The sequence below is a fragment of the Macrotis lagotis genome, chromosome 7, assembly GCF_037893015.1.
Source record: "Macrotis lagotis isolate mMagLag1 chromosome 7, bilby.v1.9.chrom.fasta, whole genome shotgun sequence".
NCBI lineage: Eukaryota > Metazoa > Chordata > Mammalia > Peramelemorphia > Peramelidae > Macrotis > Macrotis lagotis.
This window is the reverse complement of record NC_133664.1, coordinates 42553570-42697748: the sequence shown is the minus strand read 5'-3', so window position 1 is coordinate 42697748 and position 144179 is coordinate 42553570. Positions and strand designations below refer to the sequence as shown.

At 39.2% G+C, this 144179-nt stretch overlaps 2 protein-coding genes across 2 annotated transcripts; one reads left to right on the top strand and one right to left on the bottom strand.

Annotated features, from left to right (window-relative positions):
* Positions 1–3233: 3233 nt before the first annotated feature.
* On the top strand, positions 3234–11287 carry CLEC3B (C-type lectin domain family 3 member B). The gene is made up of 3 exons (XM_074195869.1): positions 3234–3463; positions 8764–8862; positions 10717–11287. The coding sequence occupies exons 1-3, from the start codon at positions 3355–3357 to the stop codon at positions 11115–11117; spliced, it is 609 nt and encodes a 202-aa protein (XP_074051970.1). The 5' UTR covers positions 3234–3354; the 3' UTR covers positions 11118–11287.
* A 30438-nt stretch (positions 11288–41725) lies between these two features.
* CDCP1 (CUB domain containing protein 1) lies at positions 41726–119611 on the bottom strand. The gene is made up of 9 exons (XM_074195214.1): positions 119494–119611; positions 83784–83990; positions 80505–80849; positions 78606–78974; positions 65139–65360; positions 62931–63311; positions 61390–61755; positions 49840–49927; positions 41726–46124 (listed from the first exon to the last, which is right to left on the bottom strand). The coding sequence occupies exons 1-9, from the start codon at positions 119609–119611 to the stop codon at positions 45689–45691; spliced, it is 2532 nt and encodes an 843-aa protein (XP_074051315.1). The 3' UTR covers positions 41726–45688.
* Between the last annotated feature and the right edge of the window lie 24568 nt (positions 119612–144179).

Sequence of the window (144179 nt, the reverse complement as noted above, 5' to 3'; positions counted from 1 at the left end):
TCTTGGTTTGGGGAACATTTACCCTTCCTCATTACAGAATGTAGAGTTAGTGATAAGACTTCTTAGACATCATCTAGTTTAAATCTCATTTTACAGAGAAGAATAGAGGGGACAAAAGAAGGGAAATTATTAGTTTCAGTTCATGTAACCTGTCAGCAGCTGAAATAAGATTCCACAGGCCCTCTGATTTCTGATTCACTACTCTTCCACTGTACACTAAACAAAGCCTTGAGAGTTAAAAGTTACCAAAGCGAATCACTCAATGAGGACTCTGAAGCCATTGCCTGTAACTTCAGAGCCATCTGGCCTTGCTCCCTCAGGATCTTAGCCAGGGGAATTTATCAAATTAGCTGAGTCACATGGGAAGGCACAGTCTTCCTCACTCAAGCAGATGAGATGAAAGGCGGTAGGGGTGAACATCAAGGACAGCACCAAGGCAACACAGTGTATGCACTGGATTGTTTGACCATGGAGGTCCTGTCTCAAATTCTCTGGGAATTTTACAGAACAAAAGGAGGGCCTTTGGAACTGGCCATTTTGATATACAACAATTAGCAAATCAATGAAACAGTTTCTGATTAACACTGAAAACCAGTCGCAGGATTTAATTAATGGTTTTATTAAGATAAACTCCCTAACTGTCAAGAAAAACAAGAAAATGACCGTATCTGTGGCCCAACACTTCTATTTGTACTGTTACATGAACCATATTTCATTAAATCAGATCTCTGGCTCCTACCCCCCCCCAACAAAGTTTCTCCCATGGCAACCTCAGAATTTGGCCCCTGCCAAGCTTTCTAGAGTAAAAAGGGTCATTCGCATTCAGTTTAGTTCAAGTTACTGAATGATTTTTATCTCACTCCAGAGAAGGAGTACAAAAGCCAGCAAAATATTCAAAATAGTCATGGTCATTACAATTTCTCCTTCCTTCTGTGCTATAGAGTCTGGGTTAAGTTTCCCCTTACATCCCCTAGCCCCACTAGCCTGTGGTTTGGACTTTCCCAGGAGAAGAATCAATTAGTAGTGAACTGGAAATCAGTCAATCAATATTTTTTTTAAAACACCTTTTTTGAGGGGTGGCTAGGTAGCAGAGTGGCTAGAGCACTGCCTTGGAGTCAGGAATACCTGGGTTCAAATCTGGCCTCAGACACTAAATAATAATTACCTAGCTGTGTGGCCTTGGGCAAGCCACTTAACCCCAGTGCCTTGCAAAAAACCTAAAAAAACAAACATAAAACACTTTTTTTTGGCCAACCAATGTGCTAAGCTCTAGAGATATAAATAAAAACTTCAAAAGATAATCCCTGCCCTCAAGAAGCTTACACTCTAATGGGAAAGCCAACAAGCAAATATATACAAATAAGTGATATACCAAATAAATAGGAAATAATTAACAGATGGGAAGGCACTAGAATTAAGAGGGTTTGGGGGGCGGCTAGGTGGCGTAGTGGATAAAGCACCAGCCCTGGAGTCAGGAGTACCTGGGTTCAAATCCAGTCTCAGACAGTTAATAATTACCTAGCTGTGTGGCCTTGGGCAAGCCACTTAACCCCCATTTGCCTTGCAAAAACCTTAAAAAAAAAAAGAGGGTTTGGGAAAGACTTCTTGCAAAAGATGGGATTCCAGTTGGGACTTAATGGAAACCAGAGAAAGCAAGAGGCAGAGATGAGGAGGAAGAACATTCCAGGCATAGGGGGATAGCCAGAGAAAATGCCTGGAGCCATTAGAATGGAGTGTTCTGGTACAGGAGCAGCAAAGTCAGTGTCATTGGGTTGACCAGCACCGGGAGGAAGATGCAAGAAGACTGCAAAGATAAGAGAGGTTTAGAAAAACTTAGATTTTGAAGGACTTTGAATGTCAAAAGGAGCATTTTGGATTTGATCCCGGCATTAAAGGTGTCATTGTAACTTAGCAGAGAGACAACAAACAATTGAATGTTTGTATAGTTGTTGATATATCACCTAAAAACAAATATAAATTTTTGCCTGCTTTTCTCTGTACAAATAATAGCCATGAATCTCCCTATTATATCAGCAGTCACTGGATGGCACCAATATGCTTTGTGGAAGTCTTTAGCATAACTGTTAAGACACCAAGGTCCTGAGTCGGGAAGGGGATATGTCCTCGTTGTTTCTTCTAGGAATGTTTGATATCCAGTTCCATCCTGAGTTGAAGGCAACTTCCTTGAACAAACCAGGAACAACTTTTTCAGATCTCACCTTCTGGAAGTGGAATTGTATAAGCATCCCTCTCCTGGGGCAGTTAGGTGGTGCAATGGATAGAGCACTGCCCAGGAGTCAGGAGGATCCAAGTTCAAATCTGACCTCAGAGACACTAATAACCTAGCTGTGTGACCTTGGTCAAATCACTTAACCCCACTGCCTTGCAACCCCCGCCCCCAAAAAAGAATCCCTCTCCAGAACTCTATTTTGGGGTTCGGCTTTCTAGCCAGGGCCCCATGCACTGTATAATCAGTAAGCTTGGAGAAATGCATATATATATATATATATATATATGTATGTATGTATGTATTTTAACCTAATTCTTTTTGTTCTTTGTTGAGATCAAACCCTAGGGGCTAACGTTTGTCCCTTATTAGGACACACTCTGGAGGTTAACATCATGTTTAATTTAATTCTTTATTGAGGCCAAACTTAAGGAGGACGTCAATAGCAATAATTAAAAAAATAAGTGGAAGCATCACCTCCCAGAGAGTTTTGCTTCTTGGAGGCTTCACAAATCACTAAATTCTAGACATGGATTTAGAATCGGAAGGGGCCTCAGAGGTCTTCTAGCCTCCTCGTTTTAGGGAAAAGGAAATGGAGACCTAGAGAGATTCAGGTACTTGTCCAAGATTATATACTTTTATTTAGTATATAGGAGGACCTTAATTTGAATTCAGGTCTTCTGACTCCACGTCTGCCGTTTTTTCCACTTGGCCACACTGACCCTAAGAAGCAGCAAACAGATTGGTAGCAATGGAAAGCCCTCAGTATCCATCCTTTTCTCATTTTATTAAGGGAGACCTCATTGGGGGTACTAAAAGCTACTATTTCTCATTTGTTTATATTTTGTAGTCCCAGAAAGAAGGAACCCTTGTTTTTATAGAGAAAGAGTTGTTGCCGCTGCACAGTTTCTTTGGTTTGGCTGGGCTCTGCGAGTCCCAGACTTTAGTCTATTTGCAGATTTTACCCTCCTCTTTTTCCCCCCTTCTTTTAAATGGAATGCAAGCAGCCAGAGTCTGGAAGGGTTTCCTGGATGGAGAGGTTTTGATTACAGCTGCCTTAAGAAGGCAAGCTCTCTCCAGCTCATTGCCATTCCATTCCTTCACATCCTAGGAGGAGGACCAGCAGTATGGGGTTCCAAGGAATCTATCTACTCCTGTGTTTCTTCATTCTCTTCCCCTGGGCCGGCTCGGAGCCACCAAACACCAAAGTAAAAAAGTCAGCCAATGCCAAGAAAGGTAAGGATGGGCCTTCTAGTCTCTTTCTTCAAGGAAGATGAGTTAACAGTTGGGCTGGGAAGCCTCACCCTTTGTCCTTTAGTGCTGATTTTATTTTCTTATTAATAGATGTTTTGTACATTTGACTTCTTAGCCAAGTTAAAAAGAAAAGGAGGTTCCTGGTCTATGGAATAGAGAAATTTCTGGAAAAGTGGATTCCACTATTAGCCTTGGAGAAATGCACAGTATAGAATGTGGTTGAGAGGCAGCTTTGGCATCCAGTGGTGACAGATCTGGGTTCGGATCCTGTCTGCAGGAGGCATTCCTCTCTGACCCCCAGCTGTCTTCCTTCTGAGATTATCTCCCATTTACACATTATAGCTTACATGCACATAGTTTTTGTATGTTGTCTCTCCATTAGAAGGTGAGCTTCCCGAGGACAAAGAAAGCCCACAGTGACTGGTCCATATTAGCATTTAAAAATGCTTGTTGAGTGATCGCTGACACAGCCTGGCTGTGGGACCTCTTAGGATCCCAGACAACTGTCAAAGATTATGAGTTACTCCTCTAGGGCTGCCCTGAAAAAAATAAGAACAAAAAGCAACCCCTACCCCCAGTCACCTACTCGGTGTCTAATATAACTAACATAGCTCATAAAGGGCATAATTCTTGAAACTCAAAAAGAAACTACTGGTTTTTCTATTGTCTTTCAATGGTGTGAGGAGATTGGTTGTTGTCCTGACTCAAGGTTTGGTGACAATATTTGAAATAAGAGGGGAATTTTCTTTTTGGGATGCCTAAGAGTGTCTTCAATTGGCTGGAGCTCTCCCCTATTCCCTCAGCAGTCGTTCGGTATGCTTTGGCTGAGAATTAGGGCTCTCTTCCCCCAGCTCCACAGCCAGAGTCATCTGGCCAAGGGCCATCATGATCTTCTGTTTGTGGCAACATCAGCTCAAAGCCATGGAAATGAACTAATGTTACCAGCTAGGGCAGGAGCCAAGGGAATCTGGGCTGGAGAGGGTGGGGTCTCCTGTTGAGAAAAATGCCTGCCATGACAAGTAAACATGAGGCAAGGATGGGAGCAGTCTGGGTGGGGAAGGTCACACGCAAGAAGAAGGGAAGGGGAGGGCTTGTAAAGGCCACTGTCTTTCTCTGGACCTCAGTTTCTCCAAATGGAAAATAAGGGGCTTGGCCTGGACGGGCTCTTAGATCCCTTCATATTCTTAATACTGTCTGCTCTTCTCTTTATTATATACAGATAGCAGTTTATGGTTCACTAAGTTGACTTGTGCCTACTTCCCCATCTTTTCTGTTTCCAAGGCAGAGGATGTGACTATCCACATTCTCTCAAAGTCTGTTTAATGTAGAGCCCACCACCATTCATTAAGCTGTAGTGCTACGTGGCACAGTGAATAGAGCATTGACCTTGGAGTTGGGAGGACCAGAGTTTGAATTCAGGCTCAGACACTTGGGCAAGACACTTAGGACTATCTCGAGTCATCCTGATTTATATCTGGCCACTGGACCCAGATGGCTCCAGGGGAGAAAGTGAGGCTGAGGACTTAGCACAGCCCCCCTCACTCAAATCCAGTCTATATACACGGCATCACCTCCCTGATGTCAGGGTCTTCTTTGAGAGCAAAGGACAAACTATTATAACTGCTAGGAATACCAAGAAAGGCAGAAGACACACTGTCCTCAGGGAGCTCCCAATGTACTGAGCAACTTGTAAGGCAACAAAGGTGGAGAAAGACGGAATAGTATTAAAGCTACTATACACAAAGTGGGACTGGAGTCTAGGAAATCTGAGCTCAAATTCAGATTCAGACACTTACTAGCTAGCTGGGGGTTCCTGGGCACATCACTTAACCTCTGTGTCCCTTAAGTTTCTTCATCAGTACAATAGGGAGAGTGATACTATCTCATAGCCAGGATTCTTCTGAGGATAAAATGAGATGATATTTATAAAATGCTTTACAAACCTTCATGCTTTATATAAATCCCAGGTATTATTATTGTTATTATTACCGCAGGTCAGAGACTACTTCTCACAACAGGTCTTTTCTGTATTCTCCCATTACTAGTGTTCTCCCCTCACCTAAATCATTTCGAATTTACTTTATTTTTTTGCATGAAGCAATCAGGGTTAAGCGACTTGTCCAAGGTCACATAGCTAGTAAGTGTCAAGTGTCTGAAGTTGGATTTGAACTTAGGTCCGTCAAGGCCAGTGCTCTAAAATGGAATAAATGAAATATTGTGTCCTTCATTTTCGAAGAAGACTCTGACATCAGGGAGGTGATACCATGAAATGCACATAGTTTAGATTTGAGTGAGGGGGCTGTGCTAAGTCCCCAGCCTCACTTTCTCCTCCAGAGCCATCTGGGTCCAGTGGTCAGAGATGAATCATTACAACTGGAGATGGCCCTAGATGTGAAGCATTCAGGTCCTCAATAACTTCAGGGCCAGTGGGTCTATCTGTTGCACCACCAAGCTGCCCTCCTGAATTTACTCTTAATATATTTTTTTTCTATATTCAAATTAGTCTCTCCCAAGAGAATATAAGCTATTTGAGAGCAGGAACTTTTTTTTTAGTCTTTCTTTCCCCCAGGCCTATGAAAAACATTCAATAAATGCTTGCTAAACTGAATTCTTTTTATGTTCATAAAACTCTTTGAAGCTCAAATAGGTTAAGGGACTGAATAAATGCATGAAAAAGCATTTAATAATGACACACACTGTTAAACCCTATAGAGACAGCTATAAAGGCTCAAACAGTTTCTACCTTCAATTGAGCTTCCATCTGTTCATATCTTGTATATCCCTTGTGTGGACACACTCTCTCCCCTTTTAGAAAACATGAAAGCATTGGGATTTTTGTTTGTGGGCTTCTTTTATCATTTTATATCTCCAGTGCTTACACATTGCATCTCACAGTGCAAGCATACCATAAACACTTAATAAATGCTTGCTGACTGACTGCCTATGGAAATTTTAATGGGGAAGCCACACATATAAGAGAAGGGTGGTGAGGGAAGGGCACTTTGGCTTGGAAAGTTCTAGAGATGGTGAGTGAGGTCATGGAGTAGATGGACATAACCCCAAAGAGAAGGGAACCTTATCCAAAAACCATCCCATCCAGGTGGGATTTAAATTCAGATCTCTCCTGATCCCCAGCAGGAGGGGATCTGCTGATCCTGATCTGCTCACTATAGACTGCTTTAGAAGGAAAAGGAAAGGAGACAATCTGAGAAAGAAGGGTCCCCACCTAACTGCTGAGAACTCCCATGGGGCTCTTTAAGCTGAGAAGGCAGTGGAGGTCAATATAATATTAGAGCTTTGGCAATGATACCCAGAAACCCTGGGCGAGGGAATCTCATTCTCCCTATCAGCCATGAACTAGTAATACATAAAAAGTCTCTGAGAAGAATGAGGTGGGCTGGGAGAGCCACCTACTGCCCTGCTGGAGAATCCTGCACCTTCATCTTGCATCACCCATAACCCTTCATCTTCCTAACTCAGTGTCCAAGTGGACATTCTGGACACAAGCCGATCTCATATATGGACTTGCAATATCACTCTGAAGTGGAGAGACAGGTACCAGCCCCCAAAAGAGGAGATTCAGAGATCTGTTTCCAGAGAACAGAGGTGTAATTAGTCGTTGTTTTAACCTAACACAAGCAGAATAAACACACACCTTCATTTAATTTGAAGAGTGGTAGTGGAGAAGTAGAGGCAAGAGCCTATATATTATCTCTTCTGATCCTCAAAAGAGGATCAAATCTATGAAGTGGCAGTATTATTAAACCCAGAGGCTGAGAGAGAGATAAAGGTCTCAGACTTAGGCATGGATTTTGGAATTTAGCTATTGCCTGACTTGGTTGTAGCTATTTTGTTCGTTCCATCACAGTGGCGCCCATATCCGATATGTAGGCCATATCCAAAAATCTCTTAGGCAGGATTGCAACTTAGATCTGCCTGACTCCAAACCCAACACTTTATCCACTTTACCACATAGCTTCCATTTTAACTAATTATTCTCACTAGGTTGGTCCTGGCCCCTCTCTCTCTTCTTGATAACTCTAGGTCAAGTTCCAGATGTTTCTAAGCAGCTGAAAGATCCCAAGTCCTGTCCATACCCTCTACCATTCAGCACCCTAGGTCAAAGCCCTTGCCACACCCCCAAAGTCCCAAAGTCATAAGCTTGGGCTCTGCCAGAGAGATAGTTATCTGCTGAGGAAGCTCTCCAAATATATTTTTCTCTCTGTTCTTGAGCCAAGAGAGGAGGAGAAGAGTTTCAGAGGGTTTTCTCAAGAGCATTCTAAAAAACGTGCAGAAAAAAACTGCACTGGTCTGGAGGCTGAGATCTAAATGTACAACTGACTTCCAATTCTAATATGTGTTGTTTATGCCACTGACCAAGTTCTCTGAGACTCATCTGTATAAAGAGAGTCAGGGCTGGATTTAGCCTTATTAGGAAAGTTTGCTAACAAGGACAGCTATCTAGAAGTCGAAGGGAGAACAGAGGGTTCTGCCCTTACTTGAGGCTTGCAATCGAAGTGAGAGATGTTATGGATGGAATTTTCAGGTGACTATGGCTTGGGCCAGGTTTTTTTCCAATAGCATCTCTAAACTCTCTCCCAGCTCCAAATGCTATAATCATCTACAAGGTGACTGGAGACCAAAGGTCAGGAATACATATTGGATGTGGGAGCCACTGTGATGGAATGAACAAAATAGCTACAACCAAGTCAAGCAATAGCTAAATTCCAAAATCCATATGGGGTACATCTGTGGAAAGTATGGGTAAAACTGCAAATTCCTGAGTAGTCATTTACAAAGGCAAGTAAGATCATGGCTAAGCCTCGATGAGAGTTCCATCATCATCATCACTGTGATCGTTGTCTAATCACAGTCTCCAAGGCCATTTGGGGGACCACATTTCCCATGCCCCAGCTCTCCATCTGAGATAGTAGGGATAAGGAAGACCCCTCTACCCCTACAACTCTCAACCCCAATCTGATACCTAGAAACCAAACTCTCACAAATAGGTTATATTGCTTTCCTGAAGCAAGTGAATAGAAAAGTGCTCCTGCTAAGATACGAACAATTCACATTTGCACTAGCTTGTGTAACCACAGTCACCCTAGATGGGAAGAGAAAAAGGGGAAACTGGAGGGACCATTAAGCGAGAAAGGAAATAGAAGGGTGGTAATGTTTCCTTATTATCTTCCCCCAGGTCCCCATTGTGGACATGGAGTGGAGAGAAGATTCTTCTATCCCTGCTAAGCTCTGCAATTATTGTTTCTTGATTTGTTTTTCAGAGACTGCAAATGTCAAGGTGATAGAAGAGATGAAGAACCAGCTGGACAGCTTGGCCCAGGATGTAGCTTTATTAAAGGAGCAGCAGGCCCTCCAGACGAGTAAGTCGGTACCCACCCCAGAGCCGTTAGGCACTACCTGATCTGTACATATTCTATCCATGGAAACAGGAGATGTTTGACCAGGACGCTCTCCTCCAGTTGGCAACAGGAGGAACCAATCAGAGTCCTGCTACAGAAAGCAGATAGAAGTGGCTCCACTAGGCTGGTCCTGTAGCCAAATGAAGTGGGCATAGGTGAAGTCATTCTTTCCAGACCTGGTTTTTTCCTTCAGATATTTTATAGCCAAAGCAACTCTTCTGCATTTTCCCCTTACATTAGGTGGGGCTGGGCAGAAAGTTAGGCTGCCAGCTGGCTGGCAGGATTTTATCACAGGAGTTAGTTGCTTCTTACTGACGTGTCACATTATAGCTATTTAAAACAATATTTTATTGCTGGCAACTGTAGCATGGGTGGAGATGGAAAGGGCACATGGAGAGAAAGTTATGGCAACAAATGGTCATGGAGACTCTGCAAGAATAATGCTGAGCTGGGCCTCCAGAACACATGGAGGCCTCCAGGCTAAGAGCAGAGACCAATCCAAGGAAGAGGGACTAAACCAGCAATATCTATGAAGGAATAGAGGGAGGTATGGTTGTGGGTCAGAGAACCTGGGTTCTGGGTCTGACTGTGCTCCTTTGGCCTTGCTCATTCTACATGATCAGGGTGCAGCCTCAGGCTTTGGGATGCAAAGTATCTAAAATGAGATCATCTGGAGGCAGACAGGGAGAGTCAAGGAAGGGGCCTTTGGCCAATGGATAATGCTGGGATCCAGCCTCTGGGTAGGGGAAGTCAGGGGCTGGAACCCACTGGTGTTGGTGGGAGGAGAAAGTGGAGTATCTATGGTTCTTAGGAAAGGGAGTCTTCTGTGGGCTTTCCATACTCACCTCCCCCAAACTCTCTGTCTCACTTTCAGTGGGAGTATATGAGTCCAGGGATCTAGGAAGACCCAGGAAAAAGTAATAACATTTTACAGAGAGAGAGAGAAGGAGGTTCTTACTCTGAAAACTATAAACTAAAAAAAAATTCTTCTTTTTCTTCTTTTTCCTGTATCTGATTCCTCCCACTCCTGGTTGCATCCATTCTCCTTGGTAGGGGCCCTTCCTCTGATTTCCCCTTCTCCCTCAGCAATAGCTGTACTACAAATGCAAAGGGCAAGGAGTCTAACAAATTTAAATATCATAACCCATGGTATAGTTTGGGTTGAGAAGCCCTGAACTAGGTGATGTAGAATTATATTGAGGGACAGTATGATACAGGGGATGTGATACTATCCATCTATCATCTATCTACCATCTTTCTCCATCTATTTATCCATATACCCATACAGCCACCCACTCATCCATCCATCCATCCATCCATCCATCCATCCATCCATCCATCCATCCATCCATCTTCAGGGAGATCACAGAATTAGAATCTCAGATTTGAAGGAGTCTCAGTGATGATCAAGCCCAGTGCTTATTAATCCAAGAATCGCTACTAAACTATTTCCCAACCAGTAGTAATCTAGCCTTCTGGTGGACAGGAAACTGTTCCATTTTTCAGATAGGTTTCCTTGTCAGGAAATGTTGGCCTCATAACTATACTAAATGTGTCCCTTTGAAACTCCTACTCATGACTCCCCATTCAACACTTTGGATTAAGCTGAACAAATACAATTAATTCCACATGACAACCCTTCAGTCCTCCAGATACTTCTAGAAAATACCCCGGGTATCTCAGTAGTCCATAGATGCCTTGAATAGCAAGCACTACACAAATATTGCATGAAGGAATGAAGACAAACCAGGGGGCTGGGTGGGGGTAGATCCTATTGATTTGAGGTCCCTGAGAGTCTTTTTCCCCCCCCTCTAGTTTGCCTAAAGGGCACCAAGATCCACCAGAAGTGCTTTCTGGCCTTCCCTCAGGCCAAGACCTATCATGAAGCTAGTGAAGATTGCATCTCTCGTGGGGGCACCCTCAGCACGCCACAGACTGGGGACGAGAACGACTCCCTCTATGAATACTTACGCAAGGGCATAAGCACCGAGGCAGAGATCTGGCTTGGCCTCAATGATATGGCAACTGAAGGCCACTGGGTGGACATGACGGGCAGCAAGATTAGCTACAAGAACTGGGAGTCAGAGATCACCCCTCAGCCAGATGGTGGGAAGGTGGAAAACTGTGCCTCCATGTCTGGGGTGGCTGCAGGCAAGTGGTTTGACAAGAGATGCAAAGAGCGGTTGCCCTTCATTTGCCAATTTATGATCGTGTAACTTCCTGGAGCCTCAGGGAGGGCAGGGGAAGAATGCAATGGAGGGAAGGAATAAGAAGGAATGTGAATGCTGCTAAAATAGGCCTTGGGGAGCATGCTCAGCCCCAAGGAGACTTTCTAGCCTCTGTAAATGATCTATTTGCAAATAAAATCACTGCAGCTTGGCGAACACATGGTTTGGTCCTTGACTGGGTCTGATGAGCAGGGTGGAAGGGAGGCCTGGTGTACCAAGGGACCGAAGTTTCCATACAGACCAAGTAGGTGTGCTAGGCCTATACTGAAACCAGATTCAGGGGATCGAGTCAGACAGAGTCTATTCCTTTATCGAAGTATGATTAAAAATTCTCTCTGAACTTTCTCTAACATGTTCCTGCCCCTGTACTTTCTCCAACCCTTTCAGCTTTTATCTGTTGTTATCCCCCGATTGGAAAACAAGTTTCTGGAAGGCAGGAGCTATTTTTCTGCTTGTATTTGTATTCCAGATCTTAGCAGACTGCCTGCCACATAATAATGCTTGTGGATTTGCCTTTCTCTTCTTGATTTGTGGAATCATTTCTGAGAAATCTGAAATGAAATGTACTGCCCATTCAGGAGAGAGAGAGAGAGAGAGAGAGAGAGAGAGAGAGAGAAATGGGGAAGGAGAGTGATAAAGGGATGCTATGAATTATGAATTATTTACAGATACCATGAGGGGGTTTAGAGAGTGTGGGGATTAGTTCTTGAACTGGGGAACCATCAACACACCTTGAATAAATGTCACATGAGGAAGGGGGAAAGAAGAGGAAAAGGGAGGGGAGGGGGGAAGCGTGTGTGTGTGTGTGTGTGTGTGTGTGTGTGTGTGTGTGTGTGTGTGTTTGAGATGTTTTATCTTGGAATCTGGTAAGTTTGCTGCAATTAGAGGGTTTATTTTTTTGATAAATTTTTTTCCTTTCTTCTAGATTCTTTTTCCCACTCAGCTGAGTTCACAACTCATGCACTAGGGTCAGAATCTAGCATGGGAAGCCCTCTGCTCCTGAGAACCCTGGTAGTTGTACCTCTCATTTCTAGAATCAAGGCCATTCCTCAAGGTGTTTGGAGTAGATGGTACAAGGTAATGATGTTGTTGTGCCCTTCGTTCTCAAGGAATACCATAACATCAGGGAGGTGATAACCATGACAAGCAAGTCGAGCTGGGGGTGGGGGGGTTGTGCTAAGTCCCCAGCCTCACTTTCTCCTCCAGAGCCATTTGGGTCCAGTGGTCAGATATGGAGCAAGACAACTGGAAACAGGCCTGGATGTGAGGTAAGGTCATGCAGTTTTTATGTGGCAAGTGTTTGAGTCTGGATTTGAACTCAGGTCCTTCTGACTCCAGAGATGGTACTCTATTCACTTCACCACCTAGTTGTCCTTCCTACCAGGTAAGATTTGAAGGACAAGTGAATCCTGCTTCCTTTTCCTCACAAATTTTTCCCTGTGAAAAAGCCTGGCTCCAGTCCTTTCTCCTTTATGAAAATCTTCCCCATCCCTTTATGTCTCCCCCCCCCACTTCTCTCAGTCTCTCAGTCTCTCTGTCTCTCTCTGTCTCTCAGTCTGTCTGTCTGTCTCTCTCTCTTTCTCCCCCTTCTCTTTCTCTCCTTCCCTCCTCTCTCTCTTCCTTTTCTCCCCCCCCCTTCTTTCTGTTCCCTCCCTTCCTCCCTCTCTGACAATTACCCTCCTGCATTTTTGACTCTTATGGAACACTGGATAGAGTCAGCCTTAGAGCTAGGAATGCCTGGGCTCAAGTTCTCCTGACAAATACTGTCTATGTGACCCTGGAACAAAGACTTTAGTTGAAAATGGTCAAGATTTCCCACTGCATCTGGGGTCATCTCCAGTCATCCTGATTCATATCGGGTCACTGGACCCAGATGGCTCGGAAGGAGTAAATGAAGTTGGGTGATTTGTACCCACCCCTTCCCCCACTTAAACACAATTAATTAGCATGTCATGGCGTCAACCTTCCTGATGTTACCGCCCTCTTCAAAAACAATGGTCAAAAACCAACTGGATCAGTTACTTAACTCCTCAGTGTCCTGGTTAGTCTCCAAGTTGCAGTGAAGATGCCAATCTGCTCTGGAAGGTTCCGTCTATCAAAGAAATCCCAAGTCCAGTCCCCAGTCCCATCCCTATCATCATAACTAAATTATAGGGCTTTCACAAGCCCAGTTAGGCTTAGCTCAATGGGTTGCAGATAGTAAGTGCTCAATAATTATTTACCTATTTACTGACTGATGAGAAGTCACTACATAAATATCAGTTCTGTTATTGGCAGACTTTATGCAAGAATGATGAGGGAGGATGGCAGCCTTCAAATGACTGGGAGAGGAGGAAGGCTGTGACCAGAAACTTACTTGGTACCTCTTTCCCTGTCCCAGAAACTATTAAGAAATGGTCAGGGGTTCTTAAAACTCATCATACATGTCCATTAAGCCTCTGCATAATTTCATAAAAATAATAAAATCTGTTCCACCATCAACCAATCAAATGAAATTGCTTGCATTAATGTCTTGTCAACAGAAGGTGGCAATGTTGATGTTAGAATTATTTCCTATTCCTCCCTCTACCTCTAACCCTCAAGTTTAGGAACCTCTAAGCTTTCTCTATCTTATAATGATCCTAATTTAAAAAAAAAAACAAAAACAAAAACAAAAGCAAGGACCGGCTAGGTGGCACAGTGGTACCGGAGTTCAAATTTGGCCTCAGACACTTACTAATTACCTAGCTGTGTGGCCTTGGGCAAGTCACTTAACCCCATTTGCCTTGCAAAAACCTAAAAAACAAAACAAAACAAAAAACAAAAACAGCCTCATGTTTCTCTCCTCCCACCTTGCATACACACACACACACACACACACACACACCCTTTACTTGCAAGAATTTCTAACTAGGGACAAGAATGCAGCTATTATTTTGTTTCCATTTTTTCATGACCAAAGTGATAGAACCATTAAAAAAAATAAATTTTCACTTTTTTCAATCACATGTAAAAATAATTAACATTTTAAAAAATTTTGTGTTCCAAATTTTCTCCCTCCCTCACCTCCCCCCTCTTTGAGATGGTATACAATTTGGAAATGTTACACATGTGTAATCATGCAAAACATTTCATATTGTGAAAAAAAGGCACAGACCAAAAAAAAATGCCTTCACAAAAACTGAAGTTAAAATTAGAATGCTTTGATCTGCATTCAGATTCCCTCAATTCTTTCTCTGGATATGGATGGCAGTTTTCATCATGAGTTCAATTAAGACTGTATTGGGTCATTGGATTGCCCAGAAGAATGAAGGCATTCACTGTTGCTTATTGTAAAGTGTTGCTATTACTGTGTACATTGTTCTGGTGGTAGCTGTATTTTAAAACATAGCTCTTTCCTGTCCTTATCTCTTCCTCCTCCCATTACCTCTCCTGTACCCTTATTCTTTTTCTTTCCAAGATGATTATTCTTGAAAAAATTAAAGAATCTCCACATCAAAAGGAGCTTGAAGACATCTATTACATAGAACCAGTAGCTGGACGAGAATCATTTCTACATGTTCTCTGGAACATGTGGTCATTTGGCTTCTTCTGTTGTTTATGCTTCATTCTCGAAGAAGCCCATGACATCAGAGATGGGATTTGAGTGAGGGGGCGCTGTACTATGTCACCATTCATGTGATTGTTCCATTACCTCCCTGATGTCATTCTTCGAGAATGAAGGACAAACAACATTTGGCTTCTACTTCAATGAAGAAGCAGGGGGGAAAGGATCAGAACATTTCCTAGAACTGTTTCAGATGTCAGTGGTCTATGAAATAGAAATAAGGATGCTACTGCTATTTGCCCCAGGGTTGTGAGAAAAGCCCTTTGTAAACTTTAAGATACTATTTCTTCCTCGATTAATATGAATCATTTTGTATCTGAAGCCCCATCCTTAAGGAAGTGAAAATTAATCTGGCTTTTTTAAGACCCTCTCCAAGCAAGTGGGTTTTTTGGTTTATTTGTTTTACCATGCATGTACCTCTAAGTCTAAAAACTTTAAGGGCAGCTATGTGGCACAGTGGATAGAACTGCAGCCATGAAGTCAGATGGATGTAAGTTCAAATCTACCCTCAGATACTTAATTATCTAGCTGTGTGGCCTTGGGCAAGTCATTTAACCCCATTGTCCTACAAAAAGTCAAAAAAATAGGGCAGGAAGGGACCTTGGAAACCACCCAGGACCGGACAGAAAAGGAAACTGAGGCTCAGAAATTGTATGCAATTTGTTCAAGGTCACCCAGGTAGTAAGAATCAGAGGCAGCATTTCAGTGTCAACCCTTGGAGGCCAGATTCCTTTCTTTAGTGTGAACAGATACACAATGGTTGAGAATAGTGGAGGTCAGGCATGAAAGTTGGGGAATGAGAGCTGGCAGGTAAGTGACCTGGAAGACACGTTGGGTCTGCTTCTGAATTTGACCAGTGGCCTGCTATTGGCCTAGGACTGGACAGTGTTTCTAGGTCTTTCCAGGGACGTCTCATTTCCCAGATGAGCACCAGAGCAGTGTACATTATGAAATGAACCCTGAAAGGGAAGTCAATAATGCAAAAACTCCCTGTGGGAGGACTGAGTGGGCTGGTCAGGCCAAAGGAACTTTGGATTTTCACCACAAGGGTGAGCTATTGCTTCATGCAAAGGACTCTCAAAGTCCATTCTTTAGAGCTGGGCTGGGAGGCAGAGCTGAGACTAAAACTCAGGTCCACCCTGCTCACAGATCGGTCTTCTTTCCAGATCACTAGGACATCTTATGCAGCTATGTCTACTGCTTCAGAAGGGCCTAGTATTTCAAAGGCACTGAAGCTGTGGCCTCCATGGCTAATTTGGTTAAGTGCCTTCATAGCGGGGAAGGATCCTGGAAAGGCTCCACAAGGTCAAGGAAGTTAGAGATTGTGCAAACTTGAATATGATGAAATCCAATCAGACAACTTGGTCAAAGTAAGTCGTGACAGCGTTACTCTTGTGCATCACTTGTTTTAATGAGAAAATCTTTCATTAAATTCATGGCAGGTGAAAAACTGACTAAAGAGATATCCAATGGGGTTTTAAACTACCGTGGGTAAGAGGATAAGATAACAAAAAGGGAAAAGACACACTGTGCCAGTAGGCTGTGAATTGACTTAATGGATTCCCTGGACTTGTAAATTGATTCAACACTTCTGGAAAACCATTTGGAACTCTGTACCTCAAGTAACCAAATTCTCTTTTGCCTAATAATATAACTCTCAAGTAAACCCTGTAAAGAGGACTAAGACAGGGGAAAGACTCATGTGAACAAGAGTAGCAAAGAAGCGGAAACAAAAGAGGCGCCCATCAGCTGGTGAATGGCTGAACAAATTGTGTTCTATGGATGTAATCGATTTTATTGCACTATAAGAAATGATGAATAAGATGGATTCAGAGGAACAGAGAAAGATTCATGTGAGCTATTGCAGAATAAAATGAGCAGAATCAGGAGAACAATTTGGGTGATGACAATAAAAATATGACTCTGACCCAAGTAATCATTGCCTCAAAGGGCAAATGATGAAACACACCTCCCACCCTTGGGGTGGGAGAGAATTAATAACCACGTGGCCAACATGTTGATTTGTTTTGCCTACTATTTATATTTTTACAAGGAAGGGCTTCTACAGGAAGGTGAGTTAATGAGCAATGATACATGAAAAGACAAGAATAAAGCCTTTTTAAGACCGCAGAACATTATGAAGTATGATACCGACTACCTAATCATAATATATTTCTTTAAAAAAAAAACTACACAAAAAACTGTTCATTTTACAGAGAAGCCCTCTTCTCTGTTCTCTGCTTTTGCAAAGTTGGTTGATGATTAAGTTCACAATTTAAAAAAAATTCGAATAAAAACTTGTAGGGCAGGTACACAGGCGGGCGTGATGGAACAAGCCTTGAATTCTTGTCCTAGTTTAGCTGTTTCTTAGACTCAATTCAAGTCCTTAACTTCTCTGAACATTTCTTTGTCGGTATAATGAAAATCTCTATCCTGATGACTTTACCAAATTATGGGGAGGCTCAATGGACAAGGTATGTGCAGCTGCCTGTGAAAACAAAGGCTTTTAACATATAACTAGATAGATCCATTTCTAGCACATAACATTATGAAGAGAAGGTGAAAGGCTATTGATCGGTCTCTGCTTTAGATAATTTTCCCTCTTGGGAGCATTTTATAGCCCTTAATTCCCTAGTCCTTCTCAGAGGCATAGGTTAGGCACCTTTGCTAACTAGCTGTCTTTTCTCAACTTATTAATGATACCAGAAGGAAAACATCCAAAGGACACTGCACAATTAGAGTATCAGAGATAAGGCTTCCAAAAAATGAGTCACTGAAGGGTCACATTAAGGAAAAAATGCCTGATGATTGGTTTGCTAATGAGTGGTGGAAGTTTCATGATGGAAATGGAGACTAGAGACACTGAACACAAAACTTCTAACTTCTCAATTGTGCCTAGGTTCAGTTTTGCATAGGGTTGCAACATCTTCTAACAACCTGTTCTTATTTCCTCAAGGCTGTGAGACCTCAGCAGATCAAACCCTAGTTCAGCCCTTTATGTCACATGGGACTAGATGGCCTTAAAGATTTTTTTATTGCTCAATCCACCACTGCTTCTTAAAAAAAACCCCAACAACTAATTTTTACCTAAACTTAAGAAATGAGCATTTTCTATTTACACAGAACAAAAAAGGACTGTTTATCAAACTGTAATTTTATCGATCATGGGTATTCTTTTCAAAAAAATTCAATAAACTGAAATGTGTAGCATTCAAAGATGTTCTGCTTGTTCAATATTTTTCTTGGCCTTCCCCCTATTCTATGCCTTAAAAAATATTCAATGATCCTTTTTCCTTTTATTTCTCTGTCCTTTCCAGACCACCCCTTTACCTCCCACAAGGAAAAAAATAAAACAAGCCTTTGTAACAATATGCAGAGCTGAGCAAAACAAATCACCACAATACTGTTTGAAAGTGCATGTTTTATTCTGTATTTTTTATCCAACACCTCCATGTCAAGGAAATAAGGCAGGATTTACTTTGCAACCATTCTTTGAAGAGTTAAGTCACCACATTGATTGGAGTGTTTATCTTTATGTTACCATTTCTTTTTTGTTTACTGGTTCTGCTCATTTTAGTTTGCCTCTGTCTATATGTGTCTTTTCAGGTTTCTCTGAAACCATCATTATCATTTCTTGTGGTATTCTATTTCATTTCAATTATATAATGTAATTTGTCAGTCATTTCCCAATTGAGAGACACCCTACTATTTTACATTTCATTGCCATAATGAAGAAAAAAAAAGATGGAAATGTTTACATTTAGGTCTTTTCCATTCTTTTATCTCTTTGGGGTATAGGCATAGTAGAGGATTAGCTGGATAAAAGGGTATGTACATAGTTTAGTGACTTTTTGCTCAGTGCTCAAAATTACTTTCCAGAATGGCCGGACCCCACTACTTAACAATTGTCATTATCTTTTTTTTGGTCATCTTTGTCAATTTGATGGATGTGAGGTAGAATCCGAGTTGTTTTAATCTGAATTTTCTAGTGATTTACAGCACTGTTTCATAAGGTTATTTTTTTCATAAGATTATTGATAGCTTCAATTTCTTCCTTTGAAAGTTGCCTATTCATATCTTTTGGCCCATTATCTACTGGGGATGGTCCTTGTTTTTTGTTCCTTTTATAGCTGGGGTGAGATATTTATCAGAGAAATTTACTGTAAAGAGTTTTTATTCCTTCTTTCCTTTCTAACTGTATTGGGTTTGTTTGCACAAAAATGATTTAATTTCATGAAATCTATTTTTATTTATTTTATTTTTTTAAGATTCTTTCTATCCCTTGTTTGGTCATGAACTTCCCTCCTGTCCATGGTAGTGAAAAATAATCAATCGCCTCTTCTTTCAGAATACAGTTCAGTTCTATCCTAACTCCTGGGACAAGGGTTTGGGTTGGGATGGAACCAGTGAGGGTAGGGGCTAGGTTCTTCACTGGGAGTTTAAGTGACTCAGGCCTCACCTCCTGGTTAGTTTTGGCAGGTACAGGTTTATTCCTGAAGTCAAATTGCAGGGTTGGGGTGGAGTAATGGTGAGAAAGAGCACTTAAAAACTTCAGGAAAAAAAAAAAGATGGAATCAATCAATCAAGTAAACCAAGCACCTTTTTTAAATGGATTTGTCATTTCCCTCACTAGAATGAATAAGCTGTGTTGGGATACAAGGACAAAGAATGAAACAATCCCCACATAAATAAGTTTACTAATTCTAGTGAGGGAAATGAGAACTATATTAAAAATATATGGGAATAAATAAAAATCCATATGAAACAGCTAAATACAAGATAGTGCTCTAGCCACAGGAAGAAAGGCTTCATGTAGATTAAAAGGGAGCTGCTTCTTAAAGAAAAAGTCGCCTCTTCATTCCAAGACACAAATAAGGAGGGAGCACAGCAGATGGGAATATTATATGAAAAGAAGAGAGAGGCTTGCTCACAGAGGAGTGTGAGGAGTGGGGCTGGAGAGGTAGGTTGGGGCCTCAGGGAAGCGAAACAGAGCAATTTAGGCTTTATCCTAGAGCCACTGCAGTCATATGGTCAAATCTGACCTTCAGGAAAATTACTTTCGCAGCAGTTGTGTAGAATGAACCAGGGAGATGAGACATGAAGACCAATCAGGAAGCTATTGCATTAGGTGAGGGGTGCTTGAACTCAGAGGACAGTTCTGAAAGTAGGGAAAAGGGGTAACTGCATGAAATATGGCGGCAGAAGAGGCAAGATGTACGTCTGATTAGGGATGTGGGCTGAGTGAGTGAGAAGGCCAGGTCGCTCTGATATTTGGAACCTGGAAGCATGGCAGCAGCGGTGCCTTTGACAAAATGAGGAAGTTTAGAAGAGGGGAGGGTTTGGGAGAGAATGTAAGGAGTTCCTAGTTTTTTTACTTTAAGGCTTGGAAGGTACTCTAGAGGGAAAGAACAGATGTGGAATTACAGACAAGGAGTTGTTTTTCTAGGGTTGGGACTAGAAAGCCAAAGAACCATCTGCAAAGGGGATGGCCAGGTTTCATACTCTGTCCAAGAACATCATTATAGCATTATATATCAGAGCTGAAAAGAGCTAACTTTTCCATTTTAGAAAGAGAACTGATGTCTGGGAAAGTCAAGTGATTAACCCAAGGTCATACAGCTAAAGTCAAAATTAGATTTAGAGATAGGGTTAGACTGAAATCAAAGTCTCCAGAATTCTAGTCTAGGGCTCTTGCCAGCATATATCACTCTGGAGAGTCCCTAGTTTATAAAGTATCCTGTATTAACACCTATTAGACAAATACCTTAAAATCTTGAAGAATTTAATTTTAAATATTTTATTTAATGGAGGAAAGAGTTATTTCTTCTCAAGTTACAAGGATAGAGACAGTGTGGTAGGGGATCCTGGGCTAGGACTTACCTAGGCCAGTGCCATGATTCAGGCTCAATGCAATTAAAAACAACTTCACAAATAACAAAATATGTTTAAAAAATGTAATTTTTAAAGTTATATGTTAAACTTATTAAGTGTTTAAAAGAAAAGAAGCTGCAGTTCTCTGTTCTAAAAATAAATTTCTCAAGCTAAGGAGACGAAACTCAGATAAAACATTGCTCTCCTCTCACTCCATAGTTGTCACAGCAACGGGCCATACAAGTGAGTTGCTCTGGTAAAACCTCTGACATCATTTCTCCCCTGGCTAGGCCAAGAGACTTAAAGGATCCACCTTCTGCTAAAAGACCTATGTCTGCTAAAGCTGCCACCTGGGGGGGGGGACCCCAAGGTGGAAGGAGAAAGAAGAAGGATGAAGGTAGAGTGGAAGGGCAAAGAGGTGTTGTGTCCCTCCTTAGAGAAGGAAGATGAATTCTCTCCATCATATCTCTGGTACCGGGACTGAAAGGAGCAGCAGCAAAATGAATGCTATCCTGGCACACAAATTTTGTTCCTGCCACAGGGGAAACCAGAATAGGTCCTGGTGAGGCTGGACATTGATAAGGCCTTTGGGCTCCCTCAAGGATGACTGAATTCAAGGCAGTCAGTTTCCTAGAGATTTGTAGTAAGGTAGGAACATCATGTTTTTAGTTTGTTTTGCAAAGTCTGGCTCCTGTAAGAAAAAGAAAAACACTTGGGGATCTGGGAGTAGAGTTGGGAAGAAGGTTTAATTTAAAGTTAGAGTACAGACTAGGGAACTACTTCAAAGGAATAACTATTTTTGGGTGGGGGCAGAGAAGTGATAGGAGGTCACATTACCAGAGATTAGGGTACTAACTTGGCAGATGTCCTGGAGTCAGATTGATGTTCAATGATTGTCTAAAAATGCTTGTTTCCATATAGATGCTAAGTAGGGGATGGATGCCTTTGGATGATGAAGCTGATGCAGACAGAATTGACCAGCTGGTAAAGTACCACCTGGATATTCATCATGCCCCATAAATAAGGCCCAGGGAAGGTAGACAAGACCAGACATGCCTGATTCTGTGCCTGTGGACAGTCAGGTTTCACTAAGCCACGTGGTTCCTTGCTTATATTTGTTACCTGGTGGTACAATCCTTCATGTAGGGGGAAAAAATAAAGAATCAAAATACAGAGATGCCACAGAAAGGAAAAATCAAGATGAAAATAAAAGCAATTAAAAAGATTGTAAGGCACAGAGAATACAGAGACAAGTGGAAAGAGAGATAAGAGAAAAATGACCAGAAGGGAGGAAGACACAAAAATTAAATTTTAATCAGCTTATAAGAGCAGAAATGAAGAGGCAAAGCATTAGGCCTGAAAAGTTTAAAGTAGAACTTGGAGGGTCTTCCTTTACTAATGAACTCAATCTTTGCAACATCAGGAAAAGAAACAAAGATGAGAGACTTGAGTCTGTCCTGAAGGCCTCAGAAATCCAAGTGCCTTCCCATATTAAGTCTAGAATGTCCTCTTCATTATTCCTGGTCTAAATCATCTAATTTGGTCTGATGAACTTGAGGATAGCCTTAGTTGGGCTTCTTCACATCCCTGTCATCTAGAAATGATGATAAGAGCTTTTTCTGATTTTAGAACCTAATTTACAATTCAGATAGTTATGGTGGCAAACCAGGACAGAATCTTTGCAAGAAAACCCTAAATGGGGGTGGCTAGGTGGCGTAGTGGATAAAGCACCAGCCCTGGAGTCAGGAGTACCTGGCTTCAAATCCGATCTCAGACACTTAATAATTACCTAGCTGTGTGGCCTTGGGCAAGCCACTTAACCCCGTTGCTTTGCAAAAAACCCCTAAAACAAACCAAAAAAAACCCCAAACCCTAAATGGAGTCACAGAGTTGGACACAACTGAAAAGACTGAACAAGAAGTTGAGATTTACATTAAATATGCAGTTTGTTCCCTTACACTGCAGAAAAATTTAGTTGCTTCTATGCCCAAAGGCTTATAGAAGTATGCATACTCTTTGACTCAGCAATACCATAACTAGGTCTGCACCCCAAAGGGATAAAAGGAAAACAAAAAGGACCTATAAGTACAAACATATTTATAGCAGCTACTTTTGTAGTGGCAAAGAATTGGAAGTTGAAAGGATGCCCACTAATTAGGGAATGGTTGAATAAGTAGTAGTTCATGATTATAATAGTACCATAAGAAATGATGATGGTTTCAGAAAAACTTTGTAAGACTTATTTGAACTCATCCAAAGTCAAGTAAGCAGAACCAGAAGAACAATGTACACAAAACCAGCAATACTGTAAGGATGACCAACTCAGAAAGTCTTAGAATACTCTAAGACAAAGATCCAAAGGATGGCAAATCATCTTGACAGACAGAACTGATGAACTCTGAATGCAGAGTGAAGTATATTTTTTAAAAACTTTATTTTATTGTTTTAATTGTAATTTTCTTTTTCAACATGACTAAAATGGAAATATGTTTTGCATGACTTCACCTATATTTGCTGTTGTTTTGTTTCAATTGTGATCCCGTTGGGGATTTTCTTGACAAAGACACCTGAAGATTTTGGCATTTCTTTCTCTCATTGTACAGATGGAAAAACTGAGGCATACACCATTAAATGACTGTGAGGTCATATTCTGAACTCAGGAAGATGGGTCTTCCTGACTTTAGAAACTGTTCTCTATCTATTGCACTACTTAGCCACTCACCATAAGAACTTAAAAGTGTTCACTATAAATATTGGGTACGATTATTATTGCATTAAATGAGATAATCTTTATAAAGTGCTGGGTACTTTTATCATAGGACCAAGTGACGATCTAACGTAACTTTGAAACTGCTCACTAAATGGCATCATCTATATAAAATACTTTAAAAGTGCCCCGTAGGCTGTCTGGGATGGAGGATGTCATCTGTATTCAGAGAAAGAACTGTGGAGTTTGAATAAAGACCAAGTAATTTAGAAAAAAACCTGCTATCTTATTGTCTGATCTTGCTATCTCTTTTACTTTATGTTTCTCCCTTAAGGATCTGATTTCTCTCTCTTCACATTCAATTTAGATCAATGTACAACACGGAAACAATGTAAAGACTGACAAATTGCCTTCTGCGGGGGGTGGGGGGAGAGAAGTAAGATGGGAGAATAATTGTAAAACTCAAAATAAATAAAATCTTTATAATTCGAAAAAAAGAAAAACAAACCATTAAACTATCATAATCATCTAGCAAGCCTTGAAGCATCCCCTCAACTCAACTAAACCTAAGAGGTTGGTGGATACCAGTCTTTCTTTTTTTTTTCCTTTTTTCAGTTTTTGTTTGCCCAAGGCCACACAGCTAGGTGATTATTAAATGTCTGAGGACGCATTTGAACTCAGGTCCTCCTGCCTCCAGGGCTGGTGCTCTATGCACTGCGCCACCTCGCTGCCCCGTGGCTATCCCCTCTCACAGAGGCCTACTGTGGGGTGGCAAGCACACGCCTTCTCTGGCCCAGAAGGTCCTCGTGGTCCTGAAGTTGGAATGCCCGTCAGAGGCCTTCCAGTTCAACGAGCATATTTTACAGAGTCGAGAAGTGAGACCCAGAGACTTGGCCACAGTGGCCCAGCAGTCGGGGCGGTGGAGCAGGGGCATGGCTGCTGGCTCCACGGGGAGATCCATTGGAGGCTTCTCTGTGGTTTTCTGTGACAGGAAGCCTGGAAGGCGTTTCCGGTTCCGCCTCTCTGTGCTCCCTGTCTCATTGGAGGAGCCTGGCCTCTGAAAGGAGTCCCGGCTTCCTGCCCACGAATCACTGTCTCTGTACGCCAGCCCCGCCCCTTATGGGCGGGGCCTCGCTCACATCCTGCGCAGTTGCTGGCGCGAAGGGTTATGTTGGATAAATGTGTCTTCTTTAAATAGTCCCATCCCAGCTTCCCGCCCTCCTGCCGCAAGGCAGTCTGGGAAGAAAATTCCATTTGATTTAGTTCCAGATTAGCAACAGCTTTTCTTCCTACACTTATTAAATTTATGTTGTATACGAAAAGTGAAGAGGAAACGAGGCCTGACCTTAAAGAACTCCTCCTCAAGGAGGGGAGCCCATGAAATAAGATGGAGGCCTCACTGCCTGCTTTCCTCCTCATCTCCACCCCTAGATGCTTCCATCTAGGCTCAGCTGGAGGCTCACCTTCTGCCAGGAGACTTCCCTTAATCTTGCTGCCTCTCTCAGTAGACCTCCATTTTACCCTGCAGCTCCTGTTTTTATGAGGTTGTTTGCAAATGGTTATCCACATTCAACTGGAAACTTGATTGAGGGCAGGAAATTTTTTATTTTGCCTTTTTTGGGGTATCCTCAATCATTAGTAGAGTCCCTGGTACATAGTAGACTCTTAACTCTTAGTTGACTGATGCTATGGTGGTCTACAAAGAGTGAGATGGGTTTAGAGAGAGAAGACTGTGACTTTGGGTCATCCATCCACAAGTCATTCACTATGCCTTATCGACGGTATTTGGATTCCTTGGAGCAATAGAAACCCTCTGATAGTATCAGGAGAAGCATAATAGAGTGAAATGTATACGCACCACTATCATGGAGGAGATCCAGGGAAAAGTCAAGATTGAGGGATTCTTTGTGGCCAGTGAGACTATCCATATTCTTCAAGTTTTTGATGATGAGTTTACTTCATCAAACTTCAGAACGTTGCAGAGCCTCCTGGAAGAGATCTATAATCATTTAAAAGAATGTGACTTGTCCGTCCGTATAATAAAGATCGAGAGGATGAAAAAGATCTGGGATGAAATCGCAGACTTCACCATTCATTTGACTAGGTAGGCATCCAGCATAGGACAGATGTTCTAGACAGTGAATTGGTCCATAACCGAGCAGGGAGCTTTGTGGCTAGCTGTCAGGGAATTGTATAATTCTTTTACCGACCTTGTCAAACTCCAGATGAGAACACAGGTACACAGTTTTCATGGTAATAGTCTACCAGTATTCTTATATGGCAGCAAAATATGGAACATTATTGCCTTGGAAGAACTAAAAATGGGCATCCCAGAGGAGTCCTATGATGAGAATGAACTGATTGCAACAGATAGCCAACTAGGAACTCTAAAGAAAAAGGAGGAAAGGATGGCATCATATGAGAGGGAGAGAAGAGGCTGTTAAGAGCAAAAGACAGCAGATAGGCATATACAATGTTCCCCTGATCTTTTCATAGAGTTGAAAGAAAGTGAGGAAGGGCTTCTACAATTTGATCAGACCCAAACCCCTGTGTCTAACTTTTAAGAGACCATAGATAAGAATGCTACGGAAATGGACAGACATGGACGAGTGGCAACATGTTTTGCTTAATGGAAATCCCAGATCGAGGAGATCACAGATTCATTTATGTAGATGTCTGGCTTTGTGCTACTTGCTAGGTGATAAAAAAAAATGAGATCCTATTTTCAAGGGATTTACAGATCACTTAACTCTATGGTCCACACACTCAACTATTGCTGTTTTGTTTTGTTTTGGTTTTTTTTCACCTGTAGAATGTCAGAAGTAGCAAGATGACTTTTAAGGCTCCCTCTGCCCTAAATCCTTCCCCAAAGGAATAAATATAAAACAATTTCAGGAGGGAGAGTGCAGTAACAACTGGGGGTGACAGGTGAGATCAGGGAGGCTCCAGAGAAGAGCTAGCATTTAGCTGATACTTGAAAAGCTAAGGGTTCTAAGAGGAGAGAGTGAAGATAAGAAGAAATACCAGGCATTGGCTAGAGAAATAACAGCAAGAGCCTAAAGATTAGTTTCCATCCTTTAGATGTTTAAGTGGCTTCCATAGAGAAACTTTTGGGAAATATGTCTGAATTTTAAGGACACTGGACCCCCTTATCTTCTTCAAGTCACTCATGTATTACACACCTCCCTGCTCTAGCTAGACTACTCCCTAGATGTTTTATGGGGCGCCCTCCCAGAACTTAGGCACTTTGCCACTATTCTAGTCATTATGAATTTGTCTTCTTTTTCATTCCTTCTTTATTTGAGGGTGGACTTAGACCTGTGATTTCATTCATATAGGAAACTCCGCCCACTAGTGCATATTATCATGTGCTCTGCAATTTAGAGATTTAAAAAAATTCCCTGGACACTTAGAGGTTAAGTGACAAGCTCAGGGTCACGTAAGTCCACAGTCTTCTTGAGCCCCCACAATTCAATCTGAATTTTTTACTGCTGAAGCAAGATGCTGAATAACCCTCTCTGAGCTGCTGCACTTTGGGAAAAAAGAATCTGGTGACTAATATTCCCTTATCAACAGGACTGGAGCTCGTTATAAAGAAGAGGAAACAAAACATTTCTCTCCAAAACCCATCCCTGATAATTTCTTCACACCCCCCACACCCCCCGCTACTTTTTTCTCCACTTTAGAAATGAATTTGGGGAGGGAAAAAGAAAAGAAATTGAAAGAAGAAGAGAGGAAAGTGAACTAGAAGGCAGGGTCACTCACTCTAAAGTGATTTTAGAGGGTGTGGCCTGGATCAATCACCTAATCCCTGGGTGCCCAGACAACTCTCTGAAATGAAAATTTTGCATAACAAAGGCCAGTTGGTAGAGGGAATTGTTCTTTAGGAGTTTTTCTACAGGAGTGAAATCAGAGGTCCAGTTCTAAAAAGAAACACAAAATAAATGAATGAATGATTAAATAAATAAATTCCAAATTTGGAATGCACACCCCACTGCCTTCACATCCTCTTGGAAACCTTAGCTCAATTCAAGGATAAGCTTAGGTACCCTTCTTATTTTATTTATCTATTTACTTTTTAGGTTTTTTGCTAGGTAATTATTAAGTGTCTGAGACCGGATTTGAACCCAGGTACTCCTGACTCCAGTGCTGGTGCTTTATCCACTGCGCCACCTAGCCACCCTGTCCTTAAGTACCCTTCTTGTGGTGATCCTATCCCAGGGAGAAATAGGATCTCTCACATTTGGCAGTTGTAACATCTGAGCACTTAACAAGTAGCTGAAGGGGCAACTCTTGGGAGGGACTGGGTAAGACCAAGACCTGTTGCTGGATTTTGATTATTTTGTCAAATAAATACCTGAATCTATTTTCAATTATTAATGGACATGGCTTTGAAATGATTGTAGATCTATAGGTACTATCTATTTCATAATTACTATATTTAAAAAATATTATTTCTTAAGATTATGTGAACTGCTTAATGGGGGAGCTATGTGCCCCCAGGACCTTGCCAGAGTTTTATGTCACATAAGGACTAACTGCCTTTGGGGCAACTGAAGGGGCCAAGGCCCAGGGCCTTGACTGCCAAGGGGAGGAAGTACACTTGGACTTTGTAGTTGGCTTCCTCTAAATTTTAACACCCTGGGACAAAGATTCAGTTGCCCCACCCTGGTTACAGTTCTGCCAAACATTACTGAGATTTTGGCCTCATAGCCAGAAATTTGGGAAGGTTACACCCTGTTGGCCCTATTGGTTTAATGTGTTTTGCAAAGTAAAAATATTTTTTATTAAAAATCTCAAGCAGGCTTCACAGGTTTAAGATTCTAGGATTTAGGGGGCGGCTAGGTGGCGTAGTGGATAAAGCACCAGCCCTGGAGTCAGGAGTACCTGGGTTCAAATCCAGTCTCAGACACTTAATAATTACCTAGCTGTGTGGCCTTGGGCAAGCCACTTAACCCCATTTACCTTGCAAAAAAACCTGAAAAAAAAAGATTCTACGATTTAAAATTAGAAGGAATTTTAGAGAACCAACCCCTTCATTTGCAGATAAGAAAACTGAGGCCTGACAGATCGAAAGACTTCCCTAAAAGTGGCTAAAAAGAGACTAGAAGCTAGATTTTCTGTGGGTTGTATTGGGTAACTGTTGACCAGTTACTTCCTACAGAACATGGAAGTCAGCTAAAGCAGCTAGGCACCCCAAGGGAAAGACAGGAGCTGGCCGACACATGAAGCTACTACCATCACTTCCTTTTATAACTCAATGGAAATGATTTAGGACTCTCAGATTGAGAGCCTTGGGAATAGCAATGCCCCCCAGACCACAGACTCTACTGCCAGTCTTGGCCCTACAACCATTATTCAAGGGAGCAAACCTTGTGGAAAAAGATCCCATTTCCTTGCCATCACCAACTCCATCAGATGGCCAATTACCATAGACTGATAAGTAAGCCAAGAGTCCTAGGAGCACAGCACTCTCCAGCCCAGAGGTTCTGCTTCCAATCCAGCCCTGAAGCCATCAATCTTGGAAACAAAAATTGTTGGAGATGTCAATAACCAATTGTTCCTATAGCTACTGAAAATCTAGAAGGGGACGCTTCCCTCAAGTCCTTGGTGCTATCAAATGGTTCAATATTAGAAACTTTCAGTTTTATTAGTGATGCTGCTGCTGCTGCTGCCGCTGCTGCTGATAAATGACATTAGAGAAGAGGCATAGCTATGTGCTTTGCTGTTGCACCCTAAAGACCAAGGGATCTTTCCATCTGACTTGTAGCTGAAATTTTTACATGTGTTATCTCTGTGAGAGCATTGCCTATCACTGGACCTTACCCGATAGAAATGAAGCCATATTTGATCTCTGATTGACCAGACTATATACTAGGAAGTTCTTTTGTGTCTAATAACTGTAGTTTAGTCAGCTTCTAGGCCACATTTGCCAGGTTCTCTTAATCATAAACAATCTAGCAAACTTCATCTAATCCAGGTATGCAGAGTAAGTAAGACTTTCCTGATCCTAACCATTTAGCAAATTTTCCTAATCAAAGTGGCCTTGTGATCACAGGCCCACAACTGGGAGGAGGGTACAGTCTGGCCAATCACTGAGGGGCTATTGCCAAGGTCTCCTCCCTGTTTGGACCTACTTGATGGAATCTGCCCAGCTTTAGTAACCAAATATAAAAAGAGGACTTCAGAATTCTGGGTTCTCAACTCAGATAGATATCTTGCCCTATATCTGTCCATGCTTGTCCTTGCTGGAAGGACAGAAGGGCTGGAGAACCACATTCTTGCATGTTTGTGAGTGATAAACTGCTTGACTTTGTCCCTTCTTAGAACCTTTCCCATGATTTTCTAGAATATGAGCTCCTTGAAAGCAGGGAATGTCTTGTTTTTCCATTTCTTAATTAGAGCTTTATATATATCATAAACACTCAATAAATCCTTTGTCATTCATTCATTTGTTCATTCATTCATTCATTCATTCATTCACAGGCTGCAGGAAGTTGGGGGTAAGGTGATTCTTCTAAGTCCTTTTCTGTCTCTAACCTGTTGACTCCATGAATCTGTATTAAAGATCTCTTCTCACTAACATGTCTAAACATTCCCTGGATGCCATTTTGGTTTTGTTCAGGGAATTTTTCCACCAATCAAATATCCTCAAGGAAGCTTGTGGTGGAAGTGGCTCCCCCAAGAAGATTAAATATTAAGCAGTCAAATGGTAGGAGAACCAAGCTTTTTCAAATAGATCAAAGCAGATGTGGTACCATGTCCAATTACTGAGCAGCCCTTGGAAATGATCCTGGAGATAAACAAACATCTTGATCTACCAATGTACACGTACTCAGGCTGCCAGGAGCAGCTGTAGCAAGTATAAATTTTCATCTAAAGATCAATGTCACTGGCCCAGAAAGGAGAAATTAGATTGATTTTTTTTCTTCAGACAAAAGATTCCACTGTCTTATCTGACAAAGAAATTAGAACACCCGATTTTATTCAATTTTTAACAAAAACCAAAACAAAAGTTGGAATGTACCAGAGCCACTGAGCTCTGGAAGTTTTCCATATGAAAGGCATTTTTTATCTTGTTTGTAGAAGTTCATTTTTTTGCTCCAATGTGCCTTAGAGAAAATTCACTATTCACAGAAAAGAAACTAGCTTGTTTTCCTAAGAGAGGAAAAAGGCCATGACAATATCTTTGAGCAATTCCTAAGGTAGGAAGGATGATTTTTGAAGAATATATTTTCATTTTATATTTTATACAAAATAGATTTTAATGACACATTTTGCTTTTACCTTGCTTAGATTCTCTCCATATCCCTTCATAACCCTCTCAGAAAGCTAACCCTAATAACAGAATATTTTGAAAAAAAGAAAAAGAGTAAGAAGAGGAGGGGGTTCAGGGAAACCCTTCAACACATCACAAAATAAATCTGGTATTAGCAATGTTCCATATGGCAGAATCCAGCATCTGCAAAGAAGCAGAGAGAGGTGTCTTCCTCATATTTTTTCTTTGGGGCAAGCTTGTTGGAAGGATGTATTTCCTAACTTTTTCCTCCCATTATTGTGTTAGAAGATAATTTCCTCGCATGCAAAATTAATGGGTTGGACTAGATGATGCCCTAAGGTGCTTTCTTTGTGAGATACTGTAAACATTCTGTGAATTTCATCAGCTGGAACAGTAGGCACAAATACCCAAGTTGTTCATCATGCTTCTGTGCAGATAAATCTTTGTTCTTGGTGCCAATCATTTACTTAACTTGGGAACTTCTGCCTTGATTAGGGCCCATTAGCTCAGTTCCACTGGTTGGCTGTGTTGTACAAATTCTCCATTTCGTCATTAGTGGAGTCTGATCAGGAGTGAGAGGAGCTTACCTGGCCTTCCGCCAACAGGTGCATGTGGACACATCATATTGTCAAATTGGAGCTAGACATGTGGCACAGGAAGACAAGGAAATGAAGTCATGTCATTACACGGTAAACAGCCTTGAGTGAGTGAGTGCCTTAGTGGTTTTAAATATATAGTAAATCTCAGGCCTTACCAATTTGGAATTCATGCTAATTCTACCAGGGGAATGCTGATTTTCTTTTCCTATCTTTGAAGAAAGGTTTTATTAAGCAAACCCTTGGAACCCAGATTATGAGAGAAGAGAGTTGAATTGACCCAATAAAAACTTACATTTTCATAGAAGTTTAAAGGGTTGCAAAGCAATGTACCTAAGTCATCTAATATTATCTCTGTTTTTCTTGTAAGAAAACTGAGGGTTAGAAGGACTTGACTTTCCCAAGGTCACATGGTAGATAAAGTACCTGAGGCAGGTTTTGAACTCAAGAACATGAATCTTGCTGACTCCAGGTCCTGAATTCTATTTGTAGTGCTATATTCATAGACACACATATATGAATTCTATTCATAGTGCTATATTCATAGACACCTATATATGTATATATGCACACACATACACTCTCTGAACATGTTATTTAACCTCTGTAGGTTTCAGTTCCCTCAATGGTAAAAGGAGGGAGTTGATTTACATGATTTCTTCCTGGAAGGTTCCTTTCAGTTCCAAATGGAGGAATCCTACATTATACTGGGGCCCTGTAGAGTCAGTTGCTAAAGGGAAGGAACAGTGTCCCAGGGGAAGCTTTCCAGCTTGAGTTCCTTCTGGAGGCCTGCCTTGATTGCTCAGCCTTATGACCCCCCACTGAACCTCAAGTTAACTGATGGGTTTAGGCACCTAGTAGCTTTGTGACTGACCTCTTGGCCACCTGGTGGGTGAAGAAATTGCCTGAACCTGGAAGGTTCAAAGATTGAGTCATTGAGTAGAGAACAAACCAGTACAGGCAGGACTGTGTCAGGTACTGTATCTTGGAAAGGGGCCAAAACAATTAGTTTCTTGTGAGAAGAAAGGAAAACAAAACCAAAACAACCCAACAAAAACTAGATTGGTGTCTCTTGTGTGTATCTGAAGTCTTAGGAGAGTCAGAGTTAATAGTCTGGAAACTACATTCAAGGGAGTTGAGCCTTACAACATTATAGATCTCTAGGAAAAAGGGACCTCATCTAGTCCCATCCCCAACCTCTCATTTTACACATGAAGAAACTGAGATTTAGGGAGGTAAAGCTCCTATAGATTAAAAAAAAAAGCAGGATCAGAATTTAAACCTAGTGCCTTGGCTATACACACACACACACACACACATACACACACACACACACACACACACACACACACACACACACACACACACACACACACATATATTCAGGGACAAATGGATGGGGTTTTTGTTGTTGGGGACTCTTTTCTATGCAAGGAAATTGTGCTTTTGCTGCTCTGAACCTTGGGAAAGTTGTAAGCTCACATACTCAGTAGATTTGCTGCTCCAACTGCATTTGAGGGTGGGAGTGGGGAAACCACAAAGGTGCCTGGTGGGTTTTGCTATACCCCTGTCAATCAACCCTAGTCATTAGACAATGAGGTAGCAAACCAGGGATCCTAACCAATGGGGTTGAAAGCCAACTTCAGATTGGTTTGGGCATCTTAAGAGAATAGCTGAAACAGAATGGAGCCAGCCAGGAGATGGCTTCATTGGATTGTAGAATTCAAGTTGAAATGGATATTAGAGTCATCTAGTTCAAATTAGCCATTTTACTGAAGAGGAATCTGAGGTTCAAAGGAGTTATTTAACTGATCTGCCCAAACTGGCAACAAGGAGATTCAAACTCAGGACCTTTGTCTCCAAATCTGGAATTCCTTCCACTTCCTCCTGGGAACATTTGGGAGCATTTAATAACCATGTTTAATAACTATGTGATTTATTTTGTCTTTCATTTTTCCAATCCTTTAGTACTGCTTGAGACTAGTCAAAGGCCTAGTCTCAGTGGAGACTAGTTGAAAATTTTAGTTGAAAGTGGAGACTAGTTGAAGACTTGGTTGAAAGATCCATGTCTGGACTCAAAGTCCAATGTCAACCTCCTCTCTCAGGATCACTAAGCCCATACTTCCTCTCCAGGCCAGATGCTGGGCTTTCTCCAAGAAATCTTTCAGCATCTGCATAAAGCTTCAAGAATTTGTTTTAAAAATTTTTTGATAACTTTCTCAATTTAATTGGTGACTCTTGCCCTTTTGTTTTGTACATTTAGGAACGTTATTCTGAGAAGAGGTCCGACATAGGCCTCACCAGATAATAGCAAAGGTGTCCCCTGACCCAAGATTTAGTCATAATTTGTAGCCACATTTAGCTAGAAATCAGGCATCCTTGCCTTTTTTTTCAAGACATTTGTATGAGGTTTTTACCAGCTTCCCCCAGCTGCTAATGCCTTAGGCCCTCTTGACTTTTCTTCCATTTACATTATTTTTATCTTCTGCTTATACAGTCATTTGCATGTTGTTTGTGCCATTAGAACATACACAACACTTGAGGGCATAAACAACATTGAAATAACATGCAAAGAGCTTTGAAAAGCTTAAAGTGTTATACAAATGTTAGCTATCATTATTGTTATAGAAAAATCCTGATCTGTATTGATGATTTTTGTTTGTTTGTTTTGGATTCTGTTCCAGGGCTCTGCTAAAGAGACCCATGTGTACTATTTTGAGTCTGTTCCTTCCTTCTCTGGGGGAGTGGAAGTATTTTATTAGGTGTACTTACCGATTGGAGTGGGGGGAGCAGAATTAGATGAAACAACACATATAAAGAGTTTGCAATCCTGAAGGCACTGGATATGTTAGCTATTATTATTATAAATGAGTTGTTGATCTGTTTAGGAAGTTTTCATATCTGGAATTCTCTACACTAATAAATTCAAATGAATTATATACATAGATGTATATAAGACTAGAAAAAGAAGAAACCAATGGCCTACCTTTCTTTCTCTTTCTTTGTTTCTTTGTTTCTTTGTTTCTCTTTCTTTCTTTCTTTCTTTCTTTCTTTCTTTGTTTCTTTGTTTCTTTGTTTCTTTCTTTCTTTCTTTCTTTTTCTTTCTTTCTTTCTTTTTAAAGCTATTTTTGTTTATTTGTTTTTCCAACAACATGCAATTGTAGTTTTCATTAATCATTTATTTTTGGCAATGTTTTGAGTTTCACATTTTTCTCCTTCCCTATCCACTCTCTCAACAGAAAGCAATTTAATATAGCTGCTACATTTGTAATTATGCTAAACATAGATCCATATTAATCATGTTGTGAAAGAAGAATCAAATCCAAACAGAAGAAAAAAACATTAGAGAGGAAAAAAGCATTACAGACAAGACTGCTTTTAAAAATTGAAGATAGTAAGCTTTGGTCTTCATTTAAACTCTACAGTTCCCTCTCTGGATATGGATATCTATGATCAGATGTCTTTTAGAATTGGCTTTGATTATTGTACTGCTAAAATGAACAAGACCATCATATTTGATCATCACTCAATTTTGTTGTTAGTGTCTATAATGTTCTTCTGGTTCTACTCATTTCACTCAGCATCAAGTCATGTAAGTCTTTCCAGTCTTTTCTGAAGTCCCTTCCCTCATGATTTCTTATAGAACAATAGTCTTCCATCACATAAACCACAATTTGTTCACCTATTCCCCAAGTGATGGGCATTCCTTCATTTTCCAATCCTTTGCTAACACAAAAAAAGTTACTATGAATATTTTTGTACACCCACCATACTTTCTAATGCCATTATCCCATCAAACAAAAAAGACCAGACAAAGCTATTTTAAATGTGGGAGTGATATTTTTAAAAGTACAATTTAATTAGTTTGAGAAATCAGATAGAAGAAAAAAAACAACCAGCTCTCCAGAAGTCTTTAAAGACTCATGAACTGATAAAGCATTAAGATGAAAGAAGTAATTGCCCTACAGCAAAAATGCTAGTTTAGGGAGACAGTGGCCAGAGAATCAAATGTGTTACCTAATTTGCATTGGGAATAAAATGTCATGTTTTAGTCAATTCATAATTACCCAAATCTCTAAATGCAGCATTCATTAAAAAAACCCCATAAAATAAAAGGACCCTATTTGGGTTAAGTTTTAAAAACAAATCAAAGGTAAAAATGATGAAAAAGTAAAAAGATTTCAAATTTCAGAACTCACCCAGTTTCAGTTAATTGAATATTGTAGCTGGCACAGTGGGCCAATAACGATAGAAGCTAATAATGAATAAACGTTGTTTTTTGTGTTTTAGGATAACAGTTTGGATAACATGAAGAACATTTAACATCAGGATAATTTTTAGGATCACATGAAGAATATCTTATTCTTCAAATGTGAGCAAATAATTTTCTTCAGTGTTGGCAAGGTATTTCAAAATGTCTAGTCTTCCTTTGTTTATTTTTGGTCATTTCTATTGTCATCACCCAAAGGGTAACTTCTCTTATATGGAGAGTCGGTAAGCCATGGCCAATTCCCAGTTCCATTTTCACTTTTTCATCTCCAGTTAGTCATACAAATCATACATTCAGCTAGGTATTTGAGATGTAAGAATTCTTTTACTATAGTGTGAGGACTCTTGGGGACAGACACACTACATGTGAGCAGACATGGGTACATAGAGGAGTTGCAAGGTCTGGCTTTTCAGATTAACATCAAAATCTAACTTTTTTTTTCATGCCTTACCAAATCAACCAGTTTCTTTATGAATACATATGCATATATATGTGTGTGTGTGTGTGTGTGTGTGTGTGTGTGTGTGTATACACACACTTACATATGTTTATATAAGTATATATTTTGTTGAAGCAGTTTGTTTTTCTATCCCTCATTTTAATCCCCTGTCCATACCCTTTGTGACAAAGGAAAGCAATTAGGCAAAAATATTTGATAGTGATTGCATCTGACAAACAGTTTCCTGTCTCTATCTTTTTTTTTTTTTTTTAGGTTTTTGCAAGGCAAGTGGGGCTAAGTGGCTTGCCCAAGGCCACACAGCTAGGTCATTATTAAGTGTCTGAGAATGGATTTGAACTCAGGTACTCCTGACTCCAGGGCTGGTGCTCTATCTACTATGACACCTAGCTGCCCCTCCTGGCTCTATCTTGAAGAAGTGTATTTCATGACCTCTTTTCTGGAGTCTTCACTGCTTTTACATTTACTCACAGTTTGACTTTCTTTTGGTGATTGTTTCATGTACATTGCTGTTTCCTTTGTGTGTGTGTTAACAAACTGGCTTATGCTGAATTTGACTCATATAAATCTTTGCACCTTCCTCCGAATTCTCCAAGCCATTATTTTTTATTACACACTAACAGACCAATGTTCATGTATCATTGTCTTCTGGCATTCTCTGATCCATGGGCACTTAGTTCCAGTGCTAGAAGCTAGAGTCTTACTTACTCTCAGGACCCCGGGTGCTTGAGAAAAGCGAGGCCTGTGCTCTCTTTTGAGGTCCAGTTGGCATTGGTTCCCTATACTGTCCTCTTTGTGGTCTAGACTCTTGATTTGACTCATTGCTTCATTTGGGTCGAAGTCCACAAACAGCCGCTCTCTTTCAGTTTGGGTTTTGATTGGTTAAAGCTCTTCCTGGTATAGTTTTCTCACTTAACCCCAGACTCTTCTTCAGCTACTGGGGTCCTTTTGTCTGACTCATTTCAGCGTCTGACCCTGCCTCAGAAACGGGGCTTGTCTGGGAAGGGCCATAGCGGAGTCAAGAACGAGGTGCTGTACTTAGGAACCTGCTCCTATGGGAGTGTGTCCAACTAGGGTAGAGGGGCCAGTCTAACCTCACCGAGAAGTGGACAACCTCACCAGCTCCGGGTCTGATGTGTGTTAGGGGAGCTCTCAGGATGGGATAGACTGGGGTTTGGTGGTCCTGCTGCTGAAGCTGTGCCCACAGCCTTTTGTAGAGCCTCTTACCAACTGTTTGCAGTTATGTCAGTGAATTGTAGGTGATCAAAGGAGGTCACGGAGGGAAATGACAGGAAAAAGACTTCACAACAAAACTCCCTGAGCACAAGCTGCCTTTCCATTTCTCCAGAGTTTAGATAAATTAAATCATAGGGGACCCAAGCTAGGAGAGACTTAGGGAGGCAGCTAAGTGGAGCAGTGGATAGAGCAGGAGACACAAAGACTTGAGTTCAAATTTAACTTCAGACACTTAATTTCTATCTGCCTCAGTTTCCCTACCTGTAAAATGAAGCTAAGAATATCTCCTACCTCCCAGATTGTTGAGAAGCTTTAATGAGGTAATATATTTAGCACAGAGTCAGGAAAATTTGTTGGTGTTGTCATTGAGTTGTTTCAGTTGGCCCAACTCTTCCTGACCCCATTTTGGGGTTTTCTTGGCAGTGATACTCAATGGTTTTCCATTTCCTTCTCCAGTTCATTTTATAGATGAGGAAACTGAGGCAAACAGGGCTAAGGGACTTATCCAAGGTCATAGATCTAGTAAGTATCAGAAGCTGGATTTGAAGTCATGAAGATGATTCTTCCTGACTCCCAGCCTTGTGCTCTGTGCACTATGTCGCCAACTAGCACCCTGCCTGGAAGATAGCAAGTACTTAATAAAGACTTCTCTCCTCCCTTCCTTATAGAGACTAAGGGAAGGGAGTGGTCAGTGGCATCAGATATAGAGGGAGGTCCCTCAGGACTTCTGAGATTTCAAATCTGAGTCTTTCCAGAGAGGTCTCCTATTTCCAGCTTCTGCTTCTTACTCAGGCTATATGATCCAGGATTCTGTGCTGAACAAACATTTATTAAGCACCTCCTCTATGCAAAGTCCTGGGCTAGAAGGAAAAAATACTCTCTGACCATAAGGAAGGGGAAATAACATGTAGCCACAGAGATAAATAATAAGTATATTTATAATATAAATTTAATATTAAGCAATTTTAAGAGGAAGGAAACATTAATAATTGAGAATAGAGCTTGAGGAGGGGGGTTCAGGGAAGGTCACCTGTAAGAGGTGGTACCTAAAGTCTTTTTTCCTTCTAATGTTATTTTATTTTTTTTCCAATTACATGCAAAGATAGTGTTCAACATTCATGTTTGTGTTAACTTTCAACTTCTGCATTTTTCTTTTTTAATTGATAATTTATTTTATTTTTTCCAATTACATCTTATGAAAGTTTTTTCAACATTCTTATTCATTTGCATATTTTTAAGTTACATAATTTCTTTCCTCCCTTCTCCTTAGTGGTGAACAGTTAGGTGAATATTGTACATAGGCATTTGTGTTTAACATGTTTATAGATTAGTCATTTTTGGTATGAGAAATTAGTATTGAGGAAAAGAAAGAAAACTATGAGATAGGAAAGAAATACATAAGAGAAATTTTAAAAAAGTGAATGAAGTGTTCATTCACATTCTGTAGGGTTCTTTTTGTTTTGTTTTGTTTTTCTTCCTCTGGATGGGGATAGCATTGCCCATAGTCAGTCTCCTAGGGTTGTCCTACATCTCTGAACTGCTGGGAGGAGCTGCGTCCATCAACTCACAATGTTGTTAATGTTGTACCTGAAGTCTTAATGGAAACTAAGGCAGAAATGAAGAAGGAGTGCATTCCAGATATGGGGGACTATCCCTGCCAAGGTATAGTGGTCAGAACATGGAGTTTCAGGAAAGGAAAAAAGATGAAAAAGGAGAGTGACTGAAGGGGAATGATATGAAACAAGCTTGCAAAGATATCTGGGAGCCAGACTTGACTTGGGGGGGTGGGTAGGGGGGCATGGGACTTCAAAGACAGAATGAAGGTTTTGTACATTATTCTAGAGGACATGAGTTGGGTGACCTTGAGCCAGGGTTGTAGGCAACCCTTTCAGACCCTGAGTTGACTTGCTTTGGTTAGATGAAATTTCTCTATCTCAAAAGGCAATAGAGAAACAATTAACAAATTCAGCAAAATAGCAGGTTATAAAATAAACCCCCATAAATCATTAAAACCCAAGAGCAAGAAAGAGAAAGAGAAATTCCATTTAAAGTAGCTGTAGACAACATTAAATACTTGTGAAACTACCTCCCAAGAAAAACCCAGAAACTGTATGAACACAATTTTACAGCACTTCTTATCAAATAAAGTCAGATCTAAATAATTGTAAAAATGTCAATTGTTCATGGTTAGGTTGAGCTAATATCATAAAATGACAATTCTACCCAATTTAAATTACTTATTCAGTGCCATACCAATCAAACTACCAAATAACTACTTTATCAACTTAGAAAAAAATAGTATCAAAATTCATCTGGAACAACAAAAGGTCAAGAATATCAAGGGAACTGGGAGTCAGGAAGAATCATCTTCATGAGTTCAAATCCATCTTCTAATACTTACTAGATCTATGATCTTAAGGATGAAAAAAAAATATAAAGGAAGGTTGCCTAATTCTACCAAATCTAAAACTATACTATAAAGCTGCAGTCATCAAAACTGCCTGGCACTGGTTAAGAAATAGAGTAGTGAATCAGTGGATTAGGATAGGTTCAAAAGAAACTGCAGTAAATGACTACAGCAATCTTCTGTTTGACAAGCCCACAGACATCAGCTTCTGGGATAAGAACTTACTGTTTGACAAAAATTATTGGGAAAACTGGAAAACTATGGCAAAAACTAGGCATAGATGCATATCTCATAGCCTATCCCAAAATAAGTTCAAAATAGGTACAGGATTTAGACATAAAGAGCAACATCATAAATAAATTAATAGACCGAGAAATACTCTGTCAGATCTATGGAAAGGGGATAAATTTATGACCAAGCAGGAATTAAAGTACAGCATAAACTGCAAAATGAATGATTTTGAGTATATTAAAAAGTTTTTGCACTAATAAAATCAATGCTGCCACAATCAGAAGGAAAGAAAAAAAAGCTGGGAAATAATCTTCACAGTTAAGAGTTCTGATAAAGGTCACGTTTCTAAAATGTATACTGAATTGCATCAAATTTATAAGGTTACAAATCATTCCCCAATTGATAAATGGTTAAAGGATATGAATTAGACAATTTTCAAATGAAGAAATTAAAGCTATGCATAATCATATGAAAAAATGTTCCAAATCATTATTAGAGAAATGCAAATTAAAACAACAATGAAGTATCACCTCACATCTAACAGATTGACCATGATGAGAAAAAGGGAAAATGATTAATGTTGGAGATGTGGGAGGATTGGGACATTGATGCATTGCTGGTGAAATTGTGAACAGATCCAACCTTTCTGAAGAGCAATATGGAACTATGCCCAAAAAGCAATAAAAATGTTCATTCCCTTTGACCCAGCAATTCCAATTCCAATTTCCCATTAAAAAAATGGGAAAAGTTCCACATGTTCCAAAATATTCATAGCAGCTCTTTTTTGTAGTGGCAAAGAATTGGAAATTGAGGGGATGCCCATCAATTGGAGAACGGCTAAACAAGTTATGGTACATGAATACTATGAAATACTATTGTTCTATAAGAAACCATAAATGGTTGGACTCTAGAGATGCATGGAATGAATTACAGGATCTGATGCTGAGCGAAGGGAGTAGAACCAGGAGGACAATGCACATATCAACAACAACATTGTGAGATGATCAACCTTGACGGAAGCAGCTCCTCTCAGCAGTTCAGAGAGCTAGGACAACTATTGTAGACTGGCTATGGACAATGTTATCCTCAGCCAGAGCAAGAAAAACAAAACAAAAAAACAGCTCTTCAGATTCTGATAAATACTTTACATAAATTAATTCTCATGTATCTCTTTCCCTTAATCCTAATTCCTCATATTGAAATTGACTAATCTTTAAGTACTTTTATCAAAAATATGTATGTACAATGCTAACCTGACTGCTGAGGGGAGGGTAGACGGATATTTTTGTAATATACCTGTGTATATGGATGAAAATTTTTTTTTAAAAAAGGCAACAGAGAGCCAATAAAGATTTTTGAGTAAGGTGGTGATCTGTGTTTTAGAATATCAGTGTGGCAGATTAGGGAAGGAAGCAGGGAACCAACAGGGATGCTGTGGCTATAGACCAAAGGAAAGGTGAAGAGGACCTAAACTGGGTGGTGCTGGGGGGAGGCAGAAAAGGGAGGGAGGGATGACTGAATAGAGAAAAAGGGAGGGATCTGAGAGATGTTGCAGATGTAGAATTGATAAAAGTTGGCAACTGATTTGATTTGGAGAGAAAATAATAAAGGATAATATCAACAGTTTTTGGTGATGAGGGTCTGAATCTGGTCCCATGCCACAATTTCCTTGGTCCTGGTTATGCTGCAGTCTTCCTTCATTGCTGATGGATCTCACCAAGTCAGGAATTTATTGAGCTAATCTGGTCAGGTCCATTGGTTTCCAGAGAGCATCAGATGATCATTTAGGGAGGCATCTCAAAGTCATAAGTGGTGAAGAAAGAAGAAAAAATCTTACTCAGAGAAACTGAAGAGTTCCATTTCTGGCCTCTCAGTCACTCAAATGTGATTGTCTCCCATCCTTCACCTTGCATCTAAATGAAAAATAAAAGTAACTGGCTGCCATACACCAAGACATTGTCATTTAAACAGTTTTTTTTATTAAAAACAAAATAATCTAACATTATAGGATCAAGCAGAGGTGTGTGAAACAGACAGGGGTGATAACATTTACCCCCATCAGTGCTGATCCTGTCAAAACAAGCAGTTCAGAGCATGGAATACAAGCTGAACTAGAAAACAGCCGGAGCATTCAGTCAATGAAACGCACAGGCTTTCTGTAGATAGAGTATTTAAAAAAATCATAGGAAATAAACAACATGCAGCCTAAAAACATTACATATCCAAAACAATGAATTATTCTCTAGTTAACCAATACAGAAACCATTCCACTAGGTTCTTAAGGCACAAGAGCACTTAGTTAAAGGGTGTGTCAGATGACAATCCCTACCATCCTCCAAAAGTATAAAAGGAAAACTTGGAGCAAAAGTTACAGTAATCTTTTGCAGGAAACAAAAAGATTGGAAAGACACAAATGGTATCAGATCTGTATAGTTAGAAATACAGACCTATCAGCCAATCAAAATATTTATTAAGTACTTACCACACTAGGTGATGGATGAATTTGCCAGGGATTAGGCAGTCAAATTTGGTGGATAGAGCACAGGACTCAGAAAGACCTGGGTTCAAAACCTTCCCACACCTACTAATCATATGAATATGGGCATATCACTTAATCAAGTATTTATTAAGTGCCTCCTATGTGCCAGGGATGTTGCTTGGCACTGGGAATACAAAGACAAAAATGTTTGTCCTCTGTTATGTTTCACACTTACCTTTCTGAGCTCCAATTTCTAGCTCTAGAAAATGGAAATAATACCTAGTGTCCTCCTCGGACTATTGTGGGGGCTCAAATGAGATTTGTATGTCAATCAATTTGCAAATTGTAGAGCTCTATGTAAATGTATCATCATCACATTACTCAGACGGGGGACCTAGACCTTGAAGGCAAGAATGAGGATTCTAGTTGGCTATGGTGTTATCTTTCTTGAGGGACTTTTGAAACAAATACAACCAGCACAACTTTGGCTTTAGATGCACCCTCAAGAAGATAACAGAATTTCTCTTGCTTTTATTTTTTCTGCATTTAAAATTTTTTTTTGCAAGGCAGTGGAGTTAAGTGACTTGCCCACGATCACACAGCTAGGCAATTATTAAGTGTCTGAGGTCAAATTTGAACTCAGGTCCTCCTGAATCTGGGGCCAGTGCTCTATCCACTGCACCACCTAGCTGCCTCCTTGTTTTTTTGCAACTGAAAGAATTTTGAATCATTTTTGCCAACTATAAAACAGTAGTGAGACTGAATCATGTTCAAATAATAGAGAAAACTCTGCTTATAGAAAGATTTCAGACTCCATTGGGATTGTGATTAGAAATAAGGTTTACTAAATGAAGAGGATAGACTTGGCAACTTTGGCCTGATCAAAAAGACAATTTTTAAAAAGCCAGTTAAAGTTTAGAAAAGCCAAAGTTTGCCCAAGGATATACCTTGGTAAAGAGTCCCTTACTGCTGAGAATAAGTGAAAAATGGCAATAAGGTGGCAAAAGCCAATAACTTCATCCAAATAAATATAAACATCACCTATGGATGAATTAAAGGTATAGTGAAACTTTATCATCTCAAAACAGAAGATATCCAAGTGCAGTGTTCACCATGAACAAAGTCTGAGTTGGAAGAAGGTGGGAGATAGCAATTATGGGAGTGAATAATAAAGTAAAACTGATCAGCTAAGGATAGCTTGGCTTAACTTTCTAGAGTTGGTCCAACCCTAAATTCCACAAAGGAGCATTAAATTTATTTCTTAAAAAGCAGGTTCCATTACATAAATATTGTTCTTAAGATTATATAATGCTGACAAAGTATGTAATTATGGAAACCTTCCTTTAGGGAAGCTTAACACAATTTCATTCAAATTGATATTATGTTGCAGGTATGACTTACAAAGGCAAAAGAATAAAATAATCTCTATCCTTAAGAAGCTCACATTCTCCTGGAGGATACAGTACATACACAAAGAAGAACACATGGGGTGGGGAGGAGAAAGAACGTGTCTATGTGTGTGTGTGTGTGTGTGTGTGTGTGTGTGTGTGTGTGTGTGTGTCCTCCTGTTGGGTGCCACTCAATGGAACTCAGGATACTATTAGGCAGAAATAAAGGCGATGGGGACAAATGATTAACAGTATTAAATAGTTAAGATAAACTGCTATTCTTATGATCCATCTACATTTAAGTGGTCTATACTTATAGAGACCTGAATTTTAGGGTGCAGAATCCAAGTTACTCTTCTGCTGATGTGGTGATAGAGAACTTTGCTTATTAGATGACAATTCAAAAAAAATCATTTTTTTTGCAAGGTAATAGGGTTTGGTGATTTGCCCAAGGTCACACAGCTAAGTTATTATTAAGTGTCTGAGCCCAGATTTGAAATCAGGTCCTCCTGACTCCATGGGTGCTCTATCTGCTGTGCTCCCTAGGTGCCCCCCATAGCAATTTTAAAAGGGAAAAACAAAACTATTACTTCAACAAGTTTATGTTTTGCCACATTTTCTCCTGCCCACTCACTTGAAAATAATATATATTTGGTTTTAAAACTTCTATGTATCTTACACATATATACACACATGTGTATAACTACAGATGTCAACACTCATATATATTTATTTCCATAGATATGCACACACAAATAGAGTAAGACCATAAGTTCCTTGAGGGCAGGTCCTCAATGAAAAATTTTGCCTTTTTAATCTTCATTGCCTAGTGCTCTACCTTGCACATTGTATTTGTACAGACCTGTGATTTCACCTGTGGAGGAAGCATCTCAACCAACGCAGACCAGTGACTCTGCTGCATCTTCCAGCCTTAACCAGTAGCCTGGGAGCAGAAGGAGGTTCCACAACTTGCTTGGGGTCACAGAGCCAGTGGATGTAAGAGATGGGACTGTGAACCCATCTATTCCTGACTCCTACTAAGCCATGTTGCCTCTTGCTTCCAACAAACAGGTGCTTAATAAATTGTTGAATAATAATACAAACAATTTGAGGATTATAAAAAAGTCACTAAGAGGTCTGGTGAATTAAAAAAAACTAGTTGGATTTTATTGCTTTTTTTCTTTTTTCTTTAAATAAATACAGGTCTAGGGAGTGGGATTCCTTGTAATTATCCATGGAGGTTAGAAAACCATGGGAGAGGAAAAGAGGAGCAGTCCTCAATGTATTGAAACACACACACATATGTGTATGTGTGTTTGTATGTGTGTATATGTATGGTGACTTTTCATCTTTGCTTCTATTTGCAGTAAAATGATACATCTAACTTAACTGGTCAAACAGAATCCAAAATACTTTAACTTTGAAAGAAACCATGACAGTCACATTTTTTTTTTTTGCCTCCAGGTTAACAGAATCCTAAACCTAGCCACCCCAAATAATTAACACAACTTTTTTTGCTAAGCCACTGAGGATTCTTTACCCATTATGACTTTTAAATTCTCAAGCAAATAAGTTTAAAAAAAAGTCACATTTGCACCAAGAAGTTCCCCTTGGGGGAGAGGCACACTCTCAAGTTCACAAAATGGGCATTTCGATCCAAGAACTCAGCTGTCCACCTGATGTGGTGAAGTCTCTTCCCTCTTCAAAGCATCCAGAATAGAATGATTTTGCTGCATTCCTAAGATCTCATACTTCCTGGTTCCACCATCTGATACACACACAGGCCAGAGAACCCCTGATCATTTAGTCTTTACTTCCCATGCAATAAAACTGTGAACTCTGATCACTGTATCCAGATTTTAAAAATTGATTATTAATTTGATACCACTAGATTGAGTTCATCCAGAGATATTTTCAGTTTATCTACCCTTCTGTTTCTACTATAAAACCTCCTCTTTCCTTGCTTTTCTACAAGGATGATTCCCAAGTCTCTTGGTAGAGTTACCATGTGCTTTTGGAGGGAGTCTTTGTGGATGAGGCAGTGATTCCAAGTTATTCCATGACATCTTCTAGTTCCTTCTTTTCCAGCAAGGGTATATCATTTTCTCCATTCCCTTTGAGTTCTACTTTTTTGGGATGAGAGAAAGTATAAGGTTCCCCATCAGACTCAGGAAAGAGGAATGAGGGAGTGTCTTCTGGCTCTAGTTTTCTTGTAGAGATCCTGTTGGAGATGGGAGGTGGAGAAGGAGGTATATCTCCCATGGGGCCCTGGAAGGGTCGATACACATCTACATTGGGACTGGTAGAGGACCCATTAGAGCCATTGAGCAAATGTCCATACACCATGGTGTCATCAATGATTGCATAGACGTGAGAGTCATTGTCTTTGCGCCCTTTCTGGAACTTCCCAGGCTGCCTGGGCATCTGAGTGTTGATATTGCCATTGTATATGCCCACTGCAGGACCCTTGTTATCCTTATTTTTCTTGCTAGAAGATAAGAAATAAAACAAAGTAAGCTAAAAACCACCACTTTCCTGCAGGTTTTCATGTGATAATGATGATGATCTGCCCAGGTCTGGTACTAGTAAACACTCAAAAGGAACCATTTTTTGTCATTAGGAACAGCTTTTAAAGGAGAAACTAAAAGAGGGAAGGCCTAAAGTAACAAAGGATAAATAGGGATTTGGTTCCCAGGTATCATTATTGGGGACTATAGGGACTCCTGCTTTCAGATAACATTGGGCTTTTTGTATTAAACCCTGGAGCACAGTGAAGCTTCCTGGCAGAGAGCTGTAATTACTTAAAAGGATTTACCTTTCTATCCGCACAGAAAAGACCAAATAGATAAAGAATGCCTTTCTCATAGATTAAACATGCTTTTAAATGGACAATGTGTAGGGTATACTCATTATTACATATATTTTGGATACTCTTTGAGATGGGCAGATTGGACAAGAGGAAGAAAAAGGGCTAGACTGCCGGTGGGAAGTTTCAAATTTCTTACTGATCCCAAGTTTCTGATGGAAGCAAGGACTGACTTTTAATATTATTTTACTGATGGTTCCACATGGCAGTGAAACATAGACTAGAACAGTGCATCCAAAGATTTAAAAATGCATGTTACCCAAACATATAAAGGTGGGAGCAGATTGAAACATATAATTCAAGGTAGACATCAAGAAATTATATTACAGGGAGAAATGTTGGGCTGGTTATGTGGGGAGGTACAAGGACGAGAGGTACACAAGTCGGAGTGCTCCATGATGTACCCTCTTGCTATCAGAAGAAAGTAGGGAAGAGCCCAAACATATTGGGAGGACCCTTTGGGTCAAACATGAGCAGGAGTCACACAGGATGGGCAGGCATGGGTACCACTGGCAGAAACTTCTAAATTGATGTGATCACAGATCAATTTGAATATGAAATGTAGGCTTAAATTACACCTGGTACACTCTTTAATGCTTAGGGATATGACCAATAATACCCTATGATTAATATTTTTGATGATACTTTTGTCTCCATCTAAACAGAGAGGTGAGCTGATGTAACTTTTCTAGAGAACATTATGTTTAGTTGGCAAAGACTTCCGTGAATCTTTTCATGAAGGCTTGGTACTTTTATGTGTCTAATGCTAATTTCCTTTGAATCAGTAAGGGGTTTTGGATGCTGGATTTCAAATGATAAGACTAAGGCTCGGGAAGGAAAGGTTTGCCTTTGTTTTGGGGATTGACAGAGATGGGGAGTGGGAAGTCTCAGGACTAGAGATTTATGTTTCATTGCTGGCAACCTCTGACAAGCCAAGAGGAGCAAAGAAGAGGAGAAATTTTAGTTCTCTTGTCAGAATATCTTAATGACAACATTAACACTCAATTTCTACTGCTGAATTTTTCTCTCTGGCTTTAATTGGTTGTGGGAATATTATTCCCTCCCCCCACCCTCCCCCAAAATTCTAGCACTGGAAGAAAGTTTCACCCTTGACATTATGAGAGCCATCAAGAGGAAGAAATTAACTTTTAAATCCATCAGTAATTGAAATGGCTGAAATGATAGTTATCTCTTCATTTACCCTGAGCTCACTCTTTGTCTCTTACAGAGGCAGAATACATCCATTCCATTTAACAATGTATTTTAGACCACAATGTACTCCAAAGATCTTAGTCTGTGTCAAAATAAATGGTGGTTCTCTCTCTCTCTCTCTCTCTCTCTTTTTTTTTTTTTGGTTCTAGAACAAGACCATCCTAGACACAGGTAAGGGCTTTAAATGCAGACTAGGCATAGATAACAAAATTGAATGAGCTTTTATTCATAAATGGCTGCTAACTTTACAAGCTTTTGGATGTTGGCAAGAGAATTCAATGAACTCTTCTCCTGTAGTTTGTACCTCTTTTAGGACTCTATATTCCTCTGCTGGCCATTCTTGCTATGGCTCCATGTTATCCTGCCTACTAGTTTTTTTTTTAATTAGCAAGCTTTTATTTTCTCTTCCTCCTTTCCCCACTGAATTAGAAAATTCTTGCAGAGAGGGACTGAGTCCTAACTCAGTTTCACATCCTCCTCTCTAACATCTTGTAGGTAATAGGCACTCAGTGATTATTTGTGAATTTTAATCAAAGCACACCACCAGGCCAAACATGGATCTATGTCAGGGTAAATAATATAGTACAGTGGCAAAAGCAATGGGCTTAGGATCAGAGGAGCTGGATTCAAATCCTGATTGATGTTTGTGACTCATAATTTTCACTTAGCCTAGGAGCCAAGACTTAGAACCAGGAAGAACAAAGAGACTAGTGTGACCAACCTTCTCATTATGCTGATGAGGAATCTAATATCTATAGAAATGAAGTTATTTGCCCAGGGTCACAAAACTGATTTGTGCCTGAGGTGGAATTTGAACCCAGGTCTTCTTGATTCCAAGTCTAACATTCTAGCATCTTCAGGATTAATCTTTTTTTTTTTAGGTTTTTGCAAGGCAAATGGTAGGTTAAGTGGCTTGCCCAAGGCCACACAGCTAGGTAATTATTAAGTGTCTGAGACTAGATTTGAACTCAGGTACTCCTGACTCCAAGGCTGGTGCTTTACCCACTATGCCACCTAGCCGCCCCAGGATTAATCCTTATGTTTCTTTTTTTCTCCTCTATAAAATGACAGGGTTGGAGTGAAGGGGTGTTGAGATTCATTATAACTTTATATCTTTGATCTTATGAATTTTAGCTTCTTCTACTGGAATTTTAATTTAATACAATTTTCTCCAGATCAGACCTGAACATTTTTTATACTGCAGGGAGCAGAAGTCTGTTAGGAAAACCATCATAAAAGTAATAATTAAAAAAGAAACACTTCACTTAAATGTGTTTTTTCACATCCATCCACATTTTACTAAGGGGAAAAATTCCACTGGGATTCTTGTCCATTTTCACTTTATTAGTTGAGAATGTTTTGGACAGTTCTCACCCCAGATTAGTCATTCCAGTTGTTTATTCAAGGTCACAGCACCAGTTTTCAAAAAATGCCTTTTGACTTCCTGGAAACACAAATCATCCTAAAAAAACAGACTATGTTCCCCATTAAGAGCTCCCACAGAAATATGAATTTACATGCTCTGGCTTCATTGACCATTTTTTCAGGCTGCAGTTATTTTTTTCTCAAAAGAAAAAAGCCATCATTTTGAGGGAGTGGGAAGCTGACTGATTCAGTCAACTGTCTTTCTCTTCGGTCTACAGCCAGTGACCTCAACCGATTTTAGTCCTGAGGGATCAATATAGTGAGCATTTAACAATTATTCTATATCAGGGTTCAGATGAGAACAAGTAGTTGGAATTAAGTGTTTGTTGTCATAAAGGGGATCAGCTAACTTCAAAGTCAAGGTTCAAGAGATTATATATTCTTGGAACAAGTTTGTGAAGACTGCAAAGAATGTGAACTGACTTACTAATAATTGATAATTGTGCCTGGAAGCCCAAATCCCAAGGTAGTTTACCAGCTAGCTCCAGGGGAAAAATGGAAAAACTTTTTTTCCCAGCATCTTTTTTCCCCCACTTACCTTTATAGGGTCCACTCTATAGCCTCTACTCCTACTCTCTAGTTTCTATTTTGATTTTTGGTAGGGAAGGATGACAAAAGAATACAAGGCAAAATGGTTGGGATAGGTGATCCAAAAGGATCTCAAATTAAACAAAAGAACTGGTCAAGAAACTGAACTTACCTCTTTTTAGCATAAAAAATGAGGAGCCCCAGAGCAAAGAGCAGTGTTGCTCCGCCACCCACAACAGCAAGGATGATCACCATCATGTCTGTCACAGAGACAAGAGGGAGAAAGAAACACATATTCAATGGAATAGGCCAGTGTTGGACTGAACTAGAGAGTCTGGATACCTACCACATCTACTCCAAAAAGAAAGAGAGAGCTGCCTAGGACATCCTAGATACTGCTTCCCCACCCACAGTGGAATCTCTTGAAAATGAAGGCAGCAGAGAAACAATTGGGAAGGCAAGAAGCAAGGCTCAGAAGTGAAGAAGAGGTTCTAAGAGTGAAATCCACTTTGTGTAACTGAATAAAGAGAAATAAGAAGAAATTATAGAAAAAAGTTGGACATTAAATTTAAATTTAATTGTTTTTTTCTTTTTTACCAATCAACAACCATTTATCACATATGTACTAGACACTGTTAAAATGCTGGAGGCAAAAGAAAACAAAATGTGAGTGTTATACATAAAAATAGAAACAAGAGAAAGGAAAACCATAATAAAGGAATAGAAAATCCAGAAACAAGAGAAAGGAAAATCATAACAAATGAATAGAAAATCCAGGAGGTAATACGATGTTAGAAATGGGGTCTTATCCCTTTTGGTTTATTTGTGGAACCAAAGTAAAGCCCCTTTCCTCCCTGGACTTAGTTTTCTCATCTACAAAATGATGGTGTTGGACTCGATCAGGATTTTATAACTGTTTTTGTGTCCTGGACTCCTTGGAAGTCTTAGTGAAGCTTATAGATTCTTTCTCAGGATAATGTTTTTAAATGCATAAAACAAACACATGGGAATAAAAAGAAAACTAATCATGTTAAAATGCAGTTATTTAAACATTTAAAATAACCAAATTCATGGATCTCAAGTTCAGAAGCTATGGACTAGTCAAAGGTGGGGAACCTTTTTTCTGCCAAGGGCCATTTGGATATTTATAGCATCATTTGTGGGCCATACAAAATTGTCATCTTAAAAATTAGCCTGCTATATTTGGTCAAAAATTTAATTAATTCACTCCTAAAAAGCATCTAGATTTATTGAATTTCAAGGATTTTTGAGGACCTTAAATAGCCTGAGGGTGGGACATTCCCTCCCTGAACTAAATAAAATACTTTCCTAACTCTAAAAATCCTATGATCCTAAATCATTTAAACTCTTTGAACTTTAGTTTTCTTTTCTGTAGAATGAGGTGAACAAGAAAATATTAATTGTTTATTACATGGTAGGCACTTTGCTAAGGTCTAGGGATATGAGTACAAGAAAACAAGACAGCCCCAAGAGTCTTTCCACCTCTATCATTCTGTGATTTTCTTGATCTATGGAACCCAAGATGACTCATGAGGTCAGTCCAAGACTGGACAAGCTCCATTATGTATTTCATGGGGTTTTTTAAATTGATTCTATAACTTTGTACTACCTGTTGAAACCTATTTTCTGTTGTATTTGCAAAATTATCAAAATGCTGACATTCCTTCATTTCCATTTCTATTCCAACTAATCCAGACCCTTATTACTTCTTGTGCAATGTCTCCTAACTAGTCTTCCCACATTCAGTCCCACCCCTTTTAATTCATCCTCTATGCCCCTGCCAGATTAATCATCCTAATGACCAGCTTCAATCATGTCACACCTATGCCTTAAGAACCTTCAGGAGCTTCTCATTGCCTAATAAGCTCAGTTTCTTGGCCTGCATCTTTACTTGTGATAATCAGATGAATAGCAATATGCAAAGAGCTTTGAGAATGTTAAAGGTTATCTGAAAGCTAAATAATAACAAAAAAAGAACAATAAAAGTGTAATAACTCTCCTCGATGATCTAAAAGGAATCTTTTTAGTCATATCTTTCACTATTGTCCTACATATGTCCTACCAAGCCAAAATGGACATTCATTCTCTGAATATAGCCTTTGTTTACTCTTCCACTTGATTTTGCTCCCTTCTCTCATAATCTCTTACAATTGAAATCTTATTTGTTTTTCAAGTCCCCCCTTAAGAACTACCTCTACCCTAATTCATACTTTCTCCAAATCCTTCCTTTTGTCCCTCTGGCATTAACCACATCCTGCCTTCTATTATGGTTTTTTGTATACTTGTTTTATTCACTTCACTAGATCATAAGCTTCATGAGGGCAGGGAATGGGCCTTATTCATTCCTGTATAGCTGGTAGGATTTAGTCACAAAGGAGTCAATTGATCAAGATTTACTGAATTTAGAGGATGAACCATGTTGTAAGAGGCCTGAGGAATTATCTCATCCAATCCCCTCATGTTATAGATTGGGAAATTGAAGCCTCTGGTAGTTAAGTGATTCGCTCAAGTTCAGACACTTAATTAAGTGGCAGAACTGAAGATCAAACCCAGGTCTTTTGATGCCAAACGTTGAACTCTTTCCATTATAAATATTCGTCATGTTTTCTTACCCCCACCTTCAGTAGAACGCAATCATCTTGAAAGGAAAGCTTTGCTTGTTTTCAGGGTCTAGTAGGGTGATTGGCATTTTATAAATAGTCAGCATTTTAAATTCTTGTTAATTATCCTCTACTGGCTACAATTGAATTGTAATGAAATTCCCTCTCCAGATGAAGGAGATGTAAGGCAACTTCAAAGGTTAGTAAAATTGTTTCATTTCTTCAGTTTGACCTTAAAAATATACTTAAGGCACGTTTCCTTTCTTTTATAAAGGGGGCAAAAGTCTCAAATCATAACTATGCATCCCCCACATGTGTTTTTTTGCTGAAAACCATTGGCAGAATCTTGCTGTAGATCATGTTAATGAGATCTGGGGAATATTGAAATGTTATATATCTGCCACTCTTATCTCAGCCCTCTGGGATTGTAGAGTTACTTTTTTTTTTTAAGAGCTCACTGGACTAGAATTGACTTCAGATTTAATGTAATTTTCAAACCTTTGATTTTTCAGGTCACATGGGCCTTGATGTTGAATTTTATTATGGCTGTCTGCTCTTTGTGAAAGATGATTTCTGGTGAAGAAAAATGCTTAAATCCCCTAGGATTCTGGTCCTTAATCAAATGGTCACAACTCCTAGGCCAATAAGAACATACTGGCAATTATCTGTCTCTGTTGGCTCATAAGCACTTGGCAAACACATTTATCTCCACATAGAAATGGGCTTGTGTCAAGGTGTTAATTGAGTTGCAGATGAATGAATCAGGAAGTTGAAAGACAAAGTACTAAGGGAGAATTTTGTTTGGAAAATTTTTGTTCTGAGTAAAGAAATGTCTTGGGATGAAATTTCATTCTCAAAAGGAATAATTACCTCGTATGTATTTAGAATTCCTTTACACACATACACATACACACACACACACACACACACACACACACACACACACAAACAGCCATCCTCCTCATTCAAGACCTCACTTCTCACCTGGGCCATTACAAGAGCTTCCCAATAGGTTTCTCTACCTTTAATCTCTTCCTTCTCTAATCCATCCTACACATAGCTGCTAAATTGGTATTCCCAAAACACAAGGCTGATCATCTTTCTACCCTCCTCAAGAAGCTTCAGCTACTCCACGTTCCCTTTAAGATAAATTACAAACTTCTAAGTTGGGCACATAAAGGAATATTTTCACATTTTTCCAGACTAATCAGTCCCCTCATATACCGCATCTTTAAGCCAAAATGGTCTATTTGCTCATTCTTCATGCATGACCTTCCACTTCCTATGTCTGGACATTTGCAAAGCTGTTTCTCCCATGAGAAGAATGCTCTTTCTCCCCACCTCTACCTCTACATTTTCTTCAAAGCTTGGCTCAAATACCTTCTACAAGATCCCTTTCTTGTCTGTCAACTTGTTGGGGAGGAAGAAAAGGAGGCATCATGACTTTGTAGGCACTTTATATTATTTTTTTTGTCTATGAATTAATTCTCCTAATAGAATATAAGCCCTTTGAGGCCAGGGACTATTTCAGTTTGTGTTTGTTTCCCCAGTGTTTAGTATAGTACTTTTCACATAGGCGCTAAATACTCTCAGTTATCTTTAACTTTATCACATATGCAGATATTTTTGTGCATTTATCATCGTTATAGGGATTGTGCCCATGATTGCACTAATATACAGAATTCTCAGATAAGGAAACTCCCTTTACTAATGCAGACTGGCATCTGCTCTGTAACTTATAATCTTAAAAGGTACCTAGAACATAGTAATTTCATTGACTTACCCAAAGTCACACAGCCAGTAGTGCCAGGTGCAGGTCTTGAACCCAGGTCTTCCTGTCTTCATGACCAAATCTCAATCTGCTATGCTATCAAGTCTTGTGCATTTATTGTGGAAATAGTAATATTTCTCTGGTCCAAATCTTCTAGTAGTATGAATCAATCAAGAATTTATTGTAGAAATATTAATATTTCTCTGGTCCAAATTTTCTAATAGTATATGAATCAATCAAGAATTTATTGTAGATATATTAATATTTCTCTGGTCCAAATCTTCTAATAGTATAAATTAATCAAGAATTTATTAATCAGCTATTATAACGTAGGCACTGGGAATACCAAGATAAAAATAAAATTGTCCCTGCCCTTAAGAAACTTACATTCTAATATACCTTCTTTGGACAAAGATTTTACATTCAGAAGACTCTAGTTAATGCTTGTAGAAGGTTTAAAAAGCTGTGATTCTTAGCACTCCCCAACACAGAGACCAATGTGAATGTATAGGTCATTCACCAACCAACAGATTAAAAAAAATACAACAAACAACCTAGATTAAAACAAACAAACAACAATGTAGAAAAGATAGAAGCAAGGCTAGGTAATAAAATATAAATAGAAGTACTGGGTGCTATTGCTGAAATAGTGTCCAGAATGCAAAAGTTCAAGATGAGCTGAGGCTAGCAAAGGTAAGGGTAACAGAAGTGATCTTTAAAAAATCTATTTTGGGAGAAACAAGAAGGAGAACCAAAGAAGACCTTTGTTTGGGGTACATAGGACCATGACAGCTGAAAAAAGAGAAAAGTAAGGCTGGTGATTCTTATCACTGTTTATTTTCTGGAAAAGAATTATCTTTGCACAAAAAGGATTAACAGGGAGTTGATAAACAAAATAAGGAGACAGTAAAAGAGTTTCTAGTGATCCTTGATAAATTCATCTCATCTGGCCTATACTTGCTATAATCTTGGGTGTAGATAGTACTGGCAGATGTGATTACTTAGCTATTGTCAATGATATTTGAATGATTGTGGAAAATGGAAGAGAAACCACAAGATTGGAGAAGGACAGACATAGTCCTAAATTTGAAGGGAATAGTCTGGACAGCCTCCAAATCATAGACCACTGAGCTTGATTTTAATTCCTGGAATCATTTTAGAATAATTCAAGAGATGGTTGGCTGACATCTGGGAAGAGATAATGATAATTGATTACAAAGAACTGTGTAGCTTTTTCAAGGTCAGATCATGCTGGAATCAACATCCATTCCTTTTTTTTTTTTATAGAATTGGTAAACTAGTAGATAAAGAGAATACTATGGACAAGTATAAAGTATCTAATATTCTTGTGGAAAATATGGAAAAATATAGATTTGACAATACGATCAAATGGATTCAGGATTGGTCAAGATGGTCAATTATTCTCTGAGAATAATTTGGTAATAGTTTAGTCTCACTGTGTGAGCAGAGGCCTTCAGTAGAGATTCAAAGGCCCTGTGCTTTTATTTATTTATTTTTAAAAAGTTTTTAGTTCTTTTGCAAGGCAATGGGGTCAAGTGACTTGCAAGGTCACACAGCTAGGTAATTATTAAGTGTCTGAGGCTGGATTTGAACTCAAGTCCTCCTGACTCCAGGGCCAGTGCTCTATCCACTGTGCCACCTAGCTGCCTGGCCCTATGCTTTTAAATGTTTTTTCCTTGACTTGGATAAAGGCCTAGATGGCATTATTATCATATCTGCAGATGATGCAACATTGAAAAGGACATCTATGACAATAGATGACAGGACCAGGATCTTCATTGGTTGGACCAGTGGGCTAAATCTAATATGATGAAAGTCACAAAGATATATGAAAAGTCTTGCACTTGACTTCAAAATATCGGTTTTCTAAGTATGGGATCAAACAGGGTAGGGGTAAGATTAAATACCAGTTACCTGCTGGTTTTAGATCTGGGGGTTTTAGAACCACAGATTCAATATGACCCTACAGTATGATGTGACAGCAAATAAAACTAATGTGATCCTAAGCTGCATTAAGAAGGGAATTGGGAGGTAATGCTCCATCATACTCTGCCCTGATCCAGCCCATCTGGAATCCTCTGTTCAGTTCTGGCACTGTAGCTTATAAAGGACAATGATAAACTGAAGGATATCCAGAAGAGGGCAGATGCTGAAAGGCCTTGAGTCCATGTTAAATGAAGGAATAGGGTATGCTTAGCTTGGAGGAGAGAAGATTTGGTGGGGGAAGGGTAGATGTGGGACAAGGTAGTTTGATGTCTTGCAGTGTTTGAAGCCAGAATGTGGAGGAGGGGGTCAGGCTTGTTCAGTTTGGCCTCAGAGGGTGGAAGCAGGAACTACAGATGGAAATTGCAAAGAGGCCAAGCTGGGCTGGAGGTCAGTAGAGACTAGGTAACAGTGAGGACTTAGTGTTAGTGGAAGTGTGATGGGCTGCTCTGGGAGGTGGTAGGTTGTTCCTTTTCCTTGAAGGTCTTCAAATAGAGTCTAGAGGACCTCTGATCAAACTGACTTATTTGGGGATCAGATGGCCGCTGAGGTCTTTTCTAATTCTCAGTTTCTATGGTTTCATAAATTGGAACAGTCTAAACCACAACTGCAAGGAAACAATAGTATGATAGCAATAAAATGGTCAACATACAATAATATAAATATAATATATATATAACATACAATAATATAAACCTCAAAGATAGAAGAAAAAGATAAGAAATACAAGATTCAATACAATTTTAAAATAATTCAATGCACACCTAAAGAAATCAAATTTAAGTAGTTTGAGATTTAAGGTTTTATTTAGGAATGTTTCAATGTTTTTTATTTATGGTTATTGTTTATAATTTGAAAAAGATTGTGATACAATTAAAAAAATTAAGAATGCTTTAAATATGCTATTTTGTTTTTTAATTTTATACACTCATGTATGATTATATCTTGTACATCACAAGAGGTGCAATAGAAAGTGTGCTGGCCCTGATTTCAGAAGATGGTGGTTCAAATCTTAGCTTTTCAAACTTTTTTTCCTGTGTAACGTAGACAAGTTGCTTAAATATTTTCATGGTTTCAAGAGTCTTAGCTATAAAACAAGGAGGCTGGATTGGCTGACTCCTAAGGCCCTTCCAGCTCCAAATCTCTGAGTCTGGCCTATGAACTCTATTATATTAACTCAGACCTATGAATTTTCTCTGTTATATCAGAGAACTTGGCTTGAACAAGCTTCAACTGCCAGCTTTTTCTCCCATTACATAACTGCCTTTCCTGATGATGAGAGGACTAGAAGAATATCATAAAAGAAACGATTCTGACTCATATCCATTGCCAAGAATGATTAATAGAACCTGGGGCCTTGTCTGGATTTGATTGCCCTCTCTTTGGGAGGGTGACTGCAGATCCAACTTTGAGGAAAACTTGTGTACTCTAAGTTAAGTAGAATGATTTTAACCCTGGTCTTTTCTATTTTGAAACATTTTCACATCAGTAGATGGTGCTATCAAAGCAAGGGATCCCTGTGATGTATGATTAGAGAACATCAAGATAAATTTTTAGTAGACAGCAGCCATAAAAGAGAGCAGGTGTGTTTGCAACACCTTTCATTAGGGTGTACACCCAGGAAATTAGTTGTTGTTGTTTTAAGGCAAATATTTATTGAAAGCTCAATCATAAAGGATATTTGTGTTCAAACTTAATTTTGTTGTTGTTTTTTGGTGGTTTTTCAGTTGTTTCCTCCTACTCATTGTGAGCCCATTTGGGGTTTTCTTGGCAAAGATCCTGGAGAAATTTGCCATTTCCTTGTCCAATTCATTTTACAGATAAGGAAACTGAGGCAAAACTTAATAATTAACTTTAAAATGTAGGCATATTTTCAAAAAATAACTACAACAAAAAATACATCCTTAAAAATGATTTATTTATTTTTGGATTTTTGCAAGGCAATGGGGTTAAGGGACTTGCTCAAGGTCACAAAACTAAGTATTAAGTGTCTGAGGCTAAATTTGAACTCAGGTCTCCTGACTCCAGGGCTAATGCTCTATCCACTTGCTACCTAGCTGTCCCAATATATATTATTTTAAGACAGGAGAATGTATCTGGGCAGATAGGGCATACCCTGTATATGCATCTATGTTGTTGATATGAGAGGAGTATCTCAAATATCGATATGGTTTATTTATTCTTAACAATGAAATTAAAAAATATTTTGATAACTGTATTTCAATAAGTTGATTTTCTTTGTAATCTTCTATAGTTTATTTTATGCAGTTAAAGTCACTTATTCTGAGAATAAGACTGTCAAAGGAGTCATATATATACATATATATATATATATATACATATATATATATATAAAGATTAGAACTCCTGTTAGTCTAAAAAAATTAATAAGGTTAAAAAAAGTTCAGAGTATACCAAGCAAATCCATTGCTGTGCATTTTCATTTTTATAAAACATTTGGTGAAAAACTGAAGTTTCCCTTTAACAAATGGCAGAAAGTTCTTTGCAATATTGCCTGAGTACAGAGAAAATAGAAGGCCTTTTTCCTGGTACCAAGCTCACTCAAGCTCCCCCTTTCTACTTGGATCAGGAGAAGTGAAGTAAGAGCCTCTACTCACTTCCTCACTCTTCTCCCAGCAAGATCAGACACTACCAAGAGAGCTGGCTCATCCCTAATAGCATAGGGAGTCATATCCCTCAGCCAGCAAGCCATATCTGCAGGAGTAGCAAAAGAGCCCTGGAGGGGTGTGGGGGCAAGAACAGGAAGGATGTGGAGGTGCCTGTTGAAAAGTCTAATGATCTAGTGCTGCCTTCTACTAACCACAGGAGAGCTGGATCTTGGAGTGGCAATGTGACGGTGGCTTTGCTGGATGCACATCAGTAAAAATAAACACATAGAACTTATGCTATGAAGTCATGATTTATTGACCACATGCCCTCAAGAGCATGACTGTTTCCCAAGGTGGCCTGGTTTGGGGCTTGGAAGGTAGACATCTGCAGTCCAGAAAAGAGCAGATCTTCAACTAAACTCATTCACCAAAAAATCTGTGCCATACCAATAAGTAATCATGACAATGGCATGGGTAGCCTCCACCTGAGATTATATGGGTTTAGAAGAAAAGAGATACTAGTAAAATTTCACTGATTTTGACTGATTGAGAGGAATTCCAGCCTAAGATTGGAAATTCTGGATTAATACCTATTTTTAAAACCTCAAACTAGAAGAAACATTGGAATAAAAACTGTTTGAAGACTTATTTTAATGAATAACTAAGGATTTATAATCTCTTAATTAGCTGCTCATAAATAAATGAAAGCTTACTATTTAATAATATTTAATAGTAATTTAGTTTGATTTAAAAAACAAGAGAGCAGAAGGAAACAGACCACCAAGACAGTGTTGTTATCATGGACCTTTTCAAATTTAGTATCCACTTAAAAAACTTAAAAAATTATGTTCGAGTTTGAGTGTCATATAATTCCCCCCTCAAGAAATTTATTTGTTTAGTGTTTTGTAGCTTGTAAGGCAATTTCGTGTGTGTGTGTGTGTGTGTGTGTGTGTGTGTGTGTATTTTCATATTATGTGTTCTTATGCATGTGTTTATACACATGCACATTTACACATTTATGTAAAATTTCATTTGTTCTTCAAAATAACCCAATAAGATGGGCAAAGGAGGAAGTAGGCTCAGAATTGTTAGTGACTTGTCTGTGTTCAGGCAGGAAGTTTTAGAGGCAGAGTGTAAATCAAGGTCTCTTGATTCTTTTAAAAAATATTTACAATATTATTACAACAAATGTCTCTCCTAAATAGATTTAGAAAGCCTAAACAGTTGGTTAAATAGACTAAGGAATGCCCAGTAATTTTATGCACATCATTTATTGATTTATCTTCCTTGCTTCCTTATTCTTGAGTAGAACAAAGGAATGTTAAATTATTTGAACATGAATTAAAAGGGTTTAAAAAAAAAGTAGAGTCCCATCACTTCTATGATAATCGGTCATGATTCTAGATCTTTTTTTGTTTCTTCATTTTAAAAAGAAGCCACCTGATTAGGGTTCAATTGCTAGACTTAGCCTCAGAAATATCTATTGCTAGAATGTCATTTAGCCCCTATAAGATTCAGTTTCCTCAGATAAAATAGGTATAACATCACAATTTTAGAGTTAGGTGAGATAGAGATAGGTGAGGGGCCAACCATTTCAGGTTGAGAATGCTCTTCTTGAGGACATACAAAGAGGGTGGAATCCTGTCTCCCACCTTCTGAGGCAGCCCATTCCCCTGAGAATATCTGTTAGGAAGCTTTTCCTGACATTAAATCAAATTTTGCCTCTGCTCCTGTTTCTACAGCCTATCAGAACCAATGAAAACCATCCTTCTCAATGACATCTCTTCGAATACTTGACAACAGCTATGGTATGTTCCTCTCAGTCTTTTCTTCTCCAGACTAGTTATGCTCTATTCCTCAACCAATTACTCAAAAGCCCAATTGTCCACCTCAAGACCTCTGCAGCATATCAGTGTCCTCAGAACTGAACACGGTCCTTCTTCGGAAGGGGTCTGACTTGGCCAGAATGTCCCAAAACACAAGAGACCTTTTTTGTGACTGACACATCACTTGGTTGCCTCTGAGCTTGTGGTCCGCTAAAAATTCAGATTTTTTTTTCAAAGGGTTGTTTCCCATCCCTCCCTTATTTTCTCCTAATGAAACACGCAATACTTGCCTCCCAGGGCTGTTGAGACAAAATGCCCATAATGTGCTTTGCAAAGCACTCTATAAATGTCAGTAGTTATTGCTAGTTTTCAGTTAAAAAGAAGTCATGTCCTCATTAGGTAGAAGCAATGGAAGTTTTCATAATGCAGAGCTTATGAATAATCAATGATAAATGCTCCCATTTCTATAGGGAAGCATTTTCAGATCTATAAAGTGCTTTACAGATATTATTTCAGTCAACCCTCACAACAGCCCTGGGAGGGAGGTGCTATTATTATTTCCAATTTATAGATGAGGAAACCGAGCTTGAGAGGTTAAACGATTGCTCACATAGCTAATAAGTATCTGAGGTAGAACTTGGATTCAGGTGTTCCTGACTCTGGGTCCAGTGCTCTACCCACTGAGCAAGACATCTGCCTGTATTACCTTTCTTAAATGAAAAGTCAGTCAAGGAGGTCATGGGAGCTCAATGTTTCATTGATACAATCCTTGTATTAGGGCCATTTGTAAAAGGGTGTTTTTCACCCAGTGCTTTCAGCCCTTCTCTGGGTCACTAGCCCACTCTTTCTGGCATCACACCCATAATCTAAAGAAAACAATGGTTGACTTACCTGTCTTCCTTGGGGTGAGAGACACACAGAACTGAAGATCAAGTTGTTTGCCATTCATTGGGCTGCAGTTGGAAACGTTGACCCAGAAGTTGTGATGTAAGTCTCTAGGCTTGGGCAGCAGTTCATCATCTCGGCTGACGATCTCTTCAGCCTTTGCCTTTTGCTCCTGGATGATCATGTAGGCTCGGCCTGTCTCACAGGACACGCCCATTCGCTCCTTGGTGAAAGTCAGATGGGCCACCTGATTGCTGGGGACCGAGATGTTCCAGGACACTGAGGTTAAAGGGGGCAGGCCCCGATCCCAGTTAGGGGTCTGCAGGTAAACTTTATCTGTGGAGTTTGGTGTCACAGTGAAAATACCTTCATCTGCAGAAAAGAAAGGAGATCTAGCTGGGTGGATTTGCTTTTTTTTCCTTTAGACATACCCTAGTGACAAGCAATACTAAAGGTATGAAACCTGGGTCCAAAATTGCCTTTGAAAGTTCGGTTTCTGAGGCCTAGAGTCAACCTGTCTTTCTGGGCTCACTGGACATTACTCCCCCTTCCATGTTCTATGAGCCAATTAAACTGACCTCTTTATTTCTCAGACAACACTCCATCTCCATGATATTGCATTGTGTTCACCTCATATCCTTGGGATGCATCCCCTTTGGCACTCCCTCATAAAGTCCCTTTTTCAGCTCAAGTGCCCTCTTCTGTAGGAAGCCTTTCCCAATCCCACCAATTCCTTGTGCCCTCCCTCCCTAACTCTTGTATATTTTTGTATTTATTCACATATATATATATACACATATGTATCAAAACTTGCTGTCTAGATTTGTATTCCCAGTACCTAGCATAAAGCAGATGCATAATGAATGTTAGTTTGTTTGTTGACTGCCTCTTCTCCCACCACTCATTCATGATGATCATAGCCTTCTTCAGAAGATTCTCTCTCTCTCTCTCTCTCTCTCTCTCTCTCTCTCTCTCTCTCTCTCAGATAATAACTGTGATTTCATTGTACTTTGATGTAAAAAAAAACAGCTCTCACCTACCAACACAGGTCAGCACTCAATCTTCAATTTATAATTTTAGTTGCCTGGGCACAGAAATAAAAGACTGACTGAGGGTCATACAGCTATTATGTTTCAGAGGTGGCATTTGAACCCAAGGCTTCCTGACTTCACAGTCAGCTCTCAAATTTTAATTAGAAAAATAACTTACATTTTACTCATCAAGAAAATTTGAGATGCTGTCAGCAGTCAGAGGGTAGGAAGAGACCTTGAGCAAGATTGACTTGGAAGGATTTTCCATAGTTGTCTTGGATGACCCCATCCAACAATAACAATGGAAATCCTTCCTTATGTCTTAATATCTATCTATAGTTTTCTATAAGAAGTCAGTGATGAAGCCTGGATTAGAAACCATTATGTCTTGAATTTTCATCTAGCCCACTGAACCATCCCATCTCCCCATTCTGATTATCAATGTATTTTTTTTTTCTTTTTAAAGGAAAAGGTAAGTGGCTATTGTATCTGAGGGAGCCCAGGAAAGCATCTCACCTTTGAGAGAGTGTATGTATGTCACTGTCATTCCCTGTTTGACAGATTCTTTAGCAAACCCTGGTAAGAATGTTCTGAGGACCACAGAGATGTTTGTTTTCACCTGAATCTTCTCAATTGACCCCCCTGGGCAAAAGGAACCAAAATGTAGATTATGTCCTAGAACAGCAGTGGCCAGCATGTAACTGAAGGTGGTTCTGCAGTTCTTCTCATGAGTGTGCTGCTGAAGCTTGTGGGTAGGAGTCAGCTGCAGGCTGATCTTGTCCTTTGGAACGAGCAGCTTCCATGTATAGTCGCGGAGCTGGACAGGCAGCTGGATGATGTCACTCGAGACGAGAAGTTGGTAGGGCTTCTTGCTACAGTATCCAGAGTCTAAACAGCCTACGCAAATAAAGGGAGAAGTGCAACCAATCAGATGAGCTTGAGTCAAGAACCTGCTTATACACCAGGACACTCTACACTGGTTTTTTAAAAAAAGAAGTAATCTCTTATCTCATGGAACTTATTACATATGAAATTTATGTTAATATATTAAATATTAAATAGGCCAAAGATATTTTAGGGGATGGTTCCCTTTCTTATGAAACTAAAATCATAGGATAGGCAGAAAAATCCCAAAGTCATTAGATACTAGGGCTCAATACAATAAAACTTTGGATTTTTTTTCAGTCTTTGTGAGAAATTTGGATTTGAGTAATGGTTCAGTCATTTACTTGCTGAGCGTGATCCTGGATAAGCAGGCTAACTTTTGTGGGTTCCAGTTTCCCCATCTTTAAATGAGGAGTGGGGACTAAGGTTTTGTCCAGTTCAAGTAAAAATTGGACACATTTATGAATCACCCACTCTAGGAGGGAGAGAAAGTGAGAAAAAGCAAGGGAGAGAAAAATAAAAAATGACAGATGCTTCAATCAAGGTCACTCACAATCTAATAGGAGGACTGAGAGAAGTCTAGAGAGAAACATGGTGCCTGGGAGCACATGATTAGGGCATAGGAAAGATCTTGACTAATACTATAAGAAATGTGAAAAAGGGAGAGATCTGTTTCATCTAAGGTTTGGAGGGGAGGGAAAGTATAGATCCGTGCATGTTGTATCTGAAATGTTATTTAGAAGATTCAATAGATAGTGATGTAGAAGCTATGACCTACAAGTATGGGCTCAATCTGTGTGAAAGTGCAAAGGTCAGAGAGTATGAGAAGAACAGTATGGTCTGGAAGCCTTGAATGACAAACTCAAGTTTTGAAGCAGAGGAATGAAATGGTTAGACCCATCTTTAGGAAGATCATGTTGGCAGTGGAATGAAGGGGATAGAGAAGAGATTGAACAGGGACAAGGAGTCCAGACAAGAGGAAATGAAGGTTTCATCTAAGGGCAGAGGCCATGTGAGTAGAAATGAAGGGTTAGGTGGATGAGGCCTATGGCCTAGGAACACTCAACAAGCAACATAGACTTGGCAATTGGTTGAAAATGGAGGGAGAGGTTATTGTCAAAGATGACATAGAGTAGGCACTTAATAAATGGCTAATTTAAGTTTCAAAAAGTCTGAATGATTAAAGGGATGGTAGTCCCATTATGAGAAATAGGAAAGTTAGATGGAGTTGCACATTTTAAGGGAAGAGTTTGGGACATGCTGATTTTTGAGAGAAACATCCAAGCTGAGGTGTCAGTAGGAAGTAGGAGGAAGTAGGAAATGGTGGGAGATCCTACCTCTAAAATTCTATGATTCGTTCTTTCTTTCTATCTATCTATCTACAGGGCACTGGGTTAAGTGACTTGCCCAAGGTCACACAGCTAGGTAATTAAATGTCTGGAGTTGGATTTGAACTCAGGTCCTCCTGACTCTGGGACTGGTGCTCTATCTACTGTACCACCAAGCTGCTTGATTTTATTTCCTAAAAAATTGTTTTTGGAGATTCATCAATTTCATTTTTCTCAGGCAAAAATTCTTAACTTTTTTAACATTATGGAGCCCCTTTGGCGGACTGGTGGGTACTTAATGAGTATTTACTGAATTAAACCATTACATTTCAAGTTTTGGGGGTCAAGTAGAACTCTCCTTCCACTGTTTCAGAAAACAAAAAGGGGTGGTGGTATGATGGGGCACATAGAGCAGGGAAAAAATGCAAAGAAACAAAACACAAGAAACCTAGAGTCTGTAGGCGGGAGATAGGAGGCCAGAGCATGCCAAGAACAAAAAAACAAGTCCTACTGATTGTTTTTTCCGCGAAGATCCACAGGCGGGTCATGTCATCACAAAGAAAAGAAATGTTATATTTGTGGCCAGATATCATGGTCAGGTTGGGGCTGCATTTTCTAGACCCTTCACAGATCAAGCAGGCAGGAACAAAGTGCCGGCTCATCTTGACTGGTTTTGGCTCGATGGTCATCCACATGGTTTTTTCATGGGTTAGATCAACTGTGTAGACCTTGTCTGGAAAAAACAACAACAAAAAAAACAGAGATAGGGAAAAAAGGTCAGTAGCAATCAAATGAAAGATAAGGTCAACTGCCTGCTGCAGAGGAGAATTTGGATTTGGAGCCAAGGAGACCTGACTTGGAATTCTGTTGTGGATACTAACTACCTGAGTGACCCTGGACTAAAGACTTCAGTTATCTGAGACTTAACCTTCCATTCCAGTAAAATGGGAGGAATAACAGCTCCTGCCCTCAGGGTTATTGTGAGCATCAAATGATCCTTTGTACTATGCAAGTCTAGAAATAGCATATTGTAGGGAATTTAGAGGCAGGAAGACTTGGATTCAAATCCTATCTCAGACCTGGGCAAACCTGCTCCATGATTTTGGGCCTGGGTTTGTTCATTGGTAAAATTAGATTGGAGATTTCATTATAAGAGCCATTAGACTATGTTTCTTGAAGACAGGGGCTGTCTTATGCCTCTTTTGTATTTTCAATGCTTAGCACAGTTCTCAAATGTAGTATAAATGTCTGAATTGGAAATTAAAATGAGATCTCTAAGGTCCTTTTGAGTTCTAGGTCTATGATTCTTTAAGCATCAGTAATGGAATTTGGACCCAGGTTTCCTGACAATAGGCCCAGCACTTTATAGCATATCTAACTGAGGGATAAAAGATTTCAATTTTATTCAATTTTATTTTTAATTTGTGGAATAAAGCAAGCATTTTCATAACACAGTACAATAAAAAAGATGTACATGAAACTGCAAATCTACTATATATAACTTGTTATTCTTTTCAAAATATACAACATTATCATGTAAATATAGATGTGTATGTATGTGTGTATATAAAATTATTCTCTCTATACTTTTATTTAACAGTTCTTTTCCTGGATATAGATGGCTCTTCATGTCCTTTATAGGTATTTATAATAGACATAATAACTTATTCACTCAAAATCATTCTTACAATACTATTACTGTCATTGTATATAATGTTCTCTTGGTTCTGCTCCTCATTACTTCATGCAATTCTTTCCATGTTTTTCTAAAATCTTTGAGCTCAGTATGTCTTATAGCATAATAGTGTTCTGTCATAATCATATACTTCAGCTAGGTGGCGCAATGGATAGGGTTCGAATCCAGGTATAGATACTGGATACTTACTAGCTGAATGACCTTGGACAAGTCACTTAACCCTGACTGCCTCTCATCCAGGACCATTTCCAGTCATCCTGATTCATATCTGGCCACTAGACCCAGATGATTCTGGAGGAGAAAGTGAGGCTGGGGACTTAGCACAGTACCCCCTCACTCAAATCCAATTCATGTGCTTGTCATGGTATTACCTCCCTGATATCATGGTCTTCTTTGAGAATGAAGGACAAACACCATCATCATACTATGACTTTTTCAGCCACTCCTCAATTGATGAGCATTCCTGCAATGTCCAGTTCTTTGCCATCTTAAAGAGAGTTGCTGCATACATTTTAGAACATAGAGGTTCTTTTTCAAAATTTAAAGTTGCCTATATGGATTTGGAGATAAAGTGACCTGGGTTTTGAAACCTGACTCTGCTACAAACTATATGAATGTCTTTGGACAAATCACTTGAACTCTCTGGGGTTCAGTTTTTCCATCTGTAAAAAAAGGAGGGGAAAGATATTCTTCGTTTTTAACTCATATTTCTATTGACATCAAACATATTTAAGAAAGTTGGAGACATTGAGGATTGCTGACAACTGGCACTAACTATACTTCCCCCCTTGCATAGATTTTAATTGTAAATAATTCTTATACTTAGAATATTATTCTTAAACTTGTGATTTACTTAAACAGGATATGAAAAAAATCTAGAAAACTTTTGAAGCACTATTTGAAGAAAAACTACTGAAAAATAATATTAGATTGTCATCCACTAGATTGTAAACTCCTTGAGGGTAGGAACTGGCTTTTGTCTCTTCCCAGCTTAGTACAGTGTCTTTAATAAATGTTTACTGAATTGAATTAATATGAAAGGTATGCTTTGACTATTTGTAATAGAAAAGAAAGTTTTTGGGAAAAGAAATAAGAAAAGGTCCCCCCTCCCCTCAAAACTGTCATCTCCTGCCCTAATAACTCTAGGAAAGGTTAGCTTGAAATTATCAACCAGTGCCTGGAGTAGGGAGATGCTAGGAGAAAAGTTGCCAAAAACTAGGGCTAGAACTGAAGGTGACACAGGGTGCACTCAGAGATGTTGAGATACAGTCCATCTGTTAGGTTACTTGCTTGCACTAGCATTCCAAAAGGGATTAATCAGGAGAAAATGCCTTCTGACTTTTATCTCCAGCTAGTCATTAGCTGAGTAAAAAAAAAAAATCTGTTTTGACATAACAGGCAATTTCATCAGGATCTTTTCAATTACACAAATATCTAAGCGATGGAAACCTGGCAATGGCTATATAAGAGGGCAAATATATTGGGACTAAAATCTAGTGATGGGGGCCATTCCTCCCTCACCTCCCTCAGTTTTCCAACAATATTTCATGTATGCTTTTGCAGATTCTAGAACAGCACGATTGAAAAACTTATTGATCACCATTTTGTTTCAAGATGGCACACAAGCATAGATCAGATTTAAAGCATATTTTATATGCTTTCTCATGACAGTAGGGAACTTTGGTCAAAATTAATCAGGTCCTTTTTTTGGTCATTCTCTGGGTTCATATCAAGCAGTTGAGGTAGAACACAGATCTCTCTTTGAGAGCCAACTAACATGGACAGTGGAATCATTCTCATTCTTTAGACACTGAGGAATGCCAAGGGGACTTCAGTTCTTTCAGTCAATGTAATAAGCATTTATTGAGTGATTATTATATACAAGTCACTGTGCTAAGTGCAATATAATTCAGTGGAAAGAGTGTAAGCTTTGGAATTGAAAGATCCAAGTTCAAATTCTGACTCTTCCATTTATTCTCTGTGTGACCTTGGTCCTCAGTTTCCTCAACTATAAAATAAGGAAGTTGGACTGGATGGCCTTGAAGTCCCCTTCCATTTCTAAATCTATGGTCCTATGACTTTCAACCCAGCAATAGGATTCAACAAATATGTTGAAATTTTTTGTATTATGCCATTTTATATTTGTCTTAAACATGTCAAGCTTGGTATTCTAGTTAGGATAAGTTTAACCCAGAAGTTCTTCACCTGCTTTTGCGTCACGGACCCAGCTGGTGGTCTGGTAAAGACTATAGTTGCTTTCTCAGAATAATGATTTTAAATGTACAAAATAAAATGCATAAGATTCAAAAGGAAATAAACTATATCAAAATATAAGAAAAGAAAACCAAGACCATGGATTCCAGTTTGAGAACCCAGAATTCAATCTTAGATTGACTTTACAAATTAATAATAATATTATGAGGGGTGGCTAGGTGGCACAGTGGATAGAGCGCTGACCCTGGATTTAGGAGTACCTGAGTTCAAATCTGACCTCAGACACTTAATAATTACCTAGTTGTGTGGCCTTGGGCAAGCCATTAATCCCATTGCTTTGCAAAAACCTTAATAATAATAATAATAATAATAATAATAATAATAATAAAAATAAAATAATAATAATAATAATAATAATATGCTTGATAGATTCTCATACTGAGAATAACTGAAAGTTCTTTACTTTTAAAATAAAATATTATGGGTTGGAAATTTTACTAAATTAAACACTAGTGAAATCCCCCAAATGTTTTTTAATAGAATCTTGGGAATATGAAAATTCTCGCCTAGAAGACTATGGTATCTTCTTTGTTTTTGATTTTCCCCCCCTTTATCAAATAAAAAGCCTTCTAGGTTTCAGGAGTCACACAGAACATACTCAATCCTACTAGCTACCCTAAAGCAAATTTATCGGGGCTCACAGAAGTCTTAGAACACAGTGTAGAATCTGACACAACACCTCTAGTCATGTATTAATCCATTTAAAAGAATATCATTCTCTATTTTATCCACAGCTGCCCTGATATTTCTATAACTTCAAGTTTCTTCTCTTATGGTGTAAGAAAATATAACAGAAACACTCTACATATAGCCAACCCATGCTGGAAACTCACTGATAACTACCACCTTTTGTATATGGCAGTGCCACATAACCCACTCATGAGTCTATTTTCTTAGCTTTATTTTTCCTCTGTAAATCTTTGTAAGAATGACCTATTGGAGGGTATCCGTAATGGATCTTCCCTTGACAATTTGCAAATTCCCTCCTAGACAAATGGAATTTTCTTCTACTTTTGTTTATTTGCTTTATCACATAAATGGCCATTAGAACTTCATAAGAGTCACATAGAACATATTCAAAGCTACTAGCTACTCTAAAGCATATTTCTAGGTAGAGGAAAGCACGGGTTTGGGTTTAGGTAGCATAGTGACTGCTGAGCTTGGTATCAGATGGACTTGAGTTCAAAACCAGCCCTAGAAGCTTACTAGCTATGTGACCCTGGACAAGTCACTTAACTTTAAATTGTTAGAGTTTTTTAATCTGTAAAATGGGGGTGATGATAATTGTACCTAATTTTCAGGGTTGTAAGAATAAAGTGAGATAATAAATTATTATCATGAATAATAATTATTCATGCAACATACTTAATAAAAGTTGTTTTATTTTCAATTATGAAATGTAATAAAATATAATTAAATATAAGGTGGTGATGTACCCCCATCTTACACACACAAGGACTTAGGGCTGAAGGGATCATAGCAACCATCTAATCCAATCACCTCATTTTACAAAGAAAACTATCCCAAAGACACATAGTATATTTCTGAGGTAGATCAGAGCCTATATCTTCCTGACTCCAAGCCCAGAATGCTAACCACTACAACATGCTGTTTCTACTTTGTGTCTCATGTAATTGTTAAGATCAGAGGAGATCACTTAATAAATTTGACCACAGAGATGATTATTCCATAGCCTTCTGATTGTTAATGTGGAGCAAGGCAGGAAAGAGAAAGATGAATGCTCACTAAAGGTTTCTACTCTCCTCACAAAGCATGTCCTGCCCAGGGATTTCCTACAGGAGGTAAGGCCTTCCAGATGCTTGTGTTTGTGAATGACTGCATCAAGCTCCACATGTATTAGGCTCTGCCAGGCCTCCTCAATGAGAAGCTTTGTCACTGAAGAAACTGTCCAAAAAACCCCAAAAGAAAAAAAAAAACAGCTAAAAATTGCCTTTAGTTGAGACTATGACATACAGTTGGAAGGCCAGTCTGCAGACAGTACCAATGGGTAAGAGGTTGGCCTTTGAACAGAACAGTTGATCACAAAGGACAAACTGTGATAGATTATATTAACCACTGTGCATTGCTTCTGATGTTCCAACCTACTTCTCCACACTTCCTTTCCATGGAAAAACCCCAGTATGGAATAGGAGAAATGGCACTGAACATTCCAGCTGAATAAGTCAAGTCATGGGACCCAGTCTGAATCCTGGTTCTGCTTGAATTCTTTCTGTTTGACCCTGGATGACTCACTTAACCTCTCAGGGCCTCAGTTTCACCATTTATAATATAAGGGTGCCAAATAAGACTAGATGGTTTCTAAAGCATTTTCTAATCCTGGATCGATGCTCATAGGAAATGTTCTCCCTATTGAAAATCTATTTTTAATACTATTTTGCTCCCCCCAATGCATATTAAAACAATTTTTAACATGTTTCTTTTTAAAAGTTTGGGTTCCACATTCTATCCCTTCCTTAGATGGTTAAGCAGTCTTATTATAGTTTATACATGTACAATCATAACATTTTCATAATATTCATTTTATACAAGAAGACTCAGACAAAAAAAAGAAAGTGAAAAATAATGTTTCACTCCGCATTCAGACAATATTACTTCTTTCTTTGGAGGCAGATAATAAGTTTCATCATGAGTCCTTTGGGATTATCTTAGATAATTGTATTGCTCAGAGTAGCTAAATACCACTGCTAGTTTTCTGTATCTGAATTCTTTTGTTAAAAAGGGAAAGGAACCTACTTGCACAAAAATATTTATAGCAACTTTTTGTGGTAGCTAAGAATTGGAAATGGAATGGATCCCTATCCATTGAGGAATGGCTGAACAAGCTATGGTATATGATGGTGATGGAACACAATTGTTCAGTGATAAATGACAAGCAAGGTGATTTCAGAAAAACCTGGAAAGACACATAAATTGATGCAAAGTGAAGTGAGCAAACAAAAATGTGCATACCCTTTAATCTAGCAATACCACTACTGGGTCTATACCATGAAGAGATGATGAAAAAGGGTAAAAACATCACTTGTACAAAGTGAAGTGAGCAGAATGAGGAGAACCTTGAAATAGCAATAACAAAAATAATATCCATATAGTGCTTAACAGATTGTAAAATCACTTTGCAAATATTCTCATTTTCTCCTCTTAATGACTTAGGGAGGTGGGTACAAATATTATCCCTGTTTTCCAGATGATGAAGTTGAGGCTTAAATAGATTAAAACTTATTTGCCTACAGTCACCCAACATTTGGCTGAGGTGGGATTTGAACAGGTCTTTTTGACTTCAGGTCCAGTAATCTATCCATTGTGCTACCTAGCCAACAATTCTTGAGAAGCTAAAGTTACAGGGGACTAAATGAGCAATGGAAAGACACTCATGGGCATATAAAATATATACAATGATGACCCAAGGGCAAAAAGTAGAAGGGATTTTTTTTGAGGAAAAATTGTGATTAGAAAAGGCCACTCCACTACATGAGGAGTAAGAAGAGCAAAGACAGATAGTTTGAGAAGCACACTAATGCTCCAGCACATTGGCTAGGTCCTCTGGGGATGGAGAACAAGGATAGGAGTAGAATGGATTAGGAGGGCATGGATGAGCAGAGATGTGCTTTGAGAGGATGAAGACCTGTATCAATGACATTATGGATCCATAACAGTATGAAAACAACCCAGCCTTCCTTAGAAGTTGAAGGTCTTTTAGAATGTACAGATGAACTCCACCAGGGTCAGGAGGATTTGAGTTAAAATCTGTCCGCTGATACTTCCTAGCTATGTGACCCTTAGAGAGACATTTAACTTTTCTCAACCTCAGAGTCCTTATCTATAAAACATGGTTAATAATGTCCTCTACAGCCCTAAGTTGATGCCGGGTTCAAATGAGAAGATAGATGTAAGGTGCTAGCCCTCTATAAATATAAAGCCTCCAGTTTAAAGTATAGGCAAAGGAGAGTTGGGCCTGTTATTTCATCAATATGGAGAATTTCTAGTATTGAAACCCCCTCTACCGATACAGATCATCAACTCATCTATAACTTATAGTCTTAGAGAGGTTGCCTGGGACACTGAGAGATGAAATACATGCTGATAAGGGGGAGAGCAATTTCACATAGTTGCTTTGTGTCAGAGGCAAGGTTTGAACCCAGGTTGCCAGTCTTCAAATCCAGTTCTCTCTATTATGGCATACTGCCTCAGGGGGAGGATGTTTTAGAACACTCTTTTTTCTAAAGAATAAAATATTAAGGCATAGATTATAAAAGTCCAAGCCACCTCTGAGCTCTCAGAGCTAATTACATAATAAGATAATTACATCAGAAGGCAAGACCTTCTGAACAGTTTTGAAGTTGCATTACACAAGGGTGGAGGGGTGGAAGAATTAGGTCAATGTGGAACTGAAATGCTTCTATGGTGCAACGAGAGGGGCATAAAGCTCAGCAGTGACAAAAGTGATTGTTCTGGGATTGTCTCAAAGTCCCCAGATATGAAGCAAAGATATCCAAGGTGGCTTTCAATGGAGCAAAATGCATTTTGGGATATTTAACAACCATCTGACTTGTTTTCAAAGGTGGGGTGCTGGGCTTAACATTACCCAAGCACACTTTGGACAGCTTCAGGAGACAACCGTCACCCACAGGTTCATAGCTGACTTACTCCCTATTTCCAAGAGCTCCAGGCAAATTACACATTACTCATCCTAAAACACAGAATGGGAATTTCTCAACAGTGTTTATGCTCACTTGGTTCAGAACTATCATATATTTTCCAGGAAAACTTGTGGGAATTGAGGAGATTAAGGAAGTGGTAAATTATGAGAACTGAATGAACCACATTGACTCCATTTTGTAATTCAGTTCTGGAACTAGCTCACTTCCCTTCTATTGAATTATGGGATTTGCCCAACTTCTGTCATGTGAGAAAACTTTATTCTATTATAGGAAATGGGGAAAGAAACCCTATTGTATTGTTTGAATCTATGCATGACTGGGAAGCACCTCAACCTGTTTAAGGATCTAGGTTATGTTGCCTAGAAACTGTCAGATCCTAAGACTGACTTAGCAACCCAACATGTCTTACCTGACGCTGTACAGATCTATCAGTTATTGGGGTTTTTTTTAGGTTTTTGCAAGGCAAATGGTGTTAAATGGCTTGCCCAAGGCCACACAGCTGGGTAATTATTAAGTGTCAGAGACTGGATTTGAACCCAGGTACTCCTGACTCCAGGGCTGGTGCTTTATCCACTACACCACCTAGCTGCCCCCCAGTTATTATTTTTATGCTCCTTTGATTGTTCATAGTCACTTGGGGGAAGGGTGACATCGCTTTTTTTTCCTGATTTTAGGGAATTGCATTTATTTGTTCTCCCCCTTCCAACTTGGAAAGTGCCTTCTCTTACCTCCAGTTAGAAATCAGATTACCTAATATATCCTGGTTAATTGTTTCACTTTAATTAATTGGCTTTATTTTATTAGTTGTTTTTAGTGTTTTAAAAATCTGTCTCCCCTTGTCTTCAGGGTCCAGTACCAAAGCTGAGGAAGGCAACTGGTCCCAATTTGTTAGGCAATTGGCAATATTGCTTAATAAATTGGTATGCTCCGAAGCTTGAAACTGTGCTTCCTCAATCATTTCATCTTTCATCTACCACAAATAGAAAAATGTTTCTATACAATTTTTTTTAATAATTACCTCCACTGAGGAGGAAATGTCCTAAAAGACCAAACTCAAGGGAACACATTAGCTAGTGCAGTCCCTGTCACACACAATGGGTACCTACTAGCTGCTGGATCCGTCAGTGAGGTCCAACATTCAGACATCTGAGATCCTGCTCCAACATTTTCACTTGGATTAGCCTGGAGTTGATATGTTCTTTTGTTTTGTTTTATTTTTTGTTGTTGGTTTTTTTTTTTGCAAGGCAATGAGATTAAGTGACCTGCCCAAGATCAACTAGGTAATTATTAAGTGACCGAGGCTACATTTGAACTCAGGTCCTCCTGACTCCAGGACAGGTGCTCTATCTACTGTTCCACCTAGCTGCCTTGGTATATTCTAATGGAAAGAAGGAAACCTGGATTTCAGTTGCAAGACCTTTGGCAAGTCACTTCACTTGGTCTCTCTGGGCCAATAAAATAAGGACAATACTCACTCTACCTCACTCATGGGGTCCTTATGAGAAATAAATGAGATAATGAATGAGAAAACATAGAGTTCTAAGGAGTTATGCCAATACAAAGTATTACATCCCTTTTATTCTTCAATCTCAGTCATAAGAGAAGGGGAAGAAAATGACAGATGAGTCTCCTTTAAATGATATTCAAGGCCCTCTACCATGGAGTCTGCCATACACCAGGTAGTAGGATGGCCTAATGGCCATTTTGTGCATTTTGGCATTCCCTAAAGAGAACCTGATCCATATTGGAAGTCAGTAACATTGTAATGACTAGCATTCAGCTAGTAAGTAATTTATTTGGGAATTGATTGGGTGCTCTCGACTCCAAGCCATGTGCTTTATTCTTTACACTAGAAGGGTCACACATTTGGACATAACACTTTCCAGTGGGACAGAACCAGAGTAAAATGTAATTGAAATTTTGTTAACAAAATAAATAAAAATATCATAATGTTAATATGTGATTTTCTAAGCCAACAGGCAGCCTGCAGGGATCTTTATGTATTTTTAGTGATTCCTGTTTCTATTTGAGTTTGATACCACTAATCCATACCACTTGGATCCCTAAGAGTAGTAGTAGTAGTAGTAGTAGTAGTAGTAGTAGTAGTAGTAGTAGTAGTAGTAGTAGTAGTAGTAGTAGTAATAGCAGTAATAATAGTAGTAGTGGTAGTGGTGATGATAGTAGTGGTAGTAGTTGTTTTTGTTGTAGTGTAGTGGTAGTGGTAGTGGTGCTGGTATTGGTGCTGCTGGTGCTAGTGGTGGTAGTAATATTGGTGATGGTGGTAGTTGTAGTAACAAATAGCAGCTAGCATTTTGAGATTTACAATGTGTTTTGCATAGATCTCATTGGAGACCTCCTTTCCAGGCACATACTTCTCAAGTTGTCTTCCAAACCTGCCCCTGCACTTTTCCTTTATGCCTCCCTATGTTTACCTGTTGAACACTGATCTGTTAAGCTATTAAATATCACACTCCATTGCATTCCTGCCAGAAGTCTCCCCTGCTCAGTTGGGCTGCCAATGACTGCCCTCTCATGGCTCCTCCTTTCCCCCTTATAACCTAAATCCTGAGTATTATAGTTACCTAGGAAAATCTCATCTCCTTACCAGACTGTAAGCTCCTTTAGCATAGGATCTATGTCTTATCTAAATTTTGTATCCTTCCCAGCACCCAGAAGAAGCTTAATAAATGTTTGCTGATTCACACAGGATTGCATTTTTTTGGGTTGTTCTTTCAGTCTGGAATGGGAGACAGGGCAGTTCTGAGGGATACAGTATAGCCCGGGAAAGAAGAATTGAGGTGAGAATTCTTAGAAAATAGAGTTTTCAATATGTCTATCTCAGAGATTCTTTTCCTAGGATCTATGAGCTTAAAAAAGAATTAGATAGCTGTATTTCAATATAGGCAGTAGGCATGGTAATTAGAACACCAGACCTAGAGTCAGGAAGGCTTAAGTTCAATACTAACTATTTGACTCTGATCAAGTCGCTTCACCCTATTTGTCTCAATTTCCTCATCTGTAAAATGAGCTGGAGAAGAAAATGGTGAACCAAAAAAGAAATCCTCAAAGGGGGTCACAGAGGCAACCATAACTGAAAAAACTGAACAATACTATTATAATTGGGTTGGTTTCTTTTCTAATCCTAAGCATTTTATACATTTTAAAACATTTGTCTAACAGTTTCATTAGACATTGCCAAAGAATCCATGCCTTTAAACATGTTAAGAACCTTGGTTTCTCTGTTAGAGCCATAGAAAAAAATCTCTCAGAATAAAAACTATCTCTTACCCCTTGATGGTGGAAGGCAAAAGCCAAACAAGCATTTCTTAAGAAACTACTGTTGCCTTAGATTTTCTCATGTAACAAAACTATTCTGTGAGGCAGGTGTTATTAGCCCCATTTTACACCAGAGAAAGCTAAGGCAAACAGGTTAAACGATTTGCCCAGGGTCACTCAACCAGTCTGAGGCTGGATTTGCACTAGGATCTTCCTGGCTGTAGGTCCAGAGGCTATCCACCTAGCTATAAGCAGAATTCTTTGTTAATTAAATGACCCCTAAAGTTCATTTTTCTTTCATGTTTGGATCAAAATGAAGCCTACATTTGATATAAGCTACAGCCCAGAGAAGCCACACAGCTCAGCACTGAGAGACAACCTTGGAGCTAGGAAGACCTGAGTTCAAATTGGACACATACTGGCTAGGTATCCTAACATTCCAGTGCTCCTAGGCTTTTCTCAAAGACTCTTAAGTTGAAGAGGAGGTACCTACGCACATTAGGGAGTTCCTCATACTGAGAGCCTAGATCCAGACCAAGAAAAAGATAAATATCCTATTTAGGAATGTGTCTAAAACGGACATAAATTATAGGTTTAAAGATTTTAGGGGTTGGAGAGAAACTTGGAAGACCTTTTCAGGAGAGTTTCATCATAACTATGATAAACAAATCAAAATTCTAAGTTCATCTCCTCCCTCAGACCTTTTCACATCTGTTTTCAATTTAGCATTTTGTTTACAGAACTGTCAACACAGAATAGAATAGTGAAAATCTGTATGTGACCAACTAAAAAAATTCAAGCCTGAGAGGAATACTTAGAGGGGGAGAATGTCTTCTGCTAACCTATTACTGGCACAAATTCAGTCAAGACACCAAAGAAAATGAGGTTCCATTTCTTTCTTTTTTGGGGGGGGTTTACAAGTTAAGGGGGTTGTGTGACTTGCCCAAGGTCACATAGCTAGGTAATTATTAAGTGTCTGAGATCAAATTTGAACTCAGATCCTCATGACTCCAGGGCTGGTGCTCTATCCCACTGTACCACCTGGCTACCTCTGGTTCCATTTCTTAAGATGTTTGCTGAAATAATCACAAGTTCCCCCGTAGCTACATGAATTTCTTAGAGTTTGAAGACCCATCAAATTCTTAAGATTCAAAGTACTGGAACAAATACTTCTCCCTTGGGATCCAAGGAACCACAGAAATTATGGTCTCTGGTTAAGATGAGTTGTGCAGATAGACATGTGGTTTCCACATTCTCATTGGACACAGGCCTGGTCTTGAAAAAAAAGCCAGCCCACCATTCCATGTGTATATTTTAAAACTTGCTCTTTTGCCTCCAAGGAAATACACCAGAAGTAAAATAAATAGTCTCATCATTCTTCAACGATCCAGCATCCAGGACCAATCACCCTGGACAAGTGGTTATTATTTATAAGGCTGGTCAACATAATGGACCCCTCAGACACTTTTTCAGTCCTGTGACTTGCTCCTTGAATTGATTTAGCACCTTCCATCTCACTATGCCAAATGCAGATATAAAGGGTTGACCCAATTACCCTCTCAGAACTAAAGAAACTAAATCTATATAAGCTAATTTTCCTGGAATCTTGAAGCAAGTACCCTAGCAGAACTTGGAGATGATTAGAACTGGAAGAGGTCCTAAAAATCATCTTTCTGACCCCCTCATTTCAGAGAGGAGGAAGATGATGATAAATTCAGAACCTCTCAAAGCAGTTTCCATTACCCAGTCCTGGACTTCTCCCTCTGAGGCCAACTGGCTTACTTGCAGCAAAACTGGATCTACAATAGCTTCTGGCAAGGAACTGTGCATATCTCTAGCAACCTACTTTCTGAACCCTGAAGGGGTCAGAGTCCAAGAGAGCTTGGAATGGCCACTATGGGGAAGGCGGAAGTACAACTACGCTTCTGCGTCATCTCAGTCTCATGATACAGTGAGATAAGCCAGGTAAATGTATTTCCTATACATCATCCCTAGTTGAGCAAGAGACTTAGAGAAGGATGAGAAAGAAATCAGTGAATTGAGTTTTACTTACTGCCTTCATTTTTAGGATGCTGAACCAAAACTTGAAAAAGCAGTCGGAGGATCCCTGGATTTTGGGAATCCTGATCACAGCCTTGCAAGGAAAGGTTGAAATTTCCAGCCATGTTACCCGGCTGCTCATCTCCAAGTTGAAACACCTCTGGGTTAGTGAGTGATCCTGGGATATAGTACTCGACCCTTTCCTCCTTCTTCTCACAGTTGGAGAGGTTGTACTGGAGAAAAGATACACTGGCTCGGAGGTGAGGGGGGATGACAAATTGCCATGACATGAGCTCGTCTTCTGGGAATCCCTTGGGGTAGTTGGCCGACATTAGGGTTGCTGAACCCTCTCCTTCAAACACAGATTCAATGATGCAGAGTCCTGTTGGGTGGAGCAAATCAAAATGCATCAAGAGGCCATGAGAACATACCACCCCCCTTCCAATCATTCATGGTTATGGAGCTGAAAATCTGGCAATGTGAGTTTAATATCCCGGTATCTTTCAAATGATAACTAGCATATTTGATAATGGTATGTTCTGCTAAAGGGAGAGAAACTTGATTAGAAAAAAATGAAAATTAAGAGAAAGGAAATATAAAGAACTGGATAGGATAAAAATAAAGGGTAAAGAAAGCAAACAATACCCAGAAATTTCGGAATTGAAAAGGGACCATCAAGCCCAGAGGCATTTGACATATAGTCTATACACTGCATGCTACCCACAATGCTCCTGAGTGTGGCCCAAAACAAATTAACATTTAATTGGGAAATATTTAACAAGACAAATAAAATAGTGATGATATTACATTTGAAAACTAAGTCAATCTGTAGCCCCCAGGATGCTCATATTGGAATTATAGTCCTTATTTCTAACTGAATTTGACACTACTGATCTAGTACAACCTACATTCAAACAAAAATCCCCTGGAGAACATACCTGACAAATGATCTTATAACAAGCAAAGTCAGCAAGTGATCATCTAGCCTTTCCTTGAAGAACTCCACTGAAAAGGAGCCTCCCCTGGCAGCCCATGCTGCTTTGGATAGCATCAATTGTCACAAGATTTTCCCCTAATACCAAACCTTAATTTTGTTGATCAGTCATTCAGTTGTATCCAACTCTTTTTCTTGGCAAAGACACTGAAATTTGCCATTTCCTTCTCTGGTGGATTAATGCAAATGGTTAAGTGACTTGCCAGTCATTTGTCCAGGGCCCACACAACTAGTGAGAGTCTGAGGCTGGATTTGAACTCAGGTTTTCCTGACTCTGGGTCTGACTCTCTATTTCCATTCTACCAGTCTTGGTTCTGCCTCTTGGGCCAAGTGGAATAAAACTAAAATCTTTTTCACGTGACAGCTTTTGAAATACTTGAAAGACAAAAATTAGAGCTCTCCTAAGCTGTCTCTTTCCTAAGGTTCGGCTCATCTTCATGATTCACTTACGTTTCTCATCCCAACAAACCTCAGTGACTTCTACGAGGTCCATTCACTTTCTCAGTTCCCTAGTTCATCTTGTTAATTGCTTGATCTATATGGATTAAGGACTAGCTAGATGATCTGGAGTCAGGAAGACTTCCTGAGTTCAAGTCTGGCTGCAGGCACTTACTAGCTGTGTGACCCTGGACAAGTCACTTAATGCTGTTTGCTTCAGTTTCTTCATCTGTAAAATGAGTTGGAGAATAACACGGCAGTGTCTTTGTCAAGAAAACCATAAATAGAGTCACAAAAAGTTGGATATGACTACAAATATGTAAGATTGCAGATCTTCATTTAATTAAAACAAATGTATAAAGAAAAAAGTGGTAACCAAAACTGAAGAAAAAATAGCATTGATATAGCATTTTCCCAAAATAAGCAATATCATAATGATAATCTCACAATAAGACAAAAACAATTTAATAACATGCTTACGTTTTATAGAAGACCGATTTGTAATATTAAAACCAGAAAAGTTTCTATTTTCATTCCACGGTAAGTATAAGGTCAAACTGACTCGTCCTTGCATCTTGATTCGGGAGACTGTGCCATTGCTACAAAAGGTTCCAATGTTGACAGCTGTCTTCTCAATAGAGCCACTGATATGATAGGTAACCAAGTCCGGGCAAGTGTGATTCGGATGAATTTGTCTCAGCCGAGGGTTGAAAAACTGCAGTTCAAGGCCAGTTTTTGGGCTAGCTTTCACATCCCAGATGAACGTCCTATTTAGGGCAGGTAATCTCGAAGGCTGGAGTGGTACCTCTCCAAAAGGACATATACCTTATCAACAAGATAAACATATCTGATTGATGTGGCAACAGTGACTGGATTCACTGCTTCTCATCTTTCTGCTTATCTCTTCCTCCCTTCCCACTCCCAGCACAGTGTTTCCTATATGAAATTACTGGACCTTGGTTGGTTAATATGCCTTCATCTTCCATGAGGCAGGCATGGTTTTGGAATATCATGGTATCCTAGATTTAGAGATAGAAGGACTTTTAACAGTCACTCATTTCATACAAGAGGAACTGAGGCCCAGAGATTTAGTGACTTGCATGACTTTAATCATATCCACAGAGGGTCAATAATATGGGTCAATTACCTATAGGTAATAATGGTAGAACTGGGATTCTAATCCAGGACCTCAGACTTCAAATTCAACATCCTTTCCATTGCACCATGCTTGCCTCTCTAAGCTGTTAGATTCTTTAATTTTTAGAAGACTTTGTCAGGCCCATTTGTGAGCAACCAGAAATTCCTAAGTCATCTGGTTCCATGTGGAGTCATCATGATGGATGAAAAGAAGAGCCAGCTGTCTTGATGCTCTTCATTCTTTGTTTCTGCTATTTTATTACTACTGCAGTTAGAGGTTATAAAAGTTAACAACTCATGACATGCTTTATTGTGCTTTCTATCTTGAATCTTTTTTAACTAAGAACCAAAGTGTTAGGAGAGGGACTAAAGAAAAGAGAAAAACCCAACATCAATTAAAGCAATATTAAAGACTTCTGATGCAACAAAAATATAAAACAAGAATACGTGGATGATTCTATGTCATATTCAGCAAATCCTTATTGGTTGCATGCCAAAGTGTCACAAACAAATTTTACTATCCAAAAATAGGTCTTTATTTTATTTTATTGCAAGGCAGTGGGGTTAAGTGACTTGCCCAAGGTCACACAGCTAAGTAAGTATTAAAACATCTGAGGCCGACTTTGAACTCGAGTCCTTCTGACTTCAAGGATGGTGCTCTATCCACTGTGCCATCTAGCCACCCAGCAAATAGACTTCTAAGTGGCTAATATGGTTGAAATAACATTGATGTTATTCTTCAAAGATGCTAACAATAAATCAACAACAATTTATTAAATCTTGCTATACACCAGTCACTGGGGATACAAAGGAAGGTCAAAATAGTCCCTGACCTCAAGGAGTACTTTCCAATGGGAGAGACATGTATGTAACAACATATATAAAGACATAGACAGAGCATGTAGGAAATAATCTCAGAGGCTCTCATGATCCATGAGCTCAGGGAAACACAGATATTTATTTCAAACCACCTCTTCCTTTTGCATGATGCCCTTAAGTCACTTACAAGAACTCTAAATCTGAGGATTGGGTCCAATCAATCCAACTACAAAAAGAAGTCCCCCAGGCTCATGTCACTATGATGGAGGACCTATTCATACTTCCAGATGGGTGCCAGCTGGCTATCTTCTGAGTCTCATCTAGTGATTTTAACATTCAGCTCAACAAACTAATAAGTATTTTGGGGAAGGCGTTATCCTAAATGCTTAGATACAAAGATATCTGGACCTATCATTAAGAAATTATATATAAGATAAATAGAAAATATTAGTTGATATTAGTTGATGAGATTTTAGATGGGATTTAAAGTCAGGGAAGGCAGTATGCAGAGAAAAGGAGAACATTCCAGAAATGGGGGAGGTGGGCAGCGAAAATGCCTGGAATTAAGAGATGGAATGTCTTATTCAGGGAGACCAGTGCCACTGGATTGAAAAATGTGGGGTGAGGAGTAAAGTATAAGAAGTACAAGAAGACTGGAAAGGTAGGAAGGAGCTAGGTCATAAAGCCCTTTGAATACCAGGCAGAGGATTTTGCATTTGATCCTGGAGGTAAATGAAAATGAGGAGTTTATTGAGTAGAGGAAGGACAGACAGACCTGTGTTTTAGGAAAATCACTTAGAGATGAATGGAAGAGGGGTTGGAGTGGGGAGAGACTTGAGGTAGGCAGTAACTATTGAAGTAGTCTAGGTATTTGATGATGTGGTTCTGCACCAGGGTGGAAGTGGTGGCAGGGAAGAGAAGAGGACATATTCAAGAAATGCTTCAAAGGTGAGATCAACAGGCCTGAACAAAATGTTGAATATGGCAGGTGAGAAAGAGGGAGGAGTCCAGGGGGACTCTAGGCTGTAAGCCTGGGGATCTGGTAAGATGGTGTTATTCTTGGCAGTCATAGGAAAGTTAGGAGGGAGGAAGAGTTTTAAATATTTGCTAAATCAATTAAATTTTTCTATAATTCTCCTGATTCTTTTCTCCGGCCTACCTTGAATCCCTCACATAAACTATACATGTAGCATGATTCATATGACATGTCACCAAGACCACTATTGACCATCCTCAGCAAGGCCCATGGGAATTCCTCTTAATCTAAGGTCTAGATCAGGGATTCTTGATTTGTTTTTGTGTTGTGAACCTTTGTAGAAGTCTGGTGAAGAGTATGGTCCCTTCTCTGATTACTTTTTTAAAATTTATTTATTTTTGTTTTTTTGGGGGGGAGGTTGCAAGGCAATGGGGTTAAGTGACTTGCCCAAGGTCACACAGCTAGGTAATTATTAAGTGTCTGAGTCAAATTTGAACTCAGGTCCTCCTGACTCCAGGGCTGGTGCGGTGCTCTATCCACAGCGCCATCCAGTTGCCCCCTCTGATTATTTTTATTTTTTATTTTTACTTTTTAAGGACAAAAAGTAAAATCTAGAGGACTATAAAGGAATCCAAAAGTTAATAAAGACAAAACTATGTATATTTCTTTTCTCTACTAAGTTCATGAACCCCCTGAAATCTACTCACAGACTGAAACTTAGCCTGTGGACATAAAGTTATTAACAACTCTTATTTAGGACCACAATATGAAAAAGTTAGTAAGGAGATGCAGAAACTTTAAAATACATTTATAAATATTTTTTTTACCAATATTCTTCAGGACTTCCAGAACATAATACTTTTGTGGTTCAGGGCAATCAAAACTAAAAATGGCTCTTTCACCAGGTTTGATGACCAACGTATATTGTCGTCTTTTTTGGAAAATAATGTTGCAGAAATTTGTTGGCAGAGTTTCTGTCCCACGCTTTATAAAAACTGTGATGTTACTTTCAAGTGGAAGAAAAATATCAAATTCTGAAAAATAAGGAAAGAAAAAAATCTTATTGAATTAAATAATTTAATAGATGAAAACCAGTCATGTCTCATCTTCTCTTGCATGGGAAGGCTCCAACCTTTTGTCACATAATATTCCTTTTCTCCTGATTCAAGGCAAGGGATGAGCCAAATGATCAATGATGACCATACACAAGGGGAATAACCTTCAATCAGTTATTAAATAACTTAGACCAAACACCAAGACGTGCTTCCAGATAAACCAACTGAAAACTAAATGTCTTATATAATATTGTTCCACTATTGATGAGGCAGCAGTCATTCTGTCATCACATTACAAAAAGCAAAAAGGAATTTTCATTTCCAGGAACAATATTTGCCTAAAATACCACACTATAACATACCCTCACTGCTGGTTTTAAATATGTAACTCTCTACTCTTTCAGAATCAAACAGATAGCATCGTGGATGTTCATATTCTTGAAACACACTATTTTAACCACATGGTTAAATGAAAGGCAGTGTGAGAAGGTAGAAAGAATCCTGCTCTTGGGATCCAGAAACCTGAGTTCATATCCTGTTTCTGATAATTACTAGTTGTAGGAACCTGACATAGCTTCTCTCTAAGGCTCAGGTTCATCATCTGTAAAACAGGGGCTATGATACTTGGACTTTGAAACACTATATAAAATTAGTTTTTATTATTTATTAATTTGGAGAAATATCATGGATAGAGAACTGGTGGTGGATAGTCACAAAAGACCTGAGGTCATGGCTTGTCACTTATCCTGGGGGAGGAATTTAATCTTTCAGGGCTCAAGGCCATTCTCTAAACTATAACTGGAAAAGCAAGTGCTACTTTGTGTAGGTAGAGAAAATTTCTACATTGGGAGATTCCTCCACCAATAAAATCACAAGCCAATCCTGTTGCTGTTGCCACCCCTTCCTCTCCAAAAAAAAACCCAAAGACCCCAAACTAATTTTAGTTGTTGACTCTCCTTGTGTATTGGTATACCTACACAACAATTTTTGTATTTACACACATCTTATAATGTTTTTACTCACATGTGTGTTTTCATTTTATACCACATACTTACAATGTTATTAGATCCTTGCATGTGAGGTAGATGGCAGGTGGTGTGTGTGTGTGTGTGTGTGTGTGTGTGTGTGTGTGTGTGTGTGATATTACAGACATCAGTGGAGTAAAACAAGGATGAGTCCTTACTCTCATACATTTTATCATAATGTTTTCAGCCATGTTATCAAACACCTTCAATGAGGACAAACACGGTCTCAAGATCAGCTACTGCTTTGATGGCAAATTCTTCAACTTGAAAAGGCTACAAGCCAAGACCAAAGTGGAGGGAGTGTTGGTGCAGGAACTTTTGTTTGCAGATGATTGTGCCCTCAATGCAGCCTCTGAAGCTGAGATGCAACAGTGTATGGATCTATTCTCTGCTGTTTGTACTCATTTTGGCCTAACAAATAACACCAAGAAACCAGGGGGATCCATCAACCAGCACCACACCATCCATATGTAGAACCATCTATTACAGCAAATAGAGAAGTTTTGAGTACTGTGGACAAGTTCACTTACCTTGGAGGTACACATTGACAATGAAGTTGACACTCTCATTGCCAGAGCTAGCTCAGTATTTGGGAGACTCCAAAAGAAAGTGTGGGAGAGAAGAGCTATTAAACTGACACCAAACTGAAGGTCTACAGAGTCATTGTGTTGACCTCATTGCCACATGCCTGTGAAACCTGGACAGTCCACCAGCGCCATGTCAGGAAACTGAATAGCTTCCATTTAAATTGTCTTAGGAAGATTCTGAAGATCACCTGGCAGGAGAAGATGCCAGACACTGAGGTCCTTTCTTGAGCTAACCTGCCTAGTAGCATTCCAATATTACTACAAAGAGTACAACTAAGATGGGCTGGACGCATTGTTAGAATACCAGACATATATTGCCAAAAAACTGTTTTTTGGAGAACTCACAATAGGGCAAGCACTCCCAAGGGTGTCAGAAAAGGCAATACTAAGGAACTATGAAGGTTTCATTGAAGAACTTTAGAACTGACTATACAGTTTGGGAGATACTGGCACAGGACTGCCCAGGATGGCATGCTCTCATCAGTGATGCCCTCTGTGAGGAAGGCAGAATTGAAGCATCTCAAAGGAAATGCAACATCTGTAAGTTTAGAGTACCCACCCCAAGTGTTTACCTGGACTATTTGTGCCCACCTGTGGTAGAGTAATTTGTCTCAAACAGTGATGTCATTTTGGTCTTCTTCGATAACAAAGGACAAGAACCAATGAAATATATTTTTATTATGGATTTTCTTTTAGTTTGTACTTGTAATTTCCTTGGTATAGGAAGGAAGGAAAGAATGAAGAATGAAAGGAAGGAAGGAAGAAAAAAGAAAGGAAGAAGGAAGGAAGGAAGGAAGAAAGAAAGAAAGATTGAAGAAAAGAAAGTAAGGCGGAATGAAGAAAGTAAAGAAGGAAATAGTGGAGGAACGAAGGAAGGAAGGAAGGAAGAAGGAAAGAAAGTAGGGAGGAGAGAAGGAAGAAAGGATGGAAAGAGTGAAGGAATGAAAGAAGAAAAAAGGAATGAAAGGAGGATGGAAAGGAGGAATGAAGAAAGGAAACGAGGAAGAAAGAAAGCAAGGAAGGGGAAAAGGAGGAAATGAAGGAAGGAAAGGAGGTAGAAAAAGGGGAAGGAAGAAAAGTAGGGAGCAAAGAAGGAAGAAAGCAAGAAAGAAAAGAAGGAAAGGGAATAAATGAAAGAAGGAAAAAAGGAAAAAATGAAAAGAGGATAGAAGGAAGGAAAGGAGAATGGAAGGAAAGAAAGAAAAATAGGAGGAAGGAAACAAATCATTTCTTAAGGACCTGAATTCAGTACAACTGTACCAAGTGCTCTACAAATATTATTTTATTTGATTCTCACCACAATCCTGGGAGGTATATACTGTTATTATCCCTATTTTACAGTGAAGGAAACTGAGGTAGAAAGAGGTTAAGAGACTCAACAATTATCACACAACTAGTAAGTGTCTGAAGCAGTATTCAAACTCAGCCTTCCTGTCTCCAGGTTGAAAGCCTTATCTTCTATGCCACCCAATTGCCTCACGTTCTCATGTTATCCTAGAGTTACCTAGGGCATTAATGTCACTGATGTGATTTGCCCATTGCCACACAATAAGTGTAAGTCTTCTGATTCCAAAGCCACCAGACCAGGCTGCTTCTTGATAGACAGACATCTATGAGGACTTACAAAACACTTTCTCCAATAGCCAAGAATCAAGCAGATCTTTCAAACCCAGAATCAGAGAAATGGAAAGTTGGAAAAGAAGTCCATTCCATTTTTGGGCAGCTCTGATTGTCAGGAAACTTTTTCCAATGTCAAATCTAAACTTGCCTCTTTGCTTGCACAGTGAAAATTTTGTAAAATGGGAATGATCATGTCTACAGTCCACCTTGCTACATCACAAGTTCATCAGGTTCAAGCCAACTGATACGCACACACAACACACACACACACACATACAAACCTTCTGGTGTATTATTTGCTATTTCTATTGTTATAAACTATTATCAACATGTTTCAAAGCGCTTATAGCAAAGCAAACACCAATCTTCTGATTAGTGATAAATCACAACCAACAACAAAAACAAAACTCAACCAGTTAAGGCAGGTAATACTGAACGGTCCTTTTCCAGCATCCAAAAGTTGTCCATCTCATCCAATTATTAGTCAAAATAATAAGCAGCAGGAATCAGAAATTCGAGAACTCCTAACAAAAGGAAGCATTTGATTTTTTATCAAAAAGTATCCCTTCCTTTAATGCTACCAAAACTTTGAAATATATTACCTCCTAACTTCCTCTATCCCGAAGCTTTCATTATAACCAAGAATAATAACAGAGGAGAAAAAATAGTTTAGAAAACTAACCAATACATCAGTCTAGTCTGATTAAATATGCAATATTCCACACTTAAAAGTCTTCCACCTCTTGAAAGGAGAGAGGAATACACTTTTTAAAATCTCCTTTTTGAAACTTTTTTGAAATTCTAAACTTAAATATCAAATAAAATTAGTATTTCATAAACAAAAAAGAGGAGCAAAGAACAAAAAAGACTGAGACTCTATACTTGTTTTTCCTTTTATGTCCAATGGCTCATTATGATTCTAATCAAAGCAAATGGAGAAAACTACTGATATTAAATGTCCTAATTGTCTAATTCTTTCATGACAATGTTAAAACATAAAGCTGATTCATCCAACTGGAAAAGCTCATTGTTAAGAGAAAAATGGGGAAAGAACATGAATGTCTAACCCAACACGATCCTGAACCTGTGCTAATATTAAATAAAAATAACAGCCAGCATTTATGTAGTATCTTAATGTTTATAAAGTGCTGCAAATACATTATTTCATTTAATCCTAGCAACAACCTAGGATAAAATTATTACTGTCTCCATTTTTCAGATGAAGAAACTGAGCTAGATAGAAGTTAAATGGTTTACCCGGGGTCACACAGCTGCAGAATTTGCCCTAGGTTTTCCTAACTCCAGTGCCATTCACACAACAGATTTTGCCACCTCGCTGCCTCACCAAAGAGGGTGAGGTACCAACTAGGAGCCAAAGAAAACATTAGGTTTGTTCCAATCACATAAATGCCAGTCTCTACAATGTTGTTGAATTCATGTCTGCAAATAGCAGCATACCAGAGTAGACAGTATTGAAGAAGGCAGGAGAGAAAAAAAACTCAAGGAAGATAGCTCATTGGGATGAGATTCTAAAAGAAATTGGTCTCCGATAAGAGATCATAATAGGAACTGGTCATTTTTAGTGATTGAAAGAAATGGTCATGGATGTAGGTATGGAATTGTAACCACCATAACTAGAACATGTCCAGGCCCAGGTTCTAATCACAGGGCTGAGTCAGGTGAGAATGAGTTAGAACTAGACTAGTACCGTGCTGACACATCAAGGACAGAAAGGGGAGAGGGAAAGGTCTATACAGAGCTATTGTAAAGGCCAGATTTTGGCGGGGGGGGACAGACACTGAAGGTATAGCTGTCAGTCCTGGATACATCCCTGTATTTGCCTCAATCTAGCCCCAACTCCCCAGATTGAACCTCTTGTCATTACACCTAACTGGCTGATTGTAAGTTCTGAAAAGCAGCATCATTATCAACCTGGTTTTGTTTTGGGGTATATGCTTGCTTGGATCCTGGCTACAACCTTGCCCTTTTTCCCCAATGTTGTCTGCTGCCTTCATCTTTGTCCCATCCAACCTGTGCCCTGACCCCAATCTGTGACATCATGGTCACTGAAAGGAACAAAGGGTCCCTCTCTCTTTGAAGCTACACTTCAGAAAAGTCATAAGACATGCCTGAATGGACATTGACCATCATCCAAAACTGGTGAAGGAAGCTACTTTACCGCTTATTTTTGTGCACATCCTGTAGCCCTAAGCAGTAGACACATGACAATTTGCATATTGGTGAATAAAGTTTAATTTTGTGTAGAGAAGAATAAAGATTTTCCTCTCCACTCTCAATAGAGTATTAGGAACTTAGTGTTCCAATGACTCACAATCCTTTTGCCTGTACCTTCCACCTCCATTGGTTCTAATCATGCTCTTTGGTCACAAGGTCAGTTTATTCCTCATTCCATATATTGTTGTTCAATCATGTCTGACTGTGTGCCCACTTGGGATTTTCTTAGCAAGGATACTGGAGTGGTTTGCCATTTCCTTCTCCAGCTCATTTTACAGATGAGGAATTCGGCACCAGGATTAAGTGACTTACCTAGGGTCACATACCTACTAAATGTCTGAGGCTAGATTTGAACTCATGAAGAGACATTTTATGTTTTAGATGATCTCTACGAAGGTCCTTTTCAGCCGGGATTAACCCCTAAAGCTGATGAAAGGCATGCCTAGGTCTTCATCTCTACAAAGAAATTCTCTAATCTACCAATTAATCTGTTTGGGGATAGTCTCTCTTGGACCTGACCACTGATCAATATTTATACTTTTCCCAGAAAGCCACTCAAGTGGTAGATCTTGCCTTCAAGTCTAGCATTTTTATTTGTTTTTGAAACCAGTATGACTCACCCATTGTGAAATCTGAACCTGTGGTAGACCTATAAAATTCTATCCCACTATTAAAAAGGACCTTTGGCAACAGGAAAATCTATAGTCTCTCTCTCAGAAAGTCATTCCAGGATATTATGACATCCAAAGGTGGCCAACTGATAGCCTCCTCAAACTTAATGAACAGTAATAAAAATTCTGTTTTTTCTAGTTTGACTTAATGGAAGTGTAGAAACAGTCAGTCATTATGAACAATATTTTCACCTTTCATACATCCAAAGACATTCATTGAGCACTTACATTTTCCTAGCCTTCTTGTCATGGCCATCAATCATTCCTGTTCCTTTAGGTAATGGCATTCGGAAAACATGAAAAATAGGAAGAGAGCATTCGGGGCACAGGCAACTTGATGGTCCCCCACTTCTGGTGGCTCACCAAATGAATGGTAAAGCCAGTCAGGTCATCCAAGCAGCAGAATCAGGAAAAGGTTAAATTCCTGAGCTGGAGGAAGACTACTTCAAAGCCTCATCAGGGCATAGTGCTGACCCTGAGTTCTTGTAGAACCAATCAGTTGAGTATAAGCTTTGCTAAATTCAATGATGCTGGAAAATTTGCAGTTTGGATACCATGCAAAATCTAATGAGTTCTGGAGGTTTAATGAAGTAATTTTAAAAGAAAAAAGAGAGGAACTATTTATTAACTCTGCATGTTTCCTTTTGGACTAACAATAATCTCATTATATTTTTTAAAATCTCTTTTTATGTATCACTTACATTCCCTACTCTGTACCCCCTAAATCATTCTTTATAATAATGAATTTTTAAAAGTTTGGCAAAACTAATCAAAATATTGAAACAGTTTGATGTTACATGCCCACAATATTCCACTTGTGCAAAGAAGCAGAGATGACTTCCTAGTAAATAACCATTAAAAAGATTCTCCACCTATCTATTTCTATCTTTGGGAATATTTGGGCAATAAGTTAAGTTTTCAGTCACTATAACCTTGATTGTTCTGAGCAAGAAAGACCTTTGCTACTTCAGTCTAAAAGGCAACTTTTAGATTATGATGATGTTTGTTCTTCATTCTCAAAGAAGACTATGACATCAGGGAGGCGATGCCATGACAAGCACATTAATTGGATATGAGTGAGGGCAGGTTGTGCTAAGTCACCAGTCTCACTTTCTCCTCTGTAGCCATCTGGGTCCAATGGCCTGATATGAATCAGAATGACTGGAGATGACCATGAATGCCAGACTATCAGGGTTAAGTGACTTACCCAGAGTCACATAGTAAGTGTCTGGGGCTGGATTTGAACTCCCATCCTCCTGACTCCAAGGTCAGTTCACTAACCACTGCTTCACCTAGCTGCCCTTAGGCAACTTTTGGAAGATTTAATGCTACAAACAACCTCTCTGAAGTCTCTGACAACAACCTCTAGACTAGGAGCTCTTAATTTTTATGTATGTTATGAATCCCTTTTGGGGAGTCTTTGGTGAAGCCCATATCCCCTTCTCAGAAGGTTTTTAAATGCATCAAATAAAACACATAGGATTTCAAGGGAAACTGATTATATTGAAATGCAATTATCCTATTTTTAAAATTTTATTTTTAATTTGTGGACTAAACAAGCATTTCCATAAAATACTGCAATAAAAAGATTGTATATGAAATTGCAAATCTACTATGTACAACTTAATATGTACTCCTATCTAGTAGTAAATCTACTACGAACAACAACAAAATTATCATGTAAACTTTTTCTTTCTTCCCAATTCTAAAGTTGGACTTTAGACACAAATTTATGTGTGTGTGTGTGTGTGTGTGTGTGTGTGTGTGTGTGTGTAAAATTATCTTTTACATACTCTTTTTCTTGATATAATTTTTTATTTTAAAATTAAATACAAAATGAGAAAAGGAAAAAAGGTCATTGCCCTATACACAGCAGAGAATAAGAGAAGATTCAATATAAAATAATAAATTTCCATTTCAAGAAAACCTATATAATAAATACTACATTGTTTTCAAAGCTGCTTTTCTTTGCTTTCCTGTTGGTTTTCTTTTGTTCTCTGCTGTGTACTTTTTACTTTATTTCCTTCCCTTTCCCTCCTCCCATAAGGCTACAATTAAACTTGGATATCTACATGTATATGGACATTATATACATGTGTATCTGTATGACCACATATAGTCTTATATATTCATATATACTCAGACACATATATGCAAGATCACATGATATGCCTATTTCCTCCTATCATGTTTCTCTAAAGGTGGAGAGCATCTTCCAAAGTCCAAGTCTTTCTTTGTTTTTCTAAATCAATCAGCCCATCCTGTCCTACACCATAGCAATATTCCAACCCAATTACACTCTACCTGAGAGTCTAATTGTCTATGAAAGTTCCACCTCCCCCCAAAATTTTCTACATTCCTTCTATTCTTAACTACACAGATTTTAATTATGCAAGCAAATTTTAATTAAAAATAATTGAAATTATCCTTTATATTGCAACAATGCTCTCGTCTTTTATTATATTTTAAGGTCTGATACTGCTGAATCTACTTCCTTTTATTTTTCCCCCAGTTTCTTTTGTTCTTTCAAATGAACTCTGTTATTATTTTTTCTAACTCGGTGAACTTTTTTAAGTAATTAAGATGATATTGAATAAATAGATTATTTAGGTAAAATTGTCATTTTAAAACTTGTCAGTTACTGATGAACAATAAATAGTACTTCAGTTATTTAGATCTCAGTTTATTTGTATAAAAAGTATTTTCTTTTTAGGTTTTTGCAAGGCAAATGGGGTTAAGTGGCTTGCCCAAGGCCACACAGCTAAGTAATTCTTAAGTGTCTGAGACCGGATTTGAACCCAGGTACTCCTGACTCCAGGGCTGGTGCTTTATCCACTGTACCACCTAGGCGCCCTTTCTCAAAAGTGTTTTATCAAAAAAAAGTGTTTTATCTTTGTGTTCATATAGTTTCTGTGTCTGTTTTAAAAGGTATATGCTTGGGTATCTTATTTTTGTCTAGGTATTTTAAAAAGTTTAAAACAATATTGAATAATATTGCTGACACAGTATAGTTTCTCTAATTTTTTTCTGCTTTTTAACATTCTAAATTCTATTCAAGTCCTTTATTTTATCTTTGTGTGTATCTTTCATTTTTATGTTTCCTGAAAACAACATATTGTTGAATTCAAATATTTACTTTGCTCTCTGTTTATAGGTAGTCTAAGCGACAATTACTTGTTGTGTATGTTCTTCCTATTTTTTCCTCACTGTCCTTTTCATGCTATTTACCCTATCCCTCCACACTCCTCTGCTTTACTTTTTGCTCCCTTGTCCTCCTATTCTTTAACTTACTTACCCCTCTCAGAGTCTCTCCCTCATCCTCTTTCCCCTATTCTATCCCCTTGCCCTCTTATTTTTTTCTTAAATTTAAAAGAAAACCCTTCTAGATACATTTGATGTTCTCTCTTTAACCCATTCCGGATGAGAATAAGGTTCCAGCACTACCCATCTTCCTCCCTACTAGCTTCTTCTAGAAGTTTTCCTCCTGGCCTCTCTTTCAAGTAGTAATCAATAGATTTTTTTTTCTCTTTTTACTTTTCAAATAGTTCCCCTATTCTTATATTATTTCTCCTCAATCTTTTCTCCAGATCAGTTGTTTTTCTGATGTGGTTTATTTTCTATTTTTTTCATTCTTTTGATTTTATTTTATGATTTCCTGGTGTCTTAGAACATCATTAGCTTCCCCCTTTTCCAATTCTTTCAAGAAATTATTTTCTTCCTTAAGTTCTCTATTTCTAGCTGGTAGATTTTCTTTTCAGAATTTTCTCAATTTTCTTGATTGCCTTTTTTTGCCAAATTTTTTCTCAGTCTCTTATCAAGCTCTTCCAAGAACTCTTTTTTTGTGTGTGTGTTTTGGATCATCTGATGTTTCACACTGAAAAAGGAGTGGCTTTTTTTAGTTCCATTATCTTCCTCTGAATATGAACCCAGATCTCCTCTATCCCTACAACTATCATGGTTGAGTTCTTTCTCCTTTGCTTATTCATTTTTTTAATTTTGCTTTTAGCAGCTATTAGTGTAATCAGCTAGAAAGTTGGACAGCTTTTCTCTAGAACATGGAATTAGAATTCCATGAACTTATTTGCCATTTTAGTGAGAGCTCTGCAGTAACTCGGCTTTGTTTACTAAAACAGTTAGTAAACCCACAGGTGGCTGCATTTCTGTCAGCCCTGTTCTAGAGAATTTAGTTGTATTAACTCTTTAATCTCAGTCTTTGATACTGGCATATTGACTTCTTTTTCAGAGATTAATTTTTATTTTGAATTTAATCAGCAAATATAATGAACATTTGAATATCCACAATAGAACAGAAAAAACAGATTATGTTTGAAGCTCTCTAATGTATAGCTTGCTTTAATTTTAAATATAATAAAATATATTATAACATAATAGATAAAATAAGAGAAATATAATAAGATATAACTTATATAATAAGATCAACCTATAGCTTTCAAAACTGTTCTCTTTGTCTAGTCTCTCCCTATATGTTAACTTATCAGGTAGGGCTTCCAGTCTTGGATGGGAGGAAGTCTTTTCACCCTTGCCCTACCTGGCAGCCTGAGTATCAAACCAGCTTGCCCAATAACTTTTTCCTCATTACACTTCCCATTCTAATTCTACAAAGTGAGCTCCAGCCAAGCCTTAAGAAGTAGGAGACTCCAGACCCAGGCGGCATCCAGAGATTACCTGTGAGAATCACACATTGTACCTGGCCTCTTCCTGTTTGACTTTGTTCTCCCCCCACCCCCAGCATTCTCTTTCTTAAGATAGAGCAATGTAATAAAGTAGAAGGGAGAAGTAGCTTTTCCATGTTAAGAAAACAACTTGTGAACAACATTATCCTAAATTTACATTTTAGAAACTGTCCTTTCCTTTTATAATCTTTCTTTGCCTACATTAATCATTGTTTCCCTTTATCCCTTGAACTGGAAAGTCCAATACAAAAGAAAAATACTTCTGTCAGCACCTCAATTGTACGTGGCATACTTGGATGTTTACAATATTACATAAATATTGTAACATTTGAGGGTGATGGATGAGTCTGTTTTCCCAATAACTCCAGATTTTTTATTTTTATCTTCTACCAACAGCTTGTGATTTTAATGTTATTAGGTTTCATAAGATCTTATATCAACATTCACAGTATCTTAGAATTTGCCTAAGATAAAAAAAAATTCAATTATTCTGCTGTCTCCCAGCATTCAAAACAAGACTTTCATCTACCCTCCTCGTGGTGTGAAGGCTTAAGGGTCTTAGAGCACATTCTAGATGGTTGACAAGTCCTGATATTTTATAATGAGTCACAACTTTACCTTGCCCTCCCCTTCACACACTTCCTCACTCTCATTTTTCCTTATTAGGATTCCTTGTAAGCAGTTTCTGGGGTGGGAATTTCCAATGCTTTTACTCACTGCTTAATATGACACACCGGATGGATATCCTACAAAGATAGTTGTGAGTTCTCCTTGCCATTCCATTCCTTTGCAAACCCAACCCACACAGAACAGGCATTGACCTCACATGTGAGGAGGCTCATTGATCAGGCGAACACTAGGAAACTTAATCCCACCCCCCAAGTTACCAGTAGAACCCTGGAAAACCCATCTCTCTGGTCTCTGGGATCCCATACAGACTCCTCAGTCTGGTATATAAAGCCCTTCACTGTCTGGTTTTAGTGAATCTTTTCAGGTTCAGGTTACTCCTCTAGAACCATAGGGCCAAAGTGCATTCTTGCTGTTCATTCCTCCAGGCCGAGACTACTGCCCCTCCAGCAGGACCTTTTAGAATCTGAGGCTTCCCTTTCCTTACCTCATGTGCTTCCTACCTACCAGGACTATGGAGAGAGGGGTGGGTTGGAGTCAGGAAGACCCCACAGAGTTTACATTCTAATAAAGATAAAGTGATAGGAAGACAACAAAGAAACAGATCCTAGTCAACAGCTGCCATTTATATAGTACTTTAAGGCCTGAAAAGCACTGAACAAATATTTTCTTATTTGATCCTGACAACATCCTTGGGATGCAAATACTATAGTGAACCTCATTTTACAAATGAGAGGAGGAGTAAGAGGAGGAAGAAGAAAAGGAAGAGACATGCTCAGTCTCCTGTACCATTTCTTTTTTTTTTTTAATTTTTAATTTTTTAGGTTTTTGCAAGGCAAATGGGGCTAAGTGGTTTGCCCAAGGCCACACAGCTAGGTAATTATTAAGTGTTTGAGACCGGATTTGAACCCAGGTACTCCTGACTCCAGGGCCGGTGCTTTATCCACTGTGCCACCTAGCTGCCCCACCCTGTACCATTTCTAATGACCAGGACAAATTTAGAAAAACATTCTTCTTTCTCCTCCTCTGTCTTCTCCCTTTTCCTCCTTCTTCCCTCTCCTGTTCCGTCTTTCTTCTTCCTTTTCCTGCTCCTACCTTCTCCTTTCTCTTCCTACTCCTTCCTTCTTCTTCCCCTTCCTCTTCCTGCTCTTTTCTTCTCTTTTTTCCCCTTTACCTTTCTCTGCCTGCTCTTTCCTTTTCCTTCTCCTTCCTTCTTCTTTTCCTTCTCCTTCCCCTTCCTCTTCCTGCTCCTTCCTTTTCCTATTCCTTCCTTCTCCTTCCCCATCTGCCTATTGCCCTTTTCCTTTCTTTTCCTGCTCCTTCATTCTTCTCCTCCTTTATAGGAAAAAGCAGGATAGTCACAATTGCTCAAAAGAGCAATTTCACAGACTCTTAAGTCTTCCAAAACTTGGACACCAAATTTGTTTAATAATTCTGTTCAACATTTTTAGCAATTCAACACGAGAATGAAATGGCAATACCGGTAAATAATAAATTATTCTAGTCACAAAAAAATCTACTGAGATGAAGTTCATTTGAAATGTCTCATGGAAGCCAATAGTTAAATTTATACCTCAGAAATTGGCTAATACTACAATCAGGGTATGATTTAATGTTTTGTTGACTGCCTAGAGTCTCTTGGGGTGAGGAACTTTTTTCTTTCTGCCATTTTGATATTTATAACATCACTTGCAGGCCATACAAAATTATCAACTTAAAAATCAACTTGCTATATTTGGTCAAATATTTAATTAATTCACCCCTAAAAAGATCCTAGATTTGTTCAATTTTGATCCCAACTGTGGATGCCATGGTAGCACCAGACCAAATGATTTTGTGTTCCCTGCCCCTGGCCTAGACTTAAGTGATAGAGAAAATGCTAATAATTCATAATATCCAGAAAATTATATCCTGTCAATGAGGTTTGCAGGGGATGGGGGAGAAGGGGGAAAACAGTTAAAGAACCAGTTAAAACATTTACCAGCACATCCCTGACCACAACCTCTTTAGGGTAGTAGACTATGCTCTCTAACTGCTATCAGATCTCTATAAAGAAAAAAGTAGCACGTTTTAACTTATAACTTGCTTTCTCAATGAGGGAGATTGGTATAGGAAGAAGCGAGAGAATTCAGATCTCAAGACTTGAAAAGTGAATATTGAAACTTGCTTTTGCATGTAACCATGGAAAAATAAAAATAAAACAAATAAAAAAGTTAACTTAAAATGGACAAATGTTTTTACTGTGGGGAGAAGCTTCTGTATTTTATAGCAAGAGAAATTGAATCATTGAATCAAAGACTTTGAAACATTTACATTTACTTAAACTTCACATAGAAATTGCTTTGGATTTTGAACATAAGAGTCCAAGCATTTGAACCCAGACCCTCTGACTACAAATTCATTGCTCTTTCCACTGAAGCATGATGATTTTTACACTTGCTCACTCCTTGATCTGCCTTTCACTTTGCATTATTTTGTCTAGACATTTTCCCCCCATTTGTTTTCATTATACCTATTTGCCAGTCTTCATGTCATCTTCATGAAGGTCCTCCTTCCTCTCCCAATTGATCAAAATAGACCAGTCTTATTTAGTTCACCCTCCCAAAACTTTTAATAATTTCTTCCAACCAAGGGTTTTTAAGGAACGTCCTGGAACTTGCCCTGTATTAATCCCTAAAATCTAAATATTGAAATACCTGTTACTGCAATATTCATCCAGAAACATTCACACCCCCCTGAAACATTTCTCTTAACAATATGAAACTGGGAAAATATTAAACTGGTAAAGAAGTCTGTGTGAGGAGAACATGGATTAGGTACCTGACAGGAGCAGTCCAAGGATTTACAGGCCAGGAAATTTATTACTCACAAGCAAGGTTTCCCACTTCTACACTCCCCAGCCCAGGAGGTGTCTGAAGTGTCCAGAGGGTTGGATAACCTCACTAAAAGTCCAGACTAATAGGTCTCTGCCTTTGTCTCTGATTATAGTTACTGGGCAGTTTCACAGGGACTAGAGGGAAAGGTCCTTAGAGCCAGTCAATCAGTGGTAGACAGAGTGTAGCCCCCCTTTCCACCCCTTATTGGTTACTTGTATTAGATGAAGCTTGCTCTGCTGATGGTGTTCAGTAGAACCTCTCATTCCTTGCCTAAATGTAACTAAAACTAAATTAACATTAGAAGCCTAAGAACTTCCCAACATAAGGAAGACACCTCTATCAGGGCTTCACAATAGGTCAAACCTCTGATGAACATCCCTTCCCATAGAGCCATCTCTGACCAAAAAAGGGCCAGGTGACTCTGGACTTTAGGGATTTTGTATTATCTGTCTTTGTATTATGGTGGAATAATGGAAGAAACACTAGACTGAGTCATTGATGCTGGTTTTGATGACCCACTCTATTGCTTAATAGCTGGGGTACTGGGTGAGTCACAACCTCAGAACCTCTGTTTCCTCCATTATAAAAATTTTCCCCACTCACTTTATAGTAATTATGAAAAGAGGTCTTTGTGAAATTACTGCCATTAATAACCAATCGCGTGACACTCCCCCCCCCCCCAGTCCAATGCTGTTTAATTTAGGGTTAAATTGAACTGTATTGATTCAGAGTAGTGGAAAGCAACCAGAGGAATTAATATAGGAAACAGGAGAAGCCTATAAAACATTCTGGCTTTGAACACTGAAAGATATTAAATTGGGAACTTTGATTTGAATTAAACAACAGACATAATTCAGTTTATGACCACTGTAAATAATTCATGGTTACACAGTAAAGTGCCTTAGGGTCATTTTATAGTGTATTTATATTTTGTTTTCCAAAACTTTGATGTGTGAAATCAACATGAACTTGAAAGTCAATGAGGGTTATGAAGATGGATGAAGAAGAAATTTCAGAAGATGAAAAAAATGAATCTAAACCTACTCCTCAGGATGTAAAATAGTTTTACTCCCATATCTCTTTTCTTTCCCATGGGCAAGGTGGGTAATGGCACAGAACTGAGTGGATTTCCATCATTCTCAAGTTATACTGGTCCCAAGATAGTAAGCTAAGATTGGACTAATCTTGCTAGTCACAGTGTGTCAAAACAACTCATTCCTAATGGAAAACTACACCTAAGAGAAGCATAATATACTCTGCCAAACATTTTTATGATAGATGATTAATTATTCAGAATGTTTGAGGAATGGTTTAATTCTGCAACACTTCAGTTAATCTCAGATTTCCTTAATTATGGATAATCATACCAATGATACAGATCAAAATGCAACCATGCTTCCTTAACCTATGTGATGCTATCTTGCTCCTTGAATGTTTCATACCAGCTCTACTCAATGGGCTGAAAGTCTTCCTTTGCATCTTTTCACATTGACACACTGGCATCCATATACTTGGGCAGGCCATCTTTTATGCTTCTCTCTAGCTATAACCAACCCATCCTCATTTGCATTAGATATCTCATGGATATCATCATTTACCCTATGCCTGGAATGCAATTCATTGTTGATGATAGTCTATTTAGGACTGCCATAAATCTCTCCAGATACTTCCTCTGAGTCACCCTCAATTTTGGATGTCCCATAAGCTACATAGTTTTAAAGTATAGCTAGAAAATGATGGGTTTTAATAATTATAACAATATTAACATCATGTATACATATATACATATGTATATATGCCCTATATACATAGGGCAGCTAAGAGGTACAGTAGATAGAGCATCTGCCCTGGAGTCAAGAGGACCTGAGTTCAAATTTGATCTCAGATACTTGACAACATACTAGATGTATGACCTTGGGCAAGTCATTTCACCCCGATTGTGTCTCATCCAGGGCCATCTCCAATCATGCTGATTCATATCTGGCCACCTGACCCTGATAACTCTGGAGAAAGTGAGGCTGGTGACTTAGCACAGACTCCCCCACCACCACCACCATGCAATCAAATCCAAACCATGTGCTCATCATGGCATCACCTCCCTGATGTCATTATCTTCTTTGAGTACAAAAGACAAATATCATTATTATTATCATCATTTACCTATCTCTATACATATTTTACATATATTAATTTGAGCCTTACAACAATTCTGGGAGGTATCTTATCATTCCCATCTTTTGGATGAGCTAATTGAGACAATACCCAGAGTCACACAGTTAGGCTACGTCTTAAGCAAGATTTGAACCTTGGTCCAACTTCAAGGCCTGCACTCCATCTACTGCACCTCTAGTGATTTTAGACAGGGTTTTTTGTGTAAAGAACAATTTGGTGATTTTTGAAGATATACCATCCACTATATTTCTTCATATTCCCCACGCAACACCCCCTCAGCCCCAACTGCCCACCTGGGTATAGTTTATATCCATCTAAGTGTCAATCCAAGATAAATTTCCTGATGAACTGGTTGAATGGACTGATTCTTCCAATTGCTAATCATCCATGTGTTCATTGTTCCTGTATAAATCATCAGGCTTAAACTTCTGAATCATTGTAGATTCCTTTTAGGAGGGTTTGGAATACCCTTAAGTTTGATCATTTGGAGGACCTCACTATCTATAGAGAATTCCTCTTGTATTTTGGTCTATGCACAGAAAATGCTCCATTACAAAGACATACTTTTTTTTTTTTTGCAAGGCAAATGGGGTTAAGTGGCTTGCCCAAGGCCACACAGCTAGGTCATTATTAAGTGTCTGGGGCCGGATTTGAACTCAGGTACTCCTGACTCCAGGGCCGGTGCTTTATCCACTGCGCCACCTAGCCACCCCAAGACACATACTTTTGATGCTACAGAGGTTAGAGGACTGGTACTGGAGTCAGACAGACCTGAGTTCAAATCCACCCTAGACACTAATTGTGTGACCCTTGGAAAATCACTTAACCATTATCTGACTCACTTTCCTCATCTGGTAAAAAATGAGGATAATAATAGCACCTACCTCCTAGGGTTATTGTGAAGATTAAATGAAATAATATTCACAAATTTTTTTTTATTGTTCATTCTGAATACCATAAGATATGACCAAGTATCATATGAAATGCTGTTTCTTCTTGACTTTGAGTTTATAATAAAACCAATTTCAGCAGTTCATTTATTTAACTTCCCCAAAGAAAATCATGAGCTGGCCTTCCTTGCAGCTGTAACTGCCTTAGTTTAATTTATAGATTATCATTGTAGCTAGATTTCATTTCTTCTCGGAGACCACTGACTATCCTTAGTAAGAAAATTAACATTTATATACTTACAATGATGTAAGAACTGTGATTCTTAGCCCTCTCTTGTGGGCTCTCCTGTGACTATGGAGGACACTTCCGTTCTCCCAGGCTCTCAACCTTGTTTGTCTCCTCACTCACACAAACCTCATAGAGCCACTCAGTTGCCAATTCTTGTCATCTCTTCCTTCACAAAATCTGCTACTTATGTCTCTTTCTCTTCACTTACACAGGTCCCAGTGCTGGCCTCTCATCACATTATACTGAGAATATTACAATAGCCTTTTTGCTTGTTTAGGGGCAGCTAGATGGTAGAATGGATAGAACATCAGCCCAGGATGGGGAACACTCATCTTTCTGAGTTCAAATCTGGCCTGACACTTACTAGTTGTGTGACTTTGGACAAGTCACTTAAACCTGATTGTCTCCAAAACTTTCATAATGGACCTCAAGACAATTATTTAAGCTTATTTAGTTACTATTTACAATTAAGTAAGTCTCAGTGAATAAGATACCATAACATTTTTCTCTTGCTCCATGGCCAGTACTACTAACCAGTTCACTTTCCTTCCTGCTCTCTCCTGCCTCAAATTACTGCCTAATAATAATGTTGTTAATGATAATGATGATGAAAGCTGTCACTTCTATAGTTTTAGGTAGTGCTATAAGGTTTATAATGGGCTTTACAAATCTTCTCTCATTTCATCCTCACAGTAACCTTGAGAGGTAAATGTTATTGTTGTCCCTATTTCACAAAAGAGGAAACTGAGACAAGTAGATTTGCCTGGAGTCACACAGCTAAGAAAGGTTTGAGGTAGGATTTGAACTCAGATCCTCCTGTCTCCAGGGCTAGTGATTTATCTACTGTGGCACCTAACTTGCCTTATAACAAATACATATAGTCAGAAAAACAAATACATTGGCCCTGTGGGAGGATGCATGTTTGACTCTGTACCTCTAGTCCCCAGGAATTCTTAATGTCTGTTTGTATTTTGGACCCCTCTGACAATGTCTGGTGAAGACAATGGGACCCTTGTCACAAGAATGTTTTTTAAATGCTCAAAATAAAATACATAGGATTATAAAGACAATCAATTATTTGAAATAGAGCCATTGAGATTTAAAATTTTTTTTAAAGAAAAATCCCTCATTTCTCAGTCAAGAAGTGAAAGGTTTATTTTATCCTTCATCTTTTAAAATCATGGGTACCATGGATTTCCTTCAAAAAACAAATACTAGGGGCGGCTAGATGGCACAGTGGATAGAGCACCGGCCTTGGAGTCAGGAATACCTGGGCTCAATTCCGACCTCAGACACTTAATAATTACCTAGCCGTGTGGCCTTGGGCAAGCCATTTAACCCCATTGCCTTGAAAAAAAATCTTAAAAAAACCCAAATACTAATAATTCTAATTCTAACTATTAACAAACACTAACTACTAACATTGGAAATATATGGAATTTGGGGATATTAAAAGGAGAGCATCATTCTCCAAAACATTTGAAATGTAATAAACCATTGACTTGTACTGTACATACATTAGCATTTTTGGCAGAATCAGAATACAATAAAATACATTGAACACAGTATTAAACGGTATTAACGGTAATTAAATATGTCTTTGGTGATTCATAAGGTACTTTATATTATTACTCAGACTTATGGAGTCACAGAATGTCAGACCTAGGAGGTACTTTAGAGACATCATTTAGTTTAACTCCCTCATTTTACAGATGAGGAAACTAGGGACCAGAGAGGTAAAATAATCATCAAACAAAATCATATGGTTAATTAGAAGCAGAATCAAGAATAGAATTTAGGTCTTCTGATTCTTAATTCATTGTTCTTTACTCCAGGCTAAGGCTTGTATTCTCCCCCCGCTTCTCTTCTCTCTCTTTCCTCCCCTTCCCTCTTCTTCCTCTCCTTCTCTCCCCACTCCTCTCTCACAGTCTTAAATAAAGAGCTTAATTAAATGCTATAGATTGATTGATCATAGAATAGGATAGGAATATAAAACTAGAAAACATTCCATACCTTCTTATTATAGATGAGGAATCTCAGACTCTGAGTTGCAAAATGAATATTATGATTCCTATTAAATGTGTTAAAAAATCATGATACATGAAACCAAAATTCAATGTACTTTGTAATTAATCAGCGTGAAGAGATACCAATCATATAAGTAACTGGAAAATACACAAGTTTCCAGACCCTGGAAAATCACAGGAAAGAAAATACAACCTTTCCTGGATAGCACAAAAGTGGCTGAAATTATTTTTGGAATACCTATTGGTTAAAAACACTCAAAGTTCCCTGTGTTCTTTTACTCCATAGCAAAACAAATATATGGAGAGAACATGACCTACAGACAAGAAATGTTGATAAGAAATGAGCTAACACAAGACAGATGTTACTACCAGATGTACATTCTTTAGGAATTAGTTGAGAAAGACAAGTTATTAAAATGCTGCATATTTATTTGACTGAATATAAACTATGAGCTGTTTAACTAAAAATAAGTGAAGAAGGGAATAAACTTTTCTTCCCAGATTAATTCGGCCTTCATTTGAATAATGACTTATTTCATTGTATTTCCAAGTCTAATGGCAGGGCAGGAAATACTATTATTACTGGAAATCCAAGTTTGATTCATTCAGTTTGGTTCCTGTTTGAAAATAAAATCTATCAGTGAGGGATGTAGGAGGGGGAAGGGAGACATTCACTAGTAATAAGAACTATTTTAAATATTATTTGAATCTTCTTTCCAACAGTTATACTTTGCACATGATAAGTATGGTGCTTTAGGTGAAACTGTGAGTGGTGGTCATGGAATGGGCAAGACCTGGATTCTAGTCTTATCTCTGATACTGGTTCTGTGACCTCAGCCAAGCTGTATAACCAGTCCAAGCCTTTGTTTTCTCATTTGTAAAATGAGTATAATAATACTGCTAGCACTGTTTTACAGGTTTGTGAGGTTTAAAGGAGATAATCTATGTGAAATATCTTTTAAACCTCCATATGCTGGAAAAAGTGTCAGATATTATTTTGGGGGCATGATTAATTCTTTCAATCTATTAAAATTATTATACTGAATTCAAAGAATGTCCATTTTTCAAATTCTGTCCTAACATGCTATTTTGGTAAGACTGGCAACATTATTGATAGGGATAATTTTCAGTAAATATCAAATTCTTATTCCAACCTAAGACAATCTCAGAACTAGAAAAGAGCAGATTGACCCATCTTCTGCCTGAAAGCACATCCTCACTGCAACAGACCCAACAAATGACCATCTTGTCTTTGGCTAATGCCCAAGTGGCATTATCTTTCTTGGCTGACCTAGCACCCTGCTGTCTCCCATATACTATTGAGCAAGGAGTTTGATAAAACCCTCAGTTTTTTTCAGATAAATTGCTATCTCACTATATCTCCTCCATTTCATATTAATAAAATTGATTTCTTTGGACACAAGTGTTAGACTTTAATTTCTAGGGTTTTTTTTTCAAGGCAAATGGGGTTAAGTGGCTTGCCCAAGGTCACACAGCTAGGTAATTATTAAGTGTCTGAGACTGGATTTGAACCCAGGTACTCCTGACTCCAGGGCCGGTGCTTTATCCACTGCGCCACCTAGCCACCCCTTAGACTTTAATTTCTAATAAATTTTATCTAATTCAATTGAATTATCTAATTCAATTTATCTAATTCAATAGCAATAAGCAGGGGGAATTGGGAAAAGCTTCTTGTAGATAGTGAGATTTAAAATCAGCACCTTCGAGGCACCTTTTGGTTGCCTAGAACACTAAGAAGTGGGTGATTTGGCCAGGGTTTTTCAGCTAGTGTGTGTCAAAGTGGGATTTGGAAACTGGACTTCCTGTCATTGAGGCTACTTCTTCCCTACACATACATTTTGTTGATTGATTGATATTACAAAGGAAAACTGAAATGATTTTTCCTTTAAATTTAGACAAATAAAGAGAGATTGCACAATTCAGTGGAAAAAGCTGCATATTTGCCATCTAAAGATACAGGTTCAAATCTTGATCTTTCACTTATTGGTTGGGTGACACTTCCTCTCTCTTGCCCTCAGTTTCCTTCTTTGTATAAAAGGGGGGATTGGCATAGATGAGCTCTTAGGTCCTTTTCAATTTTAAATCGAAAATCCAATAAATCAAACCCTGGACGATAGCCTTAAACACTCCTCTTATGAAGGCAGCAAAAGCCCGACCACAGCTCTGTTTTCCAAGTTACAGGTGAAGGGTTCACCTCTGGCAGCCAGCTTTCAGGGCCTGCATCCTGTCTGTAAAGTTGGGATAATGACACCTGCCTCCTACCTTCCTCACAGGGCCGAGGTGAGAATTAATGAGATGTTTGTATACTCAGAAGAAAGGTGTTGTGCCAACAAGGGCAGTCTTTAATGCTATCTACAAGCTAGATAGGCCTTAGGTAGTGATCTCAGGACAATTAGCCAGAGAGCTCAGAGAGATTCAAAGCGAAATCAGTGACAGAGATTGCTGAGGGTGAACTTTCTGCGCTTCCCTCTGTTAAAAGCACATTCTGGAGCTCTTTTAAAAGCACATTTTAGGCAATGATATAAAGGGGAAAGGGAGAAAAAAAAGCAGACACTACTGGAAAGGCAGAAGCTCTATTTGGTCCATGAATACTTTGTCCCACAGTCACCTGCAGGAAATCAATCACCCTAAAGTTAGGCTTGGATTGAGTCAGCTTCTGAAAAAATCAGCTTAGTGGAAAAGGCACTGGACTCAGAGACCTGCTGCTTCCTAGCTTGATGGCCATGAGCAAGCCAGATCAATGGGAGGCATTATATAAGTCCTGCCTACACACCCCAAGCCACCCTAGTTGACTCATTAATCTCCCTGGGCTTCAGTTTCCTCAACTGTAAAAGAAGGAGGGGTTGGGATCCTTCTGAGCATCCTGCTATTCATCCTGCTGGATCAGATGGTCTTATTTATGTCATGGACCCCTTTGGCAGTTTGAGAAGTCTATGATGTTTTTTGCAGAATTATATTTTTTAAAAGGTTGAAGGAAATGCTAAATTTCAGTTAAAGGCTAGTGAATGTAAACATATATCTATATACATCTATACATCTATCTATATACATCTATATATCTATATACATTTTCCCATTTATGTACACAGATTTCCTATCAATAGATTTCAGGTTAAGGACCTCAGGATTATAACCGTATGACCTCTCTCTTATCAGTAAAGTGTGTCTAGTAATCTTTACACCCTACCTTAAAGTTTTATAGGGAAGAAAAAGTTTTATAAGCCTTAATATGCCAAACAGGTGTGAATTAATTATTAGAGTCAGCCAGTTAGGAAGACTTGGGTACTTGTCTTGTTTTTGACACATATAGAGGATATGACCCTGGTCAAGTCACTTAACCTGTGAAGGTCCTAGGCAACTTCCTTTTTCTTTCTTCTTTTTTTTTGAAAGGCAATGGGATTAAGTGACTTGCCCAAGGTCACACAGCTAGGTAATTATTAGGTGTCCGAACACAGATTTAAGCTCAGGTCCTTCTGACTTCAGGGCTGATGCTCTGTCCACTGCACCCCTAGACAACTTTCTAAGATTAGAAATTGCATAGCAGATGCTGATGGGCAGAGGAAGAAGGAAGTTTCTCAACCTCCAATGTCTCTTCCTGGTCTTGATCTTTGATCTTACAAGTCCAAGGTCCAGCTTAACACATGATTCTGAAATGGGCATGCAAACTTACACAGAAAGTAGAAGAAAGATGGTAGTAGTAGATATATTCCATGTATCAATGACATCAGTCCAGTCCAGAAACTATTTAATATGACTAAGTTAGGATGGAGGGGCACCCCATATGGCATTCTTCCTTCCCATCTGAAACCTGAGTTTTTGGCCATCAAAGAAAGTCATAGAGCTGGCGTTTTTATATCAGAATAAGGAGCTCTTATACTTGAGCAGGCCAGAAGATTTTTATTTAAAATCCACAGAGATAAAAATAGCCAGAAAACATTGCTCTTGTAAGTCATCCCCCTTCCCAGGCTGAGCAAAGAGGCTTCTCTGGCAGTCAATTCTGTCTTCCCTAAACCTTTCCACTCCTTTCTACATCTATAGCTAGGCATAATGCATCTTTCTATCTGTCTCACACATAATGTTTGCAAGCAGAAATTATCTGCAACACAAGATAAGTGGTTTTCTGTGGGGACATAGCCATGGGAATTTTAGTTCTGGCACCAGAGCATTTGGGTTCAAATCCCAGCTCTGGTAAATAGATCTGTGTGATTTGGGGACAAATGATTTCCTTTCTCCAAGAACTGGAACTAGCTCATAGGACCATAAATTTATATCTGGAAGGGACCTTCCAGCACCATCTATTCCAACTACACATTTTATAGAGGAAGAAACCAAGCCCCAGGAAGGTTCAAGTGATTTGCCCATAGGGCCATATAAGTAGTTTCGGGGGGGGGGGGATTGGATTTCAGTTCTTTGAATACTGTATCACTCAGCTTCAAGTCTTTGATATTATGAGTCCAAGACCAAGCTTTACAGATGATTCTGAAGTGGGTATACAAGCTCACATGTAACACAGAGGAAATAGAGACAAGATGGTAGCAGATAGGAACTAGCCTTGGAGTTAGGAAGAACCAGGGTCAAATGTCATTTTAGATTATTTATTAACAGCCTAGGTTCCAACTAGGAAATCAGAAATTGAAGGCATGTATCCCCACATCATACTCCTTCCTCAATGCTCATGTCTTTCTTTTTGTAAAGTTTTTTTTTTTTTTGCAAGGCAATGAGGTTAAGTGGCTTGCCCAAGGCCACATAGCTAGGTAATTATTAAGTGTCTGAGGCTGGATTTGAACTCAGGTTGTCCTGACTCCAGGGCTGGTGCTCTATCCATCTAGATGCCCCTCAAGTGCTCATTTATTAAAGAAACTCTTCTTTCTCTTTATTTTGTGGCAAAGAGGTTGATCTGTGATTGCATCCATGTCGAAAATTCTCTGGTGTTACTTCTGTAGTAATGCTTCTGGCATTACTACAGATCAGAATTTATCCTTAATTTATAGTTCGAGAGAGATATTTGGACCCTGAGAGATTAAAGTTATTTATCCAATATTTAGAAGCTAGAATGTGTCAGAGGAAGGACTGGACACAAATGTTCCTGGCTCCAACATTTATCTCTTGCGGATATTGTATCTTGTCAAAACTATAGAACAGTAGAGCCTCAGATTTGAAGGCAGCACTTAATTATGTGATCATGTCATCTTGGCTAAGTACCTTCTCCTCTCTGGACCTCAGTTCTCTCATCTATAAAATGATTTAGTTGGCATTTGATGATTTCCAATATCCCTATTGGAGCAGGAGCCAGGAAGACTCATCTTCCTGAATTCAAAACCAGCCCCAGACATTTAATAGCTGTGTGAGTCTGGCCAAGTTAACTAACCCTATTTGCCTCAGGTTCCTCTTGGCCAAGAAAACCTCATATGAGGTCGCAGAGATTGGACCATTGATTGTACCCTAAAGCCATCAATAACCCCTTCGCCCTTTAGTTCTGATAGGTCACTTTTGTCTGACCTTGCTGGAACCTTTTGTCGTACTTCAGAGACTATTATCTCTTTCTAGCCATCCTTCAAGACCTGACCCAGATACCATGTTCAATCATGAATTCTTCCTAACACTCCAGCAAAAGTGATCTCATTTTTCTCTTTCTTCCTATAATACTTATTAGCACTACTGATCTGATACTTGTATGCTCCCTAGTATCATATGAAGGACCTTGGAATACTCCCCTCAATTTTCACTTGTAGATCAGGTGCCTTGGGGAATGGCTACCATCAGATCAAGGGAGTCTGTGGAACTCTCCTTCTAAAACTACAGCTTGTGAGCCCCCACTGGTGTGTTTATTTTTTATTGGTTGGCTATGGAACGCAATTATCCTAAAGCAAAAGCATTTATTTACTGGAACAGCATAGTAAGATAATCTACTATAGAACAATCTCCCATAAACTTAGGGAGTGCTCTCTTGTAAACACAGAATGGAATATTTAGTCGAGTACAAAGATTATGGGGCCCATATGTCAGTAGAGGGGCATCTTATACCTCTCACCCTAGAGGAACCCTTCTGATTTATTATGATGGTACTCTGATGGGCTCATGGGCCTGCTCTATGCTGAGTGTACTGTTTGGCTGGACTCCCTGAGTGTGAAGCTCTGTGGGCATCTGTCATCTCCACCTCTAGATCAGGGTTCAACTGAAGGCCTTGTCAAGGCCTGCCATTGCCAATCTTTTTCAGAGAGAACAGGAACCCATACCCCAGGGCCAGTGGGGAAACTCCCTGGACTTGTTCTCTTCTATCTCCTGAGGAATAGGACTCTAGATCCGATATAAAGCTTCCTTTCTTCTCAGCTCTCCCAGCAGGAGGCTTAGTGTTCAGGAAGCAGTATCCTTTCGTCCCCCTCTCAGGATATCATTACTGATGGAGAGGAAGAGAGAAATTCCCTCCCCACCTTGTTAAACACTGAAAGGGATACAGACTAGTCCTCAAGAACACACTTCTTCCTTCGGACTAGATTCTTAAGCTCACTCCTCAAGCTTAGTGACTTCTGGATTGAAGTCCTGTATAATTAAGAAGACATCAAGCAGCCAACCCTTGCCTTACATTTTTTCCCCCAAGTACTTTTCAATGTCTAGCCCAGACACAGGGCCTGGTTGTTAGGCCCCATAAGCCACCCACACTTGATGCCATCCCCAAACCTGCCAGTCAGTTATTGCTCACTTGCAAGAGTCCCTGGTCCAAGAGATTTCGCCTGCCCTCAGAATCTACCCCTCCTTGGAAAGGGCTATTAAGGACCAGCACAACTGTTCATCTCTACTGGCACTTGAAATCATCTGCAGTCCCCCAAGAAGGTAATGAAATCAGATCTGTGAGGGCAAATCAGGACCATGTACCTCTGACATCAGCTCATTCTTTCAAGACATCTATCTTTATCCAGCTTTTTAGAGGTCCTGCTTCCATCATTACCACCAAGGCAAAAGTCTGAGGATCCATGAGGTATCTCAGCTGTGGAGAGTCTTAGGGGAGAAGGGAAATCTTGCTTGAGTTGAATAAAAGCTGTGTCAAGGGCAGCTAGGTGGCACAGTGGATAGAGCCCAGTTCTGGAGTCAGGAGGACCTGAGTTCAAATCCAATCTCACACATTATAATTACCTAGTTATGTGACCTTGGGCAAGTCATTTAACCTAACTACCTTGCAAAAACTAAAAAAAAAGTTGTGTCAATGTGGGCAAGCCATATAACTTCTCTGAGACTCAATTTACCCATTTGTAAAAAGGTGTGAATACTATCTGAATGGTTTAGCTCATTAAACCTTGATGAAGAAAGTGCTTTTTAAAATCAGAAACTATCACAAAAATGGGAATTACTCATAAGACTCTGAGTATAATAATTACTTGGATAATTTTAGGTAAATTAATGAAAAACTTTGGAAATTCAGGAGGAAACATTCACAGTGGGTCTAGAAGAGCTAAAAAGACTTGGTGTTCACTTTTTTAGTGATTTCACCATCCTCTCCAAGTCTCAATCAAGTTTCTGAGAGCATTGAAAAAAATTTAAAATATTTTAAATATAATAAATCCTCCCAAGGAGAACATTTTTTATTTGTTTTTTCCAAGGCAATGGGTTAAGTGGCTTGCCCAAAGTCATACAGCTAAGTGAAAATTAAGTGTCTGAGGCCATATTTGAACTCAGGTCCTCCTGACTCCAGAACCAGTGCTCTATCCACTGTGCCACCTAGCTGCCCCACTGCTTTTAAAAAAATATGTATAATGAAGTCAATATGCTACTTTCACTGTCTATTCCAAGCATTTATTAATCATATATGTTCAGTCTGAGATAGCATGAATCAGTGAATTGAATGCTAATAAGCCCTGAGAGTTCCATTGTGGACATGTTGGAGAAATTTACAGAACATCCAAATAGGACTGTTATAGCCAGAACAAAGAACAGGGTTGGAAATATAGGTAACCAATGAAAAGATGAAAGGTCATGAACTCACCAAGAGAGAAGAGAGGTAGAGAAGAAGAGGACATAGGATAGAACTTTGGAGGATATCCAAGTGTGAGAGACCTGTGAGGACATGAAAGGAATAGGAAAGTTAGTAATGTGTAAAGATAAAGAACTGACCAAAGAGCTAGACAAGTCCGTCACCCAGAAAACCCAAGAAACCAACTCATCACCCAGAAAACCCAAGAAACCAACTCATTAAGACTTTTCAGTGTCAGGAGAGGTTAACAGCAACATTTCTCCAAACCCATTTTCTTAAGATACCAGTAGTGTGTTCTCAATGATGCAGATATTAATGATCATCATCATAGTTAGGTTGCTAAGGTATGAAGAATTTTCTGAAAGATTTAGGCTCCTTCCACAAATCTACTTCTTTTGGTTGATATCCTGTTAAAAACAGGCTTCACTGAGATTGCAGCCTGGTGTTCCATCTCCAGAACAACAACATAAGATAAGAAGATCCTCATGTCCCAGAGGCATGGACATTCACCACATGTGCTTAGTTCTGAGGGAAGAGATATGTGGTGTTTAATGTACGAACTTCCTCATTAGCTCCAAACGCTCTGGGACAACATAGAGAACAACAGGAAGAGCCTGCTAACTGCACTGCAAGGGAACAAACAAACATTCTTTTTTTTTTTTTTTTTTGGCAAAGCAATGGGGTTAAATGACTTGCCCAAGATCATACAGCTAAGAAATTATCAAGTACCTGAGTCTGGATTTGAACTCTGGCCCTCCTGACTCCAAGGCCAGAGCTCTTATCCACTGCATCACCTAGCTGCCCCAACATTCTCAAAGGGTCTCTTTATTAGTGCCTGGGGCTGGAGGGGGGGAGTAGGATATCAGAATCTTCTGGCTTTGAATTTCATTTTAAATTTTAAAAGTCCTAACACCTATGCCACTACTCAGCTACGTAAGTCATCCAAGAGATGTCTAATTTTGTTTAACTTGATTAAGTGATGGACTAAATCCTCCAAAGCAAAATCCTTCAGAGACCAACCATGCTTTCATGATCAAGTTCCTTTGCTGTATTTTTGCTTAACAGCTGTTGTTTTTCAATTGTTTTTAGTCCTATCTAACTCTTTGTGACTCCATTTGGGGTTTTCTTGGCAAAGACCGGTTTGTTATTTCCTTCTCCAGCTCATTTTACATATGAGGAAACTGAGGCAAACAGGGTGAAGAGACTTGCCAAGAGTTGCATAATTAGTAACTGTCTGAGGTTAGATTTGAACTTATGAAATTACAGCGCCTAGGCCCAGCACTCTATCCACTGTGACATCTAGCTACCCCTCAAGAAAGCTTGGCATTTTCCAACAATATAGCCCATTTCTATGATGTCCTACCCAAGTGATAGCAACATGATTCTTTTTTTTTTTTGGTATTTGTCCTGGAATGAACTCTCCTTTAGTAAAAAAGAGGAATAATTTTTAAAAATACAGTACTAAAGATGAATTGGTAATAAGTCCTGAAAGTCTGGTCATCACATGAATTTCTGAAAAGTCAACTCTGTTTTGACATTGATTTCTATTCTAAAATCAGTCACGTTTTTTTAGAGAAAGCAATATATCAGGGGATTGGCTATGTGGCACAATGGATAGAGCACCGGTCCTGGAGTCAGGAGTACCTGAGTTGAAATCTGGTCTCAGACACTTAATAATTACCTAGCTGTGTGGCCTTGGGCAAGTCACTTGACCCCACTGCCTTGCCAAAAAAAAAACCCTAAAAAAAGTATTTGGAAATAAAAAGATGAAACTGAGACCTAGTTCCTTGAAACATGGAAACAGTCATGGGTCAGTAGAAAATGCAAACGTCAAACTGACAAATACTAAGCTATTTTTTAATCTTTGTTTTTTATCTTTTATTTAGTATTTTGTTTTCACCAATTACATGTTAAAAAACCCAATTCTTAACATTCATTTAAAAAATTTTTGAGTTCCAAATTCTCTCCCTCTGTCCCTTCTTTTTCCCCTCATAGAAAAGTTAATTTGATAGATTATACCTGCATAAATCATGCAAAAATATATTTTCATGTTAGCTCTTTCAATAGAGGAGCATGTTATGTTGAAAAATAGTTTTACAAATTTTATTTATTATTTAGTTGTTTTAGGTTCAATCTTGGATAGTTAAGAAGAAACTATTGTAAACTACAACTATAATTGATCCCTTGTGAAATTTATATTTTGGTCTAAATTTGACACAAAACATTCAGCCCTGGGATGAAAAGAAAAAAATTACTTTTCAGCATTGAAAGAATTACTCATGATATAAAGAAAAACATAAACAAAAGCAAAACCCTAAGAAAAATAAAGTTTAAAAGTATGCTGCGATCTGTACTCAGACTTTATCAGCTCTTACTCTGGAGATGAATAAAATTTGTCTTCATAAGCCCTTCGGAGTTGTCTTGGATCTTTGTATTGCTGAGAATAAATGCTAGTTATTTGTCACTGTCTTCCATTGATCTCCAATCACACTAGCAGCTACACTTAGAGATTTATTTACCTTTTCTTCATCAATTACTCAATGACCATTTATTAAACACCTACAATCTGTCAGACAGTAGAGTAATGTTGGTTCTTCATTTTCAAAGAAGACTATGAAATTAGGGAGGTGAGGCCACGACAAACACGTGAATTGGATTTGAGTGTGTGTGGGGGGGTGCTAAGTCATCAGCCTCACTTTCTCCTCCAGTCATCTGGATCCAGTGGCCAGATATGAATCAGGAGACCTGGAGATGGCCTTGGATGTGAGACAATCAGGATTAAGTGACTTGACTAAGGGTCACATAGCTAGTAAGAGTCAAATGACTGAGGCTGGATTTGAACTACTGTCCTCCTGACGCCAAGGCTAGTGCTCTACCCACTGTGTCATCTGGTGGGTATTAGGGATAAGACAAACAGGAAAAATCCCTATCCTCAGGGACCTTTCATTCTGAGAGACAATGGGTATACATATAAATCAACATATGTGTACAAATCTAGACAAGGTAAATACTAAGTAATTTTGAGGGAAGCAACCATGGGGGAGAATTGAGGAAAAGCCTCATGTAGGAAGTAGGCATGCGCCGAGGTTTGAAAAACATTAGAGATGCTAGGAGGAAAAGCTAGCCATGACTCACACATAATAGACGTTCAATGAATATTAATTAGAAATTGAACTCACAACATAGTAGAATCACAGAATATTAGAGACAGAGAGACCTAAGAAATCATCTAGTCCAATCATGCCTTCATTTTACAAATAAAGAAATTGAGCCCTAGGGAATGAAAGTGATTTGTTTATGGCCATATAACAATGAGTGGCAGAACCATGCCTCAACCCTGGATCTGGCCCCAAGGTGGATTCTTTCTTTCTATGCCAGTCTGTGTCTCCAATAATCCAAAATAATTTGTTCTCTCTTTGATAAATTCTTCATTGAAGAATGAATTTGCTTCCAATGAAGGCTGTGTGTGTGTGTCATCTTACCTGAGTTGAATACTGAATCACAAACAGACTTCTGTCAAGTCCTATATTTTGGACAGTGTTCAATGCTTTTGGTCAGTTAACCATTTGAATGAATCTCTCTAAAAAAACTAAAGTCAAAATATTTTACTAGCCTGAAATTGTTTTCATCATGAATCAGACCACTCTTCCTCTTGCAGGAAGAATTCCAGTTAGAGGACTGGATTTGGGTGAGAAGATCTGAGTTCAAATTTCAGCTTTGACATTTACATGTAACGTTGCTTAACCTTTATGAGCCTCAGTTCCCTCATCTGTAAAAAGGACATGTTGGGTCAGATGACCCTTGAGACTTCTAGCTCTCATCCATGATCAAAAAAAAAAAATGAAGACAAATTAAGCAATATTTAGGAAGCACAGTCCAGGTCTGATAGGGAGGCAACAAAAGAAAAGTGATGACTTTTCTCCTATTTATTAGAATAAGCTTTTTTTTTTCCATCTCAGGAAAGTGACTGAAGGGCTAATTACAAAATATGTAAAACGATTTAAAATAATTTGATTGTACATATAGTTTTTATAATCCAGAATTATAGTTGAAGGGTAGAAACAGCTCTTCATCATTAAGGCAGAGTGCTCCTAATTTCTGTAAGGGCTTGGGAACTCCCAAGTACTACCACCAATGCCTCTGTTTCTTGGTAATGACTGCTGACCTCAAACACAAATACTACTCTGAGTTCCCAGGTATCTCCAGATCCTCTCTGTTCATTATGCATCCCTCTGTACTTGTTTTTTTCCATCACAGCTTGTGCGAAGTAGCTATGTGTGATAAATCCAGAGTTAGTTCTCTCCTGCCCATAAGTCATATAACACCAGTACAGGCATGTAAAAACATAGACAGTGACTGTGCCAAGTGAGGGGAGGACATTTGGTGGATCTCTGGAATTCTCTTTTTTTTTATATTTTAATTTTAAACCACTTACCCTGTTGAGTCAATCTGCTCATTAGCGACCAGATAATGGCCCTATTCTCTGCCTTAGAATTAGTCATTTTTTTTTGTGAGCCTCAAGAAAGAAAAAAAATGGAGTATCTCCTTCCTAAAGTAACACAACCTGGACTCTGATGGGAAATGATCACAGAAGAAAGACCAGAGTGATCTGTGAAAATTTGAGAGGGACTGATTATCTAAGCTAAGGATTTATATACTGATTAGGCTGAATCAAAATCGACATAACATAAAATTCAATTGATGCCATAGTCCAATATTCCCCATGATGAGGGATGAGCTGGAGCCAGCTCAAACTACACAGAAGTAAATTTTCAGTGTGAGCATTTACACTTCAAAATACTCAAGCACCACAAATCAGGGTTTGATTTATTGTTTCGTTGTCTATTCCTAAGAAGGTGATAATAATGCAGACTGAGGTTAAAAATATTCAGAATACACTCACCTCACCTGGAATAGAAATGGATGGATCCTGCTATGATCCTTTGTTAGCTGTGTGACTTTGGGTGAGTCACTTCAATTTTCTGGTCTTCGGTGTAGTCATCTATCAAAAGACTGGACTATCTGATCTCCATTTCCTATCTCTATACTTGCCCTGGACAGTGGCAGCTCCTGCAACACACTCCTCTCTCACATCCTCAACTCAAGCTACCTCTAAAGAACTTTTTCCTGTTCCTACTTGTCACTGCTCTGCTGTTCTTCAAATATTCTGGTATTTACTTTTGTTTTTACATGTTGTGCCCTCTGTAGACTATAAACTCTCTGATAACTGAGGAATCTTTTTTCCTTGGTATTTTATTTTTTAATTTTTATTTAAAATAATGGAGTTAAGTGACTTGCCCAAGGTCACACAACTAGGCACTATTAAGTGTCTGAGACCATTTGAACTTCAGGTCCTCCTAACTCTACTGTACCACCTACATCTAGCTGCCCCTTTTCCTGGGATTTTAATCTTCAATATCTAGTACAGAATTTTTAATAAATGCCTAACATTGATTGAACTAAATTAATTTCCAAAAATGACCAATACATTCCAATCTATTTATATGTATCTCCATTGACCCCATAGAATGAGAGTTCATTGAGGGCAGGAGCCATTTTCCTGCCCAACCCCACTCCATACTCTCTCTCTCTCTCTGTCTCTTTCTCTCTCTCTCTTTGGGTGGGCAATAGGATTAAGTGATTTGCTCAAGGTCACACAGCTAGTATATATCAAGTGTCTGAGATCACATCTGAACTCAGGACCTACTGACTCCAGGGTTGGTACTCTATCTGCTACCTGCTACCCTTCCTCCAGTAATTTTTGCATTATTATATTATTATTAGGTGGGTGTTTATTGTTGTTTGTCCTTCATTGTCAAAGAGAACCATGACATCAGGGAAATGATGCCACGACACAGACATGAGATTTGAGTAAGGCGGGACTCTGCTAAGTCACCAGCCTCACTTTCTCCTCCAGAGTCATCTAAGATCCAGTGGCCAAATATGAATCAGGACAATTGAAGATGGCCCTGGATGTGAGGCAATCAGGGTTAAGTGACTTGCCCGGGGTCAGACAGAAAAGCACCAGCTCTGGAGTCAGGAGGACTTGAGTTCAAATTTGGATTCAGATACCTGACAATTATTAGTAGTATTAGTATGACAACTTGGTTGCCCAGGGTCATATAGTTAGATAGGGCTTTAATTCATGTCTTCCTGGCTCTGGAGCCAACTTTATCATTAGGACCTGATGGTTCTCCACTCTGAATAGAGTAGACCCTTAATAAATTCTTGTTGTTTTTAGATACCAAATCCTGATTGGAAAATGGGGAAAATAAGAGGAAATAACGAAGAAATGCATCTCCTCCCCAACCTCATCTTTTTAGCTTTTTTTCATAACCACTCTGACCTCTTCCTCCTGGGTTACCAAGATTATCTATTCAAACTAATGAGCTTTTAAAAATTTTAGTTTTAGTTTATTTTAGTTTTAGTAATTGTGATGTGCAAAGCACTATGAATACTAGTAATTTGTGTTCAATATAATGGTTTAAAGCTAATATGTCAAACATATGACCTTCCTTAGTGCAGCAGAAACCAGATTAAAATGTAACTGGAAAATATCTAACAAATTAAAACTACAATGAAACATAGATAATGTTAATGTGTGGTTTTCTAAGTCAATATGCACCAGCAGGGATCTTTATGTATGGCTTAGTATCTCTTCTATTTGAGTTTTGATGCAGCTGATAAGTGGGGGCTTCCATAGTGCCATGGGGCTGGAGGATCTAGCCCTTGGGAATTACAAAATGCTTCACACCCGTGGCTCAATACAATTTTTCACACCAGTCTTGTGAGGTAGCCTGTAAAGGTACCATGAACCCCATTTTTAAGATGAAGAAACAGAGGTTCACAGAAGTTGTGTCTTGCCAGGCCATATAATGAATAAATGGGGAAGCCTAGATCTAGTGAAGCCAGGTCTTCTGCTCTTTCCTCTCTAAGGCTGGCTTCTAGATGTTCTGTTCAGCCATACAGCAGAAAACAAGGAGAAAAGTTCCCTAATTAAGAAGTTAGGTTGAATCATCAGTTTCATGATTTCAGTCAGACTTGAGCTGCCTGGAAGTGTTTCCCCCGAGTCTACACACCTGGCCTAGTGTCTCTTTAGTTGACTGAAAGGTTACCTGTGCTCCCTGAGAATGGCTGAAACCATAGCCAACTTCTAATGCGGCAGGAAGTGGAGTCACCATTAAAGTTGCTTACTTCATGAAGTCAGGGTTCGAAACCGAACTGCTTTTGCTTATTAATACACCTAAGAACAAAATTCTCTCTCCCTCTCCTTCTCTCTCTCTCTCTCTCTCTCTCTCTCTCTCTCTCTCTCTCTCTCTCTCTCTTCTCTCCCCCCCCCCCCCCCCCCCCCCCCCGCCCCTTTGCAGGCTAAAACAGAATCCGCGGAGAGAGCGGCGGCTCCGGGCACAGTCGGGTCCTGGGGGCAGATCCTGGGTACAAAGAGCGGCCTCCGCCTGGGGAGTCGCTCCCGCCGCTACTGCCAGGTGCCAAGGCCCGCCTCCGGTCAGGGGAGGAGCCGTGCAGGCGCGGGGGGCGATGCCCCCGGACTTGGCGGCCGGGGCCCGGGTGGCCCTGCCTAAGCCCCTGCCTCCCCTGGCCCTCACCCTCCTCTTCTGGCAAGGGACCGGCCGCGCCTCCCCGGGCCCCTCTTCTAGCCCCCGGCGGGGCGCGGGCCCCCGCTCCCACTCTCCCTTCTCTCCCGGGCGCCCCGGCCGGGCCGGGCCAGCCAGGGGCGGGATGCGCTTGGCCCGGGGGCCGCCCGCCGCCCCGCCGCACACTCACCCGGTCCGCGGCCGCCCGGAGCCGGCGCGCCCGGCCGCAGCAGCCCCGCCAGCAGCAGCAGCAGCAGCGGCAGCAGCCGCCCGGCCCCCGCCGCCGCCGCCGCCGCCCCGCCGCCCATGGCCGCCGCTCGCCCCGCTCCTCATCCGCGGGGCAGGGGGAGCCCTGACCGCCGCCGCCGCCCCCCGAGCCCGAGGCCGCCCCGCCGCCGCCGCCGCCGCCGGTGCCTCCACTGCGGGGCCGCCCTCACCTGCGCCCCGCCCCGACGGGCCCGGCCCGGCCCGGCCCAGCCCTCACCCGCCCAGGCTGCCCACTCTCTGGGCGCCTCGCCCTTCCCTCCCACCCAGCGGGCCCCGGGCCCTGCCCCCCAGGAGGAGCCTTGGCCAGTCCTAGCTGCCCCCGATCCCCCCGGGCGCCACCAGGCTCCTCCTCCCCGGGACTAGGTTGCCTCTCTCCCTCTCCGTCTCTCTCTTCCCCTGCCTTCTCTCTCTGACTCTCTCTGTCTCCTCTCTCTCTGATTATCTCTCTGTCTCTTTGTCTCTCTCTGTCTCTGGCTATCTCTCTGTCTCTTTGTCTCTCTGTCTCTCTCTGTCTCTGGCTCTCTGTCTCTTTGTCTCTCTGTCTCTGGCTATCTCTCTGTCTCTTTGTCTCTCTCTGTCTCTGGCTATCTCTCTGTCTCTCTCTCTCTCTCTCTCTCTGTCTCTGGCTATCTCTCTGTCTCTCTCTGTCTCTGGCTATCTGTCTCTTTGTCTCTCTGTCTCTCTCTGTCTCTGGCTATCTCTCTGTCTCTTTGTCTCTCTGTCTCTCTCTGTCTCTGGCTATCTCTCTGTCTCTCTCTCTCTGTCTCTGGCTATCTCTCTGTCTCTCTCTCTGTCTCTCTCTGTCTCTGGCTATCTCTCTGTCTCTCTTTGTCTCTGGCTATCTCTCTCTCTTTCTGTCTCTGACTATCTCTCTGTCTCTTTGTCTCTCTGTCTCTGGCTATCTCTCTGTCTCTCTGTCTCTCTGTCTCTGGCTATCTCTCTGTCTCTTTGTCTCTCTGTCTCTCTCTGTCTCTGGCTATCTCTCTTTCTGTCTCTGACTATCTCTCTGTCTCTTTGTCTCTCTCTCTCTCTCTCTCTCTCTCTCTCTCTCTCTCTCTCCATCTGTCTCTCTCCCCTTCTGCCTCTCTCTCTCTCTCTCTTTATCTCCTTCCCTTTTTCTGTCTCCGTCTGTCTCCCTCCTGTCTCCCACTCTCTCTCCCTTTTTGTCTTTGTCCCTGTCTCTCTCATTCCCTTCCTCTACCTTTCTCTCTCTGTCACTGTCTCTTTGTTTCTCTGTCTCTGTCTCTGTCTCTCTCTCTCTCTCTCTCTCTCACACACACACACACACACACACACAAATACACAGACAATTGAGTGTGATGAAAAGGGCATTAGAGTTAGAGGCTGGTTCAAATCTCAGTTCTACCTTTCCATTGGTAAGCCTCAGGTTCTCAACTGCAAAATGAACATCATACATTCGAAAGTGGAGTTTGAGGATATTGCTTCAAATCCTGCCTCTGACACGTATTACCAGGTCCTTTAACCTCAGTGTTCTCATGTGTAAAAAGAGGGGGTTGGCTTAGACAGCCTTGAGGTCCCAAATGAAGAATGTGACCTGGAGTCCCTTTCACCTTTATATCCACTAGTCTGCTGTGAATTATCATTCTTGACTGTCAGTCTTATCTTCCCCTCTGTACACAGCACCAGGGCAAGGACCAGATCATACTCAATCTGAACACAGTATGAACGAATGAATGAATGGGAAAAACAGTGCTTAATCACTTGCTATGTGTGAAGCATTCAGTTTTCAAGTTTATTTCAAAAGGGAGACAGTCCCTAAAGGAGGATTCAGTTGTAAGTGAGATGGAAAGGCCCATGGTGTAATGATAAAGCAGATGGCATTGTGTCTTCTTTGGTGTCATTTCCATCTCTCAAGTCATACCCTTTTCTGATGTTGAGTCATGTGAGGATGCCAAGGTCTTTGGCCTTAAGAAATGTCCTTTCTGGGTCTTAGTAACTGTGATTATTGAGGAGACAGAGCCTGAAGCCCTTGAGAGGCCATTGCCAGGTCATATATCTCCATAAAGACTCTCCTGGATGATGGTTTGACATAGCTGGGCAGGAAGCAGGTCTTGTGTGCAACCTTCAAGACTCTTGGGCTTGCCTGCCTATGAATGGCAAGAGGTAATTAATAGATGTTTACAGGAGGAAACCATGTTTGTAAAGAAACTCTGCTCTTTGGTCTTCCCTGCCCACAACCAACCTGTAAGGAAGTAATCTCCACTATCCTTTCAGGAAACAATCTCACTTCTACCATGGGTCCCAGCTGGGGTATTTTGGTTAGAAACCAAGCTAAAATTCATACAACCTGAAGAAGTATCTAGAAATAATGTGAATTTATTTTCTCTTCCCATCTCATTCAGTAGACTTAATTCTATTTAACCTGAGTTTGGGGAAAGAGATCACATTTATCCACTACCCAAGTCCCTCACTTCTCTCCTATCATTCAGCTAATTGACATTGGGATCTGTCAATGGCCATTAGCACTTCCACTAGCAGGTAGGACAAAGAGAAGAAATTTAAATTAGACCTTGCGGTTCCTTCAGTTTTTGTTGCTTTTGTTTGTTTTTGTGAGGCAAAGGAGTTAAGTGACTTGCCCAAGATCACATGGCTACTTAAATATCAAGTTTCTGAGCTGGAATTTTAAGTGTCTGAGCCTGGATTTTTAACTCAGGCTCTCCTGATGCCAGGACCAGTGCTCTATTCACTGAGTCACCAAACTGCCCTCATGTTGTTTACTTGCTGTATATTATTCCTGTTTTACAGATATAAAAATTGAAGGTCATGGATCTCTATGACTTGTTCAGTGCATATAGGGATCAAGGGTGTATTTGAACCCAGGTCTTCCCGTCTCCAAGTTCAGTACCTTATTCACAAAGACATGTTGCTTTTCCATTTTCTTAATATGTGTTTGCTGTGGGGAATTGCTCAATTGTTCAAATATCATTTTACACTTCCCTGAAGTTAGCTAAGCTCTACATCTTAAGGGATTTGACACTGAGCTCTCAAAAAAATTCACCAAAGGTTAATTTTTTTTGGGGGGGGTATGAAGAAGCAGACCACAGTCAAAAATTATGAAGTGAAACAAGGAAAAGATGATGGTCCATCTGTAATGCCTTAGGAAGGTGCCTTTGAAAGAGAGTAATTTGATTTATGAAATTTAGAATCAACATAAAGAGCATAGAGGCATAATATTATGTTGTACTTTACTAGAATGGGAGGAGTTAGATTGTTCAAAAACTGGCTTGGACTGAAGGAAATTTAATGAGCTTATATAGAATGCTTGCTTTGGGGTTAGTGCAGAGAACATGAGAATGGGTTTCAAGATACTTGAGTTGTCCTGCTGAAATCTGTACACACATGTAGACACAGTGGCAGGTCCCTGGCACAAGTATGAAGCTCAGGAATAAATGGGTTTTTTTTCATTTGTGGTTGATTCAGTTCCACAGGTGAACTAGCTCCATGGTCCTGAGGGAGCTGGCACTGAGCAGGTATGGAAGAGATCCAGTATTCTCCTTGTCACTTGAACTGAATTTATTGTGATCTTGACCCATAAGCTAGAACCAAGTACCTTCCTCTTCTCTGCTCCCCATCCCTCCCCATTTTGGGGTTCTCAGAGTCATCTGGAAGCTGAGAATGGAGTGTCTGGTGATGTGGTCATGTGATGATACACAGAGCTCCAATAGATGTAGCAAGACCAGACTTACTCCTTCAGAATTAGGCTAGCTACATATTCCCCTCAGGTTTTTAGGGGCATCCTTGGGCACAATGGGTTGACTTTCTTTAATGTCATTAAATTGAACCCCCATTCTAGCATACTGTTACTCATTGCTAGCCAATAATAATTAGTATGGGAGCTAATTGCTACCAATTAGCCAACTCAGAGCAGCTCACTCTCATCAGATTGTCTAAGATACCAAAAGAAAGGACTATTTGTTGTAAAGATATAACAAGAACAGAAGTAGGTAGGTAGGAAGATAGATGGATTAAAGATAGAGATAGATGACGGATAGAGCTATATAGATAACTAGAATTTATTAAATTTTACTATGCCCTACTCCCTACTGTCAAAGACTTAATTTTCTAGGGGGGGAAGACAACATATGTAGGATGCTTGAAGGGGGGGGGGGGAGATTCTCACTTAGAATCTCCCTTAAAGCAATTTCTACATAGCACTGGTTCCAAAAAAGTGTTTTTTCTTTTTTTGAAAATTTATTTTTGCTTTCAATTATAAATTCTCTTTCCCTCTCTCCATCCCTCCCCTTCCCATTGAGATGGTATGAAATATAATAGTCATTATACGTGTGAAGTCAAATAAAACATATATGCACATTATCTAGGTTCTGAAAAAAAGAGAAAAAATATGCTTCAATCTTCATTCAGAGTTTATCAGTTCCCTATCTGAGGTGGACAGTATTTTTTATCAAATCCTTTGGAGTTGTGGTAGAACATTGTGATGGTTAGAATCACCAAGTCTTTCACAGTTATTTATTTTTACAATATTTTTGTTACCATATGCATTTTCCTCCCAGTTCTGCCCACTTTGGATCAGTTCACTTAAGTCTTAGTTTTTTTCTAAAACTAACACCAGCATCATTTCTTACCAAACAATAGCATTCATTTATAATTTTGTTCAGCCATTCCCCAATTGATGGTCATTCCCTCAGTTTCCATTCTTTTCCAACTCAAAAAAGAACTGCTATATTTTTGTGTATATTGGTTCTTTTCCTCTTTTTTGATCTCCTGAAATATAGACTTATAGTAGGGTCAACAGTTTTATAACCTTTTGGGCATGGTTCAAAATTGTTCTCCAGAAGAGTTGGACAAGTTCAAAAGTGTACCAGTGTGCCTATTTTACCATATCCTTCCATCATCTGTCATATTCTTTTTTTTTTTTAAATCTTAGACAATCTGATGAGTGTGAGATGGTACCTCAGAGTTGTTTTAATTTGTAATTAATTATTAGTGATTTAGGACTTTTTTATATTACTATGAGTTGCTTTGACTTTTTTCCTCTGAAAACTGTCTGTTTATATCCTTTGATCATTTATCATTTAGAGAGTGATTCTCATTCTTATAAATTTGACTCAGTTCCATATATAACTTAGAAATGAAATTTTTTATCAGAGAAACTAATTATAAAATGCTCCTCCCCCCCATTTCCTGTTTTCTTCTCATTTTGGCTGCATTACTTTTGCTTGTACAAACCCTTTTAAATTTATGGTAATAAGAATTATGCATTTTACCTCCCATAAACCTCTCTTTTTTGCTTGGCCATTAGCTCTTCCCATATATCTGACAGGCAATTTCTTCCATGCTTCCCTAATTTGTTTATGATATCACTATGAATAAATGATATATCTATTTTGAGCTTATCTTGGTATAAGGTATGTTTGTCTCTGCTGCATTTCTGCCAGTCTGCCTCAGTTTCCTTATCTATAAAATGGGAGCGATAATAATACATGTCTCTCACAGTTGTTATAATAATGAAATATAACAACTCTGATAGACATATACTATTATCACCTTCCTTTTACAGACAAGGAACTGAGGCAGACAGAAGTTAAATGACTAGCCCAAGGTCACACAGCTAATAGGTTTCTGAGGTTAGACTTGGACTCAGGTCTTCACCAGATTCCAGGTCTGGTACTCTTTCCACTGCACCACCTAGCTACCTTATGAACCCAAATCTTCCTGACTCTCAGACTACATTTCTCTCCATTATACCACTACATCACCCCCATCTCACAGGTTTATGAATTCTAAAACCAGAGTTTGTTTCCTTTCCTCAGAGTAATAGGGCAGGTGAGCAGTCACAGACTCCACATAGAAAAGGCTGAGGAGTCTGCTTCTGAAAAGAACCTGGCTTCCAATGAAACCACACTAAGGATCATATAGGATTTAGCAACTACTATTATAAAGGATTTGAAGGGTTTAGAATATGATGTCCTAGAAGACAAAGTTATGTGCTAGGAACACAACTTAAAATAATCTACCCAGCAAAACTAAGTATAATCCGATGGGAGTACTTCCTATGGGAAGTAATCTGGCAGAAATGCAGCAGAAACAAACATACCTTATACCAAGATAAACTCAAAAGAGATATATCATTTAGTCATAAAGAGTGATATCATAAACAAATTAGGGAAGCACAGAAGAAATTGCCTGTCAGATCTATGGATATGGGAAGAGCTAAAGATCAAACAAAAAATAGAGAGGTAATAGGGAGATAAAATGCAAAATTTCGATTACCATAAATTTAAAAGGGTTTGTGCAAGCAAAAGCAATGCAGCCAAAATGAGAAGAAAGACAGGAAATGGGGGGAGGGGGATTTTACAATGAGTTTTTCTGATAAAAATTTCATTTTTAAGTTATATATGGAACTGAGTCAAATTTATAAGAATGAGAATCATTCTCTGATTGATAAATGATCAAATGATATTAAACAGACAGTTTTCAGAGGAAGAAATCAAAGCAATCCATAGTCATATAAAAAGTCCTAAGTCACTAATAATTAATTACAAATTAAAGTAACTCTGAGGTACTACCTCACAGTCATCAGATTGCCTGTTTTTTTTTTTAAGATTTTTTTGTTTACAAGGCAAATGGGGTTAAGTGGCTTGCCCAAGGCCACACAGCCAGGTAATTATGAAGTGCCTGAGACCTGATTTGAACTCAGGTACTCCTGACTCCAGGGCTGGTGCTCCACCGCCACCTAGCTACCCCAGATTGTCTAAGATTTAAGAAAAAGAATATGACAGATGATGGAGGGATATGGTAAAATAGGCACACTGGTACACTTTTGAACTTGTTCAACTCTTCTGGACATATACTAATTTTGAACTATGTCCAAAGGGTTATAAAACTGCTGACTTTACTATAAGTCTATATTCCAAGAGATCAAAGAAAGAGGAAAAGAACCCATATATACAAAACTATAGCAGCTCTTTTTGTGGTGGCAAAGAATGGAAACTGAGGGAATGCACAAACAAATTGTAAATGAATACTATTGTATGGTAAGAAATGATGGTTTAGAAAAAACTAAGACTTAAGTGAGCTGATAGAAAGTGAAGTGAGCAGAACTGGGAGAAAATGCATACAGTAACAAAAATATTGTTAAAATAAATAACTGTGAAAGACTTGGTGATTCTAATCATCACAATGTTCTACCACAACTCCAAAGGACTCGATAAAAAAATACTATCCATCTCCAGTTAGAGAAGTTATGGGGGGGGGGGGGCGGCTAGGTGGCCTAGAGGATAGAGCAACGGCCCTAGAGTCAGGAGGACCTGAGTTCAGATGTGGCCTCAGACACTTAATCATTACCTAGCTGTGTAGCCTCGGGCAAACCACTTAACTCTATTTGCCTTGCAAAAACCTAAAAAAAAAAAGTGATGGACTGGAAATGAAATAGTTATTTCCTTTTCCAGTGGATGCAGGCAAACAGGGTTCTGAGGCCAGTTTTAAACTCAGGTCTTCCTGTCTCCAGAGCCAGTGTTCTATCCATTGAGCCATCTGGCTACTTCCAAACTGTATATAGTAAGCATTTAATAAATGCTTATTCATTCATGTAAAATAAGAGAGTTGGATTAGATCAACTCTCTGTGAGCTCCCTTCTAGCTCTAACTGATAGATAAGCAGAAAGAACTGTGCTCTTGTAACATCAATCATTAATCAGCATAGGAAGTAGCTACCTGCATCTCTTCAGTGGGCCTGTGAAAAGAACAGTCCTCATTTCTAGCTTTAGAGCAGAGATCTCAACCTTTTCCTAATGAACAGTAATATTTCTCCAAAACTTTACGAGTAGAACATTGAAAAAATTCTGGGTTTGCCAATAGACAATTCAGGTTTGAATCTCAGCTCTATTACTTTTACCTTTGGAACTGTTGGTCCTGAGGGCCTCAATTATCTTTCCAGTAGAAAAGGATTTGGACTAGATGACTTTTGCTGCATCAATAAATGGAAGAGACCATCAAATTCCATTAAGTTCATTCACATTTTTTCCAAATTAAAGTTCAGAACAAAAGGTCAGGGATAGTATGTGGTGATTGAATAGACTTATCCCTATTCATTCCCAAAGGCTGTGAAACCTTCTTATTATCATCTCATGTTTTATTTCTTATTATAGGATAGTTTTCCCATAGTTCTACTTATTACCATAGTACAGTGGCATCTATGATCATGTTTTAAATTTTTGATAATATTTTCTTCCCCTTTCTAAGCCTGCTATAAGCTTTAGAGTCTCTGTGAAGTAAAAGCTAGAAGCAGAAGAGACTCATGCCCGATCTTGTCCAACACCTTCATTTTAGGAATAAATTGATAAAGTATATATTAATTTATTAGTAATTAGTTATTATGTGTAAAACTCTGAGGATATAGACAGAAAGCCAGACAGCTCTTGCCCTCAAGGAGTTTATAACATATAAGAAAGTTTACAGTTACAAGTCAGATAGAAAGGTCTCAATATCCTTGGAATGTAGAGGCAAAGCAGATGGCAATGCTTTTTCATTAATGTCATTTCCACTGATAAAATCTGAACTGTTTCTGATGCTGAACTATTTGACAGAGCCAAGGGCATTTGTGACAAGAACCTTTTCTTCTGTGTTTCCACTAGAATGGAACTCAAGACCCTTGAGTATCAGGGTCTGAGGGGAATGGTGGTCAAGATGGTGGTAGTAATGTGTTTCAACTTGCCTCATACATATTCTGCCTCTCCTTCAGGATCCCCTGCTGTTTCATTTGGCATTTAGTTGGTAATCAATTGATATGGCTGATGCCATCTCCACAGGAATTGCTTCTCCAAAATGATGGCTCTAAGGATTGAAATGGATAAATGTGGGAGCTGGGAGCCAGTCTGGTGGTTTGGGGAATTCCTCAATTGCTATTCTTAGGCTTACTCTTATGACTACTCCAAATTCATTTTAATTTTCACTAAGCCTCTCTGCCTCACTTACCTAGCCACTGTTCCTGAAACACCTATCATTTGGACACTCCTTTGTGTTGAAACATATGATCTACCTTTACTACACCGAAGAGGTGTTGGAAGATGAAATAATGCATTTCTATCCATTATGATATGAGTAGAAGGTAGAACTCTGAGTGGAAGTTGGGTAGGTATGGGAAAGAAATGTCAAACTGGCATTTAAGTATTTATTATATGGCTAGCCTTGAGCAGCAAAGACAAAAATAAAGCCAATCTTGTCCTCAAGGGGATTATTATCACAATGTGGACATATCTATATACCAGATTTATTTTTATAAAATAAGGTAATTTGGTGCATGAGGCAGGGACTGAAGGGGTACCAGTGGCAGCTAGGAAAAAAACCTTATGTTGGAAGTAGGACATTTGTAATATGTAAAGCTATGGGGGGAAGTCAGAAGTGGATGGATATGCAATGGGGATCCTTTGGCAATGGTGGCATGAGGACATCTGGGTGCTTCAGAGATTCTGAAAGTGGGGCCAGAGACTAACAGGACAAGAAGATTGGAGGATCAGTAAAAGCAAACCACCACTGAACTTTTAATTGGTCAAAGACCAGAAAGAGTACAGACGTGAACATTTTGGTGACTTGACTTTAGCCTGTGACTCACAGAGTCCATTAATCAACTTACTGATCACAAAGTGTTTATTAGGCACTTACTGTGTGCCTTTAACATTGCTTTAGATGCTGGGAGGACAAAGACAGAACTAAGACAGTCTCTCTATATGCCTAACTTCCACCTAGGTGGTACACTGTGAACTTGCAAAACCAGTACACTTTGGGCAACCATCGATGTCCTCAAGTCCTCTGGCTTTTGGGGAGCTGCCAGTCTAGTGCATTTGCTCTTTATCTCATTTGAGCAGGATCAGGATAAACATTCACCTAAATCACTTCAGGCCCTCATATATTGGTAGACAGTCCCCCAGTTGAATTGCTTTCCAGATGATTAAGCAAGTTACTCTCTTGAAGTGTCTTCAAGGATATGAATTATCCCCAATTCAAATATAAATCATTCTCTGTTGGAAAGCAGAAAGGGGAGTGGACAGGAATGGTGGAAATAATTGAAAATGTATTTGTTTGGAGCAGATGACTTCATAATTCCTTACAATTAAAAAGAATTATAGACAATCAAAGCTGCTTTCCTCTGGTTAAGATGTCTTGATTTCCTCTTCAGGAATGATTTTAGTTCAGTGACTGATTCCCACTAAATTTTGCCTGAGCAAACCTTTTCTGGCCTACATTTTAATCTTGAGATGAGTAACACCCCTCCTCCCCCAAAATAAATCATCTTACTATAAAACTAGGTTCACTTGGTTCCATTGTGATTCAAAGAGAGACACTGTCTCTTATCTGAGGTCGTGTCAAAATTTTGGATCTCAGAGAGCCTTGCTTCGACCCATCCCTAAGTTGTGCCACACATAATGTCAATTCTGTAAGGATTAATTTCCAAGTCTCATTTTAGTTTTGAAAATGCAATATAAAGCTCCCTTTCTATCTGAAATAAAGAACCCACTATTCCTAAACTTAGTTTCATCATTTTACAATAGAGATACAAAGAGAACATAAAACAAGACACTACATTAAATCATATCTGAACTTCTCCTAAGTTTTTCCCTAGACTTTGAAGTCAAAATCTTACCTTTTTTCTCTATTAAGTTTAGAACTTATGACTGTCTTGTAGCTGGGGGCCTACAGTCAGCCTAATTCTTCTGTCTCCTAATTATATTTCTGTTTTTAAGATCATGTCAATAAAGTATGTAATTTTGTAACAATTAAAAATGCAATACAAACAGAAAAACGAAGGGAAAATTTCCTTTTATTTTCTTTTAAAACTTTTTTATTTTCTTTTAAAACTTGCATGCTAGTCTCTATTTCTATGCCAGATAAATGTCAAATGAGAGCCCATATATCACCAATGACTGTTTAGTCATCGGATATGATCCATAGGCATTTCAAGTTGGTGCTTGCCAGATGCAGAGATGATCCCTCAATTTTACCAGTTTCTTTAGGACCTGGGCAAGAAATGCAGCTATTACCAAGTTTAGCTGGCATTTGCTTCAACAAGAATTTATTATTTTATTTCCTCAGATATCTAGAAAAGAAGTAAAAAACCATAGACCATCAAAGTCTTATCACTTTATTTTCTTTAAAGAAGATGGGGGCTGGGCCAAAAGTAACTAAAAGAGGAGGCTGGTCTGCTCTCCTCTCTGCTGGGGTTCAGAGTTAGAGCTAGAAGGAATCCAAGCACTCCCAGAAGTATACAATTTTGAAAATGGAAGGGGTCTCAGCAAGCCATCGTTCAATCCATAGTCCTCAAATAAATCTCCCTACAACAGGTATGAGAAGTGATGATCCAGGCTTTGTTTGAAAATCTTTAGTGAAGTGGGAACATTTCTTAGACTAGCTCCATTATTTGTGATCATTTTATCGTTTTTGTCATATCCAACTCTTCATGATTGCTTGGAGTTTTCTTAGAGATGCTGGAATGGTTTGTCATTTCCTTCTCCAGCTCATTTTACAGGAAACTGAGACAAACAAGGTAATATGACTTGCCTAAGGTTACAAAGGTAGCAAGGGGTCTGAGGCCAGATTTGAACTCAGGAAGGTGAGTGTTCTTGATTCCAGGTCCACCACTCTATTCACATGGTGCCACCTGGTTGATTAATTAGGGTTAAATAGATGAGACAAATTCAGAAAATGCAAATGATTTCCTCGAGGTCACACATGAGAAATAAGGTCTCCTGATTCTCCATACGGTGGTCTTGCCATAATATCATACTATTTATGAAAAGGAAAATATCCTTTCAGTCAGTCAGTCAATAAATGTCAATTAAACATTAACTATATACCAGGAAATGTTAAGGTTTCCTTGCTTTTCTCTAGGCTCCTTTTTCTAGTTTCTGATATTAATGGTGGGAGGTAGAAGCCAAGAGCTGGGAGGGAGGTGTAGCATTTGAGCTTTGCTCTGGATGTTCAGATGTGTTTAAGTTCTCTACTGATTATTTCAATATTCCAGGAAGGTTTCATCTATTTGGGTGCTCCTTTCACCAGATGAAGAATGAAAGCTTTGTATGCCTTAGAAGGCTGCCGTTTTGGAGTTCTGGTGACCAAAAGATAATCATATCTTGGTGGCCAGTTCTCTAGTAATAAGCAGCCAGGCTGGTCTTTTGATGATAGGCAAATGAGTCTGTCACCTCACCTGGAGTTAAAGTTTTTCTGGTTTGATAGTACCATCTAGATTAGTTCTTGACCTAGTTTATTTAGGTTTTCTTTCTGTGTTATTCAAGGGATAAAATGACTTGCTGATCTCCCTGGCCTGAAGTGATTTTTCCTATTTTTTTATTTTCTATAGCAATTGCTGACTCTAAGATATAGTTGACAATTATTCATGCCAGCATGGTATGGTAAAAAGGATGTGACCCTAGAGTCAGAGGATATGAGTTTAAATTTTACTATCTCTTACTGTTACAAATCTCTTTTCTCCTTGGTGGTTCAGTTTCTTACTATGTAAAATGAGAGCTAGATGGCTTCCAAGGTTCACTCCAAATTTAGGCCTATGGTCCTGTGTTGTCTCTTGTTGCCTTAAACTCATATTTACATCAAACGAGGTTATTTACATTTTCAAATTTATATTTTACCTCCCTAAATAGAATATAAATTCCTTGAAGACAGAGACAATGTCTTATTCCTCTTTGTGTCCCCTAATACATAGCAGGTCCTTTGGGTGAGAGTAGATGACTTCTGCTATAGAATTTTAAAAAACTGTTTTTATGAGGGTCTAACCTTTCTTGCAACAAGTCGCTACTGTATTAAATATGTCCCCTTTCACTTGCATAGTACCCCTTTCTCTTTTCCAGAATCTTCTGTACTAGAACCTTTCATGTTATGAATTTCTATACCTCATATAAGCTTGCTAATTGGCACCCACTTGCATGAAATTAATTGATATACATTAATTTGATTCAATTTGTCAAGTAATCACTTAGTACAATGGTGTATAGATGGATATGAATGTGTAGCTTAAGTTACAAGTATAATCCGTATTTACTAAGTTTGCCAGGAATTCTGTTATTACAAAGAATGAAATGATCCCTACTCACAAGGAGCTAACATTTTAATCAGGGAGTTTATAGAAATCCAAATGGTGTAAATATAAAATAAATATGTATACAAAATTTAGAAAGTAGTTAAATACAAGGTAATTTGAAAGAGAAGGCACAATCAGGGTTGGGGAGTGGGAATCAGTAAAAACTGCAAGGCTTATGACTTACTCAAGGGCAGAGTAGTATGGTAATCCAATTTGAGATTTGGAGCTGATGGGGATTCTCCAAGTCTGAGGCCCAATTCCTTCTTTTTTACATAAGGGAAAATAATGAAAAACATTTGAATCTGGGAGTATGGAATGTAAAGGGACAAGTGTAAAGTCCTTCTCTGGTGTTAAACAAAAATCAACCAAATGAACATAGGATGGGGCAGATGGGGCAAGCATCCTGTTTGCTATGAGTCAGCAATGTGTCCAAATCCCCCCAATGTGATGTAAGGCTGAATTAAAAGAATCAGTGCCCAGAATGAGGGAAGTTTTTAGTGCCACTGTGTTTATGCTTTGGGCTGACCACAACAGAAGTGATATGTAGATGACTGCCCCATGCTGACAAAGATATTAATAAGCTGAACTACATCTTGAAGATGGTAATCAGATTAGCAAGTAGCAGTTGAAGAAATGGGGAATATTTTAATCTGGAAAAGAAAAGACTTTGGATGGGGTTGGGGTGGGGAAGAGTTGGGTACATAATAGCCACTTCAGTAATAAGAAGGGCTGCCTGTTGAGGAGGGATTAGATGTAGCTAACCACTGCACCCAAAGTTAGCCAATCTGGCCTCTGACATTAGCTATGTGACCCTGGGTCCCCTCTGATGGCCTCAGATTTCCTTATCTGTAAAATACAGATAATAATAGAACCTGTCTCCCAGAATTATTGTGATGATCAAATGAAATTATATTTGTAAAGCATTTAAAATACCACATATGTACTGTTACTAGCTACTATGAATTTTGTTATTGTTATTATTAATTATTATTATTAGTTGTTGTCACATGTGATCTGTTTAGTCATTGAGTATAAAACTAGAAGCAATGCACAGATGTTACATAGGGAAAGATTCTGGCAAGAGAAAAAAGATCCTAACTATTAGCAAAGTGCAAAAGTGAAGCGAACTGCTTCAGGGAGGAATGAGTTTCTTGTTACTGGAGGCCTGCAAGTAGAGGATCAATGATTACTTGCTAGAAATTGATAGAAGGGAGTTCTCCTCATGTGTGAATTGGATTAGACAATCCATTTTTCCTAGAGAAGGGCAACCATGTTAGTTAAGGCCCCCAAGCTCATGTCATGAAGTTCATATAAAGGAACCTGGAAAAGTCTATCATAAGGAAGCAGAAGTAGGCTTGTTCCATTAATCTTTTTTTTTTTAGTTTTTTACAAGGCAATGGGGTTGAGTGGCTTGTCCAAGGCCACACAGCTAGGTCATTATTAAGTGTCTGAGGTCACATTTGAACTCAGGTCCTCCTGACTCCAGGGCTGGTGCTTTATCCACTGCGCCACCTAGCTGCCCCTGTTCTATTCATCTTTGGAGAGGAAAGTCAAGAGTAATAGATCAATGTTGTAAAGAAAAGCATATTTAGACAGGAGGCCATAAAAACATATTTAAAAACAGAGGGATGAGCTCCTTTGGAAGTCAGTGGGCTCTGATTTGAAGGTTTATTGGAAACTGGATGATTATATTATAGTACATTCCTTTTGGATATGGGTTAGACAGCATGATTGCTGAAACACTTGACAATTCTAAAATATGGTGATTCTTTCCTAGCAAGGAAGATTATAGAATGTTGAAAAGAACACTTAACTTTGGAATTGAGAGTTAGTATTCAAGTCTTCCCCTCTAACATTTTTTTTAATCTGTCTTGAGTACCTCTCTTGGCCTCAGTTTCTTCATCTGTAAAATACATGGGTTAGAGTAGATGTCCTCTCTAGATATTTCTTATGTTTACTCTAAGGTTCTATCACCTTGTGAGAGTCTATGATTCTATGAAAATCAGGTTCATGTAGGTGAATAATTTTCTCAGTGCCACATAGCTAATGAGAGTCAGAGCTTGGACTAAAATTTCTGTGGCATCTAGTGAAATTCATGGATGGATTCCATAGAACCATAGACATTTGAAAGGTCATCTAATCTAATCATTTACAGCTGAGGAATTGAAGCCTAGGGAGGTTAAGTTTCTTTTCCAAGATTACTTAGATTGGATTTGAACCTATTTTCTCTTGGTCTCAAAGGAATAAAAGGGTAAAGAAGGAAATGAAAGAGAATAGAATAAAATGGAAAGGGAAGGAGGAAAAGAGAAGGGAAAGGAATGGTTTATGTAAAAGAGGATTTAGGAGGAGGAAACTAGGCTGAGCATGGTGGATGGTTTGGCAGAATTTGAGAAAGGGATATATGCAGGGGTTAAAGGGACCATTAATAATAATGTCCTTCATTTTTGAAGAAGATCACAACATCAGGGAGGTCATCCTTGACAAGCACATGAATTGGCTGTGAGTGAGGGGGTGCTGTGCTCAGTCACTAGCCTCACTTTCTCCTCCAGAGTCATCTGGGTCCAATGGTCTGATATGGATCAGGATGATTGGAGATGACCCTGGATATGGGGCAATCAGAGTTAAATGACTTGCCTAAGGTCACACAGCTAGTATGTGGCAGGTGTCTGAAGCCAGATTCAAACTCCACTCCTCCCAAATCCAAGGCCAGTGCTCTAACCACTACACTACCCAGCTGCCCTTAAAGGGACTGTTACTTTCTCCACATCTCCAAAGTAATTTGATTGTCTCTGATTCATACTCCACCTTTACCCACAGAGTCCCACTTATAGTGATCTCTGTTGACCACATCTGGGTCTGCTCACTCAACCAGGCAGATCTTGAGTCTGGAACTTCCTCATGGGAGCTTTCAGGCAGCAAATTTGTGGATTTTGACAGACAGGATTTACTGTATCAGGAGGCAGTTGTTGAAATGTTGTGAAGGAAGGCCAATAAGGATAGTATGTTGACTGAATCTGTGACTTGCAGCATATCGGTTTCTGTGAAACAACCAACTTTAACCACATCCTTCTTTTCAGAAAGCATGTCTATCAGATGAGGCAAAAGATCGATGTTCCCCTCTGAGTTTCTGTACTTTTCTATCCTTTCTAAATTGGCTCACTTTGGGGAAAGATTTCTTTTAAATCAGCCACTGAATGTGGTTGTATTTTACTGTTTTTCCTTTTACCCATATCACCCCATCCCATATATCACCATGTAACGGCTTATTTAACAATCAGAGTTGTCCCCTCTGAGGATGCTAATGCTGCAAAGCTGGGACACAAAAGCCACTCCTTAAAAAGGCAACTGTAATTTCCATTCCATTTGCTAAACAAGCATCATAAATATTTACTCCACACCTCCTTGTAAATAACTCAAAAACACATCCCTCAAATTAGGTAATTGGCACCCAGTTTGTAGGATTTCAGGAGTCCAAAGGACTCAAATTGGGGGAAGTTAGGAACTGGGGCTCTCTTATTAAGTACTTGTTTTCAGAATTGCTCTTCTCAGCCTTCTCCATTGTATTTCCAGTCCATTGTGGGCTCTTTACCATAGCTCTTCCAAGTCTCTGTTTGTTGGATCACAGACAAGGATGGAGTGGAAAGAACTGAATTTTGAGCCAGAAGGCCGAGATTCAAATCTATCTTTGCCCCACTGCCTCTCCCCTACTACCAATTTGACCTTGTCCTTAAATTCTCATCTGTAGAAAGGGGGAATGGACTCATTGGCCTCCAAAGTGCCTTCTTGTTCTGAATTTAAAATTTCAAGTCTTACTTAGGAGCATAAAGAAATATCCCGTTTACTCAGGGTCCTTAAGCTATTCTAGTTAAGACAGTCTGTCTTGATTGATGGAAATCAAGTTAAGATAGTTTAAGTAGCATATAATATCTATAATAAATGACATTTGTATAATACTTTAATGTTTGCAAAGCACCCTACAAAGATTATCTTACTTACTGTGAAATAAATTATATCATTATATATTATTATATATAAGTAAATTATATTTCTTACTGTGAAATAAATAAATCTAGGGGTTTTTTTAATGATAATTTTATAGTTAGAGAAACTGAGACTCAGAGAGGTTAAGTGACCCACACAGCTAATAGATGAGAGGCAGCATATTGTAATGGAGAAAACACCAGATTGGGAATCAGGAGAGATGAGGGTTCAAATGCAGATTCTGATTCTTACTAACTAACTGCATCTTCCCGGGAAAGCTATTGATCTGAGTCTCACTTTCTTAATTCACTGGTGAATCAGGAATAATAATAATAGCACCCCCCCCACACACACACACATACACACACATGCACACGCACACATACACACACATGCACACGCACACACACAGGGTTGTTGTGCAGATCAAGTGAGGTAGTATCTGTGAAGATAGTGATTATGTGAAGAACTGACTATATAAATGGGAGCTGTGATTATTATAATTTGTTTTCTGGACTCCAAATTCAGGACTTTATCCACCGTATCAGGCTGGGTCCTCTCTGTAAGTGGAGAATATGCAAAATGAACTCTTTTTTTTTTTTTTTAAGGCTTTTGCAAGGCAAATGGGGGTTAAGTGGCTTGCCAAGGGCCACACAGCTAGGTAATTATTAAGTGTCTGAGACTGGATTTGAACCCAGGTACTCCTGACTCCAGGGCCAGTGCTTATCCACTACGCCACCTAGCTGCCCCACAAAATGAACTCTTGAACTCTTCAGAAGGAAACCAAACTCTTATGAATAACCGAACAAAAAAGCACATATTTACGCCTAATTATGTTCCAATCACTGTGATGATACAAATAGAGAAATTGAGAAAATCTTTGTCCTCAAGGGGCCTACATCTCAATTGGAGGAGACTGCACATAAAAGAGATTTTAGCTATGGCCAGACTGAAAGCCTTGGATGTAGGGGCAGCTAGGTGGTGCAGTGGATGGAGCACTGGCCCTGGAGTCAGGAGTACCCGAGTTTAAATTCAGCGGCTTCAGACACTTAATAATCACCTAGCTGTGTGGCCTTGGGCAAGCCATTGCCTTGCAAAAATCTAAAGAAAAAAAGAAAGCCTTGGAGGTCTTAATGACACAGTGATGGTAAGAGGGGCAAGATCCAACTGTCCCAGGGAGGGGAGGTGGGAAGAGAAATGGAGACAGGGCAAATAGTAAAAGTCTAATGGTCTTCCATTTTATGAAAAGGATTAGAATTGGTGACTCTCAGGTTGTCCAAGCACTCATAGGGGAGGAGTGTAGGAAAAGCAAAGGGGGAGGATGTTCCTGACCAACCCAAGTGATATTGATGGTCTGGGAATTGTGAAAGTGTTTCCATCAATCAAGAATTGTCAGAGCCAAATAAGAAAAAAAACCCCACACAAATAAAGAGATTTATAGATTCAGTTCTAAAAGGGAGCATAGAGATTATCTAGTCCCAGTTTCTCTTTTTCTAAATGAGCCCCTGAATTAGAACATGACTTCCTCAAGGAATCAATGATTCCAGCCCAGATCTCCCTGACATGTCAACCTGGGCTCTTTCCACTTCATTTCTCAGTCTCATACACAACACTTTTCAAGGCTTTTAGCTGTACCTTAAAAGACAGTAGCAACTTTAAATTGCAAGGGAAACATAGCTTCTAGTTCACTCAGGGCAAAAAGGTTCAGGATGCCTTTTTCTCCTTGCCCTCAATGTGTCCTTCTAAATATTTTACAGTGGTTGGGGTTTTTACCTGCAGAATATTGCTGACCTTTCCCATTTACAATGTTAGCCATGTACCACTAACTTCCATTTTGATATGATGTATGGTCCAATCCACCAGGCACCCTCATGACTTCCAGGTTAGACCATCAGATAGCTCCCTATGGACCACCAATTCCAGTCTGCTGGCTCTGTTGCTTGATCTCTACTTCACTGATGGTTTTCTTGCTCCCTTGAGCCTGGACAAAACTGAAATAGAGGGAAGGAAGTGAACCACACTGGTCTGATTCCTCTGCTGTACTATTTACTATTGTAAAATAGTCAGTTGAGAAGCCTTCACTAAGCTTTCAGGGTCCTCTTTCACCTATTTTCACCTGCTTCTTTAACCTATCAGTCACTGTTCTTCAACACCGACCTTCGATCTTGTTTCATAACCATTCCCTTCCACCTGCTCCTACTCATAAGCTGTGACTCTTCTTTTGTTCAGATTGTCATCAGTACCTTGGAATATCCTTCATCATCAGTACCTTGGAATATCCTTCGCCATTCTTCCACATTTCCTTTTAGATGTAGAGTTTGTCTTGACTCCACGAAGCCTTCCATGATTAACTCAGCTCACCCTAGTCTCCTCTTTGAATTTCCATAGCACTCTCAACCACTTGAGTACAAACAGATAAAGTTTCTACCTCCTTGGCTTTGTTTGCCAGGTTCTCTGTGTCTGTAATACCCTAACCCTACGCACTGCTCATCTAAATCCCACTCATCCTTCAAAGTGCAGGGGGACACCTTACTACTTTTTAAATTTTATTTATTTAAGGTAATAGGGTCAAGTGACTTGCCCAAGGTCACATAGCTAGGCAATTATTATTAAGTATCTGAGGATTTGAACTCAGGTCTTCCTGACTCCAGGGCCGGTGCTCTATCACTGTGTCACTTAGCTGCCCCTTCTTCAAAACTTCTGAACTGGACTATACTCCCTTGGCTCTTAACAATATCTTATATCATGATTTATTATTAGGAACATAGAATTTAGGTTTCAAAAGGCAGAGCAGAAAACAGAGTGCTGAAAACATATGGTGTCTCAACCTCTTACTAACTGTGTGTCTCTGGTTAAATCATTAACTACTTTGAACCTTAGTTTACTTGTCTGTAACATGATGGGGGGGTGAACTTGATGTCTTCTAAAAATCTATTTCACCTTTAAATTGATGCTTCTATGAATGTTGCTGATAATGTCTTTCCAACCTCCTCATTTTATACATAAGGAAACTGAGTCTTAGCTTCCCCAAAATCAGAGGATCGTAGATTTAAAACAAGAAGGAAACATTAAACCCAATGATATCATTTCATAGATAGACATTAAGTGGCTTGTCTATTAAATATTTTAAATACCTGAGGTAGGATTTAAATCCAAGACCAGTGTCCACACAGGTTGTAAGTAGCATTTCAGAGAAAATATTCCCTGGTTGAAATGAAAAAAAAGATTGTTAAACCCTAAAAAAACCAATCAACGTAACTCATGAAGAATTATAGAGTGTGTCTGTAATAATCAAATCATAGCTAAGTGGAGTTTTGAAGAAATAGATGTATAAAATAAATGTTTGGAAACTCATTAGTTTTCTGCCTTCTTAGTTGAGCACCACCAATCCCTTTAATAATAATTAATTAATTAAAGGCTAGTTTCCAGCTATTTCTCTGCCCAAGTAATGCAGGCTAAACCTAGCTCTCCAACAAAATTCATTTTTTTAATTATGAGGGGTTTTGTGTGGGTGTGCATGTGTATATGGCTTCTTATAGAACTACCTTCCTTATTTGGAGTATTCCTTTTCTTTGATAGTTATTAAATTTATAATTAAAAAATCAATCAAATAAATACTTGTTGTATTGGCTTGACTTTTAGCTGATTAAATAATCTCCCATTATAAGTTAAAATCATTTCCATTGGTTGGATTTCCTTCTTTCCATTTATTTCTTTTAATCCCCTGACCACTGAGTACAATGCTTTACATATAGAAGCATAGATTTAAAGCTAGAAGGGACCATAGAGATCATCTGATTCCATTCCATCATTTACTGAAGGGGAAACTGAGTCCCAAATAGGCAAAGTGACTGGCTCTAGATCTTGGTAGCAGTAAGGGATAGAATCGTGATTTGAACTTGGAATCTCTGACTTCAAAACCGAGTCTGCCCCCTATCCCTGACCCTGTAGCATACTGCCCAGCTGTGATCTATGCCCTGTATATGTATGTGGTTGCTTATAATGATGCAGGGGCCCCCCACCTGAGTTCTTGGGTGCTGTTCCTTGCTTGTTTACCACATGTCTCACCTGTCATTCCTTACAGAATCTCCGAGTTGGAAGGGGTCATCTCGTCTAATCCTTCCTTAAGCAGGAATCCTCTCGACATCATCCCTGGCCAGTGGTTATCCAGCCTCTGCATAAAGACCTCCAGGGATGGAGAATCCCACTACCTCCTGAGGCAGCCTATTCTATTTTTGGAAAGGCCTATTTGTTAGACTCCCTTCTTTAGAGCCAAAATCTGACTCTGTGCAGAGGCAGTTGCTCTTTGGGCTGCTCTTGGTGCCAAGCAAAGCAAGTGTGTCACTCCTTCCCCTCACAAACATGGCAGCCCTTCCAATGTTTGAAGGTAGCTTTCATGTTCTCCCTAACCCTCCTATGCCTTGCAACCCCTGCAAATCTCTTCTCAAGTAGTAAGCTTTTTGCTCTCCCATGTCCATCTCCTCTCCACTGCTTGGCCCTTCTGCTCTCTGAAGGAAGGGACCAATTTCCTTGTTTTATAGCCTTCACAGATCCTAGTACAGAACTGGGGATCTAAAATGCTTACTACGTATTTGTGGCTAATGCATATTCCTTTTGAGCCAGTGATCCCATTGCTGGGAGTGCATCCTAAAGATATAATGAAAAGGGGGAAAAAAGGACCTCGTGGTATGAAACTATTTATTGCTGCTTTATTTGTAATAGCAAAATAAAAAAAGTTGGAAACAACCCATGTGTCCAATGATAAGAGAATGACTGAATCAATGATGATGTATTAATGTCATGGAACATTATGGTGTTGTGAGGAAAAAAAGAAAAAAAGATGAAAAGGCTTTTATGGAGTGATACAGACTGAGATTGATGGAACTATAAAAAGTGTACTCAGTGAAGAGAACTTGATTGTTTTTAAAAGAAAGAAAAGAAAACAGTCTAGGTTAATGGTGCTTCTGAAAGATTTGAACAGGGACCCAGGGCAAATGTATTTTCTGTTAGTTATGTATTTGATTCTACTTTGTTAAAATGTAAGTTTTTATTATATATATATATATATATATATATATACATATATATATATATATGGCTTCATGTAGAACTGCATTCCTTTTTGTATGCTTGTTTATTTATTTTCATTGATGGTTATTAAATTTATAATTTTAAAAGCAAGCAAATAAATACTTGTTGCATTGTCTTGATTTTTTACCTAATTAAGTGATCTCCCATAACATAAAGCCCATTTTCAATGGTTGGGTTCTCTTGGACTCATATGTAGTATTAACTGTAGACATATCCCTCATTGTATATCTCCATATACATGAAGCCTCCATCAAGTTCTATTCTAAAACCTTATCCTGGCTTCAAGAGGACACTGGAGTCTCAGAGATTTTAACAGTAGAACTTAAATTCTGGCAGGTACTGGGTGGGGATGTGAATGTGAGTATCAGATTTTAAATTTGGTCCCATGATGGATGATGTGTTTGTTATATGGCAATGAGTCTAAGATGAAGAGGAGGTTGGCCATGAGGTGATACAATTTTTCATCACTGAAATTTGTGAAGACTAGCTACCAAAGTAAAGAGAAGGGGTAATGTCACTGATGGAAGATAGTCATACTGAAAGAATTACAGACCCTTCAAGGATTGAAGAAATATATATGTGAAGTCAGTTGTTGAGAGATCTATCTTCAGGGTCAAACCTACCAATTCCTCTAACCAGGCTCAGGTCTGGTTTTTATCTAAGACTTTCTCCAAGACGATGACTGGCTTGTCATTCCTTCATAGAAGAAAATCACCATGCCCGTTTCAAGCTCATTGTGGTTGCCACTCATTGCCTTGTATGTTGTTCCAAGTCATAGCTCTTGTCCTTTGGCTGACCCTCAGAGACCTACTCAATTCTCCTTGCATTTTAACAGAATGAAAAGTTAATGGTGCTGCAAGAACAGTTGCCAATTTTTAAAGTAAGTCGAACTAGCTTTAAATGTAAATCCCATTTGAGTCTTTAGTATAAATGTAATTTATGTTGCTTCATAGACACCTGGAATTACTAATGGAGGGGCCCTGGTCAGTTCTACTCTAGCATGTACCTTAGGTGTGATTATGCATATCTTGAAGGGTTTTTTTGGTATTTTTTCCATTTACTTGTAAAGATAGTTCTCCACATTCATTTTTTGAAAGATTTTGAGTTCCATATTTTTCTTCTTTCCTCCCTTCCCTCCCCCCCTCCCCAAGAGAGCAAGTAATTTCATAAAGGTTATACAGGCACAACCAGGTTAAGCAAATCACCCAGATTATGTACATCTTTGAACTGGTGCGCACAGTATGACTGAGATAAAGACAGCTATGCAGAAGCTATCAAAGTCTAGATAATTGAAGTCTTTGTTATACCAGCTCAATTTCACAACCTATAAAGCAGTGTCTTCACAATATCATCACCAAAAGGTTAATTCAACATTATAAGCACCATTTTAATATGAACAACTGAGGGGTAGAGACAATAAATCGCTTATAATGTGGTAATGGGGTCACATGGTATAAAACAGAGCTGAGAGTCCTGGGTACATCAGCATCTCAACATAATGGCAGGAACTAAGCTCTTGAAAAATCCAAATGATGGAAAAAGGAAGTCTTTGGGATAAGCACTCAATTGATGATGCAGAGGAAGAGGCACATTGAGGCACATATGAATGTACCCACAGAAAACTGCTCTCAGGTCATGACGTTGCCAACAAAGGGAAGTATGTGTGTTATGTAACTGGATGACCTGTTATCACTTAGGGGGATGAGATCACCAGATCCTAAAACCTGATTCTGTTCAAGGGTGCAAAGAAACCACCCAGAGATTTGGGTTACTGACCATACCCACAGAAATGGATCGTGCTTCAGAAGGCATTGTGACACAATGGAAAGAGCACTGGCCCCAATGTCAGAAGAGAAGTTCAAATCCTTCCTCTGAACTTTGCTATCCATATGACCTTAGACAAGTCACTTAACCTCCATCAGCCTTGGTGTTTTTGTCTGTAGAATGAAGGAAATGGATTAATGGCTTCTGGGATTCCTTCTAACTCTAAATCTAAGACCTTAATCTCCCATGATCAGTCTCCATTGGTAAAATGCAACTTGAGTGTGGGTACATGAATGAATGAACAGCCATTGTATCTAATCTTTTTTTTCCATAACCTTTCAGAAATAAATAAATCTTTTTTTTGGAAAAAAAATGTCTGAACATATGGGATAGCTACAATTTTATAGAATGCTACCACATTTCCCCAATAGTACTTATACTTTATCTGAGACTCAAATAGTTTTCCACGAATTGACATTCATGAATGATGGAAGGTATTATTGACAAGTATGAATAACAAATGGCCATCTAAAAAACTCCAGGCATTTTAATTCACTGATGTATTTTTAAGGAAGATTCCTGATATCAATTGGAATCCATGTGGGAGATTTACAGTAGGATAAGAATGAGTCACACTGGATGGGTAAGCAAGAATAGGTTATAATCTATATCCTTGGACAGAGTTTCTGCATCAGTGGAATTGAA

Coding starts and splice junctions, on each gene's coding strand:
- CDCP1 (XM_074195214.1), bottom strand. CDS start 119,611: ATGGGCGGCGGGGCGGCGGCGGCGGCGGCGGGGGCCGGGCGGCTGCTG. Junction 63,312..65,138: donor CTTCGCGGAAAAAACAATCA/GTAGGACTTGTT, acceptor TTATTTGCGTAG/GCTGTTTAGACTCTGGATAC. Junction 61,756..62,930: donor ATACATACACTCTCTCAAAG/GTGAGATGCTTT, acceptor TCTTTTCTGCAG/ATGAAGGTATTTTCACTGTG.
- CLEC3B (XM_074195869.1), top strand. CDS start 3,355: ATGGGGTTCCAAGGAATCTATCTACTCCTGTGTTTCTTCATTCTCTTC. Junction 3,464..8,763: donor GTCAGCCAATGCCAAGAAAG/GTAAGGATGGGC, acceptor TTTGTTTTTCAG/AGACTGCAAATGTCAAGGTG. Junction 8,863..10,716: donor GCAGCAGGCCCTCCAGACGA/GTAAGTCGGTAC, acceptor CCCCCCCTCTAG/TTTGCCTAAAGGGCACCAAG.